Source organism: Salmo salar, chromosome ssa11 (assembly GCF_905237065.1).
Source record: "Salmo salar chromosome ssa11, Ssal_v3.1, whole genome shotgun sequence".
NCBI lineage: Eukaryota > Metazoa > Chordata > Actinopteri > Salmoniformes > Salmonidae > Salmo > Salmo salar.
The window spans coordinates 15,125,001-15,260,694 of NC_059452.1; the positions used below are offsets into that span (position 1 = coordinate 15,125,001).

General features: G+C 46.6%; 1 protein-coding gene across 4 annotated transcripts; it reads left to right on the plus strand.

The window, feature by feature from the left end:
- Nucleotides 1-27,977: 27,977 nt before the first annotated feature.
- Nucleotides 27,978-87,912, plus strand: acsf3 (acyl-CoA synthetase family member 3). 4 transcript variants are annotated; one of them, XM_014126850.2, is made up of 11 exons: nucleotides 27,978-28,058; nucleotides 28,683-29,475; nucleotides 31,270-31,425; nucleotides 47,931-48,085; nucleotides 50,050-50,195; nucleotides 53,170-53,267; nucleotides 53,401-53,527; nucleotides 84,597-84,731; nucleotides 84,938-85,049; nucleotides 86,675-86,726; nucleotides 87,196-87,912. In XM_014126850.2, exons 2-11 carry the CDS (start codon nucleotides 28,771-28,773, stop codon nucleotides 87,403-87,405), a joined length of 1,896 nt encoding a protein of 631 aa, XP_013982325.1. In that variant the 5' UTR covers nucleotides 27,978-28,058; nucleotides 28,683-28,770; the 3' UTR covers nucleotides 87,406-87,912. The 4 variants fall into 4 exon arrangements, with proteins under 4 accessions (XP_013982325.1, XP_013982327.1, XP_013982326.1 ...); XM_014126852.2 differs by having other exon boundaries at nucleotides 28,030-28,063; XM_014126851.2 differs by lacking the exon at nucleotides 27,978-28,058 and having other exon boundaries at nucleotides 28,075-29,475.
- Nucleotides 87,913-135,694: the final 47,782 nt, after the last annotated feature.

Sequence of the window (135,694 nt, forward strand, 5' to 3'; positions counted from 1 at the left end):
TGGGATATTCAGGTTTCCATGGTGAAACTGCCATTTTATTGTTGTATTTTATTTTTGACCACACCCACTACCCCTGCCTCCCTCCACATAAGGACAGAGTGGACTTTTCAGGTGCACTTACTGTCATGTGGTTCGGTGATACAAACTAACGCAGAGTGATGCTGACAGAATAGCATGTTCCTTCCATGGTGGAGGTGGACAGTAGAGATGATGGGTGATGGGTACAGGGTGTGCAGCAGAGGGGGCAAGGGGTCTGGGCGTGGTGGAGCAGAGAGAGCAGCCAGGCAGCAGAGGAGATGACATGGACCTCTGAAATGGAGGAGCGGAGGGGAGCCGTACATCGGACTGACAGCCCATAATTATGGCCCATTTTCAGTCATTAAACTATGAAGAGTGAGCAGCACTCACACAGGGAAGGGCCATGATTAATAATGAAGCCCCCTCCTGTCTAATACTCACACACCCACACACACCCACATACACACACGGATGCACATACACACATGTGCATGCACGCACGCAAACACACACATCCTCATCCCATACACGATTACATTCAAAATACCCAACTCTAAAAATATATATATTCAGATAAAAGAAGGGACTAAAGACAGAGAGAAAGGGGGAAAGAAATCCATCCCAGTTGTTCCATGACAACAATGCCCAATCAGTAATTCAATTTGTCTTCCACTTCCTGTTTACTACAGACTAGTCTGGTTTTATCCAGTTGGGGAGAGGCAGCTGGAGCTGTCCACAGCATGGAGGTGCTGAAAACAAAATGAGTCACTTTCAAGAGTTACTGTCCTATGTGTGACCAAACCGTTTACAGATGTGATCTACCTACAGCAGTCTGTAGAGTAGACAGTCCTTCCCCTCATCTATCTATCCATGCTGCTCCTCTCCTGTAGGAGCCGGTTGTTCGTTCTTCCTGCTTCAGGGCAGGTGTACAGTAGAGCTTTGGGCAGAGCTTCTGTCAGAGGCAGGCTGTTTGATGGCTGACACCCCCTCTTACCCTGCACCCCCCCCCCCCCCAACCCCTGCTTCTGCCTGTTGTCAGGGGACCTCCATTGCCTTTGAACTACTCCACTGGCACCTTGCAATGATCAAGCTTGGAGCTGCTCCTCATATGAAATATTGAAAAGACAGAAGGGACATATTCTAGTAGTCTATGTGGGCCAGGAGTGGGGAAGGAAACAAAAGAGCAGATCAAGGAAAGAGAGAGAGGGAGTTATGGGAGGGAGAGGAGAGGAGAGGAGAGGAGAGAGGAGAGGAGAGGAGAGGAGAGGAGAGGAGAGGAGAGGAGAGGAGAGGAGAGGAGAGGAGAGGAGAGGAGAGGAGAGGAGAGGAGAGGAGAGGATCGGTTTGGAGAGGGAGTTATGGGAGAGGAGAGGAGAGGAGAGGAGAGGAGAGGAGAGGAGAGGAGAGGAGAGGAGAGGAGAGGAGAGGAGAGGAGAGGAGAGGAGAGGAGAGGAGAGGAGAGGAGAGGAGAGGAGAGGAGAGGAGAGGAGAGGGAGAGGGGAGGGAGAGGAGAGGAGAGGAGAGGAGAGGAGAGGAGAGGAGAGGAGAGGAGAGGAGAGGAGAGGAGAGGAGAGGAGAGGAGAGGAGAGGAGAGGAGAGGAGGGAGTTATGGGAGGGAGAGGAGAGGAGAGGAGAGGAGGGAGTTATGGGAGGGAGAGGAGAGGAGAGGAGAGGAGAGGAGAGGAGAGGAGAGGAGAGGAGAGGAGAGGAGAGGAGAGGAGAGGAGAGGAGAGGAGAGGAGAGGAGAGGAGAGGAGAGGAGAGGAGAGGAGAGGGAGAGGAGAGGAGAGGAGAGGAGAGGAGAGGAGAGGAGAGGAGAGGAGAGGAGAGGAGAGGAGAGGAGAGGAGAGGAGAGGAGAGGGAGAGGAGAGGGAGAGGAGAGGGAGAGGAGAGGAGAGGAGAGGAGAGGAGAGGAGAGGAGAGGAGAGGAGAGGAGAGGAGAGGAGAGGAGAGGAGAGGAGAGGAGAGGGGGAGAGTAGAGAAGCTCTGATCCAGTGTGAGTTATAGTGGTTCTTATCTCTACAACAGCTTCACATTGTCTGTCAGATTTCCTTCACAGTGTCTGTCAGATTTTGACAGAGAATATAATACTGCTTTTTGATTTTAGAGATGTCAAATGTACCCCTCTACCAGCTTTAAAGCGTCAATCAGCAATTAAAACAGTAACTAAGCTGAAAGATGGGGTTGGAGACATGTAACCACACTCAAATTCCTAGACAGAGGTATCGATGCAAGGACTGATATCAAAAAAATAGTTTTAACCATGTTTTGAGGCTATATAGTGTTTGTTTACAGACCTTGGAGTAAAACAAACTTGTACTTTAGGTTCTGTTGGGGTTAAAGGCAAACATGTTTCTATTTCTATGCTATGTGGAGGAAGCATAACTTTACCGAGGCATACCACACACCACAAACAACCAACACTTTGGAGGAGATTATTTGTATGTCTATGTGTGCCTTTGCCTGGTTGAAGTCCCATCAAGTCCCTCAGTCAGTCAGTAAGTCAGTCAGTCAGTACGTCAGTCAGTCAGTCAGTCAGTCAGTCAGTACGTCAGTCAGTCAGTCAGTCAGTCAGTCAGTCAGTCAGTCAGTCAGTCAGTCAGTCAGTCAGTCAGTCAGTCAGTCAGTCAGTCCGTCAGTCAGTCAGTCAGTCAGTCAGTCAGTCAGTCAGTCAGTCAGTCAGTACGTCAGTCAGTCAGTCAGTCAGTCAGTACGTCAGTCAGTCAGTCAGTCAGTCAGTCAGTCAGTCAGTCAGTCAGTCAGTCAGTCAGTCAGTCAGTCAGTACGTCAGTCAGTCAGTACGTCAGTACGTCAGTCAGTCAGTCAGTCAGTCAGTCAGTCAGTCAGTCAGTCAGTCAGTCAGTACGTCAGTACGTCAGTACGTCAGTACGTCAGTCAGTCAGTCAGTCAGTCAGTCGTCAGTACGTCAGTACGTCAGTACGTCAGTCAGTCAGTACGTCAGTACGTCAGTCAGTCAGTCAGTCAGTCAGTCGCCTTGGGCCTCCCCGCTGGAGTCTGGCTTCGTGCCCAAGCATCATGAGACAGAAATGATTTGTAGATGGTCTACATCTGTCTGTTGACTTTCAACAAGAAGGTGTCTATAGTCCATCTGCAGATGCTCAACAAACCATCTGTAGACATGTTACTGATAGTTCGCAGAGCATCTACAGATGGACAAGCCAAATAAAGTGTTACCAAAATCACACACTTTAATTCAGAACACAGCCTCTCTGATCTACGTTAGTCTGACTCCTCATTCCCTCTCCTAATGCTGCCAGTCTTATATGACCCCCTCTCTCACCCCTCCGTCCTGCCAGCCCATCCAGTCAGGCTCCGGTGCAGGTGCCCCCTCTGTCCCCACCACTCCCCCAGAGAGGGCCAGCCTGGTCCCAGCTGGTTGCTCTAACACATTCCACTGCAGCCTAATGACGGTGGGGACCAGTGGGCCTCTCTGACCCCAGCCCTAACACCCCTTCATGGCCCCCCAGGGACACAGCGGGGGGGAGAGGGGGGGGGGGCGTGACACACATAAGGGAGGACACTCCAGGTGGCAGGATAGCGCAGGGAATTGGAAGTCATGAATATATTAACTGACTGGAGTAATGAATTCAAATTAAATTATATGTGCTGAGTGGAAGGCCTGGTGAACACGTCGGGATATTTAGGGGGCAAATAATTACACCTTTCAGACAAAATGATAAAAAAGGAACTGCACAAGACGTACAGCCACTGCTGTCAAATTCCCACCTCTAACTCAAGCTCTCAGAAAGCAGGCAGTGGAAAAGGAGAAGGGTAGTTATTAGAACCCAGTGGAGTTCTCCTTCCCCCAGCAGCACCAGAACAGCAGTGTCCTCCAGCCTCCAGCCCGGTGGTCCTGGGTTGGCTGATGCGGAGACTGACCCCATGAGGCAGGGCCAGATCAGGAGGTGAGAGAGTGCCCAGCTGTCACTCTGGGCTGTGATTGGGGCACAGTCAAAACGGCCCTGGGGGCGACTGTCAGTCCAGAATTCCCTCAGCTTCAGGCTCGGGGCCAGAGGGTTGGGGGCCAGGAGGCTGGGGGCCAGAGGGTTGATTGGGCTTGGCATTAGGGCTAGGAACCAGGACAGCCTCTCCTGAAACTGTCCCTGGCAAAGGAGAGGAGGGGGAGGAGGAAGGAGATAGGAGAGGGAGGAGGAAGGAGATAGGAGGGGGAGGAGGAAGGAGATAGGAGAGGGAGGAGGCCAAGGTCCTCCAAACAGCCTGAGGCTAGAAGAGAATGATCCCCCTCTCTTTTGTTCAGCTGATCCTGTAAACAATCAAAGTCCCTCTTGGCCTGCTGAACACTAGTCTGTCCATACGGTCCGGGACCGCTCTGTTCTGTTCCATCAGCAACCAGCCAACAGGATCTGCTGCCAGGGTAAATAGCAGCCAGACTTAAAGAGCTATTTTGATTTCCTCATGAAAGTGTCATTAACTGCCCTGGACATCCCAGAGTCCTTTGTTTTCCTTATTCCCAGCATCCCCTGGGTCCTAATCTGCGCCTGCTTTATGTGCTGTAGAATTGTGGGATAGCGGTCTGGTAAATAGCAGTCTAATCAGAGAGAGCTGGGGAGGATGACGCTGAATATGAAGGGGGGTGGAATGAAACACTTTAATTTGCTCTTGCATGGGGTAATGTGCAAATGACAAGAGCAATCTGAAATTAATGGAAGACAATGTAGGAGCTGCACGTCAAGGCATTGTTTTAATTATGAATCCTGAAAGCCAATTAAACCACAACCACACTGGCGGTGAATTTTCAGACTATGGCAAGATGGAGAGATGGAGAGAGAGATACTGTATGGAGGAGTCAGAGTGAGATTAGGAGAGATGGAGATGGGGGGGATAACCGGCCTATCTCACACAGCCTTCAGCTTTGTCCTCTTCCCCTCTCTCTATCTCCCACAAGCAATCTGATTTTCTTATTCACTTGCTGTCCTTGCATCCCCTTTCTATTTTCTTATTTCTCCATGCTTCTGCATCTACTCGGAATCTCCTTATCACACCTTCCTCGCCTAATCTTCGCTCTCCTCCTCCGCTCTTCTCCTCCATTCCCTCTCTCCTCGTTATCTTGTTCAACAGCTCATACTCTCTGCCTCTCACTCTGTGGAATTACAAGGATTAGGACCCTCTCCCTGCTGGCCCGTGGACACACACACACACACACACACACACACACACACACACACACACACACACACACACACACACACGCGCGATAGGAAGAGGGCATCAGTTGTTTTGAGGTCTGATTTACACTGTCAAGGTTGAGTTTCAACGTAGGACAGCCTCTGGGTTTCCTTTCTTTTCTCTCTCTCTCTCTCTCTGCCATCTGACCTTCTCCACATCAGCACATAGGTCCAGTGAATAGGCCTAGCCTTGATACATCACGAAGTGGGAAAACTTATTCATCGGACTCTTTTCTTTATAAAGTGTATGACAAAGGGGCTTTGTGCCGTTACAAATAACAGAGAAATAAGGCTAGTCTCTCAGCTCAGTAATCTACACACTGAAAAGTAACACTGGGCAGAGAATGTTTTCCAGAAAGCTGATCAACAAAACAGATGACAATAAAAAAAGTATTTGGGACGAATAAGTGTCCATTTTGAGTAGAGTAAGAATTTGTCATATTTAGAAAACACACAGGGGTTTATACTGATTTAATATTGACACTCTTTATTACTAAACATACATAGATACACTTATCTTACATCTAGCCTACAGTACATTCCAGATGACAGGTCTGTAAACATCACTGTGTGCGTGTTATAAGCATATGCAACGTAGCTTAATACAATGTGAGCTGTAGTATTTGGTTACAGGGGGAATATATTATGCACTGGGTGATGGGTGGGTAGGATGGGGACAGGATGAGGAGTACGGTGCAGTTGGGTTCTGGGGGGGGGGGGGGGGCAGATTAGAAGGTGCGAGACAGCAGATGGGTCTAAAAAAGCCCCCAGCTCCCGACATTGAACAACGACTGGGGGTGGGGATGATATTGAGGTGGCAAATAATTGTATGTATTGTAATAAATGTATTATAATCAGATAGTATGACGAGTCTTAATCGATAGCACCTGATTAATGAGGAAACGTACATTTTAAGAGTATGGAAAACAGCTACAAAAATCTTAAACAAATCTTTCTTAAAACGTCCCAGTACATTCCCAAACATATACCATCCCTCCACTCCACATTAAAAAAAAAAACAGATTGAAGACATGAGTTTCAAATTGTAATCGAAGACCGACTGACATGTGCAAAAATACAATAACACAAGCATGTTTTTGTCTTTCTGTTAGTAATGTGTATGTGGATCAATTGAGAGAGGACTTGAGCAGAAGAGATGTTGACAAGAGATGAGATGAGCAAAGTCATGATGCCCCGACCATATGGATTAGGTACTGTGATGCTCGGCTCGCTCCCAGATGGCGCCTGCAGCTAGAATAAGAGAAAAGCCATTGTTTTACCATCACAACTATTATAATAAGGGAACGGGAGAGAAAAAGGAACAAAATATGTATGCATTAGAAATCTGTTCCCTATTTGGAGCTGGTGTCCAGAAGGGATCTTTCCTGAGAGAAAACACCCAGTAGTCCAGTAATGAACTCATATGATAATGAATGCCTAATTATGTCTGTCTATAGACGACCATGCTAGGCTGCTTACACCCTCTGCCCCGTGACCCGCTTTTGACAAACTGTCACTTCATCTCGCCACATCATAGAAGGGCTTATCAAACATGACCTCGAAATAGACAGGCTTCTGCACACCCCTACCTCCCCCAGCGCCTCGTCTGCCCCCACCGCACCATCTCTGGTCCTGAGTGGGTGTGTGGACATGGTGACACCTAAAGATGATTGTGCGCGATGGGGGGAGGACTGGAAGAGAGGGGGTCTGGCAGCAGTGCTTTGTGGGTATGAATTCCTCCTCTGACAGAGTCGTGTCTATTTGCCCTGGGTGCTGCGAGGATACGATGTGACGGGGTTGTTTTAGCAGGCGTGGCACGGCGGGAGGATTCTGTTGTCTGGCGATGCTGTCATTACTCTTAGCCCTGTGAGTCCAAACACATTAAGCCCCAGTGAGAATGATGCCCCTTCACTATCCATTTGACTGTGTGCTCAGATAAAACTCACATAACGACATGCCTGTCTAATTTCTGTGCCACTCACGCTGGCTCGAAAGTGATGATGATAATCTATGGTATTGTTGCGTTTTCAAACCATATGGTTTACAACCATTATGCTAACCTCACATGCTGTGTGCAGATGAAAGAGGAAAGGCGTGAATAGAAAGGTGTATTTGTCGGCTTATGTGTAGTGACTAAATATGACGGAATAATCAGCTTGGTAATGTATAGTACCTGTCGTACAATACAACGCCACCTTCAGGGCTGTACATACTACTGCAAGTCTGTGACCTTCCCTGGGCTCACCCTCAACATCTCATAGTTCACCTCTCCCAGCAGCTATACGGCGGAGTTACTACAATGTGGTTTCCATGACGACCAATGCTCTAACGTTTTCCATTTCTCTCACATCGACACTAGTACTGCTATTAGGTGTTGAGACCTACCATACTATTACTGAAGAAAAATATAAAACACCACATGTAAAGTGTTGGTCCCATGTTTCATGAGATGTAATAAAATATACAAGAAATGTTCCATCAGCACAACAAGCTTATTTCTCTCAAATGTTGTGCACAAATTTGTTTACATCCCTGTTAGTGAGCCAAGATAATCTATCCACCTAACAGGTGTGGCATATTAAGAAGATAATTAAAATGCATGATCATTACACAGTTGCTCCTTGTGCTGGGGACAATAAAAGGCCACTCTAAAATGTTGTCACACAACACAAGGCCACAGATGTCTCTTGTTTTGAGGGAGCGTGCGATTGGCATGCTGACTGCAGGAATGTCCACCAGAGCTGTTGCCAGAGAATTTAATGTTCATTTGAATGTTAATTTCTCCACTAACGTCATTTTAGAGAATTTGTCAGTACGTCCAACCGGCCTCAAAACCGCATTATCATGTGTAAACACGCCAAACCAGGACCTCCAGATCCAGCTTCTTCACCTGTGGGATCATCTGAGACCAGCCACCCGGACAGCTGATGAAACTATTTCTGTCTGTAATAAAGCCATTTTGTGGGGAAAAACCCATTCTGATTGGCTGGGCCTGGCTCTCCAGTGGGTGGGCCTTGCTCCCACGTGGGTGGGCCTATGCCCTTCCAGGCCCACCGATGGCTGCGCCCCTGCCCAGTCATGTGAAATCCACAGATTAGGGCCTAATGAATTTATTTCAATTGACCGAGTTCCTAATATGAACCATAACTCAGCAAAGTCGTTTCAATTGTTGCATGTTTATATTTTTGTTCAGTAGACATGGCAAATTGAACAAATATTGAATTGAGAGCCTTCTCTCTGCCTTTGTCTGTCTGTCTCTCACTCTGACACCACCAGCACAGAGAGGCGGCTGCCTCTTGATATCGTACTTGATATCAGACTTGACATCATTGGCCACTTTAATAAATGGAACACTAGTTACATTAATAAATGCCCCTTTAGGAGTGTTTACATATTTCGCATTACTCATCTCATATGTATATACTGTATACTACACTATCTATTCTATACTATCTATTGCATCTTAGCCGCTCTGTCACTGCTCATCCATATATTTTATATTTATATATTCTCATCCCTTTCCTGTACTAGATTGTGTGTATTAGGTTTTGTTGTGTAATTGTTAGATATTAACTGTTAGATACTGTCGGATCTAGAAGCGTAAGCACTTCGCTACACTCGCAATAACACCTGCTAAACATGTGTCTGTGACCAATACAAGTTGATTTGATTTGATATATTAGCAAAATACAGGCCCAGATATATACATTTGTCTACATGGAGTCATGCACACGCTGTATGTGTGCTCTCACACCTGCTTTTACAAACGTACATTCACATGCACACCACACACACAGCAACACTAACACATACTCTGTCATTCTGTCTCCTCCTCTTTGTGACGTGTAACTCATCCATCTGCAGTGCTCTCTGGTGTTTTTCTCCTGTCACCATGGGGATCCTCATCTGCTGGAGCAGGAGAGGAGATGCAGCATTGCTACAGAGCAGAGATACAAGAAACAGTGATTAGGGTTGCAAAGGGAGGGTATATTACTGGAAACTTTCAAAGTTGACCAGTAAACTACCAGAATGTTGGTATCTTTCAGGGATTTTATATAATCTATCAGACATCTAGTGGCCCTTTTGGGTACTTCAGATTATCACAGGTGTCTGTAATTATTCCTGGACCTCTGTGCAGCTGTATCACATGTAAAATATATCAAATCATTGAATAAGATGATTAAAAAAATAAAAAATGGAATGACAAAGCTGTAATACATTATTCTAAATATAAACCATCAACTTAGTGAATACCATTGGTGTTAAATATGAGGGTTTCAGCATTAAATATTCTTTATGTATTTATTTTTTTACAAACTTATTTAATTTACAGTGACAATAAGAATTTGTTGTCAATGTTTTGGCGCAAAACTGGTGGCAGTTGTGAAAAAAGTCAATAGTTGGAATAGTTGCAGAGTTAATTGAAAATAATGCTATTGTTGATTAGATGTTTTTTTCATTAATTAAGCTATTTTCTCTTGAACCATATGGTCTACCTACTAGAAACTCATGGACAATATGGACACAGATATAAATAAATGAATACTATATATTAATAATTTAAAAAAAAGTGAAAGTATAAATTGCCAAAGTTAAAAAAAGATTGCCATAGATTTTCTGTTAATTACCAAAATTACTTTGGTAAATGACCTGTAGAATTGCAACCCTACCAGTGATACACACCTCTGTCTCACCTTTCAAGGCGTGGCAGAGCTACAGCTGCACTCTACCTGGGGTGTCACTGACGCTATGTCTGATCTTCATGTCTTATCTTTTCTATTAGGCAGTGAGAATTTTTTATGTACGTACTAATCAAATCAAACTTTATTTGTCACATGTGCTGTGAAATTCTTACTTACAAGCCCTTAACCAACAGTGCAGTTCAAGAAAGAGCTAAGAAAATATTTACCAAATAAACTAAAGTAAAAAATTATAAAAAGTAACACAATAAAATAACAGTAACGAGGCTGTATACAAGGGGTACCGGTACCGAGTCAATGTACAGGTTAGTCAAGGTAATTTGTACATGTAGGTAGGGGTGAAGTGACTATGCATAGATAATAAACAATGTAAAAAGTAAATTTTATTAATTGTTCAGCAGTCTTATGGCTTGGGGGTAGAAGCTGTTAAGGAGATTTTTGGACCTAGACTTGGCGCTCCGGTACTGCTTGTCGTGCGGTAGCAGAGAAAACAGTCTATGACTTGGGTGACTGGAGTCTCTGACAATTCTTAGGGCTTTCCTCTGACTAGTATATAGGTCCTGGTTGGCAGGAAGCATGGCCCCGTACGCACTACCCTCTGTAGCGCCTTATAGTCAGATGCCGAGCAGTTGCCATACCAGGCGGTGATGCAATGGGTCAGGATGCTCTCGATGGTGCAGCTGTAGAGTATAACTTTTTGAGGATCTGGGGACCCATGCCAAATCTTTTCAGTCTCCTGAGGGGGAAAAGGTGTTGTTGTGCCCTCTTTACGACTGTCTTGGTGTGTTTGGACCATGATAGTTTGTTGGTGATGATGACACCAAGGAACTTGATACTCTCAACCCGCTCCACTACAGCCTGTTCGGCCAATTCTTTCCTATAGTCCACAATCAGCTCCTTTGTTTTGCTCACATTGAGGGAGCAGGGCCTCTGAAGATTTCTGATAGAACCAGATGTAACAGAAGATAGGAGATGTTTTAGATGTAAAGACAAAAGAGAGACGGTTTGGGGTTGATGTAAAATGACGCAAGAGAGAAAGAGAGAGAGAGGGATGTGGAGGTCTGGAGAAGTGCAGTGTCATGCAGGCCAGTGTAGAGTGTATCATTGGGGTGTGGCCTTGCTGGGAAAAACGCCTCCAACCCCCTTTTCACACACACACACACACACACACACACACACACACACACACACACACACACACACACACACACACACACACACACACACACACACACACACACACACACACACACACACACACACACACACACACACACACACACACAGAGTAGTAGGTCTCAGCCTCCAGATGGCCCCCGACCCAACAGGTGCTCCCTGGGCGGGGGAGGGCTGAGAGGTCTGACATCTGCTGCCCACTCACTACACTACCCTCTCTGACAGACTGCCTACTCCCACCCACACACCCTGTGTTATCTCTGGACACGTACATATACGCACCAATCTTCATCCAAACACAACCACCCAGAAACACACACATTGCATAAATTCAAGCAAAACACACAAACTGCCGCCAACCACAACAACATAAATAAACACAATGGATGCCGTATGGTAAAACACATGGCCTAACTCTACGTTCACACAGTGACAAACACGCGGGCGTGCACAGTGTAACACCTCTCCTGCTCACTGAGTCCTGTTTGTATTCTATGGGATCACAGCCCCAGGGCCAGGCATTATGTCGGTTTGTCTGTGTGTCTGTCTCCTCTGGTTTCTACAACATCATCCAACACAGAGCCAAGGACAATATGGTTTAATGCTCAAAAGGCTGCGGCTGCATGATACAATAACGAATTAACATGCGTGGCCTTGGGTGTTATGAAGGACACAATGAATATGGATGGCATTGGTTTTAACACTGCAAGATAATTAGAGGGCATTGATTCATTTTGGCTGATCTATCGCATCAATATGCATTCTGGTCTTTTAGTTCACTGTTGGCTTGTTTAATTGCTTATTCAAGTGAGATATTCAGGAGACACGCTTCATTGATAAAGCCACAATCATGGAGGGAAGTGGTTTTCTATTCCTATTACAGCAAATTTGGCAACTTATTGCCAATTACTTTCAACATTGATTGGTAACTTGAAATACTTGGACAGATTGTTTTCCCTACGTCTGCTCACTCCGCTGCCTTGAATCTATTTTGGAAGAAAATTGCTCCCTGGTCTCACACATCTTTCTCTTGGATGTGGAAGTGAAAACAAAGGGATGTGTAAATTATGCTTTGCACAACCAAAATAATCTGTGAGAATCATCCATGTTTTACAAACATGCTAGTTGTCAGAGCAATGCTTCATTCTCACATACTGTATGGGTGAAATCACAGTTTCTAATGTTAATACGCAATGGGAAAATACCTGTCCAAATTCTGGACATCCAGTACAGTACTACGCCAGATCACTGTATAAAAATCAGATTACAGTTTAATCATCAGGCCTCTAAACACCATTTTTCAGTTGATGTATTCATTGTGTCATTGACATCCTCTCCTTGATGTGAGTGACAGTTCTCTGGGTGTGTCCTCATGTAGCAACACAGGCAGGAGCCAGAGGTTTGGACACACATAAACAGATGATAGTGGCGGGCAGGGCGGGTAGCAGTGGGCGCGTCCTCGTTAGCACCAGAAGTGTAGAGCTAAATTGGGCCCCGTTGTCTCCCCTGATCTGCTCTGCCGTCACACCTGCTCTCCAACCCTGCAGCTGTCAGTCAGCCCTGTCAACACACACACGCTGCCCCCGCCAGGCAAGGGAGAACAATGGAGCCCCGATACAGAGGATCACATCCATATCTCTCTCTCTGCCTCAGTCTTTCGCTCTCCCTCTCTCTTTCTGTCAGTCTTCCCTCCATCTGTTGTTAAGAAGACTACCGCTGACCTGCTTTACAGTTACCAGGGCTGTGCTGCTTCCTCCTCCAGCACACACACGGTTAATCCTCTCATTACTGGGCTTCACAGGCTGAGTGGGGAAAAGGGGGGAGGTGAGGAGGAGGTGAGGAGGAGGGGATTGACAGATGGCATATGGAGCGTGTTCTGTCAGGGCAGAGGGAGACAGGGGTGCTTTTAAATAGACCATACCCCTGGCTGGGCAGGGCCTGGGCAGTCTGACTGGGATTACATTAACCAGATGAATACCTCAGCAGCGATGGTTCACCTCATGGTTCCTACTACTCCCCCCTCCAGCTCCTACTGCCACAGTCCCCCTCACACCATGTCACTCTACTGTTACGGGTCAGAATACGGCACACTAAACAGTACATACTGTACTATACAGCCACATACTGTACAGACACTGGCTGTTGAGTAAACATTCACACTGTGGCCCGACAACATATCTGCTGACGTTTTGTTAGTGTGGCAATGTGTTGATTTCTGTCCCTATTCAAATAAACCATAAATAAATACAATTGTGGAGATACTGCCAAATACAATATATGAATGCATTACAACTTCTAATATTTGCATTTGATCTTTGTGTGTTGCTCATGAGAAGGCAGCAGTAATCTATACTGACCGAAACAGATCGCAACCCCTTTCAACTCATTAATCATGGTGTTAAGTCTCTACATGTTTTGGGTCTTTGTATGTCTCCCAGTGAGCACTGGTAAGAATGAAAAGACAGACCAGGCATAAAAGAGAGCGAGGTCAAAGGGTCATGACCTTATCTGCCAGTTAGCATGTACCTGCCCTGTCTAGGCACCATCTCTGGTCAACTCCTCTCAGACCATCTGCCTGGTCTGACCACACACAGCTGACCCCCGACCTCTCAGCCCCGCCAAGCCATACATTTACATTTGACATTTTCATCATTTAGCAAAGACATTAGGGTTAAGTGCCTTGCTCAAGCACACAGACACATTTTTCACCTAGTTGGCTCAGGAATTTGAACCAGTGACCTTTCGTTTACTGGCCCAACACTCTTAACCACTAGACTACCAGCCGTCCACTCCCATCGCCCAGCATTCCCCATCTCCCTGTTTCCATCCCTGACCGTCTGCCTGTCTAGTTCAGTCTCACATCCTGCTCTCTATCCCTGCTCTCTATCCCCCCCTTTCTAACTGAAACAGCGTGACCTCCCACCAGCACACTCACACACTGGCTCCCTCAACAATATTGCTTTTGAACAAGCTCCAATAAACAAACAATTACCAGAAAGGATGACTTATAAGGCTGAATTGCTTCATGATGGCGATGCGTTTAATTTCAGATTTCACAGTCCCCCAGAACAGAAGACAGGAGGCCAAACCAAATATGCTCTCTCTTTCCCAGGCTCTGAGCCTGTTGTGTGTGAGAATGAACACGCACGCACGCGCGCGCACACGCACACACACACACACACACACACACACACACGCACACACGCACACACGCACGCACGCACGCACGCACACACCCACTCACCGACTTCCGCACCCTGGCTGTTTTGGATGGTCTTTAATTGACTCATAGCCTAATGTCCCATTTTCATGTTAATGTATGGAAGTAACACATAATGACTAGAAGAGACATTCATCTCTATCTGGGGTTTACATGATCCCATAACTGCCTTGCAAATTAAATTGTTCAATCTACAGCCATATATAATCATTAGGGGCAAGTGACCACAGTTTCAGTACACATCTAAAGTAATGGATTGATAAAGTTGTTACGGCAGTGCCCTGGAGTAAGTAAGTAGTTCTTCACAAGGCTGCCTGACCGCAACTCGCCATAACGACTAACATAAAAAATACATCTAGATCAATACATAGCGAGATAAAACAATTTGAGGGGGATGTAAGTGCTGGCCTCGGGGAGTAGAGTTCTAACAAAGTGCTCATGTTCACCACTCCACCATGGGGATAACACTTCAGAAAGCTAGGGTCACATTGTCCTATACTGTAGATGGGGTCAAATGAAACAGTAGAAAAAAAGAGAAAAATTGGGCACTTAACAGGTACAGACAGAGGAACGTATCAAAGAAAAAAAGAAATGGCCGCAACTCTGGCATGGTGATTTAATCAGACGCACAAACAAGACCACGTATTGATCCGAGTTGGATCTTCGACATACACCACTGTGAAACACGCCTACATAAATAACCTCTAGCGGAGACAAGAGTCCTTTTGGATACATTCCCTCAACACTGTTTCCAAGAGGAAATAGATATAAAACCTTTTCTATAAAATGTGTTCTGCTCACAGGGTTCATGGCTATATAAGATACAGCTTATGTCAATTTGACGTCTAAAGTAGATTTTTTTGGGACGTTTTAGCTAACCCTAAACTTAACCCAAATATCCTAGCCTGCTACGTTAATTCTCCTAACCTGCTATGAAAAGTCAATTCTGACATAAGCTGTATCCCTTCTAGTCAAAACCGCTCGACAGGGTTTCCATTTTCCCTATATAAACATTGTATACAAAATGATTGACACATTTGTCTCACCTATATTACTTGACATGGCTATACAAACCAACATGTATTCATGTTTTTCCCATATATGTCCCATTAATGTACTATATGTATTCAAATGACTGGATGTACATGCCTCTAGAGGTCATTTAAGTAGGTGTGTTTCACAGTGGCGTATGACCTGATGAAGATCCAACTCGGATCAATACGTGGTCTTTTTTGTGTGTCTGTTACAATCACCATGGGAGCATGCCAGAGTTGCGGACATTCTTTTTCATGAAATGAAACAGAACATCTTTCCCCCATAGTCTGTGAGTACAGTATAGAACTAGGGCACGACATTCCCCCTTGAGCCAGACAGGTACATCAACTCAGAATACCAGTATCTCAGAAATTGCTGCAGGGAGGTGTCCAGACAAAACTCTCGCTTTTCATTTTGTTAGTCGATTTCCGTTTTCAGGCCATCACTGGAGATAAGCCAGTCGTGAAAAACTAGAAATGCCATTTCATATTTAATTCTTGTATTGTTTCCTCTGCTCCTGTCATCTCTGCTCTCTGCAGTAACCCTCCATTGTCCTCCTGCTGGTATTGTTCTGTGGGCTTTGCATCTGCCAGCCATGAGCCATTGTTCAGCGCCATGCCACACAAACAGAGCTCAATTAGGCAGACGTCCTTTCTGTAGCAACGTGATTGTTTTGGGCAGATCTCCATCGCAGCACCTGTCTCACACATGTTCAGCCCACTGATGGGTCCATAACTTCACCCCTCTCAAATTATTACGACATAAATAGCACACGCTGCACATGTCTAGTTCCTAGAAAAAATGACTCATCTCATGAATACTTAAAATGAATAGTTAAATAGGAAGATGGAAATGACACCCTCTCTTTTGTTGTGTTTGACATTCTATATCCTCAATGAGGATCTTTAATGAGAGAGGGCACGACTGGAGCATCATGTCTTACACCCCAAGTTTGTATCCCAGAAAAGAGCATTGCTGTTCAGGCTGTGGCCGGTCCATCTCTGGGTCCAACGGGTGTCCTGTGGCTGGAAGTGGAAGTCCCCAACGGCTAGTTAGTCAGTCTGTGGGTTGGATGCAGGAAGTACAGAGCGGTGATTGCATAATGAAAGCCAGGCAGTGGGCTGGATCCAATCTTCTTAAAGAGGAACCATGTGGTAGTCCCTTCCTCAAACACAAATCCACTAAGGCACACACACACACACACACACACACACACACACACACACACACACACACACACACACACACACACACACACACACACACACACACACACACACACACACACACACACACACACACAGAGAGATTGATTACAAACTCACAGAAACGGTCATGTGCACTCACACACAATAGTACATAATACATGCTACACTGCTGAATTGCAATGTCATTATGTACCTCTATATGGGAACCTATGAGCTCTCCTTACCTGTTAGTCACTGCTGGAACCCTTTCCTCACCAGTAGGACTGAATCTGTGACCCCTGATCCCTCAGTTGCTGCTACATGTCACGGTGCTGTGACCAGGCCGTTACCATGGGACCCTGTTGCCTGTAGGGTGGTGAGATGAAACCAGTGACCTCATTAACCCAGCCCATCAAAGATCCATTAATGGCTAATTCATTAGGCCCTTTCAAGCATCTCACCACCACAAATGTCTTAAAAGGGATATTTCAGGATTTTGGCAATGAAGCCCTTTATCTACTTCCCCAGAGTCAGATGACATAAAAAATACATCTGGTCGTGGATACCATTTTTATGTCTCTGCGTGCCTTTTGAAGGAAGATGCTAACTAGCGTTAGCGTGATTGCTAACTAGCATTAGAACGGTGGCTAACTAGCATTAGCACAATGACTGGAAGTATATGGTAACTGCTAGCATGCTAGTAGATACTATAGACTTTGTCATTGCGCTAACGCTCGTTAGCATTGGCTCGCTAAACTACCTCTAACTTCCTTCATACTGGATGCATAAAAATGGTATCCACGCGTTCATCTGACTTTGAGAAAATAGATAAAAGGGATACTTTGGAATGTTGGCCCTTTAACATAACCAGACAGATAGCAAATAGAGGGGAAGACATGCCTAAGAATGTCATGTTAATTCAAAGGAGCATATTTCTCTGTGTGTGTGTGTGTGTGTGTGTGTGTGTGTGTGTGTGTGTGTGTGTGTGTGTGTGTGTGTGTGTGTGTTTGTTTGTTTGTTTGTTTGTGTGTGAGGGTGCGTGTGTGCGTGCGATGTAACAATGTGTGGCTGACACACAAGCATGTCACATGAAAAGTGAAGGGTTTTCTTGTTGTTTGCCATCACAGTGCTTTTAGAGACTATAAATAAATAACTGAACCAGGGGTAGACAGTATTAACAGATTTCCATATCCATCCAACTGTTGTGTCACATCATAAGGTTAATTAATATGTAATAAGATCAGCCATCACCAAAGGATTTATTGTACCTACTCTTAGAAAAAAAAGTGCCATTTAGAACCTAAAAGGGTTCTTCAGCTGTCCCCATAGGAGAAGCCTTTGAAGAACCCTTTTTGGTTCCAGCTAGAACCCTTTTTAGTTCCAGCTAGAACCTTTTTTGGTTCCAGCTGGAACCCTTTCCACAGAGGGTTCTACCTGGAACCCAAAAGGGTCTTCCTATGGGGACAGCTGAAGAACCTCTTTGGAGCCCTTTTTCCTAAAAGTATGTGGGGAGGACACAACAACAAAGGATCATGACCATCATATGGTAAAAGCATCATTGTTATTATTTACAGCACAGTTTGGGAGCATGCTACATATCAGCATTAGAGGATCATTCACCTGACAACACAACAGTCTCCACCACTTTAGAATGACATACCTTTCTGTTAAGTTCGTGATGGCATATCCTAGGGACACATAATAAAGTATGCTTGTCACAGACAATTACGTAAGCAATGTGTGCTTAGCTTTCTGTTAATACTCAATCTGTGATTACTTCATGCAGTTTTACAGTACATTACAAATTACACAAACAGACAAAACCAAACGAGTGCATTAGAAACCGCACAAATGTGTCTGTGTACCCATAATTCTGTGGAAAACAATTTGTTTTTACTTATTATCTGAAGAGACTTTTAAAAAACACGTGAAATAAGAAACTATATAATTCATACCATTTATATTATCATCTGTTTTGATCAACACAACTACTGCTATCTAATTCAACAGGGTCGGCTCTGATGGAATACGTTATCTTGTCACTGAAATAGATACTCTTAATCTGTTCACAAACTTCCTGGCTTAAGAACTACAGCTAATTAACCAGACGTGAAAACAGGAATAAATTTTAATATTGATTTTCACCGCCCCCTTTCTCCCCAGTGCATTGTGTGTGTGTGCGTGCGCACGAGTATGATTATGAATATTTTAAGAGCACATTTAACACGGTGAAGCCATACTGCCTGAGAGAGGGATTTGCGCCCACTCTTCAGCTAATGACCCTGGGCGCTTCCAGCAAGCTTCCTCATATTTTAAAGAAAGTCGATAGCGCGCCAGCCCAGTCAGCAGCATTAAGATTCATACAGACGCCACGGGACTTGAAAAAATTAATAACACGCGTGCCTAACAATCCTTCCTGCGATTTAGTGGAGCACTGAACCCCTCTGCTTGAAATGCAAAGTGGTAATGAATACACAGACAAGATGAATTCTGAACACGCATCCCCCTCAACACACACACACTCACATCCTCTACCTACACACCCTCCTCCCCCACCACTACCACCACTCAAAGTACACAGAGGGAGAGAAAAAAGTTCAGAGCCTCTTTAAGACTTGAGATACGGCGTCTCTGAACAAAAGCTTTTCACATTTCACATCACTGCCTCTGATGAATTTTTGAAGACTTCATATTTGCAGCTGTGGGGAGGCATTGACAGGTCCACTCGCTACAAGGTCGACTATTTTCAAGAATCAATCCCAACATCTCTCTGGTTGTTTACGACAGGCGTGAAGTGTTCACTAGTATGAAGGGCTTTCTGAGGCTCCCTTGTTGAAAAATGGGACAGGTCTGTCAGGAGCTGGCAGTTCACAGAATAAAGACAATAACAGCTGAGGGTGCAGTCACAGTGCACAGCTACACAGAGGAGTCTGCTCTCAGCTACAGAGAGAAGGTGAGGACACAAAACTAGAGGACAATGAAGATCCACTGTGGGATTAGAGAGGGGCTCTGTAGATATGGCGTGTGACGTTTCTGGATGGAGGGACAAGTTAACTATGTCTGACTGATTATGTCAGATCATTACCAAGAAATCCTGGATATTGATTAGACTATTCCCCTAACAAATATACCCCTGGGTTAACACTTCACAGTAAAAAGTTATAATGCTTGATTACTTGTTAAGCATGTATGAGCCTTCAGAGAGCCTATAAGCTCTGTGATGATAGACTCTTCCATGTACAGCCACAGCCCCAGCCAGAGCACTGCAGCAGAGCTGGTACTGTTACGTTCTCCCTGGGAGGCTAGACAGCATATGGCACTGTCTCTCTGTGAACACACCACCCAAGCAGAGTGCCAGTCTCAGATAGAGGGGGAAAGAGAGGGGAGGAGTGTCACGTTCGTCATAATGAGTGGACCAAGACGCAGCGTGAGTTGAGTTCAACGTACTTTATTTCACAGTGAAACTACAAAAAACAATAAACATAACCCGAACGTGAAAGCGGTAGTGCAACAAAACACTAACACAAACAATATCCCACAAACGCAGGTGGGAAAAAGGGCTACCTAAATATGATCCCCAATTGCCTCTAATTGGGAACCATACAAACCACCAACATAGAAATACAAATGCTAGAAACCCCCCTAGTCCACGCTCTGACCTATACACCATACAGTACCCCCCCCAAAAGGTGCGGACTCCGACCGCAAAAACCTGAACCTAGATGGGGAGGGTTAGTGTGGGCAACTAGCGCTGGTGGCGGCTCCGGTGCGGGATGTAGCCCCCGCTCAGACCGCGGATCTGACCCTGAAGCCGGGCTGAATGCCGTGCCCGGACTGAGCACAGAGGAAGGCTCCGGCCATGGAGCAGGACTGGGCGCCGTGCCTAGACTGGGCACCGGCGCAGAGGAAGGCTCCGGCCATGGAGCAGGACTGGATGCCGTGCCTGGACTGGGCACCGGCGCAGAGGAAGGATCCGGCCATGGAGCGGGACTGGATGCCGTGCCTGGACTGGGCACCGGTGCAGAGGAAGGTTCCGGCCGTGGAGCGGGACTGGACGCTGTGCCTGGACTGGGCACCGGCGCAGAGGAAGGCTCCGGCCATGGCCCTGGCGCAGGAAGCTCCGGACCATTGACCGCCGCTGGAAGCTCCGGGCCGTGGACCGTCGCTGGAAGCTCCGGACCGTGGACCGTCGCTGGAAGCTCCAGACTGTGGACCGTCGCTGGAAGCTCCGGACTGTGAACCGTGGCTGGAGGTTCCGGGCTGTAGACCGTCACTGGAGTCTCCGGACCGTACACACGCACTAGTGGACGAGTACGGGGAGCCAGCACAGGATGTACCGGGCTGGGGAGGTGCACTGGAGGCCTGGTGCGTGGAGCCGGCACAGGTGGCACCAGACTGATGACACGCTCTTCAGGGCGAGTGCGAGGAGCCGGCACAGGTGGCACCGGACTGATGACATGCTCTTCAGGGCGAGTGCGAGGAACCGGCACAAGTGGCACCAGACTGGGGGGGCGCACTGGAGGCCTGATGCGTGGAGCCGGCACAGGTGGCACCGGACTGATGACATGCTCTTCAGGGCGAGTGCGAGGAACCGGCACAAGTGGCACCAGACTGGGGGCGCACTGGAGGCCTGATGTGTGGAGCCGGCACAGGTGGCACCGGACTGATGACACGCTCTTCAGGGCGAGTGCGAGGAACCGGCACAAGTGGCACCAGACTGGGGGGCGCACTGGAGGCCTGGTGCGTGGAGCCGGCACAGGTGGCACCGGACTGATGACACGCTCTTCAGGGCGAGTGCGAGGAACCGGCACAGGACGTACCGGGCTGAGGAGGCGCACTGGAGGCCTGGTGCGTGGAGCCGGCACAGGTGGCACCGGACTGATGACACGCTCTTCAGGGCGAGTGCGAGGAACCGGCACAAGTGGCACCAGACTGGGGGGGCGCACTGGAGGCCTGGTGCGTGGAGCCGGCACAGGTGGCACCGGACTGATGACACGCTCTTCAGGGCGAGTGCGAGGAACCGACACAAGTGGCACCAGACTGGGGAGGCGCACTGGAGGCCTGGTGCGTGGAGCCGGCACAGGTGGCACCGGACTGATGACACGCTCTTCAGGGCGAGTGCGAGGAACCGGCACAAGTGGCACCAGACTGGGGGGCGCACTGGAGGCCTGGTGCGTGGAGCCGGCACAGGTGGCACCGGACTGATGACACGCTCTTCAGGGCGAGTACGAGGTACCGGCACAAGTGGCACCAGACTGGGGAGGTGCACTGGAGGCCTGGTGCGTGGAGCCGGCACAGGTGGCACTGGACTGATGACACGCTCTTCAGGGCGAGTGTGAGGAACCGGCACAGGTGGCACCGGACTGAGGAGGCGCACTGAAGGCCTGGTGCGTGGAGCCGGCACAGGTGGCACCGGACTGATGACACGCTCTTCAGGGCGAGTGCGAGGAACCGGCACAAGTGGCACCAGACTGGGGGGGCGCACTGGAGGCCTGGTGCGGGGAGCCGGCACAGGTGGCACCGGACTGATGACACGCTCTTCAGGGCGAGTGCGAGGAACCGACACAAGTGGCACCAGACTGGGGAGGCGCACTGGAGAACTGGTGCGTGGAGCCGGCACAGGTGGCACCGGACTGATGACACGCTCTTCAGGGCAAGTGCGAGGAACCGGCACAAGTGGCACCAGACTGGGGAGGCGCACTGGAGACCTGGTGCGTGGAGCCGGCACAGGTGGCACCGGACTGATGACACGCTCTTCAGGGCGAGTGCGAGGAACCGGCACAAGTGACACCAGACTGGGGGGGCGCACTGGAGGCCTGGTGCGTGGAGCCGGCACAGGTGGCACCGGACCAATGACACGCTTTTCAGGGCAAGTGCGAGGAACCGGCACAGGTGGCACCGGACTGGGGAGGCGCTCTTCAGGGCGAGTGCAAGGAACCGGCACAGGACGTACCAGGCTGAGGAGGCGCACTGGAGGCCTGGTGCGTGGAGCCGGCACAGGTGGCACCGGACTGATGACACGCTCTTCAGGGCGAGTGCGAGGAACCGGCACAGGACGTACCGGGCTGAGGAGGCGCACTGGAGGCCTGGTGCGTGGATGGCCGGCTCTTCAGGGCGATTGCGGTTCAGAACACACCTAACTAACATTTCTCTCCTTTCTCTCTCCTCCAACAGCTCCATCGCCTCCCCAACGGTCTCTGGCTCTTGGCTCGGCTCGACCAACAGCCCCTTGTGCCCCCCCATAACATTATTGGGGTTTCTGTGGCAGCGGACTGAAGACACGCTCTTCAGGGCGAGTGCGGGGAGCTGGCACAGAACGTACCGGACTGGGGAGGCATACTGGAGGCCTGGTGCGTGGAGCCGACACAGGTGGCTCCGGACTGAAGACATGCTCTTCAGCACGCCTGCGCTGCAGCATACTCCTTGCCAACACCTCTCTCCGGTATCCCTCATTAAACTCCTCTATCGATTGCCAGGCGGTCTCTGGCTCTAACTCTGCTCAGCCGACCGCCCCTTGTGCACCCCCCCAAAAAAAATCTTGGGGTTTCTGTGGCCACGGACCCCGGCGTCGTCGCTGTCCTTCCACCTTCCTTGGCAATTCCCTCCAAGGAAGTGTCTCGCATCCTCCTAGGATTTCCTCCCATGTCCAAAACTCCTTTACCTCCATAACACGCTGCTTGGTCCTGCGTTGGTGGGATATTCTGTCACGTTCGTCGTAATGAGCGGACCAAGGCGCAGCGTGAGTTGAGTTCAACATACTTTATTTCACAGTGAAACTACCAAAAAAACTAATAAACATAACCCAAGCGTGAAAGCCGTAGTGCAACAAAACACGAACGCAAACAATATCCCACAAACGCAGGTGGGGAAAAGGGCTACCTAAATATGATCCCCAATTAGAGGTAACGATTACCAGCTGCCTCTAATTGGCAACCATACAAACCACCAACATAGAAATACAAACGCTAGAAACCCCCCTAGTCGCGCTCTGACCTATACACCATAGAGAACCCAGAGGGCTCTCTATAGTTAGGGTGTGACAAGGAGGTGGGTAATGTAATGAGAGAAGAGTGAAGAGGAAGACAGACGGATGTCAAGCTTTGTGCAGAGAAATAGGATAGGGGAAATAAAAACAGTGCTCAGTGTTAAAAGAGGGGGATGTATGTTTCAGGTGATTTATTTCTCTCATGTCCACATAAACCATAAACATCATGTATTGCAAACACATGCAATGCCTTAAACATAATAAACACAATCCCTCCATTTGAATTTAGGAAGGAATTTGGCAATGTTCCTTAAATTAGGAACATATTGTGAAAGAGGACGTATATGGATTAGATTAAAGAATCAAAGTTGACATCTGGATGTAATATAACGTTTCCAAGTGCAAACCCCAAACAGAGCAAGACATTTTGTGTGGTGGCTTGCGGTGATGCCTCAACTCTAAAAGCGTCTGCTAAATTACATATATCTCTGAAAGTTAGAGTTAGTCTGGGAGTACATTTGGGAAAAGTCCTGATTGTCGGTCCTGCTCAATTGTTTCCATTTCCTTGGAAGAATGTTGAAAGGGAAAGAAGGGAATCTATAAGTCATTAGTGAGAAACCATCAGCCAGTCCATTGCTCTATGAAGTTTATAATAAAGCCAGTGGAGCAAGCCCCTCAGTGTCTGATTTGTTGAGGATACCTGCTGGAGGAACCTTCACTAGTTATCACACTCCTATTCATCAGACTTCTTACTGTTTTTACCTGGTGCATAACTGTACAGTCAACATACTGTCACTGTGTGACCTGGAGGAAGCAGCTCCCACCTTCCATCTCAGCCCTGCCCTGGCCTGGCCTGGCCTGGGTTGGGTCACTTTGATTGAGTCCAAGCTCATATACAGTAAATAGGTAGTAGGCTAAAGAGCAATTAATCCCCCATGCAGACAGAGCAGCTTTCCAAGGCCATCAGCAGCTCACATAAGCAGCTCATCACCAGCCTGGTGCTCCATATGTGCCTCACACACCAAGGTCCCCAGTGGGCCTCAGCCCTGTGCAATGATACTGTCTGCATGCCTGTCTGCCAGCAAAGGGCAATTTTAAAGTCTCTAGTGCCACTGCCATGGCTAGTGAGCTGCATGGCTAGTCTGCCAACCCCATGGTTGTTTGTTGGCCAGGTCAGTACTGGAGGGTGGGGAGACGGGTGTCAGAGGTCAGGCACTGAGCAGCTGGGCCAATGACAATGCATACATTATAGCCGATACTAGGTTGGCAAAACATCACACACACATAAACATACAAACACATACTGTACAAACAAACATAGAGAGAGAGACATATACACCCCCACCACACGCACGCCATAACCTAATTTTAGCAGTTGCCACACAAAGGAATACCCCTCAGAAGCAGGAGGGTTTTTCCAAATCCACCTCCAGAGTGATTGGGATTCTTGGGGGCCAGCATTGATGACATATGCTGTGGGAAGATGGGCAGACAGGAGATGGGTCCAGTGTCATATCTGCAGTGTGTGTTTCAGAGTCCCGAGTGGTGATGATTGCTTATCCCCCACCACAGCACACATGTTTGGGATGCGGAACAGTTGGACGTGGCCGAGGGCTAAACTGGGTCAGAGCGACACAGATGGAGCCAAACTCCCAGTGGGTCACTATCAGCAGAACACGAAAAATAACAGCCTTTGAATCTTGACAGAAATGATCTGTTCGCCTACAAAGTATTATTCGCTGTATAAAAAAAACATCCAGAACGAAACGAGCACTTGAAATCCAAATTAGGTCAGGTAGCTTGCTAGGGGCAAACCCCAGGCTCCAAAGTCATCTGGATTTCTGGATTGCTTAAATTTAATGGAAGATGTGCTTTTGTCAAAATTCTCTCCCTGATGTCAGGTATCACATACGTGGTTAATGCAAAAAAAAAAGAAAGTTGTTTTACACTTCAGTAGAGACTCGAGAGGTTTCTTTTCATGTTACTTTGAAAGAACATGACAGAGTTATCCTGAGAAGAGACACTGTATATCCCTTACAACTGGTGTGAGGACTCTGTAATCACCGAAGGAGATGGAACTGCTGACGTTTGGAAAAGGGTACAGTAGTAAAGCTCAGGGAATTGCCCCAGAAAGCTAGCATGTGGGCCTTTCATAGTAGACATTTTAATTAACGGTTCAGCATAAACCAAACATGTTTTTGCACAGATGGGGAGCACTAGGCATCAGTGAGGTCCCAGTCAAGTCCCAAAGAGTGTACGGAGCACAGCTATCCAGTCATAGCAAAGCATGTGATACAATTCCTCTCCAGACAGCTCTGTAAGAAGATAAACACTGTGTTAACCAAGGAGAGTGTCTCTTGTTCTGTTATTTATTCCCTCTGAGTTGAAAATATTTCTAAGAGCTTTTCTAACAAATAACCTCGGTGCCTCCGCATCGATCATTTTGAAAAGACTCAAAAGAGAGTGGAAAGGTCATCCATTCACTCGTAATCATTCCTTAGCAAAAGATTGAATGCATTTTTGTTCGCTTTGTACAGCAAAATCCTCAGCTGGCTTTTGAAAGCATCAACAACTTCTCCCAACAAGAAAAAAAGCTGTATCTCTGTCTTTCGCCTAGAATAAACCATTGCCCAAGGAGACATATCCCAGTAAGCTTGGGTACAGCCCAAACGCAGTGGTCCCGGCCGTGGTGGTTAGTATGTGGGTGGTGTGAGATAGTCATATGTTTACAGTGCTGCATCTCTTGGATGGAAGTCAAGTTTGCAGCTGCAGCTCAGAATAATTCATCGCCCCCTCCACGCCCGGGAGGATCCACAGGTAGTTGATGAAGTGGCAGTGCCAAGCGTCCCAACTGGCGAAGACAAAGCGCAGCTGCTGAGAGTCAACGCGGCCAGATGCCGCTGCCGACGTACCATGTGTTCCAAGTGGGGCAAGAGGGGGAGAGTAGAGGCGCTTGCCAAGATCATTCTCACATGGTGCCAACCTGACACATGTTCTGGCACTCCCGACGGTTTCTTCTCCCAGCTCGCTCCTCTCCTTCCCTCAGATATGAGGGGGTCCTCTCTCACTCTCACACACTCTCTCCTGTCTGAAGTCTTATGCCAGTCCTGTGCCAACCGAAAGGGGAGTTGGCGCCCGCTGCCGGCCAAGTTGCACTCCCGCTCCGGAGCTCCGTCAAGACGGCAGGCACTGGCTGGCATCCTGAGAGGAGAGCGGAGTGCCAAGCGTCTGTTCGCCAGGTCACCATGCCCCCCATTGTGTCCATCCCAGTATGCCTCTCCAGAGCAGCTCCATGTGTAGTGCTGAGTGGCTGGAATTCCAGATCTGCCTTATGGTATGTGTCAGCAACATGGCTGACCTCGACAGCCGCAAATAAGCCGTTTTAATCCAAACAAACATGGTGTTTGTGACCAAAGTACAAACGTAGAAAACAAAAATATGTATCCACATTCGACAGTTTAGGTCGTATCAGTATAGCGGTGTCATCTGTATGAATAATTACTGAGCCAATATTCTGATAAAGGGATGCTCTATGAAGATGATATAGCTGCTGGTGGCATCTTCTCGACTGGCGTTTCCTCTGCGAATGGAATGGCTCTCCCTTTGACGATACTACTTCTGAAACTGGAGGGGAGTTTTTCTGAGACAAAGCCTACAGTTTCATAGGAACATGCCATCCTCGTTTGCAATGTAGGGGTTCAGGGAAGTGAAAACTTTTTGAATGAGTGCCATGTCTGAACAATTCTTATCTGAGGCCCGCGACTGCCAGCTGGTGGCTGAATGTGCCCGGCTCTGTGAGATGATGCCAAGCTAGTTGGCACACTGGAGAAGTGGCATAGAGTGATCTAATGCCAAAACAACTCTGTGTGGTGCATATCCCACTTTCTCTCCTAGTCCATCTCCCTCATGGCCCATGTCTTAGTTTGAATTGACACGTGTTCACAACAGAAGTCTTAGTGAGATTCTCAACAACAGATGCCACCAGGTTGAGGCAAGAGGAGGTGGAAAGAGATTAAAGTTTGCAAACTCCAAACATTGAGATTTGACATAGTTTACATTAATGAATGGGTTACTCATAGTCATAGAGGTTATATTAAGAGGTCAGTGAAGTCTTCTACCACTTGATTCCTCACCACTCTTGATCCAGGAAAACAAATCCCCTCCCAAAATAAAATAGAATTACCAAATCGCATAAACATAACTCAATTAAATGTACAACAATCTAGCAAAAGGTTATTGGCTCTTTTGTGTTAAAGTGGAGTAGCATCTCCTCTTACTCCACACCTTTTCCTGGAAAGTGTAGCCTAACATCATAATAAAGCACAGATACATCTGTGTTTTAAAGTAGTCAAGCATTGCAGTATGAAAAAGACTTGTTTGTACTATTGTTTATATATCCTGCAAATTTAACAAAACCTGGCTTTTCAGATTGCTTTGTTCCGTGTTTCACAACCAGAACCCTGAACTCTAGCTCCGGTTTCCATTCGGAGTTTTATTGTGATGCACCGTCACGAGAATGACCGGTGTTTGGGTAAGGTGAATATTTACATTAGCAGTAGGTTTGAATTACCAGGTTAGCAAACATTGCGCTCTTTGAGAAAACGGATATCGTTTAAACATACTAACATCGCATGTTAGAATGTAAAACACAGTCGGGTTTTCTCGCTAAAAATCAGTCTTCACCAGCATGATCTAGCTAGCTCAGTTAGCTAGCTGCTATTTATGAGCATATTCATTGAGTGGTGTTACGTTAGCTAACCAGTTAGCTGCACCATTACCCTCAAGTCCAAAGATCAAGTCAGGTGACAGACTGTTGAAGTTGCAGAGCTACTTCACTGTATCTGTAAAAGCTAAACTGTATTCTAAAGTGATTGAAGCAAAAACCAACAGTGTGCTCACACCACAAACTGATTATATTCTGTGCCACTGCCTGTCCCTGAAGGATTTGTCCTTTCAAAATAAACAGCTTGGCATAGCAAGATATTTGCCAGCAGTCTAGCCTGCACAGTATTCATAGAGGTGTCACTGTGGATAAAGGCTAACTGCAAGCCTGTCAGAAATACAGTCATATCACTATAGCAGGGATAGCGTATATTCTTATGAAAACAATTTCACTTAGCCTATGTTAATTATGAATCTCTCTCAAAATGAACAGGTATTCCAATGTGACCATTGTGTGGCTTGACAGGATGGACTTTTTATGAGGATAACATTGGTAGCTTTGAGCAGCATAGTCTCCCATCATGTTGCCAGGGGCAGTACGTCACTCAGTCCCTCTGTGGCGCTCTGCTTTGGCCTCTGGCTGCTTGCAGTGTGAGGCAGGGCCAGGGAGATGGCTGCTGGGACAGGTCCTAAGGAGAGCCTACACCTCCACAAGAGCAAGGCAGGCTGCAGCAGGGGACAGTGCCCCTGTGTTTTCCAGAGCCCAAGTGTACAGGGACAAGCTTGCCATAGTGGATGACAGTGGGAGCCACAGCTACAGGGACTTGTATGGCAGTAGTAGGGGCCTGGCTGTGCGTATCAAGGCAGCTCTGGACTGTCCCTCTGGGGACCTGCAGGGGAAGCGCATCTCCTTCCTGTGCGCCAACGATGCCTCGTACACGGTAGCCCAGTGGGCATCCTGGATGTGTGGCGGCACGGCCGTGCCTCTCTACAGGAAGCACCCTCCATCTGAGCTGGAGTACATCATCTCTGACTCCCAGAGCTCCCTGCTGGTGGCTGGGCAGCCGTACGCAGACATCATGGAGCCCCTGGCCCACAGACTGGGACTGCCCTACCTGCAGCTGCCCCCCACCTCCAGCCTCAGCTCCCTGCTGGAAGCCCCAGAGAACCAGCCTGAGCCTGGAATCACAGACTGGGCCCAGCGTCCTGCCATGATCATCTACACCAGCGGCACCACAGGCAGGCCCAAAGGGGTTCTCCACACTCACAGCAACATTCAGGCCATGGTAAATTGATTATTCAATTGTTATATGCATGAATTGTGAGCATAAGATGAATACTATTGTAATTCTGTACACTGCCTTTTATCATAATGATGTACTGAGGCATGTTGAATATTTGATCAGTCTGAAGGTTGGACTGAATTTTGAAAATTAAACTTCAGCTTTTTTTCATTACTGATACTAATCAGGTTTCCATCCAACCTTTTTAGGGCTCCTGAGTGGCGCAGCAGTCTAAGGCACTGCATCTCAGTGTTTGAGGCGTCACTACAGACACCCTGGTTCGAATCCAGGCTGTATTACAACCGGCCGTGATTGGGAGTCCCATAGGGCGGTTCACATTTGGCCCAGCGTCGTCTGGGTTTGGCCGGTGTAGGCTGTCATTGTAAATAAGAATTTGTTCTTAACTGACTTGCCTAGTTAAAATAAAGGTTCAATTAAAATTTAGAGTAAAGTACGTATCGGATATAAAAATATCATGACAGTCCTGAAGGAAACATAACATTTTTGGTAAACTTTCCAAACATCGACAAAATAAGGTGTCGGTAAAATGAATAATGCAAGAAATGTAGGTGGAAACGCTGTTATGAGCAAATATTGATATAATAATCATCATATCAAAGTAAACTTGGAGTCACGTGATGATATGTTGTGTGGTCATCCCACTACAACTCGTTGGGAAACCATGCAGTTTATTAAGCTTCAGATGAAATAAGTTATGATGAACTTCACAGGGTGGTGAAAGTGCAAGGTGATGAGCTTGTTGCTGCTTTCAATGCTAAATATCGAGGGTCTTATTCTTCTGACATGATCTTCGATGCTTGGCTGCCGTTTGACAAATAAAATAAATATCGCTTTTTTCCATAATAATCTCATCGTGTAGGCTATAACGCAAAATGTTTTGAGACAACTGTCAGTAGAGTTGAAAATGCGATGGAAACTCGTATAACTTCATTTTTATTTGGTACATGGAAATTTAACCGCAAAAAACATGTTTATGTACTACGTCATCACGCACAGCCTTTTATCTGCAACAAGTCAATTAAATGAAAACATAACTCATTGTTTTTTATAAGGATTTTATAATATTCGCATGAAAACCTGTTGCCAGTTAGATGGAAACATAGTTAATGTTAGTATTTTTTTAATGTTTTATTTCCTGGTGTCGGTACTGTGAACTTCAGAGAAGTATTTTTCTCTTGAAGTATTAATAGGGGTTCTGTTGAGTTTTCTGTAGCCCTTTGGTAGTACGTAAGGGTGGGTTGGCGGAGGTTACACATACGACGGACACAGTGTCGTTTTGCTTTTGTTCCACATGAGCTTTCTGAATAATCGGCCAAATTATTTCATTACATGGGGCACTTCAGGCTGTGGAGGATTTATTTTGGTACATTTTCAACCACAATTGACCTGCATGTCCAATAGACTGGAAAATTAGATCACCCTCAATTAAGGAGCTTCATTTGGAAACGACAAGCCCAGGGAGGGAGCTCGGTGAGGAGACACAGAAGAGAAGGTTCCTGGAAGGTTGAGCGCTTGGGGACACTATCCATTCCCTCTGCTCCTTCCAGCTATCTGGCCCTGCTCACTAAAGACAGGGGTCAACTCTCTTCTTGCTCGGTGGTTACATTAATAAGTATGTTTGATAAGGAGTGAAAGAAACCTTCAGGCAGGACCACCATGAACGCTTTTGAGTGAGCTACCCATCATTATGTAGAAAGGAAATGTCCAAAGAACTGGTAGGAACACATTGTATGACCAAATAGCTCAGTGGATCTCTCATGTCTCCCTCTCTCCCAGGTTCAGGGTCTGGTGTCAGAGTGGGGCTGGTCCAGAGATGATGTCATCCTTCACACCTTGCCCCTGCACCACGTCCACGGCATCGTCAACAAGCTGCTCTGCCCTCTCTGGGTGGGTGCCACCACCGTCATGCTGCCTACCTTCCAGCCTCAGAAGGTACATTGCAACTATAGTACACTACTACTGCTACTACTACTTGTAACATGCTGTTTCAGTTGACTCCCACCTCATGTCCTGTCTGTGTGCTGTCAGGTATTCTACTGCAGTCTGCCTTGTGTGTGTTAGCAGTAAGTAGTGCTCTGTAAGGGACTTGCGGGGATCCACTCCACAGACCTGAACAATGGAGACACACCGGGGTGGGAGGCGGGTGGGGAGTAGACGGGGGCTGCTGTTCAACCTTATCGGCTAGTTGTCAGCCATTGGCGCTAATTGTAGCAGTGTTGCTGTGCTGAAAGCACCGGGCCGGGGGCGTCAATAACAGAGCCTGGAGCTGAGCTGACATGGACAGGTCCATGATGCCCCCTCTGCCTCATCCCGCCGGGCCGCTGGGGGTCAGGGGTGGAGGCAGCCAGGCAGGCAGGCAGTGCTCCCCCCCAGACTGTCACACTAAGCGTTTGGGGCTGGGTGATGGATTGCCCTGTGTGGCTTTGTATCTGACCACGCCAACTCACAGCACAGGCTTTAGAGCCAGATCAATCGATGAGGTGACATTGAAGGATGATAGTGCTTGTTTGGAGGGGTGGTGGTAGAGTAGGTTAGGGGGGTGGTGTCAGAGGGGTTTTAAGGTCTAGGAGAACTTAATGGGAGTCAAGGGTATGATTGACAGGTAAGGGCTGTAGAGGACAACCAATAAAGAGGAGGTTTACTGTAGTATCAGAGCATTTCACTTTCTTTGTACCTAACCTGACCTTGTGTACAAAATAGACAGCAGACGCTTTGCTCTCACCCCTAAGGACGCCTTGTAGATTTTTCTTTCATTTTCTTGAAGTCATAATGAGAAACAAATCGATATACTATAATATATTAATGTAGCTCCAGGCTTTTTCTGAGTGACTGTCTAATAGACCGGTTAGACATTTTACTGAGAGTACACTATATTTACAAACCTTGTAGACACCCCTTCAAATGAGTGGATTTGGCTATTTCGGCCGCACCCGTTGCTGATAGGTGTATAAAATCGGGCACACAGCCATGCAATCTCCATAGACAAACATTGGCAGTGGAATGGCCTTACTGAAGAGCTCAGTGACTTTCAACGTGGCACCATCATAGGATGCCACCTTTCCAACAAGTCAGTTCGTCAAATTTCTGCCCTGCTAGAGCTGCCCTGGTCAACTGTAAGTGCTGTTATTGTGAAGTTGAAACATCTAAGAGCAACAACGGCTCAGCCACGAAGTGGTAGGCCACACAAGCTCACAGAACAGGACCGCTGAAACTTGTACTGTAGCATGTAAAAATTGTCTGTCCTTTGTTGCAACACTCACTACAGAGTTCCAAACTGCCTCTGGAAGCAACATCAGCCCAAGAAATGTTAGTATGGACTTTCATGAAATGAGTTTCCATGGTCGAGCAGCTGAACGTACACAAGCCTAAGATCACCATGCGCAATGTGAAGCGTCGGCTGGAAAGGTGTAAAGCTCGCTGCCATTGGACTCTTGAGCAGTGGAAACGCGTTCTCTGGAGGGATGAATCACGCTTCACTATCTGGCAGTCCGACACATGAATCTGGGTTTGGCGGATGCCAGGAGAACGTTACCTGCCCCAATGCATAGTGCCAAATGTAAAGTTTGGTGAAGGTGGAATAATGGTCTGGGGCTGTTTTTCATGATTTGGACTAGGCCCCTTAGTTCCAGTGAAGGGAAATCTTAATGCTACATCATACAATGGCATTCTAGACTGTTCTGTGCTTCCAACTTTGTGACAACAGTTTGGGGAAGGCCCTTTTCTGTTTCAGCATGACAATGCCCCCGAGGTCCATACAGAAATAGTTTGTCGAGATCGGTGTGGAAGAACTTGACTGGTCTGCACAGAGCCCTGATCTTAACCCCATCGAACACCTTTGGGATGAATTGGAATGCTGATTGCGAGCCAAGCCTAATTGCCCAACATCAGTGCCCGACTTCGCTAATGCTCTTGTGACTGAATGGAAGCAAGTTCCCGCAGCAATGTTCCAACATCTAGTGGAAAGCCTTCCCAGAAAAGTGGAGTCTGTTATAGCAGCAAAGGGGGGACCAACTCCATATTAATGCCCATGATTTTGGAATGAGATGTTCGATGAGCAGGTGTCCACAGACTTTTGGTCATTTAGTGTATGATAATTGTGGAAAATACATGCATTATTGCCCCTAATGGACATACCTGTGGTTGGAACTAGATGAAGGATAACCAGTTACAGACAAGGAGACAGAGAAGGGAGGCTAGACATGGACATTGAGTGCTGACTGACTGAGGTAATGTGTGTTTGTGTGTGCAGGGCTTTTTCTGGATCATAGTGGGGCATAGCTGGTGGGTGTAGTCGCTATCCGGAAATTTTGTAGGCCGCGGTGACAAAATGTATCTGTTTTAAAGCTAATTTCCTGATATTCTACACATTTTGCCATGAGGCTGAGAATTAAAGCACATTTCCAGCAATTCTACACATCTTGCCTTTGGGCTGGCCATTTGCGGTTTTAAAGCTAATTTCCTGCAATTCTACACATTTTGCCATGGCTTATGCTATCTGAGTGACTCAAACATTACAACAAAATCAATGGGGGCCCCATGCCATGACAAAAACACTCCTGAATGCATAATTGCATAACATTTTTGATTCTCCCTGACTGTCTAGCTTTTATTTTGGTGATTGTTAGTTCTCAAAGATTATCTTATTTAAAAATATATAGGTCTACCTTTTAGTTTTAGTTGTTACGTTTTAGTTGTTTAAGTTTACTCTGAAAACATTATTCCATCCCGAAATAAATATATATATATATATATATATATATATATATATATATATATATACTGCTCAAAAAAATAAAGGGAACACTTAAACAACACAATGTAACTCCAAGTCAATCACACTTCTGTGAAATCAAACTGTCCACTTAGGAAGCAACACTGATTGACAATAAATTTCACATGCTGTTGTGCAAATGGAATAGACAACAGGTGGAAATTATAGGCAATTAGCAAGACACCCCCAATAAAGGAGTGGTTCTGCAGGTGGGGACCACAGACCACTTCTCAGTTCCTATGCTTCCTGGCTGATGTTTTGGTCACTTTTGAATGCTGGCGGTGCTTTCACTCTAGTGGTAGCATGAGACGGAGTCTACAACCCACACAAGTGGCTCAGGTAGTGCAGCTCATCCAGGATGGCACATCAATGCTGTGGCAAGAAAGTTTGCTGTGTCTGTCAGCGTAATGTCCAGAGCATGGAGGCGCTACCAGGAGACAGGCCAGTACATCAGGAGACGTGGAGGAGGGCAACAACCCAGCAGCAGGACCTCTACCTCCGCCTTTGTGCAAGGAGGAGCAGGAGGAGCACTGCCAGAGCCCTGCAAAATGACCTCCAGCAGGCCACAAATGTGCATGTGTCTGCTCAAACGGTCAGAAACAGACTCCATGAGGGTGGTATGAGGGCCCGACATCCACAGGTGGGGGTTGTGCTTACAGCCCAACACCGTGCAGGACATTTGGCATTTGCCAGAGAACACCAAGATTGGCAAATTTGCCACTGGCGCCCTGTGCTCTTCACAGATGAAAGCAGGTTCACACTGAGCACGTGACAGACATGACAGAGTCTGGAGACGCCGTGGAGAACGTTCTGCTGCCTGCAACATCCTCCAGCATGACCGGTTTGGCGGTGGGTCAGTCATGGTGTGGGGTGGCATTTCTTTGGGGGGGCCGCACAGCCCTCCATGTGCTCGCCAGAGGTAGCCTGACTGCCATTAGGTACCGAGATGAGATCCTCAGACCCCTTGTGAGACCATATGCTGGTGCGGTTGGCCCTGGGTTCCTCCTAATGCAAGACAATGCTACCTGAGCCACTTGTGTGGGTTGTAGACTCCGTCTCATGCTACCACAAGAGTGAAAGCACCGCCAGCATTCAAAAGTGACCAACACATCAGCCAGGAAGCATAGGAACTGAGAAGTGGTCTGTGGTCACCACCTGCACAACCACTCCTTTATTGGGGGTGTTTTGCTACTAGCCTATATTTTCCACCTGTTGTCTATTCCATTTGCACAACAGCATGTGAAATTTATTGTCAATCAGTGTTGCTTCTTAAGTGGACAGTTTGATTTCACAGAAGTGTGATTGACTTGGAGTTACATTGTGTTGTTTAAGTGTTCCCTTTATTTTTTTGAGCAGTGTGTGTGTATATATATATATAAATATATTTATTGGAGCTGGTGGGAGGAGCTATTGAAGGACGCGCTCATTGAAATGGAATGGTGTCAAACATGTGGAAACCACATTTATTCCATTTCAGCCATTACAATGATATATATATATATATATACAGTTGAAGTCGGAAGTTTACATACACTTAGGTTGTAGTCAATAAAACTCGTTTTTCATCCACTCCACAAATTTCTTGTTAGCAAACTATAGTTTTAGCAAGTCGGTTAGCACATCAACTTTGTGCATGACACAAGTAATTCCAACAATTGTTTACAGACAGATTATTTCACTTATAATTCACCTGATCACAATTCCAGTGGGTCAGAAGTTTACATCCAAAATGATGTCATGGCTTTAGAAGCTTCTAAAAGGCTAATTGACATCATTTGAGTCAATTGGAGGTGTACCTGTGGATGTATTTCAAGGCCTACCTTCAAACTCAGTGCCTCTTTGCTTGGCATCATGGGAAAATCAAAGAAATCAGCCAAGACCTCAGAAAAAGAATTGTAGACCTGCACAAGTCTGGTTCATCCTTGGTAGCAATTTCCAAATGCCTGAAGGTACCACGTTCATCTGTACAAACAATAGTACGCAAGTATAAACACCAGGGACCACGCAGCCGTCATACCGCTCAGGAAGGAGACGCATTCTGTCTCCTAGAAATCTATGTACTTTGGTGTGAAAAGTGCAAATCAATCCCAGAACAACAGCAAAGGACCCTGTGAAGATGGAGGAAACAGGTACAAAAGTATCTATATTCACAGTCAAACGAGTCCTATATCGACATAACCTGAAAGGCCGCTCAGCAAGGAAGAAGCCACTGCTCCAAAACTGCCATAAAAAAGCCAGACTACAGTTTGCAACTGCAGATGGGGACAAAGATCGTACTTTTTGGAGAAATGTCCTCTGGCCTGATGAAACAAAAATAGAACTGTTTGGCCATACTCACCATCGTTATGTTTGGAGGAAAAAGGGGAGGCTAGCAAGCAGAAGAACACCATCCCAACCGTGAAGCACGGGGGTGGCAGCATCATGTTGTGGGGATGCTTTGCTGCAGGAGGGAGGGACTGGTGCACTTCGCAAAATAGATGACATCATGAGGACGGAAAATTATGTGGATATATTGAAGCAACATCTCAAGACATCATTCAGGAAGTTAAAGCTTGGTCGCAAATGGGTCTTCCAAATGGACAATGACCCCAAGCATGCTTCCAAAGTTGTGGCAAAATGGCTGAAGAACAACAAAGTCAAGGTATTGGAGTGGCCATCACAAAGCCCTGACCTCAATCAATCCTATAGAAAATTTGTGGGCAGAACTGAAAAAGCGTGTGCGAGCAAGGAGGCCTACAAACCTGACTCAGTTACTCCAGCTTTGTCAGGAGGAATGGGCCAAAATTCACCCAACTTATTGTGGGAAGCTTGTGGAAGGCTACCCAAAACATTTGACCCAAGTTAAACAATTTAAAGGCAATACTACCAAATACTAATTGAGTGTATGCAAACTTATGACCCACTGGGAATGTGATGAAAGAAATAAAAGCTGAGATAAATCGTTCTCTCAACTATTATTCTGACATTTCACATTCTTAAGATAAAGTGGTGATCTTAACTGACCTAAGACAGGGTATTTTTACTAGGATTAAATGTCAGGAATTGTGAAAAACTGAGTTTAAATGTATTTGGCTAAGGTGTATGTAAACTTCCGACTTCAACTGTATACTGAACAAAAATATAAATGCAGCGATTCTACTGAGTTACAGTTCATAGAATTAACCCGGTAATTGAAATAAATTTGTTAGGCCCTAATTTATGGATTTCAGATGACTGGGCAGGAGTGCAGCCATTGGTGGGCCTGGGAGTGCATAGGCCTACCCACTTGGGAGCCAGGCCCATCCACTGTGTAGCCAGGCCCAGACAATCAGAATTCGTTTTTCCCCACAAAAGGGCTTTATTCAGACAGAAATACTCCTCAGTTTCATCAGCTGTCCAGGTGGCTGGTCTCAGACTATGCTGCAGTTGAAGAAGCCAGATATGGAGGTCCTGGGCTGGTGTGGTTACACATGGTCTGCGGTTGTGATGCCAGTTGGACGTACTGGCAAATTCCCTAAAATGACGTTGGAAGCGGCTTATGGTAGAGAAATTAACATTTAATTCTCTGGCGATAGCTCTGGTGGACATTCCTGCAGTCATCATGCCAATTGCACACTCCCTCAAAACTTGTGGCATTGTGTTGTGTGACAAAACTGCACATTTTATAGTGGCCTTTTATTGTCCCTGGCACAAGGTGCACCTGTGTGATGATCATGCTGTTTAATCAGCTTCTTGATATGTCACACCTGTCAGATGTGTATATGAACACACACACTACCGGTCAAAAGTTTTAGAACACCTACTCATTCAAGGGTTTTTCTTTAAAAAAAATTACAATTTCTACATTATAGAATAATAGTGAAGATATCAAAACTATGAAATAACACACATGGAATCATGTAGTAACCAAAAAAGTGTTAAACAAATCAAATAGCCACCCTTTGCCTTGATGACAGCTTTGCTCACGCTTGGCATTCTCTCAACCAGCTTCATGTGGTAGTCACCTGGAATGCATTTCAATTAACAGGTGTGCCTTGTTAAAGTTAATTTGTGGAATTTCTTTCCCTCTTAATGCGTTTGAGTCAATCAGTTGTATTGTGACAAGGTAGGGGTGGTATACAGATGATAGCCCTATTTGGCAAAAGACCAAGTCCATATTATGGCAAGAACAGCTCAAATAAGCAAAGAGAAACGACAGTCCATCATTACTTTAAGACATGAAGGTCAGTCAATACGGTACATTTTTCAAGGTACTTTGAACGTTTCTTCAAGTGCAGTTGCAAAAACCTTCAAGCGCTATGATGAAACTGGCTCTCAAGAGGACCTCCACATGAATGGAAGACCCAGAGTTACCTCTGCTGCTGAGGATAGTGTTCATTAGTGTTATCGCCCAAATAAATGCTTCACAGAGTTCAAGTAACAGACACATCTCAACAGCAACTGTTCAGAGGAGACTGTGAATCAAACCTTCATGGTCAAATTGCTGCAAAGAAACCACTACTAAAGGACACCACTAATAATAAGAGAGTCTCACAAAGACCGCCGTGTCTTTGTGAGACGCGGTGTGGGTGAACGGATGATCTCTGCATGTATATTTCCCATCGGAAAGAATGGAGGAGGAGGTGTTATGATGTGGGGGTGCTTTGCTGGTGACACTGTCTGTAATTTATTTAGAATTCAAGGCACACTTAACCAGCATGGCTAGCACAGCATTCTGCAGCGATACACCATCCCATCTGGTTTGGACTTAGTGGGACTATAATTTGTTTTTCAACAGGACAATGACCGAACACACTTACAGGCTGTGTAAGGGCTATTTTACCAAGAAGGAGAGTGATGGAGTGCTGCATCAGATGACCTGGCCTCCACAATCCCCTGACCTCAACCAAATTGAGATGGTTTGGGATGAGCAGAGTGAAGGAAAAGCAGCCAGCATATGTGGGAACTCCTTCAAGACTGTTGGAAGCTGGTTGAGAGAATGCCAAAAGTGTGCAAAGCTGTCATCAAGGCAAAGGGTGGCTATTTGAAGAATCTCAAATATAAAATCTATTTTGATTTGTTTAACACTTTTTTGGTTCCTACACGATTCCATATGTGTTGTTTCATAGTTTTGATGTCTTCACTATTATTCTACAATGTAGAAAATAGTAAAAATAAAGAGAAACTCGTGAATGAGTAGGTGTTCTAAAACTTCTGACCGGTAGTGTGTGTGTTACCCTTCAAAAGTTTGGGGTCACTTAGAAATATCTTTGTTTTCCATGAAAACATACATGAAATGAGTTGCAAAATGAATATGAAATATAGTCAAGACGTTGACAAGGTTCTAAAATTTTTTTTTTGAAACAATAATTGTGTCCTACAAACTTTTCTTTCGTCAAAGAATCCTCCATTTGCAGCAATTACAGCTTTGCAGACCTTTGGCATTATAGTTGTTAATTTGTTGAGGTAATCTGAAGAGATTTCACCCCATGCTTCCTGAAGCACCTCCCACAAGTTGGATTGGCTTGATGAGCACTTCTTACGTACCATACGGTCAAGCTGCTCTCACAACAGCTCATTAGGGTTGAGATCCAGTGACTGTGCTGGCCACTCCATTATAGACAGAATACCAGCTGGCTGCTTCTTCCCTAAATAGTTCTTGCATAATTTGGAGCTGTGCTTTGGGTCATTGTCCTGTTGTAGGAAGATTTTTGGCTGCAATTAAGCGCTGCCCACAGGGTATGGCATGGTGTTGCAAAATGGAGTGATAGCCTTCCTTCTTCAAGATCCCTTTTAGCCTGTACAAATCTCCCACTTTACCACCACCAAAGCACCCCCAGACCATCACATTGCCTCCACTATGCTTAACAGATGGCGCCAAGCACTCCTCCAGCATCTTTTAATTTTTTCTGCGTCTCACGAATGTTCTTCTTTGTGATCCCAACACCTCAAACTTACATTAGTCTGTCCATAACACTTTTTTACAATCTTCCTCTGTCCATTGTCTGTGTTCTTTTGCCCATCTTAATTTTTTTTTTTTTATTGGCCAGTCTGAGATATGGCTTTTTCTTTGCAACTCTGCCTAGAAGGCCAGCATCCCGGAGTTGTCTCTTCACTGTTGACATTGAGACTGGTGTTTTGCGGGTACTTTTTAATGAAGCTGCCAGTTGAGGACTTGTGAGGCTTCTGTTTCTCAAACTAGACACTCTAATGAGCCTGTAATCGAACCCACAAATGCTGATGCTCCAGATACTCAACTAGTCTAAAGAAGGCCAGTTTTATTGCTTCTTTAATCAGGACAACAGTTTTCAGCTGGGCTAACATATTGCAAAAGGGTTTTCTAATGATCAATTAGCCTTTTAAAATTATAAACTTGGATGAGCTAACACAACGTGCCATTGGAACACAGGAGTGATGGTTGCTGATAATGGGCCTCTGTACACCTATGTAGATATTTCATAAAAAATCTGCAGTTTCCAGCTACAATAGTTATTTACAACATTAACAATGTCTACACTGTATTTCTGATCAATTTGATGTTATTTTAATGGTCAGAAAATGTGCTTTTCTTACAAAAACAAGGACATTATTAAGTGACCCCAAACTTTTGAATGGTATATATATATATATATAAACCAGTCAGAAGTTTGGACACACCTACTCATTCAAGGGTTTTTATTTGTACAATTTTCTACATTGTAGAATAATAGTGAAGACATCAAAAGTATGAAATAACACATATGGAATCATGTAGTTAAACAAATCAAAATGGGCAGAGAAGCACGGGGCAGTTATCTGTCCAAGGGAATTTACTTCCTAAATAGTTATATGATTAGGGTATAGTTTACTGCATTGCGTAGATGTAAATATTGATCACATATATTTCTCCGTCTGAAAATCTTCCCTCTCCTAAAAGGTATGCTATGAAAATAGCTCAAGTCTCTCCAACTCTGCTCTCTTTAAACTACATCTATCATATTGGTTGATATAGTCCTGTAATACAGATAGTCTAATATAAGGACCATGTGAGAATCTCTGGTAATTTAACCTATTTTTATTTTTGCGTATTTGATATTGCCTATAGGGCGCATAATTGCGGGCGGAGTGCGGTATGAAAAGCTGTGGATGTGGACTGGAGCGGGATTACGAAATCGTTCCTCCGCAGACTTCTACTGTGCACCATAACAGTGAAGCCTGTAGTTAGAGCTGTTCATTAATGTGCCAGTGTGAAAAATAGAGAATTAGCTAAGGAAACTGACAGATCAATAACATTACATTCCGTACTGAATAATAAAAACTCACATTGCATTGAAAAAACATCAGAATATTGGTCTTCAATCGTTTAATTTTATTGTTTGATTCAGGTCTAGTGTGATTGAGGAAAAAAGAATAGCTAAAGTTAGCCAACTTTTGGCAAGCTCTCAACGGTACATAAACTTACAAAAGCTAGCCAAGTTCATTTACTTCTGTTGAAGCGGAACAAAACAATGTCTACAAAACATTTCCATACAAACAATAGCTGTTATAGATAGCGATATGAGGTGGCTATTATTACTATCTGACAGATAGCTGGCTAGAGTAGCTAATTAATTCAACTCAGTCAAGAGGGGATGAACCATTAGCTAACATTACTGTACATGTCAGTTACAATACTAGGTCAGCACTGCGAATAAACACTAGTTTAGTTCTTTCCTGTTAAGTTAAACAACAGTTACCTTGCCAGCTACATCAGTAAACTAAAGAGTAGCCAGTTCTTGCTTTTACAACTTGGTGAAAGAGCGCAACACATACACACTGAACTATGCTCAACTCTCCTGTGCTGGTCCAGCCAGCCTACCAGAAGCTTTTCCCTCTGACAGCCTGCGCTGTGGTGTCCACTTGGTCCTAAATCCAGCCAACCGCTCTGAGGCGTCCGCATGGTCCTAAAGCACACCTAAAACTGAGGGGGACAAAAATGCAATTTCAGAATGTGGGGAGGACATGACCCCCCCGTCCCCAGTGAAAGTTGCGCCCCTGGTTTTAATATATTATCATTAGCAATGGATGTTAAAAAAACTGATTTAATTAACTTACTGTGTGAGGTGAAGAGAAAATTACTTAGAATCTCAACTTAATAGTGGTTGACCTGGTGAGTTAAGACAATCAGACATCCCCAAATGGGAACTTTCCTACATTTCCCCACAGCAGGCCAGGTACTTCTATCACGTTGGGGGCGATGAAACAACGGAAGTCCACTCATTTTCAATTAAGGAAGCAAAGTGGGCATGGGGACCGTTGGGCGATGCGAGCATGGGCGGTGGATGAGAACAGGGCCGGAACCACAGTTGGGGAAAGTTTAACTTTATACTAATAGTCAGAGAAATCGCATTGCTATTGATCAATCGAAGCTCACTAGTTTCCAGCCACTACTGGATTGACTGTTGATACCTAGCACTACCTAGCCTGCTTGCTAGCACCAACATGATGGCGAAGCAAGTGTGGCTATCCAAATGTACGTGTTAAAAGGATCTCGCCCATGTCTTCGCCACACACTTCTCCCTTGTCTCAACATTTTAAAAAGTACTCAAGACACATTATCTTCACACACATTTTAGTTGCTTTTCACTGACAGCCGCAACTCATTAATCAACTAGACCTATTGCCATGTGCGCTGCCCAAATTGCGGGCTTCCCAAATAGGCAGAGGCCTATACAAGCTTGTGATTTGAAACAGTCCACAGCAAAAAAAATTGAAGAAGCTAATGATCCTCGACGCTTCTGTGGCTAAGTCATGCTTTCTGGTGAAGTAATTTGAATGATTTGATTTGTTTCTGTATAGACAGGAGTAAATAGGTCAATATAGCCTAATTTTGGCAAATGTATTTGCCATTTCTTTCCTGTTCTACTGGTCATATTAACAACCCATCCTAGTTGTTGTTATTAAATTGCCCCTCTACGTTTCTAACAGAGATTTTCATTTCTGTCACATATAGAACCGCTCTCATCAGGTGAACTGTTTAGAATGGTGTTTCCCACTAATTGCATTTTGGCAAATATTTTATTGGCTTCTTCATTACAGGAGTTGCATGTTCTGTTCGGATGAATTACCATAATCTAAATGTGATTTATTTCATTCTGAGCACAGTGTGTGGACACCCTAATTGGTTACGCAACCAATTCATATGGGTCTGGTAAATTTCTCAAATGGCCAGTAAATTAAAATCTTCCCGGTCACGTTGTCCGGCACAACATGTTCCTAACGGAAACCCTGGTGTGTCTGTGTGAGTGGATGGAGGGATGGAAGGAGGTCCCTATGCATGACTGTCTCTGACCCCAGAGGAAGGAGTGCTCTGCTCGGGCGATCAAGCAGAGGAGTGGGTGTGTGGCTCCAGCAGGCCCCCAGTGTCCTGCCTGGAGCGTGAAATCTCGAGCTCTGCTGGTCGGTGCCAAAAGCTCTGGTCTGCCTTAAAAAGCCTATGTAAATTATGATCGCCCCTACGGTGAATTATTTTTCGCAAATTCGCAACAAATCAAGATATTTTTATATTCTGACTACTACATTTGTCATCACATAGGATCACGTGCTGACAGTGTTGCCAACTTAGCGACTTTGTCGGTATATTTAGCGAGTATTCAGACCACTCTAGCGACACATTTTCAAAAAATCGACTAGCGACAAATCTAGCGACTTTTTCTGGTGTTATTGGAGATTTTTGAGGGAGAGCAAGTAGATCCTCTTAAGCTACTTGACAGCTTGGTTAGCCTGATCAGGTCTGTGAGCAGCAGTGTGCTGAATCCACTGGCAAATGTTGATGTACTCAAAGGGCCAATAGATGGATACATCAGTCCCAAACCGTACCTTGGTTACCTTTTTGAGTCAAAGGCAGCTGAGCTCCACCTTGTACCTGAGGATGAAAACAATGTCCGAAAGTGGTGTGTAGCCTTCACCATCTCCCTCACTAATGAGTTGAGGGTGAGACTGCCGGACAACATCGAAGCATTGCAGTACATGTCAGTTTTCTATGGGGAGGAAACTCTAAAGTACAAGAGCCCTGGAGAATTAGAAAAAATAGCCAAGCTCCTTGGCTACTCCTGTTAGGGTTGAACTGGCTATTTGTATGGATAACCTTTATAATATACTGGGGAAGCTATGCTAAGTACATAAACTACGAGTAAATCAACTGTTGAAGACAAGAAGAACTACAACTGGCAACAGGAAGTGCGTCACGACGCTGGGATCAGCCTACACGCCGACGACAGGAGGAGCAAGTTTAAACCTCCCTCGGACAGGCCAGCATTGAGCGGGAAATATCTCTCAGTATAAAAGAGAGAACAATAGAATGTGATGCTCTCTTCTCTGTTTTGCCCTGTGAGGTAAAACAGCGAGACCGTATATATACGAACCATACATATATCACGCACGTGTTCGCATTAATTAAAGTACAGCTAAATTTTACATTTACATTTAAGTCATTTAGCAGACGTTCTTATCCAGTGCGACTTACAAATTGGTGGATTCACCCTATGATATCCAGTGGAACAACCACTTCACAATAGTCAGAAGTTACTATGTGCTGACTATTTTGTTCTGTTACCAGAAACGAACTGTTGCAACATTAACACTCCCATGCAGAGATAGACAAGATTGTACAGCAATGGCGTGCCATCTATCTTAGTAAATGAAATGAGACAAAAAACACACTGGGCTTCTGGAGTGAGATTTGGAAGTTCAGGGATGCAGCTGATATCAACCCGTTTCAAGAACTTGCCATGGCTGCTGTGTCTGTGTTGTCCTTGCCACACTTGAATGCTGAAGTCGAGAGAGTATTCAGCCAGATGAGTGTGGTAAAAAGCAAACTTAGAAATCAGATGTCCTTGCAGACCCGTAACTCCATCCTGTACATTCGATATGGACTGAAGCTGTCTGGTGAGGCTTGCTATGAGCACCAGCTGCCTGATAATGTTTTACAGCTTTTTGGCATATCAGCTGCTTACTCATTTAAGTCAGCTCCCTCAGTTGCTGAACCTGCCATAGAGAGCCTTGACCAAAATGACGATGACCCACTCTTTCTGTGAGCCAGCACAGCCTGTGTGTGTGTGGAGGGGGGTCTGGGAAAAAAAAGCAATTAACCTGAATTAGGGCCAGACTAGTTACCATCATTTTCTCACATTGCCATTGACAGTTTTTTTCTATTGTCTCTTTTTGGTCCATTTAGATTGTTAATGTAGATTGTATACAAACAAAATGTAAAAAATGTTATGGTTAAAAATGTTTGTTTTACTGTGACTTGTTGTAGGCTCCTAAGTGGACCATAAGGTTAGAAACCAAACTAAACTAAAAAACCAAAAACTTTAAAAAAAATTAAATAAAAAATAAAATAGAAAACTAAGTAACTCCGCCAGAGTGTCTCTTTTGGGTCACTTTTGCCGGTCCCAAGCCCGGATAAAGGAGGGCTGGAATTGTGACATAAAAAAAAACAAGACTCGACAGAAGAAATTTCATTTGTAGTTCTAAACATATTTAGGGTGTTTTTTACTCACTTTTTGTCTCCCCCACGACGTTATTCCTCTCTCCTACAGCGTCCATCACAATTACATGCACATGGCCAATTAGGCAAATTAGGTGATGATGTGATTTAGCGACTTTTAGGACAACGAATAGCTACTTTCCTTACTGAGGAGTTGGCAACACTGCGGGCTGACACAGACCAATTATGAGGAGGCTCGCGGCAGGTAGCCTAGTGGTTAGAGCGTTGGACTAGTAACCAAAAGTTTGCAAGATCAAATCCCTGAGCTGACAAGGTAAAAATCTGTCGTTCTGCCCCTGAACAAGGCAGTTCCTACGGTTCCTAGGCCATCATTGAAAATAAGAATTTGTTCTTAACTGACTTGCCTAGTTAAAAAAAGGTTAAAAAAATGCCGTAGACATTAAGGTTGACTCTCTCAGATAGGATTAAAACGACTACATCGACCATGATCCTTTGCTAGTTATGGTCACTTTAACCACGATTCTTAGCGATTTTTTTTTGGGGGGGTGCCATTCAGTCTCATTCAGAAATATTGCGCGCTTCAAATACTTCCGGCTTCGTGCGCCATCAGGAGTTTGCCATAGGAATACGTGGATGACGTCAGTGCTATCACTATCTACTGGTTGTAATGTCAGTGGGCTCCAGCCATGAGTACAGTAGGAGAGATAACAGAACATACCAGGACTGGAGTCAGGGACCAGAGGCCAGGAGAGCAGAGAACCTGAGGTTAATGGCTGGGAGTTCATGATCCATCCTCACACAACTGTACTGACTGCAGCATTGTATGGTGGTGGTGGAGAAAAGGTACTGGCTACAGGGCTAGTAGAGTAGCTGGGTGCTGCTGGGTTAAGGGCTGTTTGGGATGCAGGCTGCAGCCGAGGGTCTCCAACATACACTCCCCCAGGTGGAGGGCAGCTCTTTGACGGACATAAATTGGCTTTTCCCCCCTCCTGAGTGGCTGCTGGGGGAAGCGCTCCACTGCGCTTGATAGACACAGCCCAGAATGCCCAGAACAGACACAGGAAATAATATTCCCCTCTGAACCCTGCTATCTAGTCTGTCTGTGTGTGCGCGCGGTTGTGGATGTGTGTGGCTGAGCAGATAGATAAAGTTTTGTGAGTTTGTGTGAATAGATGGGTCTCTGTGGGATAGTCCACACTTCTGCCTGTTTATTTAATACATCATTTTTAAACCTTAATCTATTTTGATATTGCAATATTTAGAGCTTGATGAAGGGAAGAGGAGTGAAAGGGCGGGGTTGATAAAATGACAAAGCAGGTAAATTGAGAAGGGGGAGAATCATAAGCTAGTAGGAAGTAAAAAAGGGTGAGTTAAGAGGACAGGGAGGAGGGGAAGTTGAGAAATTGGTGGCAGATGAGGAGGGAATCTGTGTGGGGGGGGGTGATGGAGAGAGGGACAGACAGAGGAAGACTGATAAGAGTAGGGGCAGTGAAGCAGGAAATTATGAAATGGAGAGAGTGAGGGTGTGTGAGAGAGGGAGGGAGGGAGAAGGAGGAAGAATGAGGGAGGAGGTTCTAGGAGGGAGAGACGTGCACGTGCCTCCCAAGGGGGACAGAGCCAAGGAGAATCTGTCGTTCACCTTCAATTAATTCACACTGTCCTCCCACTGCTGGGGGTGCAGCCAGGCGTGCCGGGGGTGTGTGTGAGGGACTCATAATATCTGTGTGTTTGTATGTGTGCGTACTGTGTAAGTAGCTTTGTCCATGCGTGAGTGTATGCGAGGCGCTTATGTATAAATGTGTAGCCATCTATCAGTTAGTCTCTGTTTATGTGCATCCGTCTCTGTGTACGACTGAGAAAGAGGAGGAGGAGGGCGACTGGCTCTGGGCTCCTTCACGAATGCTCTTAGAACACATATGTAAACACATTTTAAAAAATGCGGGCAAAAGGTATTTTTAAAAGGCAACGTGACCCAGCGTTATGACTGACCTCAATAACATTCCTGTTGAATCCCTCTCTAAGTTAGACTGACCTTTGCCGATCCTGTCAACGTTTTTGTAATAAACTAGCCTGTTGATAGTTTATCTTTAGCCAGGCCCTCGCCTCACTGTAAATAATGTACACACAATACCATGGCACCCTATCCATCTGCTTTACATATTGTGATCTGGATGTAATGGTTTTGTTTGTATTAATATGGGGTGGCTAATCTAACTCCCTCCCTCCCTCTCTCCCCCTCAGGTATGGGAGGTCCTCCTCAGCTCCAAGGCTCCTATGGTGAATGTGTTCATGGCTGTTCCAACCATCTACTCCAAGCTGATCCAGCACTATGAGCAGCACTTCACCCAGCCACGCGTCCAGGACTTTGTCAGGGCTGTCTGCAAGGAGAGGATCAGGTAACAAGAACCTTATAGTCTACTTATACGAGTATCAATACCACAGGAAATGAGTAGATCTCCATCAGTAGCGGTATCATAATATTCATATCTTTAACAAGCTCATTGCTTATCTATTGTGATGAAATTACATTCTTAAAAGACATCTTCAGAGCGAATGGGTTCTCGTGAATCTGGACAGTGGTTTCTCATTCCGTCAGAGAGTGAAGAGATAGTTTGAAGGGGAAGGGATATGTGTCAGAGATCAAAGGGATGGGTTTTAAAGAGAGACGGGGCTTTGTAGTGAGATGTGACAGACGCTTTCTCCAAATGTACCAGGGCTTATGCTCAAGAGAGAGTGAAGAAAGCAGTGGGACACAACAGATGGAATAGAGTTATAAACTCTATATAAAGCCTAACACTTATGTTACCCCAACCTAAAGTTGCAAAGCTACCGGTAATTTACCAAAGTGACCTGAATCTTCTGTGATTTTGGTAATTAACAGAACATTTAAGGTAACTTTGATAATGTATAATTGAATAACTTTTTAAAAAAAAATCATATATAGTATACATGTTTTTATGCTTCTAGTGGATACACCATTTGGTTCAAGAGAAAATGGCCTAATTAATGAAAAAAGCATCTAATCAACAATGGCATTGTTTTTAATGAACTCTTGAACCTATTTACTTTTTTCACAATTGCCACCAGTTTGGCGCCAAAACATTGACAACAAAGACATATTGTAAAAAAATAAATAAAGGATATTTCATGCTGAAACCCCCTATGATTTGGCCTCGTTTTTTCGTTAAGAAATGCAGCGGCACTGACTGCTACAAGCCAAACAAGGGTTGGGTGTGCTTTAATGTAGGTGTCTCTTGTGTGTGTGTTTGCAGGTGACAAGAGTTTGTACATTCACTCTGCTAAAACAGTACACAGTTGCAGTCACTCACCTTTCTAGATAACTTGAAACGGTCAAACCAGATCTTGAAGTCACCTAGGTCAGCTTGTGCTAGACAACTTCTTTCTCCAATTAGCTTCAGCCGGCTGGTGTGCGACCGTGGCAAAGTAGGTTTGACATTGGATAGCCTATCTCTGGGGCTAGTAAGGGACCTTAAAATAAATTACACAATGTGAATAGGACAAAATTATCATGTTGCACATTAAATGCTTTCAGTATTGTATATGAATTTCTACAATTTATAGTTGGTTTGAGGTTTTGTCATTTTCAAATATTGTCCAACGTACATTGTGTAATTTACTGATGGTTATTAACTAGCCCCATAGGGACATTGAACGTCAAACCAAATTGGCCATGGGCGTTATGATTGGGTCGCGTGCAGCTGCTCTCCGAATGAAGGATTACTTGGGTGCTGTATCCTTCATTCCGTGACATACCATTTTATCCCATCATCTTGCAAATCTCTGTTTTGAACGAGACTGACTTTATGACCAAAATTATTCTATTTACACTTTTTAGTCAATTTTGACACTAGAATAAATGTTTCTGACTCATCAATGCCACATGGGCCGTTTTCAAAGCGAGCAGTTGCTTTTTAAGGGAAATCGCTTTTTAATTAAAGAAATAGGCTGCCAGTTGAGGAATCCTGATTTGGGCTAAGATTTTACAGCTTTGTCAAATTTTTGTTGTTGTTGAAAATCATCTTATTTGTTTATTTGATATATTTGACATGTGATAAGGCCACACAGAGGGCCAGAGATCATTAGACACCTGTAATAATCTGAAGTACTCCAAAAGGCCACTAGATGTCATCTTGTAACATTCACCCACAAACTTGAAAGTCACCATAATTCTGGTAGTTCACTGGTAAACTTAGAAAGTGTACAGTAATATACCCTCCCTTTGCAACCCTACACCAACCTGAAGCAACTCCAGTCAATGCTAAGGGCATTGAAAAGAGATGGCTTCATCAGAGCCTGGTCCTTCACTGAGTGTGACCCAGACTGGCCCCTCTGTCCCCAGGCTGATGGTGTCTGGCTCGTCTGCCCTGCCCCAGCCCACCCTGCTACGCTGGGAGGAGATCACAGGACACACCCTGTTGGAGCGCTACGGCATGACAGAGATAGGCATGGCCCTGTCCAACCCCCTGAACGGTCCTCGCATCCCAGGTACACACACACACCATTGACCACCACCATTTTCCTTTGTACAGTGATGTCATAACCTCACACACATCCAGAAACGATATGACAGTGAGACTGGATTGAATTAATATTACAACGTGCAGACAGTCATTAGGCTCTGTTGTTGCGCTATATTTTTTGCCCTGTCTGACAGTTGTCTCAGCTGTCTGGGGAACATGGTGTGGATCAGACTATTTCTGTCTGGTTTATCTATGTTCTTATTCCAGGTGGTTTAGTATCAAAGCTCTATGCTGTTGTTGTTGTTTCTGGTTCGATCCTCAGGTGACTGGAGGGCTGTATTTCTTTCTTCAGTCTTTCCATTCCTCTTCTAGTCTTTTGCCTGGAGGATCTTCAAAGCAGCGGTATGCCAAGGCAGGCTAATTTGACTGTCTGTAGCCCAGCTAATGCGGTCTCTGTTGATGTGAGCGTCTGTTTGAAATAAAGAGGCAGGCTCTATTTAATCCTGCGAGGTGGTTATTAAGACCAGCTCTGAGACGTTGCGGTCGTATCGACGTCTTTCCAGCGGCAGCCTATGAGACGCTTGTGGAAGAGCGTATGTGATGCCGTCGCCTTTTTAAAGTAGGTTAAACAAATCAATAACAACCACAGAGCTCTCCGAAAAGAACACTCTTCCTCCACGGCACGCCGCCCCTTCAAAACAACTGTCAACTGTTAACCAATCAAATAGTGTTTTATTATGAATTTATTTATGACAATCTATTGAAGACGTATTGTTGTTTTATGAGTGAGTATTCACACAGTTGTGTAATAATACAAGAATAATGGTCATATTTGTATCGCGTTGGTGGTTGTAATTTGATTCATGTTTGGCTTCACACTGAGGAGTAGGCTATACCCTTAAGCTATCTCTCTCTTAATCTATTCATCTCCATCTCATTTGTGTTTTTTCTTTCATCCTGTTTTTTCCCCCTCCTCTTTTGTTTCCCCCCTCTAACACCAGCCCTGGCAGGAGACACATGTCCCCTTTCAGCAGAATGACTTTGAGCATCTCAACCCCCACCCTTTCACTTCACACCCTTTCCCCTCTCCATCCCACTTTCTCCCTTCCCTGTGCTTTGTGTTTGGGGGAGGTTGTGGGGAGGTTGTTGGGGGGGTTTGAGTAGCAGTGCTCCAGCAGGGCTCCAGGTGGCGCAGGGCTGTCAGCTCCCCAGGGCAGCCCAGAGAGAGCACAGTGTGAAGGAAGGCTGCTGAATTATGCATGGGGAAGGCAGGCTTGGAGCTGCACCGTACACAGTTCTCTGCTCCTCTCCCTCCCTCCATCCTCTCCTTTTCCTCCTCCTCTCTGCCTGGCTGGTCTCATTTGAAAACTCTAGCTGGCAGGTTGTGTGTGTGGCTGGCTGGCTGGCTGGCATGGCTGATGCTGCAGTCGTAATTAGAGGTTCAGATGGGCCCACTGATGGAGCCTTGTTAATGGGCCTCTGTGCAGTCAGGGGAGCCATTGTGTTTCTGACAGGGCTGTCGCCACAGGGCCGGCTACATTCCACTACACACACACACACACACACTGTATATCTATAAAGCTATATTAATTCAACTCTGCTTTAATAGGCATGAAGAAAAGGGCAGTAATGAGGACATCATCATAATAAGATGTTATCTTATTCCTAATACCACTGGAATGTTGTTGTTGTTGTTTGAATTGATTATTTCTGCTATTTTCAGCAGAGGGCTGCTGTTGGCCGTATCATTTCATTAGCCGTTTCCAGCTGTCACTCAACGACCTTATGTCCCTCTCAATGCTGTCCTCATTCCCCTGCATGGTTAGTAATTGTTCCCTGTGTGGAATGTGGGTAGAACACTGCTCTGTAATATTTCTGTCTTCTATTTAGAGTTTCTAGTCACTCGTTTAGCCCTCGTCCCCTTTTTGTAATTCCCCTCCAGTCTTTCTGTTCTGCCTGTAGCCTTTGAAGTGGCAGTCAATCTCAATTCTCAGTAAAGTAACGGTGACCTGAATGTTACATGGCTCCAAAATATGTCTGGCCTCCTTCCTGAATGGAGAGAAAAAGCGAGGGAGACAGAGAGGGGAGGAGAGAGAGATTGCTCGGGCTCAAGTATAAATGGATTTTGGTTAGTTTTGTGATTGAGGAGAGAAAGCTCTTTTTATCACCCCGTCGTTGGCAGCTTTCTGCTGTGTTTGGAGGGTGAGGAGGAATGAGGACACGCTGACGATTACCCAGCACACGGGGAAACAACCCTGGGAGAAAAACTAAAAGACAGGGACCGAGATGGACGTCATCCTGTAACACAAAAAACCCTCAAATGAAGGGGACGGTGGCAGGAGGGATCGGACAGGAAGTGACTTTCGAGAGAAGGCTGACTTAACAGAGGCTGGTCTGGTTTTGAAACAATGGGAAGATAGTTTGTATCTCTGCGTTTCTCGCTCTGCTGATGAAGTGGAAACGGAGTGTGTTTGATTGGCATTGCCAATCAGGGCTAAAGTTGATTAGATAAATTTGAAGCAGGGAGTTATTTTGTAATCATGGCCTGTCTGCCCTGTTTTTTATTGGGAGAGCAGTGGCCTGTGAAATGACATGGCCCACAGTGTCACACACAGAGAGAGAGAGAGAGAGCAGGCTGCACAAAGGTTTCCTTCTCTTTTGGCGGTGGCAGTCATTAGAGCTTATCTCTCTATAGGTCACACAGACAGAAGGAGAAAATGCCTCAGGAGAGGGGAATCTGTGTGCATTCATATGTGTTGGTGGTCACGTGTAGGAGAAGGATTGTCATTAAATCCCTATATTTTCATTTGTATTTGTTGATGCAAATATTTTGGGGGTGAAAATGGATTTATTTAAAACCATTAGCATTAATTGTGATAGTGTAATTAGTTCCATTGTGTATACATGATGTGAGTATTTACCGTTTTCTGTGTGTGTGTGTGTGTGTGTGTGTGTGTTTGTGTGTGTGTGTTTGTGTGTGTGTGTGTGTGTGTGTGCAGGTGCAGTCGGTGTCCCTCTTCCAGGAGTGGAGGTTCGCATCGTCATGACGAACGCAACCAGCACCACCATCGCCGAGGGCAACAGCAGAGAAACTCAGGTATTCAGCAGTCAGAAACACTCACATCCATAGATACAGTAGGACTCCCAGATAAAAACATATACAGTTAGCATGTCCTGGACCCTGTCTGTCTTAGCTACCCACTGTAGTGTGTGTGTGTGTCTGTCTTTAGGTGCGTCCAGGGTTGGAGGGGAAGGAGGGGGAGCTGATGGTGCGAGGAGACCAGGTCTTCACAGAGTACTGGAATAAACCAGAGGCCACCAGGGAGTCTTTCACTGAGGACGGCTGGTTCAAAACGGGTACAGTACACTGTCTGTCAGGAATACACCGTCATCTCATGATTTATTGACTGGTATGCAGCTACACAGGCTCATAACTTGAGGGACAGCCTGATGATACAATACTATGAGGGCTGCAAAAGACTAGTGAATGTTTCACATGACCAGTAGGTCTGTGGTGGCTGGGGTTCACCATGTTCTCTCTACTTCGCCAATCACACCCAGAACACTGGATGAGGCACGTTGTCAGAACTATGTTTGTCATGACCTCTCTTTCTCCAGGAGCTGTATTTAAACATTTAGGAAGAAGGTGTCTCGCTTCCCTTCAGTGACTAGCTTGTGATAAATGGAGGATGTGTGTTTTTGGTGCTGGGAGGCATTTCTCCTCTCTAAGTGGTTGTGACTCCTCTGTGGGTTGGGGAGAAGAAGAGCAGAGCTGTCAGTGGTGCAGAGGCCGACTAGGCCCTCTCTGGCCCAGTACATTCCCCCAAGGAGCCCCGCTTTAGTACAGGGCTACAGGGAGAGAGGAGCTGCTCAGAGAGAGAGAGAGAGAGAGAGAGAATGGGCAGGGATAAAGGATGGAGAGAAGTGGGCAAGAAAGAGTGGAGGAGGTACAGATGGAGAGGGGTCTGCAGGGGGAGAGAGGGAGAGCTGGCAGGGAGGAAGGAGAGGGGGCTGCAGGGGCAGAGAGGGAGAGAGCCAGGGAGAGCTGGCAGGGAGGAAGGAGAGGGGGCTGCTGGGGCAGAGAGGGAGAGAGTCAGGGAGAGCTGGCAGGGAGGAAGGAGAGGGGGCTGCAGGGGCAGAGAGGGAGAGAGTCAGGGAGAGCTGGCAGGGAGGAAGGAGATGGCGCTGCAGGGGCAGAGAGGGAGAGAGTCAGGGAGAGCTGGCAGGGAGGAAGGAGAGGGGGCTGCAGGGGCAGAGAGGGAGAGAGTCAGGGAGAGCTGGCAGGGAGGAAGGAGAGGGGGCTGCAGGGGCAGAGAGGGAGAGAGCCAGGGAGAGCTGGCAGGGAGGAAGGAGAGGGGGCTGCAGGGGCAGAGAGGGAGAGAGCCAGGGAGAGCTGGCTGGCAGGGAGGAAGGCGGGAGCTGGCAGGGTGGAGTGGGTTTAATTGGCTTTTAGGGCTGGAAGGACAGAGTTCCAGTGCGCCGCACGCTGCTGTCACACCCCATTAGGCCCACTGGCCGGATAATGAGAGCCAGCGCAATCAGCTCCCAGCAGACAGACCAGCCAGCCAGTAAGTCCCATATCCAGCCACTGCTACTGCCAAGCACCCTGCCTGCCTGCCCCACCTGCCTGACTGCCTGCTCCATCCTACATGCACACACACAGTCACACACACCATCACCTCAGGCAGCCTGCTTGCCATGGCGACCCTGCATCCACCAGCTCCATAGGCAGCTATATCCTCACTACCAGCGGAGGTTGGTGGGACAAGCTTTAGGAGGACAGGCTCATTGTAATGGCTGGACTGGAATGAATGGAACGGAGTCAAACATATGTTGGATTTGTTTGATACCGTTTCATTTATTCCATTCCAGCCATTACAATGAGCCTGTCCTCCTATAGCTTGTCCCAGCAGCCTCCTCTGCTCACTACAGCACTACTTTACCTTTACTTTGACATACCTTATATGCCCAGGCCTATTCACTCTATTCTGCTGCCCCCCTCCCTGACACTGTAGGTGTTAGCAGTGTCAAATGTGATGTCACCTCATCTGAAGGCTTGTGGCCAGTTCAGATAGTTGAATAGGGAGGCTGGAGAATGTGCACAGAGGGCCTTACTATAATGATCAACTCATGACACAGTGTCATTTTTCACAGTGCTATTTCCTGTCCAGTGCATGGTTCTTTGTTTGTCACTATGTGTGATCTTGGCTCTGTTGGTGTGCAGGCAGGGTGAAAAGGTGTGAGTTTCAAGACGAGTACTACTTACACTCTCCCTCACTTCCTCTCACACTCATACCCTTTTCACACCTGCTCCCCCTCTTACACTCTCCCCCTCTCCGCCTACTCACTTCTCCATCTAACACTCCTCCCTCTCTCCCTCCCTCCCTCTCTCCCTTTCTTTACCCTCACCTGAACTAGCTGTCTGTCTCTCACCATCTCAATTTTTAACCCTCTCATCTTCCTATTGTATTTTTTTTATTTTGTATTTAACCTTTATTTAACTAGGCAAGTCAGTTAAGAACAAATTCTTATTTACAATGACGGCCTACACCGGCCAAATCCAGACGACGCTGAACCAATTGTGCGCCGCCCTATGGGACTCCCAATCACGGCCGGTTGTGATACAGCCTGGATTTGAACCAGGGTGTCTGTAGTGATGCCTCTAGCACGGAGATGCAGTGCCTTAGACCGCTGCGCCACTCGGGATTTTACCCTGTGTGCTCACCCTTTACCATACACACAGACTCCCTCAGAGAGAGAGGGGTGAGGACGAGAGAGGACGAAAGAGATGAAGAGAGAGAAAGCAAGGGAGATGAAGAGAGGGAGATGAAGAGAGGGAGATGAAGAGAAAAGAACAGGGAGAGCCAAGAGGTCAACATGGTTTCTGTTTGCCTGGCGGCGTCTTTAATTGGGTAAGTGTGGCCCTGCTGTAGCCTGACTGACACCTCTATGGATAAGCTGTCACCCTGTTGAGCGCTCACTTTGCGCCCATCTCCACACCACGTTTGTTCCATTGATTTTCCTCACTTCTCTTTGTGTCAACTCACTCGCTCGGGCCTCTCCTCTCCTCCAATCTGCCCTGCTTTCAAACGTACTCCTCAGTAGCTCCCTTTCAGCTGTCTGTGTCTGCTAGATTACCCATCAGGGAGGGGGACAGAGTGTGCGTCAGTCTCGTTAACTGGCCAGGGGCTCCAGGCCACCTATTGAGCAGATCATTCATACTGGCTTAGAGTTACTGACTGTTTGACTGGGGTCTACCATGCCAATGGCCTCCCAAGTATACAGCACTAATGATGAGCCAGTCTCTGGACATAGTAACTGAAAACTTGCCTCCACTAGTCTCATCCCTCTTTCAGGATCTTAACATCATTTCAACCTCGTGACAACCATGGTGACACACAAGCACCCAAACGTTGTGAGGAATCCTGCCAAGGCCTAACGCCATCATGAATTCATAACCAGCGTTATCTTCGACTCCCTCCATAAAATATTGACCGTGGTCAGATTTCTTCTGCCTCTGGTGTTTGTGTGCTGCCTGCCTGTGTGGTTAGGCTCTAACGAATATGGTTTTCCCATTGTGCCAGTGCAGACCTTAAGACTGTCCCTCGTAAACAAGACCATTCATTTTATTAGCGGTAGCGCTGCGGAGATAGAAATGGAGAGGGAGGGGGAGAGGTAGAGGAAGAAAGAGGGAGAGACTGGGAGAAGTGGGGATCAGCTGGTCTCCAGCACTCTAGCAGGACAGCTCACTCTTTTACCCCCGGAATGGATTATGCGCTGAAAAACAATAAATAATTATATCTATCAATAAATAAAGATGACTGGGAGGGAAAGCATTAGCAATTTTCCAAATGCTGCATGTACATACCTATGAATAATGGAGGCGTCCTAAAAGTTGCCAGTTCTCAGGTAAGCACTGTTTGGGGACTGCACATTAGCCTTGCTGTGCTCGTAATAACAGGCAGGCTTGGGTGTGGGTGTGCAGGCCACTGGAGGGAGTGGGGAGAATGCTAACTAGGGTGAGAGGAAAGGAGTGGAGCTCATCTCAGGGCAGGGAGGAGAGCAGAACCTCTCTGCAGAGAGCTTCAGAGTATCTGTAGAGAAGAATGGGAGAAACTCCCCAAATACAGGTGTGCCAAGTTTGTAGCGTCATACCCAAGAAGACTCGAGGCTGTAATCCCTGCCAAAGGTGCTTCAACAAAGTACTGAGTGAAGGGTGTGAATGCTTATTTAAATGTTGTTGTTTTCTACAAAAATGTCTAAAGAACAGTTTTTGCTTTGTCATTATGGGATGTTGTGTGTAGATTGATGAGGGGTAAAAACGATTTAATCCATTTTTAAATAAGGCTGTAACGTAACAAAATGTGGAAAAAGTCAAGGGGTCTGAATACTTTCCTCGTGCACTGTATATACTGTATATATGATTTGTTTTATGATACTTGGAGTATATACAATATAATATCATCAAAAATAATATTGCAATACTCTCGTGTCAATTTTATTCCCCTCGATCACTAGTCTGTGGTCCGTTGATTTTGTGTGTAGTTTGTACTGTGGCCGGATTTTGCATTCAATCTGCAAATATTTTTAACATTTGTGTGTGTGTGCTCAGTGCGTGTTAGGTTTTAAAGTTTTGTCAGTCTTAACCTGTCAGCTGAGGTGGAACTAGTGTCTGCAGGACAGTCAGCAGGCTTATTTTCCAGGCAGGCAGCCATCACTAGTGATTTAAGCATTCCTCCATTACTCCCAGCAGTGTTCTTCACCTCCTCTCCCTTCCTCCCTCTCCTCTCCCACCCTCCCCAATGTCACATTCCCCTCACGGCTCCACCACCCACCTTCCCCTTGTTCCATTTCCCCTACGGTAAGGGGGAAATTCGACACGTCCATTCCGATGAAATGTTCCGATCGAGGTGTTGACATGTGGAGCAGGATATGTGGTAAACCACTAGTTCTACATTGAAATGCTATAAACATTCTTTGTGCCCAAAGAAGAAACAAAGACAGCCCGCATTAGATTTATTGACCTACTCTACTTTTGTCTTGGCATTGATTTTCTATTTTTAGCGGAGAGACTGATAGATAAATAGTGAGTATTTTCTGAGCTGGCTGTCAACTGTAGACATGTTGTGGCTGATGGCAGATGGACAGGGATGGGACAGGGTTGGGACAGGGATGGGACAGGGATGGAGGGACCTCTTTGTGCTGTTCTGATAGAGTTGGCCGTGAGATGAGAGGATGGTGGTATAGGTAGGATGGAAGGAACAGGCTGTAAATATTTTTAGACTCACTGATAAGGCAGGGAAATGCCTACAGTACATTGATAGGCACACTAGCATTACCGCTACAGTGTAGGAAGTGTGCTGCCATGTTGATCTCTGCTATGTCTCGGTATAAATGGTTTCGGTTTAGATTCTAGGGAGCTTGCTACTGCACCGGCTCTGTGTGGCAACACGGCGAACAGTTCCATGCAAACTATCGTCAAGTAGTTAGTGTACGTACACGCCAGATCTCCGGGAGAGGTCATCAATCGTAAAAGTTTGCTCGCTATCTCGCCAAGACGATAATCAACCGCGAGCAACATAGTCAGGAACATTAACATAAAGCAATTCTCTCCCTTTAATTGCATTGTACTATACAAATTAGATCACTCATCCGAGTGCGAAGCCGCTTTCTTGTACGATATTAATTACGCAAAAAAGGAGCTGTGACAAAAGTTAAGGATGATAAATAACATCAGAGCTGGTGATTTTTGTCAGCGGTTGTCTGTTATTCATCCTCATTAGCTGTTCCATTTAGCCGCCTCGGTTTTAATGTTGGCATTAATATTAATGTCTCCCTGCTTTGTGTTGACTGTTGTTCTTAAAGAGAGATGACTGTGAACAGAGTAGCAGACCCCCCTCCCCCCCATTCATCCAGCTCCGATAAGGCCTTCTCCTCTTGCTGTGATGCTGGATGTTCTCACTGAGAACATGGCTACTGGCTTATCTTCATCACTGCGTTACTTAGTTAGTTGATGGCGTCTTGTGTGAGGTGAAAATGCTGATTGACTGATACAGGACCAACTTGATGTCCTTAAACTTGCAACTGGCACAGAAATTGTACCATGTGTCTCTAACACCTAGAGCAGCGGCGCCTGGAGTTGACAGAAGTGTATGTGTGACGCTGAGCGTGGCCTTTGTCATTTGTCTCACTCTGCCCTTTCTAGAGCCCCCCCTCACCAAAACCTCCCACAGTGTAACCTTACCACTGAGTGTGCCCAGAGAACCCAAAGACAAGTGTGGGTGTATGTTTGTGCCTCTGCGTTTTTTGTTTTGGCTTTGGGCGCTGCTGACTGTCACTTCCCTGCCTTTTCCCTGTCTCAGACTTCCAGCCTGGCTTGAGATCATGGTGGCAGGCAGGGGGAGACAGACACTGGCAAGGTGCTGAGAGGAGAAAGGAGAGGAGACATGCCACTGCAGACCAGGAACTTTCTCCGCGCTCCATATTCTATTCCACTGTTTCTCATTTCTTCCGTGCCATCCATCGTTTTTTTTTTTGTTCATGCCTACGAAGGAGATGAAAGCCCAGCGCAATTAGGCTTCTTATCGTTTTAATTAAGAAAGCCACTCGTCCATATCTCCACTCCTCCTCCGCTTGTCCCCCACAACAGTACAGAGACTGAGACTGGGATGTCAAACCACAAGTATTCTTCAGTGTGTCCAGAAGCCCTCTTCTCCATTTTTATCAGTTTCTTCTCCAATCACTATTCCCACTGGTCCCTCATTCCAAACAGGCGCTGTTTCTCTCTCCTTATTTTCCCCTTCCTCGAAGACATAAGGTCACAACAGCCATCGTCAAGTGAGCACCAAGTGTGTGAGAAGTCAGCTGAGGAGTGTTTGACTACTGAATGTTAAGTCATAAGTCTGTCTGCGGTGTTGTGTAGACCCCTTTCCCCTCAGACATCATTGAGCAGTAAAGAGGGGTGAAGTGAAAAGCTATGCATATATTCCCCTCCACCCCCATGGCATCCCACTTATCTGTAGTCATGTAAAACATGTTCTCATTCTACTTTCTATTTACATGAGAACGGGGCTACACGCCTGTGACTAAATTATTCCTGGCTTTTGGGGTTTTCTTCCTTAAAACCGAAGGGAAGGAAGGGGAAACTGTAAATACACTATTACTGATGTTAACACCCATCCAGTTCCTCTGCCCCCCCCCATCCTCCTCCCCCCATCCTCCTCTCCTCCCCCGTTGCCCCGGTCTATCAGTGCAGAGCAGTGGTCTGTGAAGAAATTCCCAATATCTAAATTTACACACTGTATCAATCTTGTTTAATAGACTGGAAAGCTTATTGCTCCGGCGCGGAGCCGGGAGAGAGGGCAGTGGTGATAAATTGCGGCGTCCCTGCGACAGCCGCCCGTGATGTATAATGAAATATTTATGATTTATCCCGGCTAATAAACTGAAATGAGGTGCGTGATGTATGGGAACAGATGGGCCCTCTATTGATGCTGTGCTCGGTGGAGGCAGGCAGGAGAGAGAGAGGAGAGGGAGGAGGGCAGGCAATGGGAGAGGAAGAGACACTGTAGAAAGGAGGGGGGTGGGGAGAGAGAGCAAGAGGAGAGAGAGAGAAAGGGGAGATGGAGAGGAGGGGATGGAGGAGTCGCAGTACTGAAAGAGGCAGGATGGATAGAGGGATGTAGAGAAGAGTTGAGAGGATAGATGAATGTATTTTGGGAGGTTGAGATGATTAAGTTCGTGAGTGATAGAGAGGAGATGAGAGACTGTAACTAAACTGGTTTTGATTTATGCTTAAGTCTTTATCTAGTATTTCCTTACCTTGATACCATATAGGATGGCAAGTGTGTACTATGCATATGATAATGTACACTGACATGAGTCATAGAATGTAGAGGTGACTATATCGTCTGGTAGAAGTGAGACTGAATAGAAGGTAATGTCGTAGTTCTCTTCTCCTGATGCTGTATCTCTAATGAAGGAGGGGTGACCTTGAGTCAGAGAGAGAGAGAGAGGCTGGGTGACCTTGTGGATGTGTCAACAGCTGCACCTTCCACTTGTCCTCCACCAGTCACCACCACCAGCCCTGGGCCAAGCCCTGTTCTCCAGCACCTGCTTAACCCCCTCCCCAAAACCATTACACCTCTCACATACCCCAATCACTCCCACACCTCTCACATACACCCCAATACACCGCTACACCTCTCACATACCCCAATACACCCCCACACCTCTCACACACCCTAATACACCCCCACACCTCTCACACACCCCAATACACCCCCACACCTCTCACACACCCCAATACACCCCCACACCTCTCACACACCCCAATACACCCCGACACCTCTCACACACCCCAATACACCCCTACACCTCTCACACACCCCAATACACCCTAATACACCCCTACACCTCTCACATACCCCAATACACACTAATACACCCCACACCTCTCACATACCCTAATACACACCCACATCTCTCACACACCCCAATACACCCACACCCCTCTCACATACCCCAATACAGCCCTACACCTCTCATACACCCCGATACATCCCTACCCCTCTCACACACCCCAATTTACCCCCACACCTCTCACATACCCCAATACACCCCACACCTCTCACATACCCCAATACAGCCCCACACCTCTCACATACCCCAATACAGCCCTACACCTCTCACATACCCCAATACAGCCCTACACCTCTCACATACCCCAATACAGCCCTACACCTCTCACATACCCCAATACACCCCCACACCTCTCACATACCCCAATACAGCCCCACACCTCTCACATACCCCAATACAGCCCTACACCTCTCACATACCCCAAAACACCCCCACACCTCTCACATACCCCAATACAGCCCTACACCTCTCACATACCCCAATACAGCCCTACACCTCTCACATACCCCAATACAGCCCTACACCTCTCACATACCCCAATACAGCCCAACACCTCTCACATACCCCAATAGAGCCACATACCTCTCACATACCCCAATACAGCCACATACCTCTCACATACCCCAATACAGCGACATACCTCTCACATACCCCAATACAGCCACACACCTCTCACATACCCCAATACACCCCCACACCTCTCACACACCCCAATACACCCCAATACACCCCCACACCTCCCACATACCCCAATACACCCACATACCTCTCACATACCCAAATACAGCCCTACACCTCTCACACACCCAAATACAGCCCTACACCTCTCACATACCCCAATACAGCCCCACACCTCTCACACACCCCAATACAGCCCTACACCTGTCACATACCCCAATACAGCCCTACACCTCTTACATACCCCAATACACCCCTACACCTCTCACATACCCCAATACAGCCCCACACCTCTCACACACCCCAATACAGCCCCCACACCTCGCACATACCCCAATACAGCCCCACACCTCTCACATACCCCAATACACCCCCACACCTCTCACATACCCCAATACAGCCCTACACCTCTCACATACCCCAATACACCTCTCACACACCCCAATACACCCCACACCTCTCACACACCCCAATACACCCCAATACACCCCCACACCTCTCACACACCCCAATACACCCGACACCTCTCACACACCCCAATACACCCCAATACACACCCACACCTCTCACACACCCCAATACATCCACACACCCCAATACACCCCTACACCTCTCACACACCCCAATACACCCTAATACACCCTAATACACCCCCACACCTCTCATACACCCTAATACACACGCACATCTCACACACCCCAATACACCCCCACACCTCTCATATACCCCAATACAGCCCTACACCTCTCACATACCCCAATACAGCCCTACACCTCTCACATACCCCAATACACCCCCACACCTCTCACATACCCCAATACAGCCCCACACCTCTCACATACCCCAATACAGCCCTACACCTCTCACATACCCCAATACAGCCCTACACCTCTCACACACCCCAATACAGCCCCACACCTCTCACACACCCCAATACACCCCCACACCTCTCACACACCCCAATACACCCCCACACCTCTCACACACCCCAATACACCCCTACACCTCTCACACACCCCAATACACCCTAATACACCCCTACATCTCTCACATACCCCAATACACACTAATACACCCCACACCTCTCACATACCCTAATACACACCCACATCTCTCACACACCCCAATACACCCACACCCCTCTCACATACCCCAATACAGCCCTACACCTCTCATACACCCCGATACATCCCTACCCCTCTCACACACCCCAATTTACCCCCACACCTCTCACATACCCCAATACACCCCCACACCTCTCACATACCCCAATACAGCCCCACACCTCTCACATACCCCAATACAGCCCTACACCTCTCACATACCCCAATACAGCCCTACACCTCTCACATACCCCAATACAGCCCTACACCTCTCACATACCCCAATACAGCCCTACACCTCTCACATACCCCAATACAGCCCAACACCTCTCACATACCCCAATAGAGCCACATACCTCTCACATACCCCAATACAGCCACATACCTCTCACATACCCCAATACAGTGACATAACTCTCACATACCCCAATACAGCCACACACCTCTCACATACCCCAATACACCCCCACACCTCTCACACACCCCAATACACCCCAATACACCCCCACACCTCCCACATACCCCAATACACCCACATACCTCTCACATACCCAAATACAGCCCTACACCTCTCACATACCCAAATACAGCCCTACACCTCTCACATACCCCAATACAGCCCCACACCTCTCACACACCCCAATACAGCCCCACACCTCTCACATACCCCAATACAGCCCCACACCTCTCACATACCCCAATACACCCCCACACCTCTCACATACCCCAATACAGCCCTACACCTCTCACATACCCCAATACACCTCTCACACACCCCAATACACCCCACACCTCTCACACACCCCAATACACCCCAATACACCCCCACACCTCTCACACACCCCAATACACCCGACACCTCTCACACACCCCAATACACCCCAATACACACCCACACCTCTCACACACCCCAATACATCCACACAGCCCAATACACCCCTACACCTCTCACACACCCCAATACACCCTAATACACCCCCACACCTCTCATACACCCTAATACACATCCACATCTCACACACCCCAATACACCCCCACACCTCTCACATACCCCAATACAGCCCTACACCTCTCACATACCCCAATACAGCCCTACACCTCTCACATACCCCAATACAGCCCTACACCTCTCACATACCCCAATACATCCCCACACCTCTCACATGCCCCACACCTCTCACATACCCCAATACAGCCCTACACCTCTCACATACCCCAATACACCCCACACACCTCTCACATACCCCAATACAGCCCTACACCTCTCACATACCCCAATACAGCCCTACACCTCTCACATACCCCAATACAGCCCAACACCTCTCACATACCCCAATAGAGCCACATACCTCTCACATACCCCAATACAGCCACATACCTCTCACATACCCCAATACAGCGACATACCTCTCACATACCCCAATACAGCCACACACCTCTCACATACCCCAATACACCCCCACACCTCTCACACACCCCAATACACCCCAATAGAGCCACATACCTCTCACATACCCCAATACAGCCACATACCTCTCACATACCCCAATACAGCGACATACCTCTCACATACCCCAATACAGCCACACACCTCTCACATACCCCAATACACCCCCACACCTCTCACACACCCCAATACACCCCAATACACCCCCACACCTCCCACATACCCCAATACACCCACATACCTCTCAGATACCCAAATACAGCCCTACACCTCTCACATACCCAAATACAGCCCTACACCTCTCACACACCCAAATACAGCCCTACACCTCTCACATACCCCAATACAGCCCCACACCTCTCACACACCCCAATACAGCCCTGCACCTCTCACATACCCCAATACAGCCCTACACCTCTCACATACCCCAATACACCCCTACACCTCTCACATACCCCAATACAGCCCCACACCTCTCACACACCCCAATACAGCCCCACACCTCTCATACACCCCAATACAGCCCCCACACCTCGCACATACCCCAATACAGCCCCACACCTCTCACATACCCCAATACACCCCCACACCTCTCACATACCCCAATACACCCCCACACCTCTCACATACCCCAATACAGCCCTACACCTCTCACATACCCCAATACACCCCAATACACCCCCACACCTCTCACACACCCCAATACACCTGACACCTCTCACACACCCCAATACACACCCACACCTCTCACACACCCCAATACATCCACACACCCCAATACACCCCTACACCTCTCACACACCCCAATACACCCTAATACACCCCCACACCTCTCATACACCCTAATACACACCCACATCTCACACACCCATTACACCCCCACACATCTCACATACCCCAATACAGCCCTACACCTCTCACATACCCCAATGCACCCCCACACCTCTCACATACCCCAATACAGCCCCGCACCTCTCACATACCCCAATACAGCCCTGCACCTCTCACATACCCCAATACAGCCCTACACCTCTCACATACCCCAATACAGCCCTACACCTCTCACATACCCCAATACAGCCCTACACCTCTCACATACCCCAATACAGCCCTACACCTCTCACATACCCCAATACAGCCCAACACCTCTCACATACCCCAATACAGCCACATACCTCTCACATACCCCAATACAGTGACATAACTCTCACATACCCCAATACAGCCACACACCTCTCACATACCCCAATACACCCCCACACCTCTTACACACCCCAATACACCCCAATACACCCCCACACCTCCCACATACCCCAATACACCCACATACCTCTCAGATACCCAAATACAGCCCTACACCTCTCACATACCCAAATACAGCCCTACACCTCTCACATACCCCAATACAGCCCCACACCTCTCACACACCCCAATACAGCCCCACACCCCAATACAGCCCTACACCTCTCACATACCCCAATACAGCCCTACACCTCTCACATACCCCAATACAGCCACATACCTCTCACATACCCCAATACAGTGACATAACTCTCACATACCCCAATACAGCCACACACCTCTCACATACCCCAATACACCCCCACACCTCTCACACACCCCAATACACCCCAATACACCCCCACACCTCCCACATACCCCAATACACCCACATACCTCTCACATACCCAAATACAGCCCTACACCTCTCACATACCCACATACCCCAATACAGCCCCACACCTCTCACACACCCCAATGCAGCCCCACACCTCGCACATACCCCAATACAGCCCCACACCTCTCACATACCCCAATACACCCCCACACCTCTCACATACCCCAATACAGCCCTACACCTCTCACATACCCCAATACACCTCTCACACACCCCAATACACCCCACACCTCTCACACAACCCAATACACCCCAATACACCCCCACACCTCTCACACACCCCAATACACCCGACACCTCTCACACACCCCAATACACCCCAATACACACCCACACCTCTCACACACCCCAATACATCCACACAGCCCAATACACCCCTACACCTCTCACACACCCCAATACACCCTAATACACCCCCACACCTCTCATACACCCTAATACACATCCACATCTCACACACCCCAATACACCCCCACACCTCTCACATACCCCAATACAGCCCTACACCTCTCACATACCCCAATACAGCCACATACCTCTCACATACCCCAATACAGCCACACACCTCTCACATACCCCAATACACCCCCACACCTCTTACACACCCCAATACACCCCAATACACCCCCACACCTCCCACATACCCCAATACACCCACATACCTCTCACATACCCAAATACAGCCCTACACCTCTCACATACCCAAATACAGCCCTACACCTCTCACATACCCCAATACAGCCCCACACCTCTCACACACCCCAATACAGCCCCACACCTCTCACATACCCCAATACAGCCCTACACCTCTCACATACCCCAATACAGCCCTACACCTCTCACATACCCCAATACAGCCCAACACCTCTCACATACCCCAATACAGCCACATACCTCTCACATACCCCAATACAGTGACATAACTCTCACATACCCCAATACAGCCACACACCCCAATACACCCCAATACACCCCCACATACCCCAATACACCCACATACCTCTCACATACCCAAATACAGCCCTACACCTCTCACATACCCAAATACAGCCCTACACCTCACACATACCCCAATACAGCCCCACACCTCTCACATGCCCCACACCTCTCACACACCCCAATACAGCCCCACACCTCGCACATACCCCAATACAGCCCCACACCTCTCACATACCCCAATACACCCCCACACCTCTCACATACCCCAATACACCCCCACACCTCTCACATACCCCAATACACCCCCACACCTCTTACACACCCCAATACACCCCCACACCTCTCACATACCCCAATACACCCCCACACCTCTCACATACCCCAATACACCCCCACACCTCTTACACACCCCAATACACCCCCACACCTCCCACATACCCCAATACACCCACATACCTCTCAGATACCCAAATACAGCCCTACACCTCTCACATACCCAAATACAGCCCTACACCTCTCACATACCCCAATACAGCCCCACACCTCTCACACACCCCAATACAGCCCCACACCTCTCACATACCCCAATACAGCCCTACACCTCTCACATACCCCAATACAGCCCTACACCTCTCACATACCCCAATACAGCCTAACACCTCTCACATACCCCAATACAGCCACATACCTCTCACATACCCCAATACAGCCACACACCTCTCACATACCCCAATACACCCCCACACCTCTCACACACCCCAATACACCCCAATACACCCCCACACCACCCACATACCCCAATACACCCACATACCTCTCACATACCCAAATACAGCCCTACACCTCTCACATACCCCAATACAGCCCTACACCTCACACATACCCCAATACAGCCCCACACCTCTCACACACCCCAATACAGCCCCACACCTCTCACACACCCCAATACAGCCCCACACCTCGCACATACCCCAATACAGCCCCACACCTCTCACATACCCCAATACACCCCCACACCTCTCACATACCCCAATACAGCCCTACACCTCTCACATACCCCAATACACCTCTCACACACCCCAATACACCCCACACCTCTCACACAACCCAATACACCCCAATACACCCCCACACCTCTCACACACCCCAATACACCCGACACCTCTCACACACCCCAATACACACCCACACCTCTCACACACCCCAATACACCCCTACACCTCTCACACACCCCAATACACCCTAATACACCCCCACACCTCTCATACACCCTAATACACATCCACATCTCACACACCCCAATACACCCCCACACCTCTCACATACCCCAATACAGCCCTACACCTCTCACATACCCCAATACAGCCACATACCTCTCACATACCCCAATACAGTGACATAACTCTCACATACCCCAATACAGCCACACACCTCTCACATACCCCAATACACCCCCACACCTCTTACACACCCCAATACACCCCAATACACCCCCACACCTCCCACATACCCCAATACACCCCCACACCTCTCACACACCCCAATACAGCCCCACACCTCTCACATACCCCAATACAGCCCTACACCTCTCACATACCCCAATACAGCCCTACACCTCTCACATACCCCAATACAGCCCAACACCTCTCACATACCCCAATACAGCCACATACCTCTCACATACCCCAATACAGCGACATAACTCTCACATACCCCAATACAGCCACACACCTCTCACATACCCCAATACACCCCCACACCTCTCACACACCCCAATACACCCCAATACACCCCCACACCACCCACATACCCCAATACACCCACATACCTCTCACATACCCCAATACACCCACATACCTCTCACATACCCAAATACAGCCCTACACCTCTCACATACCCCAATACAGCCCTACACCTCACACATACCCCAATACAGCCCCACACCTCTCACACACCCCAATACAGCCCCACACCTCGCACAAACCCCAATACAGCCCCACACCTCTCACATACCCCAATACAGCCCCACACCTCTCACATACCCCAATACACCCCCACACCTCTCACATACCCCAATACAGCCCTACACCTCTCACATACCCCAATACACCTCTCACACACCCCAATACACCCCACACCTCTCACACAACCCAATACACCCCAATACACCCCCACACCTCTCACACACCCCAATACACCCGACACCTCTCACACACCCCAATACACACCCACACCTCTCACACACCCCAATACACCCCTACACCTCTCACACACCCCAATACACCCTAATACACCCCCACACCTCTCATACACCCTAATACACATCCACATCTCACACACCCCAATACACCCCCACACCTCTCACATACCCCAATACAGCCCTACACCTCTCACATACCCCAATACAGCCACATACCTCTCACATACCCCAATACACCCACATACCTCTCACATACCCCAATACACCCCCAATACACCACCCTCTCACATACCCCAATACACCCCCACACCTCTCACACACCCCAATACACCCCCACACCTCTCACACACCCCAATACACCCCCACACCTCTCACACACCCCAATACACCCCTACACCTCTCACACACCCCAATACACCCCACACCTCTCACATACCCCAATACAGCCCTACACCCCTCACATACCCCAATACAGCCACATACCTCTCACATACCCCAATACAGCCACATACCTCTCACATACCCCAATACAGTGACATAACTCTCACATACCCCAATACAGCCACACACCTCTCACATACCCCAATACACCCCCACACCTCTTACACACCCCAATACACCCCAATACACCCCCACACCTCTCACACACCCCAATACACCCCCACACCTCTCACACACCCCAATACACCCCTACACCTCTCACACACCCCAATACACCCCTACACCTCTCACACACCCCAATACACCCCTACACCTCTCACACACCCCAATACACCCCTACACCTCTCACACACCCCAATACACCCCTACACCTCTCACACACCCCAATACACCCCTACACCTCTCACACACCCCAATACACCCTTACACCTCTCACACACCCCAATACACCCCTACACCTCTCACACACCCCAATACACCCCCACACCTCTCACACACCCCAATACACCCCCACACCTCTCACACACCCCAATACACCCTAATACACCCCACACCTCTCACACACCCCAATACACCCCCACACCTCTCACACACCCCAATACACCCCTACACCTCTCACACACCCCAATACACCCCCACACCCCAATACACCCCTACACCTCTCACATACCTCAATACACCCCCACACCTCTCACATACCCCAATACACCCCGCACCTCTCACATACCCCAATACACCCCCGCACCTCTCACACACCCCAATACAGCCCCCGCACCTCTCACACACCCCAATACAGCCCTGCACCTCTCACATACCCCAATACAGCCCCGCACCTCTCACATACCCCAATACAGCCCCGCACCTCTCACATACCCCAATACACCCACATACCTCTCACATACCCCAATACACCCACATACCTCTCACATACCCCAATACAGCCCCACACCTCTCACATACCCCAATACAGCCCCACACCTCACACATACCCCAATACAGCCCCACACCTCTCACATACCCCAATACAGCCCCACACCTCTCACATACCCCAATACACCCACATACCTCTCACATAGCCCAATACACCCACATACCTCTCACATACCCCAATACACCCACATACCCCAATACACCCCTACACCTCTCACCTACCCCAATACTCCCCTCCACCTCTCACCTACCCCAATACACCCCCACACCTCTCACATACCCCAATACACCCCCACACCTCTCACATAGCCCAGTACACCCACATACCTCTCACATACCCCAATACCCCCACACCTCTCACACACCCCAATACACCCCTACACCTCTCACACACCCCAATCCTCCCCACACCTCTCACACTGCCCAATACCCCCACACCTCTCACACACCCCAATACACCCCTACACCTCTAACACACCCCAATACACCCCTACACCTCTCACATACCCCAATACAGCCCCACACCTCTCACACCCCAATACAGCCCCTCACCTCTCACATACCCCAATACACCCCCACATCTCTCACATACCCCAATACACCCCACACCTCTCACACACCCCAATACACCCCCACACCTCTCACACACCCCAATACACCCTACACCTCTCACACACCCCAATACACCCCCACACCTCTCACACACCCCAATACACCCCTACACCTCTCACACACCCCAATACACCCCTACACCTCTCACACACCCCAATACAGCCCCACACCTCTCACATACCCCAATACACCCCCACACCTCTCACACCCCCAATACACCCCAATACACCCCTACACCTCTCACATACCTCAATAAACCCCCACACCTCTCACATACCCCAATACAGCCCTACACCTCTCACATACCCCAATACACCCCCACACGTCTCACATACCCCAATACACCCCCACACCCCAATACACCCCGACACCCCAATACACCCCTACCCCACTCACACACCCCAATACACCCCTACCCCTCTCACACACCCCAATACACCCACACACCTCTCACATACCCCAATACAACCACACACCTCTCACATACCCCAATACACCCACATACCTCTCACATACCCCAATACACCCACATACCTCTCACATACCCCAATACACCCCTACACCTCTCACACACCCCAATACACCCTAATACACCCCACACCTCTCACACACCCCAATACACCCCTACACCTCTCACACACCCCAATACACCCCAATACATCCCCACACCTCTCACATACCCAAATACACCCCCACACCTCTCACATACCCCAATACACCGCCACACCTCTCACACACCCCAATACACCCCAATACACCCCCACACCTCTCACACACCCCAATACACCCCCACACCTCTCACACACCCCAATACAGCCCTACACCTCTCACATACCCCAATACAGCCACATACCTCTCACATACCCCAATACAGCCCTACACCTCTCACATACCCCAATACAGCCCTACACCTCTCACATACCCCAATACAGCCCCACACCTCTCACACACCCCAATACAGCCCTACACCTCTCACACACCCCAATACACCCCCACACCTCTCACACACCCCAATACACCCCCACACCTCTCACACACACCAATACAACCCCACACCTCTCACACACCCCAATACAACCCCACACCTCTCACACACCCCAATACACCCCCACACCTCTCACACACCCCAATACACCCCCACACCTCTCACATACCCCAATACACCCCTACACCTCTCACATACCTCAATACACCCCCACACCTCTCACACACCCCAATACACCCGACACCTCTCACACACCCCAATACACACCCACACCTCTCACACACCCCAATACACCCCTACACCTCTCACACACCCCAATACACCCTAATACACCCACACACCTCTCATACACCCTAATACACATCCACATCTCACACACCCCAATACACCCCCACACCTCTCACATACCCCAATACAGCCCTACACCTCTCACATACCCCAATACAGCCACATACCTCTCACATACCCCAATACAGCCACATACCTCTCACATACCCCAATACAGTGACATAACTCTCACATACCCCAATACAGCCACACACCTCTCACATACCCCAATACACCCCCACACCTCTTACACACCCCAATACACCCCAATACACCCCCACACCTCCCACATACCCCAATACACCCACATACCTCTCACATACCCAAATACAGCCCTACACCTCTCACATACCCAAATACAGCCCTACACCTCTCACATACCCCAATACAGCCCCACACCTCTCACACACCCCAATACAGCCCCACACCTCTCACACACCCCAATACACCCCCACACCTCTCACACACCCCAATACACCCCACACCTCTCACACACCCCAATATACCCCTACACCTCTCACACACCCCAATACACCCCTACACCTCTCACACACCCCAATACACCCCCACACCTCTCACACACCCCAATACACCCCACACCTCTCACACACCCCAATACACCCCCACACCTCTCACACACCCCAATACACCCCCACACCTCTCACACACCCCAATACACCCCCACACCTCTCACACACCCCAATACACCCCCACACCTCTCACACACCCCAATACACCCCTACACCTCTCACACACCCCAATACACCCCACACCTCTCACACACCCCAATACACCCCACACCTCTCTCACCCCCAATACACCCCCGACACCCCAATACACCCCTACACCTCTCACATACCTCAATACACCCCCACACCTCTCACATACCCCAATACAGCCCCACACCTCTCACATACCCCAATACACCCCCACACGTCTCACATACCCCAATACACCCCCACACCTCTCACACCCCCAATACACCCCAATACACCCCGACACCCCAATACACCCCTACCCCTCTCACACACCCCAATACACCCCCACACCTCTCACACACCCCCAATACACCCCTACCCCTCTCACACACCCCAATACACCCACACACCTCTCACATACCCCAATACACCCACACACCTCTCACATACCCCAATACACCCACATACCTCTCACATACCCCAATACACCCACATACCTCTCACATACCCCAATACACCCACATACCTCTCACATACCCCAATACACCCCTACACCTCTCACCTACCCCAATACAGCCCTACACCTCTCACCTACCCCAATACAGCCTTACACATCTCACATACCCCAATACAGCCCTACACCTCTCACATACCCCAATACAGCCCCACACCTCTCACATACCCCAATACAGCCCCACACCTCTCACATACCCCAATACAGCCCTACACCTCTCACACACCCCAATACAGCCCCACACCTCTCACACACCCCAATACACCCCCACACCTCTCACACACCCCAATACACCCCCACACCTCTCACACACCCCAATACACCCCCACACCTCTCACACACCCCAATACACCCCCACACCTCTCACACACCCCAATACACCCCCACACCTCTCACACACCCCAATACACCCCTACACCTCTCACACACCCCAATACACCCCTACACCTCTCACACACCCCAATACACCCCTACACCCTCTCACACACCCCAATACACCCCTACACCTCTCACACACCCCAATACACCCCTACACCTCTCACACACCCCAATACACCCCTACACCTCTCACACACCCCAATACACCCCCACACCTCTCACACACCCCAATACACCCCCACACCTCTCACACACCCCAATACACCCTAATACACCCCACACCTCTCACACACCCCAATACACCCCCACACCTCTCACACACCCCAATACACCCCTACACCTCTCACACACCCCAATACACCCCCACACCCCAATACACCCCACACCACTCACATACCTCAATACACCCCCACACCTCTCACATACCCCAATACACCCCCGCACCTCTCACATACCCCAATACGCCCCCGCACCTCTCACACACCCCAATACACCCCTACACCTCTCACACACCCCAATACACCCCTACACCTCTCACACACCCCAATACACCCCTACACCTCTCACACACCCCAATACACCCCTACACCTCTCACACACCCCAATACACCCCCACACCTCTCACACACCCCAATACACCCCCACACCTCCCACATACCCCAATACACCCACATACCTCTCAGATACCCAAATACAGCCCTACACCTCTCACATACCCAAATACAGCCCTACACCTCTCACATACCCCAATACAGCCCCACACCTCTCACACACCCCAATACAGCCCCACACCTCTCACATACCCCAATACAGCCCTACACCTCTCACATACCCCAATACAGCCCTACACCTCTCACATACCCCAATACAGCCCAACACCTCTCACATACCCCAATACAGCCACATACCTCTCACATACCCCAATACAGCCACACACCTCTCACATACCCCAATACACCCCCACACCTCTCACACACCCCAATACACCCCAATACACCCCCACACCACCCACATACCCCAATACACCCACATACCTCTCACATACCCAAATACAGCCCTACACCTCTCACATACCCCAATACAGCCCTACACCTCACACATACCCCAATACAGCCCCACACCTCTCACACACCCCAATACAGCCCCACACCTCTCACACACCCCAATACAGCCCCACACCTCGCACATACCCCAATACAGCCCCACACCTCTCACATACCCCAATACACCCCCACACCTCTCACATACCCCAATACAGCCCTACACCTCTCACATACCCCAATACACCTCTCTCACACACCCCAATACACCCCACACCTCTCACACAACCCAATACACCCCAATACACCCCCCACACCTCTCACACACCCCAATACACCCGACACCTCTCACACACCCCAATACACACCCACACCTCTCACACACCCCAATACACCCCTACACCTCTCACACACCCCCAATACACCCTAATACACCCCCACACCTCTCATACACCCTAATACACATCCACATCTCACACACCCCAATACACCCCCACACCTCTCACATACCCCAATACAGCCCTACACCTCTCACATACCCCAATACAGCCACATACCTCTCACATACCCCAATACAGTGACATAACTCTCACATACCCCAATACAGCCACACACCTCTCACATACCCCAATACACCCCCACACCTCTTACACACCCCAATACACCCCAATACACCCCCACACCTCCCACATACCCCAATACACCCCACACCTCTCACACACCCCAATCACAGCCCCACACCTCTCACATACCCCAATACAGCCCTACACCTCTCACATACCCCAATACAGCCCTACACCTCTCACATACCCCAATACAGCCCAACACCTCTCACATACCCCAATACAGCCACATACCTCTCACATACCCCAATACAGCGACATAACTCTCACATACCCCAATACAGCCACACACCTCTCACATACCCCAATACACCCCCACACCTCTCACACACCCCAATACACCCCAATACACCCCCACACCACCCACATACCCCAATACACCCACATACCTCTCACATACCCCAATACACCCACATACCTCTCACATACCCAAATACAGCCCTACACCTCTCACATACCCCAATACAGCCCTACACCTCACACATACCCCAATACAGCCCCACACCTCTCACACACCCCAATACAGCCCCACACCTCGCACATACCCCAATACAGCCCCACACCTCTCACATACCCCAATACAGCCCCACACCTCTCACATACCCCAATACACCCCCACACCTCTCACATACCCCAATACAGCCCTACACCTCTCACATACCCCAATACACCTCTCACACACCCCAATACACCCCACACCTCTCACACAACCTAATACACCCCAATACACCCCCACACCTCTCACACACCCCAATACACCCGACACCTCTCACACACCCCAATACACCCCCACACCTCTCACACACCCCAATACACCCCTACACCTCTCACACACCCCAATACACCCTAATACACCCCCACACCTCTCATACACCCTAATACACATCCACATCTCACACACCCCAATACACCCCCACACCTCTCACATACCCCAATACAGCCCTACACCTCTCACATACCCCAATACAGCCACATACCTCTCACATACCCCAATACAGCCACATACCTCTCACATACCCCAATACAGTGACATAACTCTCACATACCCCAATACAGCCACACACCTCTCACATACCCCAATACACCCCCACACCTCTTACACACCCCAATACACCCCAATACACCCCCACACCTCTCACACACCCCAATACACCCCCACACCTCTCACACACCCCAATACACCCCTACACCTCTCACACACCCCAATACACCCCTACACCTCTCACACACCCCAATACACCTCTACACCCTCTCACACACCCCAATACACCCCCACACCTCTCACATACCCCAATACAGCCCTACACCTCTCACATACCCCAATACAGCCACATACCTCTCACATACCCCAATACAGCCACATACCTCTCACATACCCCAATACAGTGACATAACTCTCACATACCCCAATACAGCCACACACCTCTCACATACCCCAATACACCCCCACACCTCTTACACACCCCAATACACCCCAATACACCCCCACACCTCTCACACACCCCAATACACCCCCACACCTCTCACACACCCCAATACACCCCTACACCTCTCACACACCCAATACACCCCTACACCTCTCACACACCCCAATACACCCCTACACCTCTCACACACCCCAATACACCCCTACACCTCTCACACACCCCAATACACCCCCTACACCTCTCACACACCCCAATACACCCCTACACCTCTCACACACCCCAATACACCCCCACACCTCTCACACACCCCAATACACCCCCACACCTCTCACACACCCCAATACACCCCCACACCTCTCACACACCCCAATACACCCCCACACCTCTCACACACCCCAATACACCCTAATACACCCCACACCTCTCACACACCCCAATACACCCCCACACCTCTCACACACCCCAATACACCCCTACACCTCTCACACACCCCAATACACCCCCACACCCCAATACACCCCTACACCTCTCACATACCTCAATACACCCCCACACCTCTCACATACCCCAATACACCCCCGCACCTCTCACATACCCCAATACACCCCCGCACCTCTCACACACCCCAATACAGCCCCGCACCTCTCACACACCCCAATACAGCCCTGCACCTCTCACATACCCCAATACAGCCCCACACCTCTCACATACCCCAATACAGCCCCACACCTCTCACATACCCCAATACACCCACATACCTCTCACATACCCCAATACACCCACATACCTCTCACATACCCCAATACAGCCCCACACCTCTCACATACCCCAATACAGCCCCACACCTCACACATACCCCAATACAGCCCCACACCTCTCACATACCCCAATACAGCCCCACACCTCTCACATACCCCAATACACCCACATACCTCTCACATAGCCCAATACACCCACATACCTCTCACATACCCCAATACACCTCACATACCCCAATACACCCCTACACCTCTCACATACCCCAATACTCCCCTCCACCTCTCACCTACCCCAATACACCCCCACACCTCTCACATACCCCAATACACCCCCACACCTCTCACATACCCCAATACACCCACATACCTCTCACATACCCCAATACCCCCCACACCTCTCACACACCCCAATACACCCCACACCTCTCACACACCCCAATCACCCCCACACCTCTCACACTGCCCAATACCCCACACCTCTCACACACCCCAATACACCCCTACACCTCTAACACACCCCAATACACCCCTACACCTCTCACATACCCCAATACAGCCCCACACCTCTCACACACCCCAATACAGCCCCACACCTCTCACATACCCCAATACACCCCCACACCTCTCACATACCCCAATACACCCCACACCTCTCACACACCCCAATACACCCCCACACCTCTCACACACCCCAATACACCCCACACCTCTCACACACCCCAATACACCCCCACACCTCTCACACACCCCAATACACCCCTACACCTCTCACACACCCCAATACACCCCACACCTCTCACACACCCCAATACACCCCCACACCTCTCACATACCCCAATACACCCCCACACCTCTCACACCCCCCAATACACCCCAATACACCCCACACCTCTCACATACCCCAATACACCCCCACACCTCTCACATACCCCAATACAGCCCCACACCTCTCACATACCCCAATACACCCCACACGCTCTCACACACCCCAATACACCCCCACACCCCAATACACTCTCACACACCCCAATACACCCCACACCTCTCACACACCCCAATACACCCCTACACCTCTCACACACCCCAATACACCCATACACCTCTCACATACCCCAATACAGCCCCACACCTCTCACATACCCCAATACACCCCCACACCTCTCACATACCCCAATACACCCTACACACCTCTCACATACCCCAATACACCCCTACACCTCTCACATACCCCAATACACCCTAATACACCCTACACCTCTCACACACCCCAATACACCCCCACACCTCTCACACACCCCAATACACCCCCACACCTCTCACACACCCCAATACACCCCTACACCTCTCACACACCCCAATACACCCCCACACCTCTCACACACCCCAATACACCCCAATACACCCCCACACCTCTCACACACCCCAATACACCCTCACACCTCTCACACACCCCAATACACCCCTACACCTCTCACACACCCCAATACAGCCCTACACCTCTCACACACCCCAATACACCCCTACACCTCTCACACACCCCAATACACCCCCACACCTCTCACACACCCCAATACAGCCCCACACCTCTCACACACCCCAATACACCCCTACACCTCTCACACACCCCAATACACCCCCACACCTCTCACACACCCCAATACACCCCTACACCTCTCACACACCCCAATACACCCCACACCTCCACACACCCCAATACACCCCCACACCTCTCACACACCCCAATACACCCCCACACCTCTCACATACCCCAATACACCCCCACACCTCTCACATACCCCAATACACCCCGACACCTCTCACACACCCCAATACACCCCTACACCTCTCACACACCCCAATACACCCCTACACCTCTCACACACCCCAATACACCCCTACACCTCTCACACACCCCAATACACCCCTACACCTCTCACACACCCCAATACACCCCACACCTCTCACACACCCCAATACACCCCCACACCTCTCACACACCCCAATACACCCCACACCTCTCACACACCCCAATACCCCTAATACACCCCACACCTCTCACACACCCCAATACACCCCCACACCTCTCACACACCCCAATACACCCCTACACCTCTCACACACCCCAATACACCCCCACACCCCAATACACCCCTACACCTCTCACATACCTCAATACACCCCCACACCTCTCACATACCCCAATACACCCCCGCACCTCTCACATACCCCAATACGCCCCCGCACCTCTCACACACCCCAATACAGCCCCGCACCTCTCACACACCCCAATACAGCCCCGCACCTCTCACACACCCCAATACAGCCCCGCACCTCTCACATACCCCAATACAGCCCCACACCTCTCACATACCCCAATACACCCACATACCTCTCACATACCCCAATACACCCACATACCTCTCACATACCCCAATACACCCACATACCTCTCACATAGCCCAATACACCCACATACCTCTCACATACCCCAATCCACCCACATACCCCAATACACCCCTACACCTCTCACCTACCCCAATACTCCCCTCCACCTCTCACCTACCCCAATACACCCCCACACCTCTCACATACCCCAATACACCCCCACACCTCTCACATACCCCAGTACACCCACATACCTCTCACATACCCCAATACCCCCCACACCTCTCACACACCCCAATACACCCCTACACCTCTCACACACCCCAATCCTCCCCCACACCTCTCACACTGCCCAATACCCCCCACACCTCTCACACACCCCAATACACCCCTACACCTCTAACACACCCCAATACACCCCTACACCTCTCACATACCCCAATACAGCCCCACACCTCTCACACCCCAATACAGCCCCTCACCTCTCACATACCCCAATACACCCCCACATCTCTCACATACCCCAATACACCCCACACCTCTCACACACCCCAATACACCCCCACACCTCTCACACACCCCAATACACCCCCACACCTCTCACACACCCCAATACACCCCCACACCTCTCACACACCCCAATACACCCCTACACCTCTCACACACCCCAATACACCCCTACACCTCTCACACACCCCAATACAGCCCCACACCTCTCACAAACCCCAAAACACCCCCACACCTCTCACACCCCCAATACACCCCAATACACCCCTACACCTCTCACATACCTCAATAAACCCCCACACCTCTCACATACCCCAATACAGCCCTACACCTCTCACATACCCCAATACACCCCCACACGTCTCACATACCCCAATACACCCCCACACCCCAATACACCCCGACACCCCAATACACCCCTACCCCACTCACACACCCCAATACACCCCAATACACCCCTACCCCTCTCACACACCCCAATACACCCACACACCTCTCACATACCCCAATACAACCACACACCTCTCACATACCCCAATACACCCACATACCTCTCACATACCCCAATACACCCACATACCTCTCACATACCCCAATACACCCCTACACCTCTCACACACCCCAATACACCCTAATACACCCCACACCTCTCACACACCCCAATACACCCCTACACCTCTCACACACCCCAATACATCCCCACACCTCTCACATACCCAAATACACCCCCACACCTCTCACATACCCCAATACACCGCCACACCTCTCACACACCCCAATACACCCCAATACACCCCCACACCTCTCACACACCCCAATACACCCCCACACCTCTCACACACCCCAATACAGCCCTACACCTCTCACATACCCCAATACAGCCACATACCTCTCACATACCCCAATACAGCCCTACACCTCTCACATACCCCAATACAGCCCTACACCTCTCACATACCCCAATACAGCCCTACACCTCTCACATACCCCAATACAGCCCCACACCTCTCACACACCCCAATACAGCCCTACACCTCTCACACACCCCAATACACCCCCACACCTCTCACACACCCCAATACACCCCCACACCTCTCACACACCCCAATACAACCCCACACCTCTCACACACCCCAATACACCCCCACACCTCTCACACACCCCAATACACCCCCACACCTCTCACATACCCCAATACACCCCCATACCTCTCACACCCCCCAATACATCCCAATACACCCCCACACCCCAATACACCCCTACACCTCTCACATACCTCAATACACCCCCACACCTCTCACATACCCCAGTAGACCCCCGCATCTCTCACACACCCCAATACAGCCCTACACCTCTCACACCCCAATACAGCCCTACACCTCTCACACACCCCAATACAGCCCCACACCTCTCACATACCCCAATACAACCCCACACCTCTCACATACCCCAATACAGCCCTACACCTCTCACATACCCCAATACAGCCCTACACCTCTCACATACCCCAATACAGCCCTACACCTCTCACACACCGCAATACACCCCCACACCTCTCACACACCCCAATACACCCACATACCTCTCACATACCCCAATACACCCCTACACCTACCCCAATACTCCCCTCCATCTCTCACATACCCCAATACAGCCCTACACCTCTCACATACCCCAATACAGCCCTACACCTCTCACATACCCCAATACAGCCTTACACCTCTCACATACCCCAATACAGCCCCACACCTCTCACATACCCCAATACAGCCCCACACCTCTCACATACCCCAATACAGCCCCACACCTCTCACATACCCCAATACAGCCCCACACCTCTCACATACCCCAATACAGCCCCACACCTCTCACATACCCCAATACAGCCCTACACCTCTCACATACCCCAATACAGCCATACACCTCTCACATACCCCAATACAGCCCTACACCTCTCACACACCCCAATACAGCCCCACACCTCTCACACACCCCAATACAGCCCCACACCTCTCACACACCCCAATACAGCCCTACACCTCTCACACACCCCAATACACCCCTACACCTCTCACACAGCCTTCATTTCCATCTCCCTGCCTCAGCTGGGGACTCTGTAATGATCCACCAGAACTCTCGCCTTCTCTCCCCACCTCCCCCTCGCCACATCTCAGTCCCACACTCATCCTCCACAATGACCCACTTCCCCTCCTCATCATCCCCCAGCCCCAGCTGAGCCCTCACACTCAATAACCAGCCCCTTATCACACCCAATAACCAGCCCCTTATCACACTCAATAACCAGCCCCCACACACACTTCACACACACTCATAAACTCCCCCTTCCACACACACACACACACACACACACACACACACACACACACACACACACACTCCTCCAGTACTCCCCCGGGGTAACACCAGTAGGTGTCTAGCATGGTTCTTCTGTCTGAGGTCACAGTATGCCAGTCAGTCAGTGTTCCTCTCCTCAGCCTCTCTCTGAGCCCTGGCTGGTAGGTGTGGTGTTTCCACTGAGAGAAAGTGTTACCTAGTGATGAGGTGTCAGGTGGCCTGGATGTCAGCCAGCTCCCAGATATGGTCCACGGATGTTTGTGTTTTTCTATATTATATAGGCTGCTGTTTTTACAGTGCCACAGAGACGGCCCGGCACACCTGAGTCTTGGCGTTGTGCTGCTAATCAGTGGTGGGCATGGGGGAGGTAATTAAATGGAAATCCAGCTGAGCTTCTCTCGCTCTCTCTGTCTCTCTCTCTCTCTCTCCTTCCTCTCAGCTATTTGCCCAAGAGATAGAGGCAAAGCAGGTTGAATGCATCAGCAGCCTGTGTGTGTGTGTGTGTGTGTGTGTGTGTGTGTGTGTGTGTGTGTGTGTGTGTGTGTGTGTGTGTGTGTGTGTGTGTGTGTGTGTGTGTGTGTGTGTGTGTGTGGCATCCAGTATATTGCCATTCACCTGCTGATTGATGGAGCTCTCAGTCTCAGCTGTTCTACTGTGGAATGTGCTGGCCATGTTTACTGTGGTTCCTCTGAGTCTCTGACACACTAATGAAGCAGGCCTGCATTGTGGTACTGTGAGTCTCTGAAACACTGAGCAGGCCTGCTTCATTATGCCACCCACCCTCTCTCCCTCCTCCACACACAAGCCTGTATTACACACAATATGCCAAGTCACGTGACAGCCCGGTGGGAGTAGGGGTTGAATGATGGAGTGTGTGTGTTTTTCAGTGCGTGGTAGATATGCATACCTATGATAGACGAGGACCGTTAAGCTATTATCATTTTTGTTCAGTCTCCCTGTGTTTGTATGGTGTCCTGCAGGGGACACAGCGGTCTATAAGGATGGAGTGTACTGGATCATGGGCCGCACCTCTGTGGACATCATAAAGAGTGGAGGCTATAAGATCAGTGCTCTGGAGGTGGAGCGACACCTGCTTGCCCACCCTGATATCACAGGTAAACACAGCCTCCATTGGCTCCTTTATGCTGCGTTTCCACTGCAGGGACTTACAACGGGCATTGTGTTTCCATGGCTGGCACCATTAGATTGGTTGGGTTTAAACAACATTCCTAATTTTACTCGTTGACATATTACAGTAGCTTTCAGGGTGTATCTTATGTCTGGGTGTTATGCTGATGTGTGGTGACCCTTGACCTCTCAGATGTGGCTGTGATTGGTGCTCGGGACGCCACCTGGGGACAGAAGGTGACAGCGGTGGTGCAGCTGAAGAGGGGGCGGAGCATGACCCTGTCAGAGCTGAAGACCTGGGGCAGGTAACAGGCAACACAAAGGACATTATTGTCATGCTAGTCTTATAGCACCATAAAGCAGCATTATTAAAACCACTTAGAAACACTATAACTCCCAATAACTGTAAAAACCATTCATTGTACCAAGTCCATAAAGGTGCTTATAAATTCTAGATCCACTGTATTACAAACCTGTGCCAGAACGAATTCTAATAGATATTTGATGTGTTGGTATGTCTGCTAGCTAGCTGTGCATTGTCATGCTGCTCCATTCCATCAAACACTTGGTGTTCAGCGTTCTGTGGCTTTACTATTTGGGAACATGCGACAAACCTTAAAATGGTGTGTTTTTGAAAATAGAATTGCGTCCACCGCATTTATTGAATTAGAGGAAGACTTCACTGCTCAGTGCCCCAGGGAGTCATCCAGACTTGTTTATAGTAACTGCTGCTGAAGCCTCAAAATCAATCTCAACCTAACTACTGGAGAGACAGAGAGAGAGAGAGAGAGAGAGAGAGAGACCACTCTCATCTAACTGAAGGGGCCAAGGGCAGATGTGAACTGATGAAGGGAGTTGAGGAGAGAATAGAGAGAGCGGGAGGATGAGGAAATGAGGGATTTTGATGGAGGACTGTCTGTCTGGCAGGCAAGCCGTTGCTGTTTCGGTCTTGGCTTCTTTTTTTCTCTAAATGTCACTGTAGTTTATTTTGCCCCCCAACACTGGCAGAAGACACATGTCCCTTTCTGTGGAGTGGCTCAGGGCATGTTTCTCTCCCTTCTCTCTCTCTCCCTCTCCTTGTGCCCCCTCCTTCACTCGCTGTCTGTATTCTTTCTTTCTGTCTCCCTTCCCCTCTCTCTGTCTCTCCCTCCATCTGTCTTTGTCTTTCTCTCGATCCCTCTCTGCCCACCACTTGTGTGCGTGTGTGTGCGCGCGTGTGGGCTCCATATGGTGTGGGGGTGTGCAGGCCCTACTGCTGTGGCCTGCTGGTCCTGCATGGTGGATTAGCAGCGCTGCCTGTCTGCCAATGACCCTGCCCCCCCCCCCACCCACAGGTGCTGCCTGCGGACGGGCAAGCACAGGGCCAAGGCAGGGCCAGCCAGGGTGAAGGAGATGGAGAGGATGAACAGAAAGGGGGGGAACAAAAAAGTGCATGGATGCTCACTCCTCAGTGCCCCGGCTTCAGCTGTCACCCTGTATCTCTGTCAATCGCTGTGTTCCTCACTAGCTAGTGCAGACACACACAAACACTAACACACACACATACACACACACAACAGGCAGAGCCTCCGAGAGATGGGTGTGTGAACAAGCCCTATTAGAGACACACACACACACACACACACACACACACACACATAGTTGTGTGACACAGTCATGCAGTCATATGTATAGAGAGCAATGCAGAGAGAGAGTGAGAGAGACAGACCCATCTGCTGCGAGGGACAGAAGTATGATTTATTGATTGACTATTCTCTGTCTATCGCCACAACACAGCCATTAGATAATAGAAACGCTGCAGGCTTCACGGCTCCACATAACAACCATGCATTCAAAATGGCAGACATTTAATTAGCTCAGCCTTGTGTTTTTGCCTTGACTATTTTGTTTTATTTCATGCTGATTACATTGTTTTGTATTAACCAAATAGGAAATGTCTTGAAGCAGTCTGGGGGATATTACCGAGGGAGAGAGACGCTCTAGTGCGTATGAAGGACGTTTTCTTATCTCTCAAACTGACTGCAACACCAGGGGCTCAGCCTTTGTTCCACTGTAATTGTTATTGTGTGTACGCTCAAGTAGTGTCTCGTGGCTTTGTGCCTGTGTGCGCGTGCCTGTGTGCGCGTGCACGTGCCTGTGTGTAAGCAGTAGAAGAGTTAATATGTGCATGGCTTTATGTGTTTCAGTCCTGTGTGTTAAATGTCATGTGTTTCAGTCCTGTGTGTTAAATGTCATGTGTTGTGTTTCAGTCCTGTGTGTTAAATGTCATGTGTTGTGTTTCAGTCCTGTGTGTTAATTGTCATGTGTTGTGTTTCAGTCCTGTGTGTTAATGGTCATGTGTTGTTTCAGTCCTGTGTGATAATTGTCATGTGTTGTGTTTCAGTCCTGTGTGATAATTGTCATGTGTTGTGTTTCAGTCCTGTGTGTTAATCGTCATGTGTTGTGTTTCAGAGAGCACATGGCTCCATACACCATCCCTACAGGCCTGGTCCTTGTGGAGGAGATGCCCAGGAACCAGATGGGGAAGGTCAACAAAAAGGACCTACTCAAGCACTTCTTCCCCAGCTAACTAGTAGAGAAGCCTGCACCTCCTTCACGGCCCACCTCCTCCATGACACCTCTCCTCCAACAGGAGCAGAGACCCTCCTCATACTACAGTGAACCATCGAGATGAGCTCCAAGTGACTGACTCACCAGACAGTGGTCTGGGGAAGAATGAAGAGACCTCGCTGAGGATCCCACTAACTACACCACTGACCCCACTCAGCTCTGAGTTACCGTAGGACTGTTCACTGCTGGGCCTGGAGGCACTGAGCTCAACAGCGCTGCCTTACACGTGATTAAACTGCTGTGGAGATATATTTAGTTTGGCTGCTGTGACAGAGAAGTGATATAATACGATAAGGCTGCGCTGCCTTCTTTAAAGACTGAGTGCTACGATCATTAGCATGACTGGGGATCAGGACGTGAATAATTATGCCAACACACAAGTACATTAAGAAACCGTGAAAATGATAAGAGCAGCGAGAGATCCTTGACATTATACACAGAAGAAGAAGAGAGGGGAATACAGTGCATTTTTAAATTGCTTATAATTACAATCCAGATGGATGCCCTTGAATTGGCAATGAAGTTTATTTTAATGTAATAAAATGGGTGATGTATGGACATGCCGTTTTTGGTGTTTGGTTTATTGATTGCAGCCTTGCTTAATATTCAGCTAGTGTGTAAGGGGTGACATATCGAGTGTGTGTGTGTAGGTAGGTGTGTGCAGCTGTGGGTACACAGGTGTGATGAGAGCCTAGAGGCAGAGAGAGTCTAGATAGAAAAGTGTCCCACAGCTGGGAATCCTCCACCCTCCTCCTCCTTTCTTCTCCATCATCCTCCTCTCTTTTCATCTCTCGTCCTACCGGCTACTGGGAGAGATGGTGACTACGCCATTCATTGTTTGACACCATCATCATGGGTCAAGAACGGATAACTTGAGCGTTCCCTCTTAGCAGAATGGTGACATTTCATATACTACACTGAATAAAAATATAAACGCATCATGTAAAGTGTTGGTCCCGTGTTTCATGAGCTAAAATATCTCAGAAGTGTTCCATACGCACAAAAATGTATAAAATGTTGTGTGTAAATTTGGTTACATCCCTGTTAGTGAGCATTTCTCCTTTGCCAAGGTAATCCATCCATGTGACAGGTGTGGCATATCAAGAAGCTGATTAAACAGCATGATCATTACACAGGTGCACCTTGTGCTGGGGACAATAAAAGGCCAGTCTAATGTGTGCAGTTTTGTCACACAACACAAGTTTTGAAGACGCGTGCATTTGGCATGCTGACTGCAGGAAAGTCCACCAGAGCTGTTGCCAGAGTACTTAATGTTCATTTCTCTACCATAAGCTGCCTCCAAGGTCGTTTTAGAGAATTTGGCAGTACGTCCAACTGGCCTCACAACCGCAGACCACGTAACCACGCCAGCTCAGGACCTCCACATCCGGCTTCGAAACCTGCGGGATCGTCTGAGACCAGCCACCCGGACAGCTGATGATACTGGGTTTGCACAACCAAAGATTTTCTGCAAACTGTCAGAAACCGCCTCAGGGAAGCTCATCTACGTGCTCTTCGTCCTGACCAGGGTTTTAAACGACTGCAGTTCGGTGCATATCTGTATTCCCAGTAATGTGAAAGCCATAGATTTGGGCATCATTTATTTATTTCAATTGACTAATTTCCTTATATGAACTGTAACTTAATAACATTGAAATTGTTGCATGTTGCGTTTATATTTTTGTCTATAGAAATACAAGTACACATAATGACTCCATGGATTCTGAGAAAGACAGACTCTGTAGTACTCCTACCATTGATGTGTTGGCTTGTTAAGAGCAGCCAGAGGCAACATCCTGTTCAATTTGAATATAGAGTTTGTATATCATTAAATATACAATTTGATAGTCTGTACACCCTTGAAAATAGCAGAGTAAAATTCAGCTGGAGGTGTCGGAGGAGGGGGAGATCCGTGTAGTTAGCCGATGTATCAGAGCCCCAACGTTCCTTCTCTTTGTGTTTGCATCTTTGGGAATGATCTGGTATAAATGATGTTACGGTATGGCGCATCTCCATATCAATAAATCAGCACAATCACAGTGTGTGTGCCAAGCAGGAGGCAGGTAGGGCTGGAGCCTGGCAGCATCAGGCTGGGAGCCACTGGTGCTGCTGGGTAAACCTGGGATACTGGCTCCCTGAAACCTGGGAACCTGCTAACACACACACACACACTACAGTACAGCATGGAGAGAGAGGTACAGTACAGAGAGGAAGACAACACACACACTACAGTACAGCATGGAGAGAGAGGTACAGTAGAGAGAGGAAGACAACACACACACTACAGTACAGCATGGAGAGAGACGTACAGTAGAGAGAGGAAGACAACACACACACTACAGTACAGCATGGAGAGAGAGGTACAGTAGAGAGAGGAAGACAACACACACACTACAGTACAGCATGGAGAGAGACGTACAGTAGAGAGAGGAAGACAACACACACACTACAGTACAGCATGGAGAGAGACGTACAGTAGAGAGAGGAAGACAACACACACACTACAGTACAGCATGGAGAGAGACGTACAGTAGAGAGAGGAAGACAACACACACTACAGTACAGCATGGAGAGAGACGTACAGTAGAGAGAGGAAGACAACACACACTACAGTACAGCATGGAGAGAGACGTACAGTAGAGAGAGGAAGACAACACACACTACAGTACAGCATGGAGAGAGAGGTACAGTAGAGAGAGGAAGACAACACACACACTACAGTACAGCATGGAGAGAGACGTACAGTAGAGAGAGGAAGACAACACACACACTACAGTACAGCATGGAGAGAGAGGTACAGTAGAGAGAGGAAGACAACACACACACTACAGTACAGCATGGAGAGAGAGGTACAGTAGAGAGAGGAAGACAACACACACACTACAGTACAGCATGGAGAGAGGGAGGATGGAAAGGAGAGAAATAAGAATAAAACAAGTATGGAGTAAATGGACAGGAAGGGAGGAAAATAGAGGAAAACAAGAGAGTGGTAAAGAGGTGGGGAGAGAGAGTGGAAGGAATGACCCCCCCTCCTCTTCCTCCTCCACCCACAGTCACCAGAGACCTGATTAAAAGAGCAGGTCTATCGATCTGTGGGCTGGCAGGGCAGGATGGATGTGCTGGGAGGATTGCTGGGGCACCAGTGGACAGGCTCTGTGCTCGCAGCGCCCACACTGTGCCTGGCCAGCATGGCAGTCACTCAGGGTGGGCCCAACACTCAGGTGGTGGGAGGTCACTCCCAGGACTGTGGCGTGATGGAGTGCTTGTGCCCTTGGACTACTTCCTCCTCTTTTCCCCCCTCCTCTCCCAAACACACACACAGATACACACACCCCCACCCCACTGGCTGTGTGGCCGCTGGAGCGTGGTGGTCGAGGTTGTCTGCAGATGGCTGCTTATTGGGCCCCAGGGCCCAGAGGGGCCACCAGGGAGAGGAGGCAGAGAGAAGGGCAAGCGCTGCCCGCCTCTGCCGCGTTTCACTGGGCTCATCTCGTCTCCTGCACGCCTGCCTGCCCGCAATGAATGATGCTATAGCTGCATGCAGAAAGACAGACAGCCTCTCCCCTAACACACGGCGAGAAGAAAGAGAGGGAGGAGACTAGAGCAAGCCAAATGTCATCGCAATCTAACACTGAATTGAAATGAGCGAGGGGGGTTTAATATTTGAAAGGGTGTGGGCTTTCAAAGAGAATGCCCTGCTGCTTTGTATGGATACCTGGCTAATTGAGAGCTTTTGTATTTCCACTCAGCTCAAGGTGTTTCTTCATTTTTCCCTCCATGTTTCTTTTCAAACTTCTCTCTTTTGAGTCTTCTAAGTCACTCGGCACTTGAAAGGGATCCATCATAAATGATTCAGAGAGAGAGAGAGGTTCATTCTGGATCCTCTTTGAACACTCCTACTGCAGAGTAAACAGGTCTGACTGTTTGAAGTAATTGCGAGATACAGGGAATGAGATGTATTAAAAACATGGTACATAAATGGTATGTACTGGGAGAGAAGGAGGGAGAGGAGGCGAAAACAACAGCCTGCAAACATATACAGTCAAACGTGCACACGTACACACTTTTGACAATAACAAAAGGCTGTGTTCAAAAGAACATTGCAGTGCCCGAGTGCCAAGCCGGTGGCTAATTGATTAATGTGACAGAGCTAATAAAACGTAGCGGAGTGAGGGATGGAAAGATGACAGGCCTCATGTTGTCTCTCAGCCTCTTTCCAGCCACGGGACATGGTGGGGGCACACACCCCTCACCTCCCCGCTCACCCCCCAGTGTCTGCATGGGCTATGTGCTGTGGAAGCCAGCTCACTCAGGCAGTACAGTGCTGCTGTTTGCATGCTAATGTTTATTCTGTTCTACCTCTGTGGCTCTGCCCAAGGCTTGGTTTTCATTCAGCTCCTGCTGACTTGGGATCTCTTTTAAAGGGACAGAGAGCGATCGACTCTTCGTCACCACTGACACAATGTTACAACTGGCTCAGCTCTCATGGGGATTGGATGTGAAATGTACTTTATTACAAGAATAAAGTGTCCTGATTTAAGAATGTCTTGAAATAGTCTATCAATTCTATAAGGGATTGAAAATGATAGAGGAAAAGACATACTGTAGAGAAAAAGACATACTGTAATGAAATATACATAGACATACTGTAACGAAATATACATAAAGACATACTGTAACAAAATATACATAAAGACATACTGTAACGAAATATACATACTGTAACAAAATATACATAAAGACATACTGTAACGAAATATACATACTGTAACAAAATATACATAAAGACATACTGTAACGAAATATACATACTGTAACAAAATATACATACTGTAACAAAATATACAAATATACATAATACAATTGTATTATCTTGTTTTTGATGTTTTCTTCATCGTCCGTCTCTAATTGTTTCCAGTTCCATACTTCTCCTTTCTGCATGTGAGCATTCAAGTGGGTGTGTGTATGCAAGTAACTCTGTGCCCGAATGCGTCTGTGTGGGTTTGCAGTTTTTATCTGTAATGGACAGAGGATCTGGGCTGCAAACCTTTTGAGGAGCAAAACGGATCAATATCGAATTATCATGTTCCAGCACTCATAACTCGGTCTACTCAACAATGGGGAAAGACAAGGTCATGGGAGAATAAATAGCAGGCAGACTAGCTAATGATCTATCATTCTGGACAAGCGCAGGCACCCAGGAGCTGGGCGGCTGACAAGATCATTAATAAAAGCTGCTGGGAGCGTGATCGATCGCTCTGATGGATGATCACAGCCACAAATACTATAAAACACCTGGCCGTCCCGTCATCCCCAGCCCCAAGGTGAGCTAGCCTGGTCAGAGACGCTCCTGTCCTCTCAGTATCCTCTTCAGTCCAATCAAAACTCCTCACAAACAAACAGGCATCTCTATCAGACCAACCTGCTGGGCAGATGGCTGTGGTGTGGAATCCCTTTAGTGTGTGAAAGAAACGGTCATTTTGTTTCTCTCTCTAGTGGTTAAGCTAGACTGCTGTGTGGCTGGGTCTCTGGGTGTGCTGCTGTGTAGCAGGGAGGCCCACTGTGAGGATCATTGTCGGCTGATGAATAGATACAGGGCAAATCTGCTGGTAAATCTGGGAGTCAGCAGGTAATGGAGTAACACCGCACACACTGACTGGAGAAATGGGAGGGAGCTATTCATTATTGACCCGTTTGCACTGATACTAAACTCTGTGTTGGTAACATCTATCTCCCACAACTCTCTCTCTCTACTTCTCTCTCACACCCGTTCCTTCCTTACTCAGCAGTTAATCTAGATTCACAATCTGTATTTGAGGGAGGGAGAATGAGTACATGGGATGTAGGTAGCAGCTCCTTGCATGGGTGCGTGTATCAATATCTGTACATTGATCTGGCCTCTCGTCCTCATTCATCCAGATATGGATGGATTTTCTGTGCAGCTATCTGTGCGGGGTATCTGACTGATGAGTCCTGCTCTCAGAGCATGATGCAGGAGCCCCAGTCCTGTTCAGTCTTGTTCTGTTCCTCAGGCATACAGCCAGTAAGGCCAGGGGCAGGACAGTCTCTTCGGTAAGGTGCTCAGGCAGGCCTGGGGTATGGGAGACATGGAGGATTGGTGCATGTGGATGAGTAGTATTATCTCCCAGAGAAAATTGCAAGGATATTATGTGGGTCTCACAATGTCAAAGGGCTTAGTGCAGATTGGCTGTTTGACTGTCCATGGTTATGAGTCATGGGCTGTGCCTCTTAATGTGTAATGTCATGCCTGTTCTCACCACTAAGGCTGAGCTGAGTGTCTGTGCCGAGCCGGGTGGGTTGTCGTTTAGTCCTGATCATAAATCAGAGGGGGCATTGAGATCGCCACACTGGCACTCTATGTGTAATTACAAAGCTGACATTTAAACAGGACCAGCCATATTTCAACCCTCTCCAGCCCAGCACCAGACCCAAAGTGTACCACGAACCACGTCAACGGTTTTTCAGTTTTCAATAAGAAGAGGAAAATCAATAAGAGGTAAAATGCATTCTAATGCCTCGTTAATGGGTCTGGGTATTAATTATTCAGCGGCGCCCATTTTATCTGCTCATTAAAGTGGCAGCTGGGAGGAGAAATATGCAGCATTGTGCTGCAATAGCCAGGATCATTACCACAATCTCCTCCACAATGCAGGACGAGCGCACACACACACACACACACACACACACACACACACACACACACACACACACACACACACACACACACACACACACACACACACACACACACACACACACACACACACACACACACACACACACACACACAGTACCAGAGCACTGATGGAACAAACGTTTTGGTCAATCTCATCTCCTGTGTTTCGGTACTGTTCGTATGCATGTGCATTCCTGTATCTGTATGGGAGAGTGTGTGTGTTTGTTGTTTTTTTGTACGTAAGTGTTATATATAATACATCAATCTTTGATATACAGATGCATGTCTCTACATAACACTGTCCATCTAGCCCAGGACATCTTTAATGCAGGAATGTCAGTGTTGGAGGGGAAATAAAAATTCCTCTTTGGCCCACTGTCGACCTGCGTAAGCAGCGTGATCTGTCAGTAAGGCTGCGTGACAGGATTTCTAATGACACTGCAGCCGTCCTGGGCACAAATTGCTTTGACTTGATTTATTTTTCCTTCTTTTACCACCACCATCCCCCTTCACCACACTGCCATTCAAGCACACAGCCAATAACACACACATGTACACACACACTCACACATGCTGAAATCTCCTCTCCAGTACCATGCCAGTGGCAGAGAACATCTGTCTTTCGGTCCCCCTGCCACACAGTGTTAGAGTCAGGGTAGGTTGCTCACTCGAGTGGCCTGCCTGGGAAGGCCTCTGGGTAGAGCTGGCTGTGGTGGGGCGTCCAAGCGGAAACTTGTCCTGCGGTCCATCCTGCCTGCCCCTCTCCCTTTGTGTGTTTGGGCATGGGGGTGGTGGACATGGACAGGCATGGGGATGAACTGGAGTGGACCCGGATCAGGGGGCACTAGGGCCTCAAAAACATCCAAGGTCTCCCAGGCTATTCTGGTATTGGTTCTGTCAGAGTGTATCTATGTTTGTGTTTCTCTCGGGCAATGCTGCAACCGCCCTGAAAATGATGCTGCCGTGAGCTCAGTCACTGTTTGACCAGTTTTAATCTCTCTGCATTTAGACTGTTTAAATTGTTTCAGTTCAGTTAAGTTCCTATTTATCTAACCAAAGTGGAATCCTATCAGAGCAAGCAGCCAGGCGTCTGTCAGTCAGGCTGCAGATAGCTCGCTCATGCAGGAACAGCGACAGATAAGGAGGGAGAAAATGCTATTTAATCAAAAGGGGGAGGAGGGGGAGGAAGAGGGAGGCTGAGCGCTGGGGAGGCAGGTGGGCTTTAAGGACACTTTAGTTCCACTTTCAGGGTCTCTCTCTATCTCCGTTTCTCTTTCCCTCCCACTCTCCTTCTCTCCCTCCATCTCTCCTTGCCCTTTACCTCTGTACAGGCAGAAGTGGGTGAGGTATTTATCATCTTTATTCCTGGAAGTTTGAGGGCCCTGCGTGGACCTGATAAATGGGGCAGGCAGTGATGTGCAGCCACCTCAGGTGGGGAAACGAGACAGCTATTTAGTGGCTGAACAAGACACATCACTTTTCTTTTATTGTTTTCAAACCACATGGAGGGGGATAAAACAGAGCCGAGGCAATCTAAGAGAGGGGGGAGAAATCAACAGGAGTACTATCGTTTCCCAGAAAGGAAACCACAAATAGGCCCAGGATGGGCCAATATCCATATATACCGGAAAATTGCCTTGGGTATCACCATGTTGACAAATCTTTTTCACTTTGACAATGATTACTCTGTTATAGCACACATAAAGCATTTAGACAGCCTCCCTACCAAAGAGACCACTATCTCTGGGAGCAGAAGGGCTGCAGGAGGCAGCAGGCAGTGTTTTCAGGCCCAGGGCAAGGGCACTCATAGTCAGGGCCCATCCGTGTGTGCACGTTTCTGTCTGTGTGTTAAGGTTATTATAGTAAACAAAAATGAAAACTGAAAGGAAAACGAATCACGACAATTTAGAAAACTGAAATAAAATAATTAACAACACGTTTGAAAAACTATACTGAAACTATGAACTTTGACTCCAAACCTAACAAAAATAAAAACCATCATGAATTATGTATTGTTACGTTTTTGGAGTGGGGCAAAAATCTAATTGGGTATTTGTGGGCAGAACTGAAAAAGTGTGTGTGAGCAATGAGGTCAACAAACCTGACTCAGTTACACCAGCTCTGTCAGGAGGAATGGGCCAAAATTCACCCAACTTAAACAGGGGTGAAAGTAAGGCGGTATGGTCTGGTACAGCGTCCCGGCAAAATAAATAGTGGTGATACACTGTATCGGTAAAACATGAGCCTATCACAATAATTAAAACAAAATGTCTCGAAAACTGTAGGCTATTACACCACGTTTTATCATTACCGCATGTCAGATGCATGAAAAATGTAGGAATGGACTTGAAAACAGGTGGAATATCCTACGCTCCAAAATACGCTGTGGTTCCGCCAGAACACTGACATTTTTCCAAGGCAGAGATGAGTGGCTACAGAGACAGCAGTTGACGCATAAATTCTGGCCTAATGACAATAGCCAAATGTCACTACAATTTGTGTGTGTTTTGTGTATGTCTCTTTCCATTCACTACTGTTTGGAGGCTGGAAATATGTTGCGAGTGGGTGAATGTGCGCGAGTAGTCTAGTAAAGGAGCCCTTTGAAGTGAATGTTTGAGAATCAGATGAAAACATTATGACCGTTTGTGTTTATGCCACAATAAAAGGTCATACATTTTAAAAGTGAAATGACAAATCTTTAGGACTAGGCCCACAGAGATCATATTGAATTAATAGTGGTTCTATAAGTAGTTCTATGATTAGGCCCATGAGGTCTCTTAACTTAAATTATACTTTCACCCCTGCACATAAATCAGACAAACTGCACACAAACAGCGGTGTAAAGTACTTAAGTAAAAATATCTGTAGTTAAGTACTTAAGTAAAAGTATCTGTACTTTACTTAACTATTTATATTTTTGACAACTTTTATTTTTACTTCACTACACTCCTACAGAAAGTTGTGTGCGTTTTACTACATTTTCCCTGACACCCAAAACACTCGTTACATTTTGAATGCTTAGCAGGACAGGAAAATGGTCCAATTCACACACTTATCAAGAGAACATCCCTGGTCATCCCTACTGCCTCTGATCTGGCTCACTAAACAAAAAAATGTGTGCTGTCTGTTTTGCTTAATATAAGGAATTGTAAATTATTCATATTTTTACTTTTGAACCTTAGTCTATTTTAGCAACTACATTTACTTTTGATACTTATATGTATTTAAAACCAAATACTTTCAAACTTTTACTCACGTAGTATTTTACTGGGTGACTTTCACTTTTACTTGAGTCATTTATGAGAATTTAGTACTTTTTCCAACACTGCACATAAATCACAAAGGTCCTGTTTCTGTCATCTCTTTGGTCACGTTCACATAGGTCAAACAAAAACACCCAAATGATTGGTTGACAATAGAGCCTCCCACAATGCAGGAAATGGCTGCAGGATGAATGCGGTGTTCAAAACAACTTATGTAGAATATAGTACACATAATGAAAAACCCTTGAATGAGTAGGTGTGTCCAAACTATTGACTGGTACTGTAGATATCTAAACTAAGTGTTTTGATAACTTTCAAATGTAGTAACAGGTCCACATAAAATAAACAACCCTTTACATAACACCATAGAAGCAGTGTTCTGCTAATATAACAATGTGCACCGTTCATCTTTCATTGTCATTCCCAGCCGATACAGGTACTGTGCCTGTCGGCATTTTGCCTGGTGGTAATGGGCTACTTTGGCAAACCAACTTGGTCTCAAAATATTTTGTGTTATTCTGTACGTAAATCTGGGATATCCCATTTAGTATGACATGTTACGTTTCGTATGGTATGTATTAATTTGTGGATGTCCAACATTCATTTCGTATAATATGTTACTAATTACAATTTGTACAATATGTTACGATTTTGCTAAACATATGATACGTTACGAATTCCAATTTGTTGTTCTTAATTCTAGCTAGGTGGCTAACATTAGCTAGGCGGCTAACATTAGCTAGGCTAGGGGTTAGGGTTAATGTTAGGAGTTAGGTTAAAGTTAGGGGAAGGGTTAGCTAAAATGCTAAAGTTGTCCGTGATGAGATTCTAACATGCAACCTTTGGGTTGCTATATGTTCGCTTTATATGCCCACCCTCCCTGTCCAACCACCCTCCTTTCGTTTTTGCCTTAAATTAAGTAACCTTCTGTCTTATGCAACCATACCAAATCATACTAATTTGAGTGTCCGGATTTATGTTTACTATGTTATGTCTAGTCTATGAGACCAGGCTGGGCAAACATGTCAGAGTGGTCATACCTACAGTTGAAGTCGGAAGTTTACATACACTTAGGTTGGAGTCATTAAAACTCGTTTTTCAACAAATCCACAAATTTCTTGTTAACAAACTGTAGTTTTGGCAAGTCGGTTAGGACATCTACTTTGTGCATGACACAAGTTATTTTTCCAACAATTGTTAACAGACAGATTATTTCACTTATAATTCACTGTATCACAATTTCAGTGGGTCAGAAGTTTACATACACTAAGTTGATTGTGTCTTTAAACAGCTTGGAAAATTCCAGAAAATGAGGTCATGACTTTAGAAGCTTCTGATAGGCTGATTGACATCATTTGAGCAAAGGACCTTGTGAAGATGTTGGAGGAAACAGGTACAAAAGTATCTATATCCACAGTAAAACAAGTCCTATATCGACATAACCTAAAAGGCCGCTCAGCAAGGAAGAAGCCACTGCTCCAAAACCGCCATAAAAAACCCAGACTACAGTTTGCAACTGCAGATGGGACAAAGATTGTACTTTTTGGAGAAGTGTCCTCTGGTCTGATGAAACAAAAATAGAACTGTTTGGCCATAATGACCATTGTTATGTTTGGAGGAAAAAGGGGGAGGCTTGCAAGTCGAAAGAACACCATCCCAACCGTGAAGCACGGGGGTGGCAGCATCATGCTGTGGGAATGCTTTGCTGCAGGAGGGACTGGTGAACTTCACAAAATAGATGGAATCATGAGACGGAAAATGATGTGGCTATATTGAAGCAACATCTCAAGACATCAGTCAGGAAGTTAAAGCTTGGTCACAAACGAGTCTTCCAAATGGACAATGACCCCAAGCATACTTCCAAAGTTGTGGCAAAATGGCTTAAGGACAACAACGTCAAGGTTTTGGAGTGGCCATCACAAAGCCCTGACCTCAATCTTATAGAAAATTTGTGGGCAGAACTGAAAAACCGTGTGCGAACATGGAGGCCAACAAACCTGACTCAGTTGCACCAGCTCTGTCAGGAGGAATGGGCCAAAATTCACCCAACTTATTGTGGGAAGCTTGTGGAAGGCTACCCGATATGTTTGACCCAAGTTAAACAATTTAAAGGCAATGCTACCAAATACTAATTGAGTGTATGTAAACTTATGACCCACTGGGAATGTGATGAAAGAAATAAAAGCTGAAATAAATCATTCTCTCTACTATTATTCTGACATTTCACATTCTTAAAATAAAGTGGTGATCTTAACTGACCTAAGACAGGGATTTCTTACTAGGATTAAATGTCAGGAATTGTGAAAAACTGAGTTTAAATATATTTGGCTAAGGTGTATGTAAACTTCTGACTTCAACTGTACCTGTGTGGAGTCCCATATACAACAGCAGTTCCCTGATCCAGTATTCACAGGGTTTCTCCCTCCCCATATTGACTGATACTAATCAATAATAAAAGTTGTGTCTAGTAAAATTTTAATGCAGAGTGCGAGCTATCTCTCCATTCAGAGACATCAGTATCAAGCCTGTCTGTCAGTCTGGACTTCATCTTGCAAGTCTGGCTGTGCTGGCTCTATACATGTTTCTGTGAACACAGTCACTGTTCTATTACCATTGGCAGTTAGGATAGGTACGGTAATATCTGACACACAAACAGGTACTATATTGAAGTTTGAACAGGTCAGACTAAACCTACCTAATTATGTTCTCCTATTCAACGATCGTTGGTAAGCAGGAAATTGGCGAGGTCTTTGCCAGAGCCATAGAAGCGTAAATCAGCTCCTGGCCCCTCATCAAAGATACTGGTCAATCTCTCACACACACGCACGCACGCACGCACACACACACACACACTCTCCGTGTCTCTCTCTCTCTCTCTGTCAGGGGCGAAAATCTGATATCAACTTTGGAGGGGACATTTACATGAAATTTTCTCAAGAGCAATTCCTGAGGGGGACACCAAAAGTTGTGCTGTAACACATAGCCTACATTGTAATATGGTAAATGTATATTGAGGAACCAAAGAAATAAGGTGTTTGCCGTACTCCTAACTACCGGTACCCAAAACTACACAACTAATCACAACAGCAATACCATTGCCTTTAACAAATCTTAGTTCAGTCACCAGTTTAAGTTGAGAGTGGGGGTATCCATGGCATTTTCCAATTATGTTCCTATTTTACAAGTCAAAAAAATTGAGAACCTTTCATAATGTTGCCAAACAAAGACTCAACAAACTTACCTGAGACTCCCTGTCTCTGCCAGTCTGTCCCTGCATATCTGTCCCCAACTCTGCTGTCTGTGTGCCATCTGTTGCCTGCTCTGCCTAATGACATCATTGTGAAACATTTCCATTAGAATTTCATTTCTTTCTTATGAACATTTTATCAACTAGTCTTTGAGATATTAGGCTACTAGGGTTCTTACTATGCATTTGGTGTATTGAAAAATACTCTGATGTCCGTCTTTTATTTTTCTGCCATTTTTCTACCTGGCTGGCTGGCTGGCTGGCTACACACACAGTGTGTAGGTTATTTACAGTAGGAGATGGGCTTCTATCATCTTCAATCATTCTATTTGGGCTTCGATCTAAAAGGTAGCTAGCAAATGTGAAACGGATTAAAATGACAAGAGTTGACAGCTGTATGAGTTCACCATTTACACAACATATGCTGCAACCTTTTGTAATTTTAATAGTTTGTTCCATATTGGCTGGCTTCCAACAATAGCTGAATTTGCAAAGCTAGCGAGCACCAATTCAGTTTCAGTGGTGTTTGCTATAATCTTTGCTACCCGGGTTAAATAAAGGTGAAATTGAATAAATAAATAAATAAAAGTTCCCTTGCGACAATTTAGCTTTTGCAACGAGACCATTAAATATATTTAAGACAATGGTAGAAGAGAGTGTAGTTCTGTTCAGTTTGGATTTCAGTTTATCGCTAACCTTATCACAGGGACTTTGAAGCACTAACTTACATCATCTGCATGCTGATCTTGGAATAAATTGACGATAGCAAAGATTCCATCTTTGACGACGCCACATAAATGGAATAGGTACTAGCTAGCTTAATAGTTCATATTTGCGCGCTAGCTCTGCATATTCAGCTAGTGTGTGTGCGCGATTGACTGGATTAACCTCACGTCAGTTACGTGCATTGAGTGCCTTTCAGACAGTAGATACGACCTCTCTGTTACCTAGCAAGCTAAGGAACTGGCAGTGGATCAAACCATTGTGAGGCAAAGGGTGGGGGGGTCGCAATCTTTTGAAACTTAAAAACGCGCTATTAAGTGTCTATAATCAGCACAATTGCTTTCATTGCGTATTATTAATATTATTTAAATTACATAGTTATGTTTCAGTGATATATTGGGGGGGACAAATCATATTTTTCCCAGGATGGGGGGGTCGTGTCCCCCCCGTCCCCCCCGGGATTTCCGCCCCTGCTCTCTGTGTCTCCCCTCTCTCTCACACACACAGAGAGAGCACTGATTACATTATCAATGGTGGTTATGATTGGCCTGATGTAACCAACCTGATCGCTGCATTCACCTTTTTATTTTACTACAGATATCATAAAATGTGAAGTGAAATAGAATGGTGAACACAGCGATCAGGCTGGTTCCACCAGGCTAATATATGCCCTGGACATTATACGCAACTAAGAAGTAGAAAATAAGCAACTAATAATGTCAGGTTACATAATTTAAAATTCACGATTGGGTTATCAAATGTATCAAAGTAATGAAGAGGGGTACCTTATGTATTTGAACAAATGGTGAACCTGTGAAAGCTGTTGCCACTGACAGGTGAAGGTTGCTGGCTGGATACTTGCTAACATGTGGCTGACTAGGAATGCTCACAGCAAGGGCCTGTCTGCATGATGCTGATAAGGGCCCCTTGCTGGTCTTCTCTATAATGCATGTTTGGCTGCAAACTGTGGACATCTCTCAAACAACTGCAGCAGACAGTCTTTTATTATTACATTTTTTAAACAATTTTTCGTGAAATCCAATTGTTACAGCCTTGTCCCATCGCTGCAACTCCCGTATGGACACAGGAGAGGTGAAGGTCGAGAGCCATGCGTCCTCCGAAACACGACCCTGACAAGCCGCACTGCTTCTTGACACACTGCCTGCTTAACCCGGAAACCAGCCACACCAATGTGTCGGAGGAAACACCGGGTCTCCCGGTCACAGACGGCAGCAACACAGCCTGGGATCGAACCCGGATCTGTAGTGACGCCTCTAGCACTGTGATGCAGTGCCTTAGACCGCTGCGCCACTCGGGAGGCCCTGCAGTAGGCAATCTTACAAGGTGGTGTTGACTGGGAGGGCCTGTGACAGGGTGATATAATAGGCAGCCAAGTGGTAAATTGCATTTTGTTCTAAAGAAAGGACAAAGCTTTTTGCTAATGCACTTCCCAACCAAAATGACTCTAGTCATTTGTATCTGCTTGGCTGGGGAATTAGCCTACTATTTTAACACACATTACCTTTCATTGTTGATGAAGCCATCTGTGTAATCAGGGCATTAACTCGGGTCACTATCAGAGGCCTCATGATTGCGTGTCCTTTTAATAGAAGTCGAGGGAGACTTTCATAGGAGTTAAGGGTACTTGTGTCGCATGACAAACTTTTATTTTGAGGTCTTGCCTGACAAGCTGTGAAAACAGCAAGTGAACAGTAAATTAAAGGACTTTCGGAGGTTTCTAAACCATTGCAATCACATTGCTGGACATGTTATGATGCCCACCTTTGCTTCCTCTGGCATCTGTTCATGACCAGGAGATCGGTCTGGCACCCAACTGTGCACTTTGTCTAATAGAAAAACAGGGTTGATGATTGTCATCATCCCTCAATTATAAACATAGCTCGAGAAATAACGTAATCTCGCTTGGAAACTAATTCTATGCTTTACAGATGTAGACTGACTTGTTCCAGATTAGATTAGATTCAGGCCGGTGACGCCGTTACACTATGCAACCAACTGTGACATGTTTTGCTATGGCCCTGGGTTGGTTTGAGTTTGTTGCTGCTAGGTAGTACACTGTTGTAGTCAGACATGAGTTAGCTAGTACCACCATAGCACAATCATGACAAAAGGTTTTCCTACTAATTATTTGCCTTCTTTTGAAATGTTATCGTGTTTCCAAGCCAAATCCGAGTTTTATTGAGGTAGGCTAACAGTCAGCTAGCTAGCGATGTTAGTGATAATGATTATCAATATACATAACCAGCAGTCTATGGTCTAACTACTGGTATATTCACCACCACTGGGGACCAACAAACTCCAACCACCTATTCCACGTGATAGGTTCCTTCGGCAGGGCATGCCATAGTTCTTGGATATGCATCCTTCTGGAAGCATGCACTGCATTATCAATCCGTATAGGGCTTTTCAGTTTCAAATGGCCGTGATCTCAAACGGCCGTGATCACGTCCCATTTAGGGACGTGAAGTGGGGCGGAGGGGGCGATTTGCCCGTGAAGGAGCGATTTGTTGACATAATTGTAACCAAACGCAACCTTAATTTACTAATTGTGACGCACTAAGGTTCCAAATTCCATTTTAGACAAGACTGGCTTTGTGACCAAAATTATCATATTTGCACTTTGTACTCAATTTTGACACTAGAATAAATGTTTCTGACTCATATCGATGCCACATGGGCCGCTTTCAAAAGGATTAGTTGGTTGTTAGGGGCAGTCACTCTTTAAACCTAACCTATCCTACCCTATGGCCTGACCCATCACCTTATGCATTACTACCCCACAGTGGCAAAAAGTGACATTCGAAAAACACAAAAACTGGCTCCTGAGAGCTTCCCACGCATAGGTTTCTTTCTGTCCCTAATACTAAAACTTCACAGAACAAAAATATAAACGCAACACATGCTGGTCCCATGTTTCATGAACTGAAATAAAAGATCCCAGGAATTTTCCATACACACAAAAAGCTTATTTCTCTAAAATTTTGGGCACAAATTTGTAGTGGTGTAAAGTACTTAAGTAAAAATGCTTAGTACTACTTAAGTATTTTGTGGGGGGGGGGGGGGGGTATCTGTACTTTACTATTTCTTTTTTTGACAATTTTTACTTTACTACATTCCTAAAGAAAATAATGTACTCCATACATTTTCCCTGACACCCAAAAGTGCTCAATACATTTTGAATGCAGGACAGGAAAAGCAGGACAGGAAAATGGTGCAATTCACGCACTATCAAGATAACATGAGGTCATCCCTAGTGCCTCTGATCTGGCGGACTCACTAAACACAAAAACCCTGGATATCTGTACATTTTTAAAACTAGAAAATGGTGCCATCTGCTTTTCTTAATCGAAGGAATTTGAAATGATTTATACTTTTACTTTTGAAGTATAATTTAGCAATTACATTTACTTTTGATACTTAAGTATATTTAAAACCAAATACTTTTAGACTTTTACTCAAGTAGTGTTTTACTGGGTGACTCACTTTTACTTAACTTTCTATTAAGGTATCTATACTTTCACTCAAGTATCACAATTGGTTACTTTTTCCACCACTGCAAATTTGTTTACATCCCTGTTAGTGAGCATTTTATTATTTGTCAAGATAATCCATCCACCTGACAGGTGTGGCATAACAAGAAGCTGATTCAACAGCATGATCATTACACAGGTGCACCTTGTGCTGGGGACAATTAAAGGCCACTCTAAAATGTGCAGTTTTGTCACAACACAATACCACAGATGTGGGGAAAAAACTAATTCTGCTTGCCTGGGCTTGGCTCCCCAGTGGTTGGGCCTGGCTCCCAAGTGGGTCAGCCTATGCCCTCCCAGGCCCACCCATCGCTGCGCCTCTGCCCAGTCATGTGAAATCCATAGATTAGGGCCTAATGAATTTATTTCAAATGACATTTCCTTATATGGACTGTAACTCAGCAAAATGTTTGAAATTATTGCATTTATATTTCTGTTCAGTATAAAACTGAATTGATTTTAATTTTATTTAACCTTTATTTAACTAGGCAAGTCAGTTAAGAACAAATTCTTATTTACAATGACGACCTACCAAAAGGCAAAAGGCCTCCTGCGGGGACGGGGTCTGGGATAAAAATAAATACAATATAAATATAGTATAAAACACACATCACAACACTACATTTATTTATTTTACCTTTATTTAACTAGGCAAGTCAGTTAAGAACAAATTCTTATTTTCAATGACGGCCTAAGAACAGTGGGTTAACTGCCTTGTTCAGGGACAGTCTTTCAATCTTGCAACCTTTCAGTTACTAGTCCAATGCTCTAACCACTAGGCTACCTGCAGCCCATAAAGAGAGACTAACAAGGCAGCAAAACATGACAACACAGCATGGTAGCAACACAACATGACAACAACATGGTTGTAAAACTGAAACTACTGTAAATAATATACTTAAGTTCTTTACACCACTGCTTATAGTTATATATGTCATGTGCGGCATGATCATGAGCAAAGTCATTGTAGTCTATCATTTCACTTCCCCTATGAAAACCATGAGCACAGGCAGACTTGGCTTTGCTGTACAGCAGCCGAAGCCTGCCAGCAGCCTACCAAAGGTTGCACCCTGCCCATTACAATGTAAAAAAAAACACATATCAGCCATCTTCCAATAGTTATTCTTATCCACATTAGCGGAGCTTCACCTTATTCTTTCTAACTATTTCTATGGCGTATTTGCGGACGTAATTTATGGAAGATTCCAAAACTTGAGATAATAATAGATGGCGAAGTCAAAGATAGGCCAGTGGTTTCCATCTTGTGGTTTCACCTGTCTTGGTGATTGTCTCGAACCACCTCCAGGTGTCTCCTGTTTTCCCCATTAATCCCCGGTGTATTTATCCCCGTGTTTCCTGTCTCTCTGTGCCAGTTTGTCTTGTTTTGCCAAGTCAACCAGTGTTTCTCCTAGCTCCTATTTTTCCCCAGTCTGAGTTTTTTTTTCTTAGCCCTCCTGGTTTTGACCCTTGCCTGTCCTGACGCTGAATCTGCCTGCCTGACCACTCTACCTGTTCTGACCTCGAGCCTGCCTATCCCTTTGTACTGGTTGGACTCGGACCTGTTCACTGAACACCTGCCTGTCCCCTGGTATTGTTTGGACTCGGACCTGTTCACTGAACACCTGCCTGTCCTGACCTCGAGCCTGCCTTCCCCTGGTACTGTTTGGACTTGGACCTGTTCACTGAACACCTGCCTGTCCTGACCTTGAGCATGCCTATCCCCTGGTACTGTTTGGACTCTGACCTGGTTTATGAACTCTCGCCTGTCCCCAACCTGCCTTTTGCCTACCCCTTTAGGTGTAATAAATATTGGAGCTCAACCATCTGCCTCTTGTGTCTGCATTTGGGTCTCGCCTTGTGCCCTTATACATCTGTGTCGAAGTGTTCCCCAAATCAATTACAACAAATCCAGCTCCAGAATCAGCCATAGCCAGCTGGCTAATCTTTTGAATACGGTGTACAACAGCAACTACAGATAACATTAGCTAGCTAGATAAGGTTAGCAAGATAGCTAGCTAGATAAGGTTAGCATGCTAGCTAGCCGTACTGACAGCTGTCAGCGCCCTATATGTTGATGTTTATCAACGCCACGTGGAAATTCTCAGACCCAAATGGTGACTATGTACAAGTAGCCTTTGTCATTCATCGGAGAGGTGGAACCTAAATGTGCATTTCATCTCTAGGACAGGAAATTATGTTGAAATAGTGGCTGCAACTTCCTCTGAGGTGGGGGGTCCCTTTAAGATGACGTCTGGCATCTTAAGCACAAATTTGTAACATTTTGTATGAATTGGATTCGTAACATATACCCCATAAAATATATGCTACATTTCTAATAAAAAAAATATATTAAAGGGAGTGCTCCTAATCTCAGTTTGTTACCTGTATAAAAGACTAGAGGTCGACCGATTATGATTTTTCAACGCCGATACCGATACCGATTATTGGGCTCAAAACCCGATACCGATTGATCGGCCGATTTTAAAAAATTTATTTATTTGTAATAATGACAATTACAACAATACTGAATGAACACTTATTTTAACTTAATATAATACATCAATAAAATCAATTTAGCCTCAAATAAATAATGAAACATGTTCAATTTGGTTTAAATAATGCAAAAACAAAGTGTTGGAGAAGAAAGTAAAAGTGCAATATGTGCCATGTAAAAAAGCTAATGTTTAAGTTCCTTGCTCAGAACATGAGAACATATGAAAGCTGGTGGTTCCTTTTAACATGAGTCTTCAATACTCCCAGGTACGAAGTTTTAGGTTGTAGTTATAGGAATTATAGGACTATTTCTCTCTAAACGATTTGTATTTCATATACCTTTGAATATTGGATGTTCTTATAGGCACTTTAGTATTGCCAGTGTAACAGTATAGCTTCCGTCCCTCTCCTCGCTCCTACCTGGGCTCGAACCAGGAACAGTATCGACAACAGCCACCCTCGAAGCAGCGTTACCCATGCAGAGCAAGGGGAACAAGCACTCCAAGTCTCAGAGCGAGTGACATTTGAAACGCTATTAGCGCGCACCCGGCTAACTAGCTAGCCATTTCACATCGGTTACACCAGCCTCATCTTGGGAGTTGACAGGCTTGAAGTCATAAGCAGCGCAATGCATTGCAAAGAGCTGCTCGCAAAACACACAAAAGTGCTGTTTTGAATGAATCTTACGAGCCTGCTGGTGCCTACCATCGCTCAGTCAGACTGCTCTATCAAATCATAGACTTAATTATAACATAATAACACACAGAAATACGAGCCTTAGGTCATTAAGAGTGTGCTCCTAATCTCAGCTCGTTACCTGTATAAAAGTGTAACGCCCTGGCCATAGAGAGGGGTTTTTGTTCTTTATTTTGGTTAGGCCTGGGTGTTACATTGGGTGGGCGTTCTATGTTCTTTTTTCCAGGTTGGTTTGTTTCGTTGATTTTGGCCGTGTGGCTTCCAATCAGGCACAGCTGTAGTTTGTTGTTGCTGATTGGGAGTCACACAATAGTAGCCTTTTTTTCCTTTGGGTTTTTGTGGGTGATTGTTTCTGTCTAGTGTTTTCTGTTTTGTTCATTTGGGACCAGACAGGACTGTTTGCTGTCGTTGCTATCGAGTGTTTTGTTTGTAGTGGTTCATTTTTATTAAATATTTAAAATGAATACACATCCTCCGCTGCACCTTGGTCTTATTACGAAGACAGCCCTTACAAAAAGACATCTGGGAGCCAGAAATCTTTCTGATTGAGAGGGGGTCAAATACTTATTTCCCTCATTAAAATACAAATCAATTTATAACATTTTTGACATGCGTTTTTCTGGATTTTTTGTTGTTGTTATTCTGTCTCTCACTGTTCAAATAAACCTACCATTAAAATTATAGACTGATCATTTCTTTGTCAGTGGGCAAACGTACAAAATCAGCAGGGGATCAAATACTTTTTTCCCTCACTGTAACTCAGTTGCCGGAGAGAAAGGAAACCTCTCCGAGATTTCACCATGAGGCCAATGGTGACTTTAAAACAGTTAGAGTTTAATGGCTGTGATAGGAGAACTGAGGATGGATCAACAACATTGTAGTTACTCCATAATACTAACCTTATTGACAGTGAAAAGAAGGAAGGCATTAAAGTAATACTGCAAAAAAATTGACAAAGCAATTAACTTTTTGTCCTGAATACAAAGTGTTATGTTCGGCACAAATCCAATACAACACATTACTGAGTACCCCTTACATATTTTCTAGCCTAGTGGTGGCTGCATCATGTTCTGGGTATGCTTGTAATTGTTAAGGACTGGGGAGTTTTTCAGGATTAAAAAGAAATGGAATGGAGCTAAGCGCAGGCAAACCTGGTTTAATGTGCTTTCCACTAGACACTGGGAGTTGAATTCACCTTTCAGCAGGACAGTAACCTAAAACACAAGGCCAAATCTAGACGAGTTGCTTACCAAGAAGACAGTGAATGTTCCTGAGAGGCCGAGTAACAGTTCTGACTTAAATCTACATCAATCTATGGCAAGATCGGAAAATGGTTGTCTAGCAATAATCAACAACCAATTTGATAGAGTTTGACGAACTTGGAAAAGAATAATGGGGAAATGTAGGAAAGTTCTTAGTCTTAGCCAGAAAGACTCACAGCTGTAATTGCTGCCAAACGTGCTTCTACAAAGTATTGACTTAGGGGTGTGAATACTTATGTAAATGAGATTTCTGTATATAATTTTCAATAAAGTTACAAAAATTATTATGGGTTATTGTGAAAAAAAATCCTATATTTAATCAATTTTGAATTCAGACTGTAACACAATGTGGAATAAGTCAAGGTGTATGAACACTTTCTGAAGGCACTGTAAGCGTGTGGCTGCCTGTGTGCTGAAATGGGGAGACAGAAGACAGTTTGGGGGTCAGTGCACACCCCTCCCATCTCGCTGCAGGGCAGGTGGAGGGGGCAGCGAGCGGCTTTTTGGGGTTGACAGTTGCCAGCGAGTATGAGCCTAATCTCCTCCATCAGCTGTCAGAGCACGGGACGTCAGGGCCAGGGAGGCTCCACTCCTCGCCTCCTCTCCTCGCTCTCTCATTCCACCGGCAATGTCATGTTGTCATCCCACATATGCTCGTCTGCACTGGGGGAGATGTGGGGGAGACATGGGGACACGGGCAGCATCCGTCTTTTTCCTGTCGCTCCGAACTCATCTCCTCTATGCTCCAACGCGGCTGCTCGCTCTCGCCTTTGTGAATAAACGGTAAGTCTGTGTCCTAAATAACAGGAAGGCCCATATACCAATGACAGCAGAAGGGCATATGTCTGTGTTATTTGACTAAGGCTGAGGCTGCCCCAGTGAACTGCCCCCAGCACCAACCACGGGGGGTAAAGGAAGCAGTGTCAATCACACAGAACACATGCAGAGCCCCTCCTTCAGTGCACAGGGCATTGGTGACTCATTACATATGAGCCTGGGATAGAGACACAGATATGCCCTGATAATGTGTTTGTAGCCATATGTAGCGTATATGTGCCTACTGGAGAGCACAACATCTCTGTCTCAACATGCATGTTGAAATAAGTAATCCCATGCATCATGCGTGTTGGAAAGGTGCAGTGTAGCGTGTCACTACATGCTGTTATCATGCTCCCTGCAGCAGTGCCACGGTCACGTCCTTGTCTAGGACAATTCACATTCATGTGGTGTTTTAGATGTTAACCAATATTTGATCAACTATCACACCACCAAGCCTAGACAGCTCAGTGGCATTCTGTAGCAGAAATGTGCATCTTCTGGAAAGGAGGGGAGGAGAGGTCTCCATTCTAGACCTCATTCTACTGCATCTACCTATCTTACTTTCATATTGTGATATGGTTGACAGAGGGTTTATTCATGTACTGCTAAGCTATCTTATACAGCTTTTCATCAATAACCGTAAACACACACAGACATACAATGCAAGGTTATCTTAAATGTGGTCGAATCCGGAAACTATCATCTCGAAAACAAAACGTTTTTCCTGTCAGATTCCAAACTCTCCACCATGGCCAAGACCAAAGAGCTCTCCAAGGATGTCAGGGACAAGATTGTAGACCTACACAAGGCTGGAATGGGCTACAAGACCATCGCCAAGCAACTTGGTGAGAAGGTAACAACAGTTGGTGCGATTATTCGCAAATGGAAGAAACACAAAAGAACTGTCAATCTCCCTTGGCCTGGGGCTCCATGCAAGATCTCACCTCGTGGAGTTGCAATGATCATGAGAACGGTGAGGAATCAGCCCAGAACTACACGGGAGGATCTTGTCAATGATCTCAAGGCAGCTGGGACCATAGTCACCAAGAAAACAATTGGTAACACACTACGCCGTGAAGGACTGAAATCCTGCAGCGCCCACAAGGTCCCCCTGCTCAAGAAAGCACATATACATGCCCGTCTGAAGTTTGCCAATGAACATCTGAATGATTCGGAGGACAACTGGGTGAAAGTGTTGTGGTCAGATGAGACCAAAATGGAGCTCTTTGGCATCAACTCAACTCGCCGTGTTTGGAGGAGGAGGAATGCTGCCTATGACCCCAAGAACACCATCCCCACCGTCAAACATGGAGGTGGAAACATTATGCTTTGGGGGTGTTTTTCTGCTAAGGGGACAGGACAACTTCACCGCATCAAAGGGACGATGGACGGGGCCATGTACCGTCAAATCTTGGTTGAGAACCTCCTTCCCTCAGCCAGGGCATTGAAAATGGGTCGTGGATGGGTATTCCAGCATGACTATCACCCAAAACACACGGCCAAGGCAACAAAGGAGTGGCTCAAGAAGAAGCACGTTAAGGTCCTGGAGTGGCCTAGCCAGTCTCCAGACCTTAATCCCACAGAAAATCTGTGGAGGGAGCTGAAGGTTCGAGTTGCCAAACGTCAGCCTCGAAACCTTAATGACTTGGAGAAGATCTGCAAAGAGGAGTGGGACAAAATCCCTCCTGAGATGTGTGCAAACCTGGTGGCCAGCTACAAGAAACGTCTGACCTCTGTGAATGCCAACAAGAGTTTTGCCACCAAGTACTAAGTCATGTTTTGCAGAGTGGTCAAATACTTATTTCCCTCATTAAAATGCAAATCATTTTATAACATTTTTGACATGCGTTTTTCTGTATTTTTTGTTTGTTATTCTGTCTCTCACTGTTGAAATAAACCTACCATTAAAATGATAGACTGATCATTTCTTTGTCAGTGGGCAAACGTACAAAATCAGCAGGGGATCAAATACTTTTTCCCTCACTGTATGAAGGACAACTGTAGCTTTGTAGTGACTGGGTATATTGAAACACCATCCAAAGTGCAATTAATTACATCACTATGCTCAAAGAGATATTCAATGTCTGCTTTTTTTTTTTTTACCCATAGGTGCCTTAGGTGCCATAGGTGCAAGGCATATGAAAACCTCCCTGGTCTTTGTGGTTAAATCTGTGTTTGAAATTCACTGGTCGACTGCGGTAACTTACAGATAATTGTATGTGTGGTGTACAGAGATGAGGTAGTCTTTCAAAAATCATGTTAAACACTATTGTTGCACATGCAACTTATGTGACTTTTTACTCCTGAACTTATTTTGCCATAACAAAGGGGTTGAATACTTATTGACTCAAGACATTTCAGCTTGTAATTTATAAACATTTCTACAAACAAACATAATTCCACTTTGACATTATGGGGTATTGTGTGTAGGCCAGTGACCCCAAAAAATCGAAATGTAATCAATTTTATATTCTGGTTGTAACAACAAAAAGTGGAAATAGTCAAGGGGTGTGCATACTTTGTGAAGGCACTGTATACAATTATAAACTGGGGGTTCGAGCCCTGAGCCCAACCACAGACATGACTACTTTTCTTTTTACTGCTCTAATTACGTTGGTAACCACTTTATAATAGCAATAAGGCACCTTGGGGGTTTGTGGTATATGGCCAATATACCACGGCTAAGGGCTGTATCCAGGCACTCCGTGTTGCGTCGGCGAAGGGCTAGGATTTAGGGCTGTAGGGTAACTATGAGCACTGGGGAAAATGAACGCAACAGTTGTCGATTCACTCACAGAGCAGAGGCCAATGTTCGTTCATTCGTCTCTTTCTGAGCAGGGTTCTTTTGTTCGGCTCTACCCAAGCAGGGTTCGGTTCTTCCTTCCGAACAGGGGTCATTAGTCGATGGCCGGTTCAGTGGTCAATGGCAGGTCGCTGGCTGTCCCTCGCTCCACACTAGCCCGGCTGTGTGGTAGCGTTGAGTGCAACCTCTCACAGCTGTGTCGGGCATGTAGTGTGTAGTCGCGGGGGACACAAAGCATACAATTAGAGGATGTACTGGCCACTGGCCAAATATACTGGCCAAATATGCACTTTCCTTTAGTAGTGCTATGGAGAGCGTTAAGAGTTGAGCTCTTGGTAGCCTGGATCGGTTGCCGGTGGCTGCTTGCTGGTCTGTCTCTCGATTTGTGCCGGGCCTGCTGGGTTCTAGTGTTGGATGTAGCCTCTTGCAGTTTCCACTGTGTCTGCAGTCATGGGGGACACAAAACATCCAATTACGGAATGTACTGCCTAACAATTGGAGTCACACTCACACATTTGAAACAAGCACTTTCCTTTAGTAGTGCTATAGAAAGCGTTGTGATTTGTTTATTTTTCCCCACAGCAGGCAGAGAGGAGCAGCTGCAAAACAATGTGGACATCCACAAGTTCAGAGGTCCCCGGTCCGAATGACGCCGAAAGGTAAGTTCCAGTTCCTTTTAACTCTAGTTCTGAGCCTGTATAGCAATTAGTTTGGGGAGGGAAGAGGTGTTAGGGAATTGGCACAAGCTGTCTCCAGTCAATGTAGTTCATGTCTATCTGGGAGATCACAGCACACCATGCAAGTGAGCAAATAGTTAATGCAATTCAATTTCACACATGAGGATGTCAGAAATTAGGCGAATGCAATCCTTGTAACACACAGCTCACTTGAGTGAAAGGCTCTCGTAAGTAGAGATGATGGCAAAATAACAAGGCATGCTGATAATATAAATATCAGGTAAAATGGCAGTCTCTAGACTCGCAAGAATCAGTGACTGATGACACGCACGCACGCACGCACACACACACACACACAAAAGCATGGCCTTATTTCTATTACAGCATATTGGATGACTGTCATTCATATTCCATTCACCCAGCTCAATGTAACATCACTAGGTTTAGGCTACTACATGATACTCTATTTTTCCATTTACCCATCATGAGGTTGCTACAATAATAATAAAAGTTTACAACGTAGGTGCACAGGTCAAGAGAAAAATGGTAGTAATCAAGGTAACAGACTGTGCGAGGGGATATATATACTACTATCTGTACTTATTGGTGGCACAGACGCTGTTTCATCCTTTCCTACACTTAAATTACCATTGTCTAATGATTGCGTCTGAAGCTGGGCTTCCAGCACGGCAATCCTCGCCATAAGGCGATCGTTCTCCTGTATATTATGAGTACAGCGACTGCAATTAGAAGGCATTATGTTAATGTCACTTCTTAGCTTCTGTCCAGATACAGAATCCGGGGTGAAAAAGTTGAATGAAAAAAGTTGAGCGAGGGAAAAATAAAAAATATAAAGCGGTAATTAAAGGGTAAAACCTGTAAAGTTGGCAGGTAGCAAAGAAACGTTAGCAACAAACCGCACAGCAGCACGTAAACAAGTAAACAAGTTTCCCACCCAAACCGAATATTGAATGTGTTACTCAGTCCCCGCAGCAGGACAATTTTCTCATGGCTTCTGGAAGGATATGCTGTAGGAATGCTTAACCGGTGTCGCTCATTCAGCCGAAAGAAACGTTCAAACGGTTCTCCCCATTAATTAAGCAACTAGTCGGAGTCAAGAGTCTTCTCTGGTCTACCCTTCACCCGTTACGGGGTCTGAGATGCCGAAGCCTCCCACCATTAGCTCTGACAAATTGAAAACCGTAGTCATTGGCTACTCCATTACCCGCAGTATTAGACTTAAAAATAATCATCCACCGATCATACACTGTTTACTAGGGGGCAGGACTACTGATGTTAAGGCTAATCTGAAGATGGTGCTGGCTAAGGCTAAAACTGGCGAGTGTAGAGAGTATAGGGATATTGTTATCCACGTCGGCACCAACGATGTTAGGATGAAACAGTCAGAGGTCACCAAGCGCAACATAGCTTCAGCGTGTAAATCAGCTAGAAAGATGTGTCGGCATCGAGAAATTGTCTTTGGCCCCCTCCCAGTTAGGGGGAGTGATGAGCTCTACAGCAAAGTCTCACAACTCAATCGCTGGTTGAAAAATGTTTTCTGCCCCTCCCAAAAGATAGAATTTGTAGATAATTGGCCCTCTTTCTGGGACTCACCGACAAACAGGACCAAGCCTGGCCTGTTGAGGAGTGACGGACTCCATCCTAGCTGGAGGGGTGCTCTCATCATATCTATCAACATAGACAGGGCTCTAACTCATCTTGCTCCACAATGAGATAGGGTGCAGGCTTGGCAGCAGGCTGTTAGCCACCCTGCCAGTTTAGTGGAGTCTGCCACTAGCATAGTCAGTGTAGTCAGCTCAGCTATCCCCATTGAGACAGTGTCTGATTGGGAAAAACTAAACATAGCGGTGTTCGCTTTAGCAATCTCACTGGAATAGAGACCTGCTCCATTAATGTCATTATTGAGAGAGATTGTGATATCTCACATCTCAAAATAGGGCTACTTAATGTTAGATCCCTCACTTCCAAGGCAGTTATATTCAATGAACTAATCACTGATCATAATCTTGATGTGATCGGCCTGACCGAAACATGGCTTAATCCTGATGAATTTACTGTGTTAAATGAGGCCTCTCCTCCTGGTTACGCTAGTGACCATATCCCCCGCGCATCCCGCAAAGGCGGAGGTGTTGCTAACATTTATGATAGCAAATTTCAATTTACAAAAAAAATGGCTGCGTTTTCATCTTTTGAGCTTCTAATCATGAAATCTATGCAGCCAACTCAGTCACTTTTTATAGTTACTGTTTATAGGCCTCCTGGGCCGTATAAACAGCGTTCCTCACTGAGTTCCTTGAATTCCTACTGGACCTTGTAGTCATGGCAGATAATATAAACATTTTTGGTGACTTTAATATTCACATGGAAAAGTCCACAGACCCACTCCAAAAGGCTTTTGGAGCCATCAGCGGGTTTGGTCCAACATGTCTCCGGACCTACTCACTGCCACAGTCATACTCTGGATCTAGTTTTGTCCCGTGGAATAAATATTGTGGATCTTAATGTTTTCCTCATAATCCTGGACTATCGGACCACCATTTTATTACATTTGCAATCGCAACAAATAATCTGCTCAGACCCCAACCAAGGATCATCAAAAGCCGTGCTATAAATTCTCGGACAACCCAAAGATTCCTAGATGCCCTTCCAGACTCCCTCCACCTACTTAAGGACGTCAGAGTACAAAAATCGGTTAACCACCTAACTGAGGAACTACATTTAACCTTACGTAATACCCTAGATGCAGTCGCACCCCTAAAACAAAAAACATTTGTCATAAGAAACTAGCTCCCTGGTGTACAGAGAATACCCGAGCCCTGAAGCAAGCTCCCAGAAAATTGGAACGGAAATGGCCCTACACCAAACTGAAAGTCTTCCGATTAGCTTGGGAAGACAGTACCGTGCAGTATCGAGGAGCCCTCACTGCTGCTCGATCATCCTATTTTCCCAACTTAATTGAGGAGAATAAGAACAATCCAAAATGTATTTTTGATAATGTCATAAAGCTAACTAAAAAGCAGCATTCCCCAAGAGAGGATGGCTTTCACTTCAGCAGTGATAAATTCATGAATTCTTTGCCGAAAAGATCATGATCATTAGAAAGCAAATTACGGACTCCTCTTTAAATCTGCGTATTTCTCCAAAGCTCAGTTGTCCTGAGTCTGCAAAACACTGCCAGGACCTAGGATCAAGGGAGACACTCAAGTTTTTTAATACTATATCGCTTGACACATTGATGAAAATACTCTTGGCCTCTAAACCTTCAAGCTGCATACTGGACCCTATTCCAACTAAACTACTGAAAGAGCTGCTTCCTGTGCTTGGCCCTCTTATGTTGAATATAATAAACGGTTCCCTATCCACCGGATGTGTACCAAACTTACTAAAAGTGGCAGTAATAAAGCCTCTCTTGAAAAAGACAAACCCTGACCCAGAAAATATAAAAAACTATCGGCCTATATCAAATCTCCCATTCCTTTCCAAAAAAATGTAAAAGCTGTTGCGCAGCAACTCACTGCCTTCTTGAAGACAAACAATGTATACGAAATGCTTCAGTCTGGTTTTAGACCCCATCATAGCACTGAGACTGCACTCGTGAAGGTCGTAAATGACCTTTTAATGGCGTCAGACCAAGGCACTGTATCTGTCTTCGCGCTACTAGACCTTAGTGCTGCTTTTTATACCATCGATCACCACATTCTTTTGGAGAGACTGGAAACCCAAATTGGTCTACATGGAAAAGTTCTGGCTTGGTTTAGATCTCATCTGTCGGAAAGACATCAGTTTGTCTCTGTGGATGGTTTGTCTTCTGACAAATCAACTGTACATTTCGGTGTTCCTCAAGGTTCCGTTTTAGGACCACTATTGTTTTCACTATATATTTTACCTCTTGGGGATGTCATTCGGAAGCATAATGTTCACTTTCACAGCTATGCAGACGATACACAGCTGTACATTTTGATGAAACATGGTGAAGCCCCAAAATTGCCCTCCCTGGAAGCCTGTGTTTCAGACATAGGAAGTGGATGGCGGCAAATGTTTTAGACTCGGACAAAACAGAGATGCTAGTTCTAGGTCCCAAGAAACAAAGAGATCTTCTGTTGGGTCTGACAATTAATCTTGATGGTTGTACAGTCATCTCAAATAAAACTGTGAAGGACCTCGGCGTTACTCTGGACCCTGATCTCTCTTTTGACGAACATATCAAGAATATTTCAAGGACAGCTCTTTTCCATCTTCGTAACATTGCAAAAATCTGAAACTTTCTGTCCAAAAATGATGCTGACAAATTAATCCATGCTTTTGTCACTTCTAGATAAGCCTACTGCAATGCTCTACTTTCCGGCTACCCGGATAAAGCACTAAATAAACTTCAGTTAGTGCTAAACACGGCTGTTAGAATCTTCACTAAAACCAAAAAATTGGATCATATTACTCCAGTGCAAGCCTATCTACACTGGCTTCCTGTTAAGGCTAGGGCTGATTTCAAGGTTTTACTGCTAACCTACAAAGCATACAAAGCTTGCTCCTACCCATCTTTCCGATTTAGTCCTGCCGTACATACACGTACGCTACGGTCACAAGACGCAGGCCTCCTTACTGTCCCTAGAATTTCTAAGGAAACAGCTGGAGGCAGGGCTTTCTCCTATAGAGCTCAATTTTTATGGAATGGTCTGCCAATCCATGTGAGAGATGCAGACTCGGTCTCAACCTTTAAGTCTTTATTGGAGACTCATCTCTTCAGTAGGTCCTATGATTGAGTGTAGTCTGGCCCAGGGGTGTGAAGGTGAACGGAAAGGCACTGGAGCGACGAACCGCCCTTGCTGTCTCTGGCTAGCCGGTTCCCCTCTCTCCACTGGGATTCTCTGTCTCTAACCCTATTACGGGGGCTGAGTCACTGGCTTACTGGTGCTCTTCCATGCCGTCCCTAGGAGGGGTGCGTCACTTGAGTGGGTTGAGTCATTGACGTGATTTTCCTGTCTGGGTTGGCGCCCCCCTCGGGTTCATGTCGTGGGGGAGGTCTTCGTGGGCTATACTTGGCCTTGTCTCAGGGTAGAAGGTTGGTGGTTGAAGATATACCTCTAGTGGTGTGGGGGCTGTGCCTTGGCAAAGTGGGTGGGGTTATATCCTGCCTTTTTGGCCCTGTCCGGGGGTATTGTCGGACAGGGCCACAGTGTCTCCCGGCCACTCCAGTCTCAGCCTCCAGTATTTATGCTGCAATAGTTTATGTGTCGGGGGGCAAGGGTCAGTCTGTTATATCTGGAGTATTTCTCATGTCTTATCCGGTGTCCTATGTGAATTTAAGTATGCTCCCTCTAATTCTCTCTCTCTCTCTCTCTCTCTCTCTCTCTCTCTCTCTCTCTTTTCTCTCTTTTCTCTCGGAGGACCTGAGCCTTAGGACCATGCCTCAGGACGACCTGGCCTGATGACTCCTTGCTGTCCCCAGTCCACCTGGTCATGCTGCTGCTCCAGTTTCAACTGTTCTGCCTTCGGCTATAAAACCCTGACCTGTTCACTGGAGGTTCTACCTTGTCCCGGACTTGGAAAAGTTCCAGTGTTGGATAGCCATAGCTAGCTAACTAACACAGCATCCCTCTCTGTTTGAGCTAGGTGTTTGAGTAGGCTAAACAAGCCAGCTGCATTCCCTAGCTAAGTAAGTGAAAGTAAAAAAAATAAAATGAAATATAGCTAGCTCTCTTTCTCTATTGTTTTTCTCTCTCTTTGAGTCAACTAAGTGAAACAGTTCTCTAAAGACACAAGAGACAATAATACAAGAAACAACACTTCTGTAGCTTGTCAACTATGTGTCTGTCTATCCCTGTTCTCTCCCCTCTTCACAGGCCATACAAACGCTTCACACCGCGTGGCTGCTGCCACTCTAACCTGGTGGTCCCAGCGCGCACGACCCACGTGGAGTTCCAGGTCTCCGGCAGCCTCTGGAACTGCGGTCTGCAGCCAACAAGGCTGAGTTCATCTCAGCCTATGCTACCCTCCAGTCCCTAGACTTCCTGGCGCTGACGGAAACATGGATTACCACAGATAACACTACTACTCCTACTGCTCTCTCTTCGTCTGCCCACGTGTTCTCGCATACCCCTAGAGCATCGAGCCAGCGGGGTGGTGGCACTGGAATCCTCATCTCTCCCAAGTGGACATTCTCTCTTTCTCCCCTGACCCATCTGTCTATCTCCTCATTTGAATTCCATGCTGTCACAGTTACCAGCCCTTTCAAGCTTAACATCCTTATCATTTATCGCCCTCCAGGTTTCCTTGGAGAGTTCATCAATGAGCTTGACGCCTTGATAAGTCCCTTTCCTGAGGATGGCTCACCTCTCACAGTTCTGGGTGACTTTAACCACCCCACGTCTACCTTTGACTCATTCCTCTCTGCCTCCTTCTTTCCACTCCTCTCCTCTTTTGACCTCACCCTCTCACCTTCCCCCCCTACTCACAAGGCAGGCAATACGCTTGACCTCATCTTTACTAGATGCTATTCTTCCACTAATCTCATTGCAACTCCCCACCAAATCTCCGACCACTACCTTGTATCCTTTTCCCTCTTGCTCTCATCCAACACTTCTCACTCTGCCCCTACTTGGATGGTATTGCACCGTCCCAACCTTCGCTCTCTCTCTCCCGCTACTCTCTCCTCTTCCATCCTATCATCTCTTCCCTCTGCTCAAACCTTCTCCAACCTATCTCCTGATTCTGCCTCCTCAACCCTCCTCTCCTCCCTTTCTGCATCCTTTGATTTTCTCTGTCCCCTATCCTCCAGGCCGGCTCGGTCCTCCCCTCCTGCTCCGTGGCTCGACGACTCACTACGAGCTCACAGAACAGGGCTCCGGGCAGCCGAGCGGAAATGGAGGAAAACTCACCTCCCTGTGGACCTGGCATCCTTTCACTCCCTCCTCTCTACATTCTCCTCTTCTGTCTCTGCTGCTAAAGCCACTTTCTACCACTCTAAATTCCAAGCATCTGCCTCTAACCCTAGGAAGCTCTTTGCTACCTTCTCCTCCCTCCTGAATCCTCCTCCCCCTCCCCCCTCCTCCCTCTCTGCGGATGACTTCGTCAACCATTTTGAAAAGAAGGTTGACGATATCCGATCCTCGTTTGCTAAGTCAAACGACACCGCTGGTCCTGCTCACACTGCCCTACCCTGTGCTTTGACCTCTTTCTCCCCTCTCTCTCCAGATGAAATCTCGCGTCTTGTGACGGCCGGCCGCCCAACAACCTGCCCACTTGACCCTATCCCCTCCTCTCTTCTCCAGACCATTTCCGGAGACCTTCTCCCCTACCTCACCTCACTCATCAACTCATCCTTGACCGCTGGCTACGTCCCTTCCGTCTTCAAGAGAGCGAGAGTTGCACCCCTTCTGAAAAAACCTACACTCGATCCCTCCGATGTCAACAACTACAGACCAGTATCCCTTCTTTCTTTTCTCTCCAAAACTCTTGAACGTGCCGTCCTTGGCCAGCTCTCCTGCTATCTCTCTCAGAATGACCTTCTTGATCCTAATCAGTCAGGTTTCAAGACTGGGCATTCAACTGAGACTGCTCTTCTCTGTGTCACGGAGGCTCTCCGCACTGCTAAAGCTAACTCTCTCTCCTCTGCTCTCATCCTTCTAGACCTATCTGCTGCCTTTGATACTGTGAACCATCAGATCCTCCTCTCCACCCTCTCCGAGTTGGGCATCTCCGGCGCGGCCCACGCTTGGATTGCGTCCTACCTGACAGGTCGCTCCTACCAGGTGGCGTGGCGAGAATCTGTCTCCGCACCATGCGCTCTCACCACTGGTGTCCCCCAGGGCTCTGTTCTAGGCCCTCTCCTATTCTCGCTATACACCAAGTCACTTGGCTCTGTCATATCCTCACATGGTCTCTCCTATCATTGCTATGCAGACGACACACAATTAATCTTCTCCTTTCCCCCTTCTGATAACCAGGCGGCGAATCGCATCTCTGCATGTCTGTCAGACATATCAGTGTGGATGACGGATCACCACCTCAAGTTGAACCTCGGCAAGACGGAGCTGCTCTTCCTCCCGGGGAAGGACTGCCCGTTCCATGATCTCGCCATCACGGTTGACAACTCCCTTGTGTCCTCTTCCCAGAGTGCTAAGAACCTTGGCGTGATCCTGGACAACACCCTGTCGTTCTCCACTAACATCAAGGCGGTGACCCGATCCTGTAGGTTCATGCTCTACAACATTCGCAGAGTACGACCCTGCCTCACACAGGAAGCGGCGCAGGTCCTAATCCAGGCACTTGTCATCTCCCGTCTAGATTACTGCAACTCGCTGTTGGCTGGGCTCCCTGCCTGTGCCATTAAACCCCTACAACTCATCCAGAACGCCGCAGCCCGTCTGGTATTCAACCTTCCCAAGTTCTCTCATGTCACCCCGCTCCTCCGCTCTCTCCACTGGCTTCCAGTTGAAGCTCGAATCCGCTACAAGACCATGGTGATTGCCTACGGAGCTGTGAAGGGAACGGCACCTCCATACCTTCAGGCTCTGATCAGGCCCTACACCCAAACAAGGGCACTGCGTTCATCCACCTCTGGCCTGCTGGCCCCCCTACCTCTGAGGAAGCACAGTTCCCGCTCAGCCCAGTCAAAACTGTTCGCTGCTCTGGCACCCCAATGGTGGAACAAGCTCCCTCACGACGCCAGGACAGCGGAGTCAATCACCACCTTCCGGAGACACCTGAAACCCCACCTTTTTAAGGAATACCTAGGATAGGATAAAGTAATCATTCTAACCCCCCCCCCCTTAAAAGATTTAGATGCACTATTGTAAAGTGGTTGTTCCACTGGATATCATAAGGTGAATGCACCAATTTGTAAGTCGCTCTGGATAAGAGCGTCTGCTAAATGACTTAAATGTAAATGTAATGTAAACTACTCACCCCATTTTATGCACTGCAGTGCTAGCTTGCTGTAGCTTATGCTTTCAGTACTAGATTAATTCTCTGATCCTTTAATTGGGTGGACAACATGTCAGTTCATGCTATAAGAGCTCTAATAGGTTGGAAGCCGTCCTCCAGAAGTTGTCATAATTACTGTGTAAGTCTATGGAAGGGGGTGAGAACTACAAGCCTCCTAGGTTTTGTAATGAAGTCAATGTACCCAGAGGAGGATGGAAATTAGCTGTCCTCCGGCTACATCACGGTGCTGTTGAGGCTATTGTAGACCTTCATTGCAAACAGTGTGTTTTAATCAATTATTTGGTGACATATGAATATATTTAGTTTTATCTTTTTTTATATTTCTCTATTTTAATTTTTATGAAATTCACCCAGGAGGACGGTCCTCCATTGACACACACACACACGCACACACAAACACATACACATACACCACACACACACACCTCCCCAGTCCCAAATCAACTCTTCTGTCACATTGCTCTCACAATACTGTTAGCCAGCCCTGGAGTTACTGTGGAAAAACTGACCAATGGTTCAGTTGGATTTGGTTAGTTTTCTTCTCATTTTGCCTATTTCAAAATGACTCATGAGTATGCATGGTATGGTTACTCTATAGTACTACATTACCATATGACGGCATCTTGACGTCTTGACTAATAACAACAGAGAGGTATCTGATCCCAGTCAGTAACAGTATCTCACAGACAGAGGCCTGTCTATAGCAGTAGGCTTATATACAGTATATTACATATGCATTAATATTTGTGTAATCCCCATGACATAGCTGCCCTCAGACAGTCCAGGAACCCCCTCTGGGGATAGATGGAGGCATGCTTTGTTGCTTATGGCTGGCTGTAGAATGGAACATCTTTCTGAAAGGCTCTTGTGTTATTTGTGTATGTTTATCTGTGAGTATTTGTGTGTCCATCTGTTTTCATACAATTTATTGTTTGTTTATGTGTGTGTGTGTGTGTGTGTGTGTGTGTGTGTGTGTGTGTGTGTGTGTGTGTGTGTGTGTGTGTGTGTGTGTGTGTGTGTGTGTGTGTGTGTGTGTCTGCATTGCTTGCTCTTGGGGGTTTTAGACTGGGTTTCTGTATAGCACTTTGTGACATCTGCTGATGTAAAAAGGGCTTCATAAATACATTTGATTGAATTTGATTGATTGTGTGCACGTGTACAAGAGAGAGCTGACATTTGCCTTCCTGACAGGCGGTAGAGGTGGTGTGTGTGTGTGTGTGTGTGTGTGTGTGTGTGTGTGTGTGTGTGTGTGTGTGTGTGTGTGTGTGTGTGTGTGTGTGTGTGTGTGTGTGTGTGTGTGTGTGTGTGTGTGTGTGTGTGTGTGGTGTAGTGAGGTAGATGTCCGCCCAGGGACTCGGTGTCATCGATTGAGCTACAGGAAGAGGCCCATTATCCCTGCCCACGGTTCAAACGGGGGAGTCAAGTGTGTCATACGTGTTAGCTCTAATTGGCTCTAGCTAGTGGAGCACCAGCTAGCTCAACCTCCCCTGTCTGTCTGCCCAACACTGACTCTCAATAAAACCGTGCTCCCTCTTCAAAACCCACAGCTTCATCCCATGTCATTGTTAATAGTTTGCTATTACATGTGTTTAATTCCCATAGCTGTTTGACCCTCCTGATCCTGACTGATCTTATTCAGATGGGTAGTGATTAGTGTCAGAATGGACCGATCTTTCCTGGGTCTGGGTGTCTCTATTCCATGTCTGGTTGGATAGGTGGCTGTAGGTGTTAACCCTCGCCAGTCTAGAAACACCCGTCTTTGCTCCGTTTGTGTTGTGGTTGGTCTGTGTGTTTGCGCGCGGGGGTAGAGGGGGTCTGATGGGTAGGCTACTCTCAGACCCCTTAAAGCATAGCCTTGTCTGTCTTATAAAGAGTGAGAGAGAGAGTTGGAATACAGAGAACGCAAGAGATGAATCAAAAAGCAAAACAAACAGACTTTGATCTAGTTTCACTGCTAGAAACCATATTTTTTTCTGCACCACACACACACTGGATTTGACACTTCACAGAGCAGGAATGATTTGAAATTCATTTATGAATTATTCTCCAAAACTGGAGGCTCCTCTAGTTCTCAACAATATATATTAACTTGAAGATCTGTGGCATATGATATTTTGTTATTTTTTTACCTTTTAGTCTTTATTATCATGTTATAAAATCATACAATTATTGGAGAAAAAAATCTAATGACAGACCATACTCAAAATAATGCTGATAATGATAATTATGTATAATGCGGACCGATATTATAACGTTAGTTAATTTCTAAAAGGGAATCTAACAAAGACATTGACAGCACCTCGGCTAAGCTCATTCAGGACCATAGACCTAAATGGGTTCTCATAACAAAGATAAGTGTCAACGGGCAGATTTTCCTGGAAACCTAAGAATGGACTCAACTTCAGCAACATGAATCTGCAGAATTCTAACACTTTATTGTTCTTTTTTAACTGTTGGGTTTTGCCAAAAATCTCTAACTGAATTTATTGGTGAGCTATCACATCTCTATTGCCTCCATACTCAGCTGGCAGAACGGGGTCAATACGGACTGCGGTTCCCGACTACAAAACCTTGGTCGGGCTTTGACCCCTAGTATCATATAAACACACACATAAGACATGGAAAAACTTGTAGAATTGCCAGAAATGTGCTTTAAACAGAAGAAAAAAAAATCACAGCCCCATGCAAAATGTGTAGAATTGCAGGAAATTTGCTTTAAATCTGCAAGATTTTCTCTCTGCTAACAAAAGAAGTGTGAACAGTTTGGGGTTACATGGTGAGGGTTTGTTACTACGCCGATAAATGACAATATCCATTCAGACCTTTGCCACCTAAGAAATCTGTGTGACCGGACCTCTCAAAAAGTACTGTAGGGAAGACCGGGGATGGTTGTAACACCCTAAATATCTCCAATCAGGAACAAGCTAAAATCATGTGACCCACTGTGCACATGCTCAGTTTATTCCTCAACCCTCATGTGAAGAAGCAAGACCCTTCGATAAACTCTGCAGATTTTATTGATAAATATCAGATTTAGTAAGAAAGTAATTTTCACCAAGCATATGCCCCAGGACTACCATCCCACTGTCACAACTGTGACTCTGATTGAGTGAACATGTCCAACATTCACACACGCTCACCACCACTCTATCTCTCTCAAAATCACTCACACACACACACACACACACACACACACACACACACACACACACACACACACACACACACACACACACACACACACACACACACACACACACACACACACACACACACACACACACACACACACACACACACACACACACAAATTCAGTTGTTTAGTACAGATGTTGTTGTTTAGTTGAGAAGGGCCAGTTAATGGAGTGTAAAAATAATATACATTTTAGGATTTGTATTATGACCTTATTTTTGCAACACAAAACGTTAAACATGGCAATATTGTTCTCATGTTCTCAATAAAGGCTTTCAATTTCTTGTTGCATTTCATGATTTAAACTGTTACATTTCACCCCAAGCCCTGTTACAGCTGACCCATGAGGTGGCGTAAATTGTAACATTTCACTCCTTGCATTTGAGACAAAGTCACACCTTGTCTGTTTGATTTAGAGAGATAATACCAATACCAATTTGTAGCAGACAGATGGAGGTTGTTCCTATCACATTTTGAATGTAGTAACTCAGGATCATTAGGGTATATGCTTACAACAGGCTGTGGATGAATGGTCACATCATTCATCCTAAATGGGGCATGCTGAACCTCGATATCGTATCTCATAGTTGAGGTGAAACAAGAAACTAAACGGGGTGATGAAGATTACCACTGATTAACATTATCCTTCATAGCCACTGAGAAAGAGAGGAGGGAATAAGAAGATCCAGATTTAATGACAAGCAAAAGGAGGCAGTAGATGTGTTAGGACCAGTGAAGGAGCGTCTCTGCAAGCCTAATGTGTCTGTTAGACAGTCTTCTACTGCCCTCTTCTGGTGAGTATGAACTCCTCCTTTATTATTTACACGCCAACTAGTACAAACTCCCCTAATCATAACAACACAGAATATGAATTGGTAATACATTAAATATACAGGGATGGAAGAACATAAAATACTTTCTATGCCGATAAGACATGTTTTATTGAACAATTGCTAGAGATCAATCCAGAGAGCAGACACAAAACCATAGTGTCCATTCACATAGCCTTCTTACTTCCAGCACCATCATATCCACCTAAGGCAGTATAATTATAATGAGGACACCCAGAGTGTTTTCCTAATGAGACACCCCTGTACTGGCTGTCTCATTATCTCTGGGCCTGACGGGGAGACAGGTTGCTATGCTTGTTACTGTTCTTATTGCTGCTTCAGAATGGTCAGAGCCACCTGTCACCCCGGTAGAGTATAATGACATAGAGAATGAGCCCCAAACCACCACAGGCTGCTCTTACTATTATCACCTCAATGGGCATTGCATGTAAGAGCTCCAAAAAGACAGATGAGAGTAGAGGTGAGCCGTACTCTTAATAAAGTTATCAAGCGTGATTAACACCTCAAACGGCTGCTCTCATCATTTCTGCTTGACATTTTCTCTGTAGCTTTTTGATGGACTTTTTCTGTTCTTCTCAAATGCTCGACTACTTCTTACTTAATACATACAGTACCAGTCAAAAGTTTGGACACACCTACTCATTCAAGGGTTTTTCTTTATTTTTACTATTTTCTACATTGTAGAATAATAGTGAAGACATCAGAACTATGAAATAACATATACTGCTCAAAAAAATAAAGGGAACACTTAAACAACACATCCTAGATCTGAATGAAAGAAATAATCTTATTAAATACTTTTTTCTTTACATAGTTGAATGTGCTGACAACAAAATCACACAAAAATAATCAATGGAAATGCAATTTATCAACCCATGGAGGTCTGGATTTGGAGTCACACTCAAAATTAAAGTGGAAAACCACACTACAGGCTGATCCAACTTTGATGTAATGTCCTTAAAACAAGTCAAAATGAGGCTCAGTAGTGTGTGTGGCATCCACGTGCCTGTATGACCTCCCTACAACGCCTGGGCATGCTCCTGATGAGGTGGCGGATGGTCTCCTGAGGGATCTCCTCCCAGACCTGGACTAAAGCATCCGCCAACTCCTGGACAGTCTGTGGTGCAACGTGGCGTTGGTGGATGGAGCGAGAAATGATGTCCCAGATGTGCTCAATTGGATTCAGGTCTGGGGAACGGGCGGGCCAGTCCATAGCATCAATGCCTTCCTCTTGCAGGAACTGCTGACACACTCCAGCCACACGAGGTCTAGCATTGTCTTGCATTAGGAGGAACCCAGGGCCAACCGCACCTGCATATGGTCTCACAAGGGGTCTGAGGATCTCATCTCGGTACCTAATGGCAGTCAGGCTACCTCTGGCGAGCACATGGAGGGCTGTGCGGCCCCCCAAAGAAATGCCACCCCATACCATGACTGACCCACCGCCAAACCGGTCATGCTGGAGGATGTTGCAGGCAGCAGAACGTTCTCCACGGCGTCTCCAGACTCTGTCACGTCTGTCACGTGCTCAGTGTGAACCTGCTTTCATCTGTGAAGAGCACAGGGCGCCAGTGGCGAATTTGCCAATCTTTGTGTTCTCTGGCAAATGCCAAAAGTCCTGCACGGTATTGGGCTGTAAGCACAACCCCCACCTGTGGACGTCGGTCCCTCATACCACCCTCATGGAGTCTGTTTCTGACCGTTTGAGCAGACACATGCACATTTGTGGCCTGCTGGAGGTCATTTTGCAGGGCTCTGGCAGTGCTTCTCCTGCTCCTCCTTGCACAAAGGAGGAGGTAGCGGTCCTGCTGCTGGGTTGTTGCCCTCCTACAGCCTCCTCCACGTCTCCTGATGTACTGGCCTGTCTCCTGGTAGCGCCTCCATGCTCTGGACACTACGCTGACAGACACAGCAAACCTTCTTGCCACAACTCGCATTGATGTGCCATCCTGGATGAGCTGCACTACCTGAGCCACTTGTGTGGGTTGTAGACTCCGTCTCATGCTACCACTAGAGTGAAATCACCGCCAGCATTCAAAAGTGACCAAAACATCAGCCAGGAAGCATAGGAACTGAGAAGTGGTCTGTGGTCCCCACCTGCAGAACCACTCCTTTATTGGGGGTGTCTTGCTAATTGCCTATAATTTCCACCTGTTGTCTATTCCATTTGCACAACAGCATGTGAAATTTATTGTCAATCAGTGTTGCTTCCTAAGTGGACAGTTTGATTTCACAGAAGTGTGATTGACTTGGAGTTACATTGTGTTCTTTAAGTGTTCCCTTTATTTTTTTGAGCAGTGTATATGGAGTAATGTAGTAACCAAAAAAGTGTAAAAGAAATCAAAATGTATTTTATATTTGAGATTCTTCAAAGTAGTCACCCTTTGCCTTGATGACAGCTTTGCACACTCTTGGCATTCTCTCAAGCAGCTTTATGAGGTAGTCACCTGAAATGCATTTCAATTAACAGGTGTGCCTTTTTAAAAGTGAATTTGTGGAATTTCTTTCCCTCTTAATGCGTTTGATACAATCAGTTGTGTTGTGACAAGGTAGAGGGGGTGTACAGAAGACAGCCCTATTTGGTAAAAGACCAAGTCTATGTTATGGCAAGAACAGCTCAAATAAGCAAAGAGAAATGACAGTCCATCATTACTTTAAGACATGAAGGTCAGTCAATACAGAACATTTCAAGAACTTTGAAAGTTTCTTCAGGTGCAGTCGCAAAACAATTAAGCGCAATGATGAAACTGGCTCTCATGAGGACCGCCACAGGAAAGGAAGACCCAGAGTTACCTCTGGTGCAGAAGATAAGTTCATTAGAGTTAACTGCACCTCAGATTGCAGCCCAAATAAATGCTTCACAGAGTTCAAGTAACAGACACATCAACATCTACTGTTCAGAGGAGACTGCGTGAATCAGGCCTTCATGGTCGAATTGCTGCAAAGAACCCACTACTAAAGGACACCAATAATAAGAAGAGACTTGCTTGTGCCAAGAAACACAAGCAATGGACATTAGACCAGTGGAAATCTGTCCTTTGGTCTGATGAGTCCAAATTTGAGATTTTTGGTTCTTTGTCTTTGTGAGACACAGAGTAGGTGAACGGATGATCTCCGCATTTGTGGTTCCCACCGTGAAGCATGGAGGAGGAGGTGTGATGGTGTGGGGGTGCTTTGCTGGTGACACTGTCTGTGATTTTTTTAGAATTGAAGGCACACTTAACCAGCATGGCTACCACAGCATTCTGCAGCGATACACCATCCCATCTGGTTTGCACTTAGTGGGACTATCATTTCTTTTTCAACATGACAATGACCCAACACACTTCCAGGCTGTGTAAGGGCTATTTGACCAAGAAGGAGAGTGATGGAGTGCTGCATCAAATGACCTGGCCTGCACAATCACCAGACCTCAACCCAATTGAGATGGTTTGGGATGAGTTGGACCGCAGAGTGAAGGATAAGCAGCCAACAAGTGCTCAGCATACGTGGGACCTCCTTCAAGACTGTTGGAAAAGCATTCCAGGTGAAGCTGGTTGAGAGAATGCAAAGAGTGTCATCAAGGCGACGGGTGGCTACTTTGAAGAATGTTGTTTAACACTTTTTTTAGTTACTACATGATTCCATATGTGTTATTTCATCGTTTTGATGTCTTTACTAGTATTCTACAATGTAGAAAATAGTCAAATAAAGAATAACATTTGTTTAATTATCTGTGACAATAACAGGCATATTGGGGTTATACTTTGTACAATGAGAAAGCATTGGAACTCAGCTAGTGCAACGAGAAATGTAGAGTTGGTGTGAGACCATGGATGGCCAGAAGTGGGCAGTAGACTATTTCCCTGTGTTCAGAGGGGAATCCAACCACCTCCTCTCCACCCCACCCCCCCGGTCTGGCTGAGGAATGGAGGGATGGAGTTTGTGTTGTGGGCATGATGAAGGGCATGCGGGGGTGGAGGAATGGGAAATGGGACGGCTCCTGCCAGCTGCTCCACTAACGTGACAGAGACAGGTGCTGCACATTTATCCCTCAGTCAGCCCAGGTACTTCCACAGACACATAGAGACACATTCATGGACAGACATTCATTCATCACACATACCAGGGTTAGCCAACACACCAGCTATCTTCACTCTTGTTATAGGCCTACTGTACCCACTGGGCACAGAAGTCAATTCAACGTCTATTCCACTTTGGTTCAAAGTAATTTCATTGAAATGACGTGGAAACAACGTTGATTCAACCAGTGTGCCCAGTATATACTTAAACTTTAACACACTTCAACTTTTTCAATAGTTTCACACTTTATTCACCTTATTTCTTCCATAATAATTCCATTGCTCCACACAAGTAGATTTAAACAACCTTTAAACCACAGTGTAGCTGTGGGTCTTGCCTCCCAGAACCATGCTGGATGGACAGCTTTAGTACATTGGGAAACATGGTGTAATGCAGGGCCGTGCACAGACCTTTCAGGGGACAGGTGCTCAAACTGAAAAAAGGGCATAGGCCTATTTATTTCAGCAACAACACACTCATCACAAATTGTAAGCAAGCTAGTAACAGTGCTTCCTAAAGACATGATTGACATTGGGAAAAGAGGGTGGGTTATCAGCTGATCATTGATGTTGATGATTGATGTAAATCTTAGCTAGCTCTATTTTTTTTTTTTTTTAATAATTGGGATTTATCTTCAATGCTTTTAAATAATAACTTAATAATTTAACTCAAGATATATGGCTGGCTGGTTAGTGTCTTGTGTGGATATTTTAGTATACACTAGGCCTACCTGTGTTGCTGCTGCTGACTGAGGAAGGGATGGAGTTGGGTCGGAGGGAGGGTCGTTGATGCAGCCGCTCCCCTCTGTCGCTGGAACCTGGACTCAGGTGTAAATGTAACATAGTAAATGTAAATCTGTCTGCCTCCATTTAGTATGATATTTTACATTTCGTATGTTATGTATTCATTTGTGGATGTCCGTCATCCATCTCGTATGATATGTTAGGAATTACAATTTGTACAATATGTTACGAATTTGAAATACATATGATATGTTATGAATTCCAATTTGTTGTGGCTAATGTTAGCTAGGTAGCTAGGTGGCTAACACTTACCTTTGGGTTGCTAGACGTTTGCGTTATATGTCCACCAATCCACCCACACCAGCCAACCGCCTTTCATTTTTGCTGGAGCCCTTTCTTGCAGTCAAATGACCAAATCTCCCTCTAATGGCCTCATGGGTGGAATGTTATACATTTTTTCATAATTAATAAATATTCTTCTTTTTTTTTACTCTGAAAATCTGGTGTTTCTATGTCAAATGGTTTAGTTATATTTCTGTCTTCTGTGATGCATATAGAGTGTTATATTGGGATGCAAACAAAAAATGGAATACATTTCAACTCTATATCTGACATGGTACAAGTGTCTTCTTATTTTTTGTTGTCCATGACCATGTCTGTGAGGTGTATACTTTTGTTTCCAAGTAGATTTGTTTAAGACTACTAATAAACACTCTGTGTGACCCTGATTTACCCTGCTGCAGTAAATTAAGTAACCTTCTGTCTTATATAACCCAACCAAACGTAACATATATGATACTAATTTGACTGTCCCAGATTTACATTTACTATGTTACATCTAGTCTATGAGACCAGGCTGGTCATTCTGGTTCTCTGCTGAACATATCAGCCAACCAGATCAAATGTTCATGATGATGTACAGTATATTAAGTCTTAATCAAATGTTATACAATGGGTGGGTCTAATCCTGAATGTTAATTGGTTAAAACCGCATTCCAGCCGGTGTCTATTCCACAAGTTACCACCAGCTAAATCTATGACGTTAAAATGCCTATTTACTCTGTTCCATCTGACTGCGCAATCCACTGTCTCAACTTGATCTCCACTATAAAAAGCATGTCTGTCTCTGTGACATTTGCAATATTGTTTCAATATTCAAATTCGATCTCCAGCTGTCCCATAGTAATGAATGTGTGGGGAGTCGGGATGAGACAGGATGAGACAGACAGGCAGGCAGCATTTCTCAGACAGTCGAAATCATGAATCAGCTGGCATAATTTTTAAGGATATATACAAAGAAATGTAAATTGAAAAAAGGTCAAACGAAACGAGGCCGAAATCGCGCCTCATTAGCTCATTGTTATGGATGTCTGCTGATTTTGTACATTTGCCCACTGACAAAGAAATGATCAGTCTATAATTTTAATGGTAGGTTTATTTCAACAGTGAGAGACAGAATAACAACAAAAATATCCAGAAAAACGCATGTCAAAAATGTTATTAATTGATTTGCATTTTAATGAGGGAAATAAGTATTTGACCCCCTCTCAATCAGAAAGATTTCTGGCTCCCAGGTGTCTTTTATACAGGTGACGAGCTGAGATTAGGAGCACACTCTTAAAGGGAGTGCTCCTAATCTCAGTTTGTTCACAACTACTATGATTATTATTTTTGTAACATTTAACATTTTGACCATGTTCTGTTTTAATATCCACCCTGCACAGCCAGAAAGACTGGCACCCCTCATACCTTGTTTGCGGAGTTTTTCCATCTTCTGTACATATTTACCTGTATAAAAGACACCTGTCCACAGAAGCAATCAATCAATCAGATTCCAAACTCTCCACCATAGCCAAGACCAAAGAGCTCTCCAAGGATGTCAGGGACAAGATTGTTGACCTACACAAGGCTGGAATGGGCTACAAGACCATCGCCAAGCAAGTTGGTGAGAAGGTGACAACAGTTGGTGTGATTATTCGCAAATGGAAGAAACACAAAAGAACTGTCAATCTCCCTCGGCCTGGGGCTCCATGCAAGATCTCACCTCGTGGAGTTGCAATGATCATGAGAACGGTGAGGAATCAGCCCAGAACTACACGGGAGGATCTTGTCAATGATCTCAAGGCAGCTGGGACCATAGTCACCAAGAAAACAATTGGTAACACACTACGCCGTGAAGGACTGAAATCCTGCAGCGCCCACAAGGTCCCCCTGCTCAAGAAAGCACATATACATGCCTGTCTGAAGTTGCCAATGAACATCTGAATGATTCAGAGGACAACTGGGTGAAAGTGTTGTGGTCAGATGAGACCAAAATGGAGCTCTTTGGCATCAACTCAACTCGCAGTGTTTGGAGGAGGAGGAATGCTGCCTATGACCCCAAGAACACCATCCCCACAGTCAAACATGGAGGTGGAAACATTATGCTTTGGGGGTGTTTTTCTGCTAAGGGGACAGGACAACTTCACCGCATCAAATGGACGATGGATGGGGCCATGTACTGTCAAATCTTGGGTGAGAACCTCCTTCCCTCAGTCAGAGCATTGAAAATGGGTCGTGGATGGGTATTCCAGCATGACAATGACCCAAAACACATGGCCAAGGCAACAAAGGAGTGGCTCAAGAAGAAGCACATTAAGGTCCTGGACTGGCCTAGCCAGTCTCCAGACCTTAATCCCATAGAAAATCTGTGGAGGGAACTGAAGGTTCGAGTTGCCAAACGTCAGCCTCGAAACCTTAATGACTTGGAGAAGATCTGCAAAGAGGAGTGGGACAAAATCCCTCCTGAGATGTGTGCAAACCTGGTGGCCAACTACAAGAAACGTCTGACCTCTGTGATTGCCAACAAGAGTTTTGCCACCAAGTACTAAGTCATGTTTTGCAGAGGGGTCAAATACTTATTTCCCTCATTAAAATGCAAATCAATTTATAACATTTTTGACATGCGTTTTTCTGGATTTTTTGGTTGTTATTCTGTCTCTCACTGTTCAAATAAACCTACCATTAAAATTATAGACTGATCATTTCTTTGCCAGTGGGCAAACGTACAAAATCAGCAGGGGATCAAATACTTTTTTCCCTCACTGTATCCAAATAAATGCCACTAGAAGACTGCTTAAACAAATGCAAATGCAGCTACTTTGCTGTTATTCTAGCTGCAGAATAAGTTAGCCGTAGTTGGCTAGCTAGCAAGCAAGGGATAAGAATGTTTCCAGCCAGTATCGCAATGGAACATTTAGAATGAACGACTGGGTCACGTCCATAGATACAGAACAAAAAGACTGAACGACTGGGTCGTGTCTCTAGCAACCAAACTCTAGCAACCAAACAAATGACCAGCCGGCTCAGGTAGCAACCCTAGATTCGTGTCAGGACTAGATGAATAAATTCATCAAAATAACGTTTTTAATGAAAATATGCCAATCATTATTTGAATATGTTGGTAAGCCATTCTATAAATGTGATAATGCCCTCGAAGCCGGTGTTTGGAGGCCCTTGACGAACAATATATCCGCCAAACACCGGCGTCTCGGGCATTATCACTTAATTATTCTGCTGTGACAGTACTGTTGATATGTAAACTAGGTAGCTAGCGACACTCGACCGGTGACAGTATCTCAAGCCATGCATGTTTCAGTACAGTGCAGATTATGCGCAACCAACGGATGAGGTGGGGGTGGGTGATGAGGGGTTGCGAACTTGACAACGCTACAACGACTTGTGGGCAATGGGTTCAGAAGAACAACGACAAAACTTTATACAAAAAAAATTATACCATCACCCAAAAGGACACTTGGCGAGTGGGAGGACAAGGGGGCATGTGCTGGGCACAGGTGGACTACTATCTGTGCAAGTGCCTGGTGTAAAGTCGTAATGGTGTTTACTCCCAGCTACCCATTTTAACCTGAGACCCTAGAGAACACGCAGAAACAGCGGTGATGAACATTGAGAGTAGCGTGGAGAACAGTGTGGTTTTCAGATCCCACGCTGCTTCCCAGTTCTTCCCTCAGTCTCCCCTCTCCTCACCTCTGGCCGCCTCATATCAATCAGCAGTCAGCGCAGAGGGTGAAAAACAGAGATCAGTAAGTGAGCAGCAATCCCTGAGGAGAAAAACAACAGTCTGGACTGGGTGAGAGATCTAGCTCCACATCTCTACAAACTTAACAACACTACCTCCTCCTCTCTGCTCTTTAAAGATTCCACATAACAGCAGAGTCAAGCACCCTTCAAGGATGCTTTTTTTGAGAGATTCAGCACGTTGAAAGATTCCTCACTGCCGTAAAAGAAGTGCCATAC

What these genes read in the sequence shown, in the direction of transcription:
- acsf3 (XM_014126850.2), top strand. Translation starts at nt 28,771, where the DNA reads ATGTTGCCAGGGGCAGTACGTCACTCAGTCCCTCTGTGGCGCTCTGCT. An exon ending in ACAGCAACATTCAGGCCATG is followed by an intron (nt 29,476 to 31,269) that starts GTAAATTGATTA and finishes CCTCTCTCCCAG; the next exon opens with GTTCAGGGTCTGGTGTCAGA. An exon ending in GCAACAGCAGAGAAACTCAG is followed by an intron (nt 53,268 to 53,400) that starts GTATTCAGCAGT and finishes GTCTGTCTTTAG; the next exon opens with GTGCGTCCAGGGTTGGAGGG.